General features: G+C 59.2%; 6 protein-coding genes across 12 annotated transcripts; 3 read left to right on the top strand and 3 right to left on the bottom strand.

Annotated features, from left to right (window-relative positions):
* Positions 1-1,646: 1,646 nt before the first annotated feature.
* Positions 1,647-10,481, bottom strand: UNC93B1 (unc-93 homolog B1, TLR signaling regulator). Of its 3 annotated transcripts, none has more exons than XM_084246527.1 (11): positions 10,279-10,481; positions 9,971-10,112; positions 9,334-9,487; positions 7,696-7,857; positions 7,346-7,478; positions 6,927-7,020; positions 6,346-6,470; positions 5,535-5,717; positions 4,796-5,069; positions 3,082-3,200; positions 1,647-2,728 (listed from the first exon to the last, which is right to left on the bottom strand). In XM_084246527.1, exons 1-11 carry the CDS (start codon positions 10,372-10,374, stop codon positions 2,393-2,395), a joined length of 1,818 nt encoding a protein of 605 aa, XP_084102653.1. In that variant the 5' UTR covers positions 10,375-10,481; the 3' UTR covers positions 1,647-2,392. The 3 variants fall into 3 exon arrangements, with proteins under 3 accessions (XP_084102653.1, XP_084102654.1, XP_084102655.1); XM_084246528.1 differs by having other exon boundaries at positions 5,622-5,717; XM_084246529.1 differs by lacking the exon at positions 7,696-7,857.
* A 10,410-nt stretch (positions 10,482-20,891) lies between these two features.
* Positions 20,892-27,949, top strand: LOC311178518 (aldehyde dehydrogenase family 3 member B1; the record flags this gene model as incomplete). The annotated part of the gene is made up of 9 exons (XM_084245166.1): positions 20,892-21,054; positions 23,837-23,947; positions 24,046-24,166; positions 24,440-24,525; positions 24,886-24,967; positions 25,228-25,614; positions 25,764-25,930; positions 26,676-26,775; positions 27,753-27,949. The coding sequence occupies exons 1-9, from the start codon at positions 20,893-20,895 to the stop codon at positions 27,947-27,949; spliced, it is 1,413 nt and encodes a 470-aa protein (XP_084101292.1). The 5' UTR covers position 20,892.
* Positions 27,950-29,851: 1,902 nt separating this feature from the next.
* Positions 29,852-33,337, top strand: NDUFS8 (NADH:ubiquinone oxidoreductase core subunit S8). 2 transcript variants are annotated; one of them, XM_084242709.1, is made up of 7 exons: positions 29,852-29,882; positions 30,758-30,815; positions 30,903-30,953; positions 31,283-31,372; positions 31,459-31,631; positions 32,965-33,093; positions 33,167-33,337. In XM_084242709.1, the coding sequence occupies exons 2-7, from the start codon at positions 30,758-30,760 to the stop codon at positions 33,296-33,298; spliced, it is 633 nt and encodes a 210-aa protein (XP_084098835.1). In that variant the 5' UTR covers positions 29,852-29,882; the 3' UTR covers positions 33,299-33,337. The 2 variants fall into 2 exon arrangements, with proteins under 2 accessions (XP_084098835.1, XP_084098834.1); XM_084242708.1 differs by lacking the exon at positions 29,852-29,882 and adding an exon at positions 30,109-30,495.
* A 2,222-nt stretch (positions 33,338-35,559) lies between these two features.
* On the top strand, positions 35,560-44,549 carry TCIRG1 (T cell immune regulator 1, ATPase H+ transporting V0 subunit a3). Its single transcript, XM_084236856.1, has 20 exons — positions 35,560-35,582; positions 36,519-36,617; positions 37,571-37,691; positions 37,972-38,050; positions 38,828-39,209; positions 39,392-39,518; positions 39,593-39,675; positions 39,858-39,948; positions 40,028-40,240; positions 40,755-40,899; positions 42,147-42,286; positions 42,360-42,517; positions 42,594-42,684; positions 42,879-42,997; positions 43,078-43,291; positions 43,463-43,588; positions 43,729-43,812; positions 43,886-44,003; positions 44,143-44,320; positions 44,406-44,549. Exons 3-20 carry the CDS (start codon positions 37,575-37,577, stop codon positions 44,482-44,484), a joined length of 2,544 nt encoding a protein of 847 aa, XP_084092982.1. The 5' UTR covers positions 35,560-35,582; positions 36,519-36,617; positions 37,571-37,574; the 3' UTR covers positions 44,485-44,549.
* Positions 44,550-47,090: 2,541 nt separating this feature from the next.
* Positions 47,091-85,867, bottom strand: CHKA (choline kinase alpha; the record flags this gene model as incomplete). Of its 3 annotated transcripts, XM_084235570.1 has the most annotated exons (12): positions 47,091-47,150; positions 47,401-47,482; positions 48,219-48,325; positions 50,541-50,649; positions 51,069-51,156; positions 51,966-52,024; positions 52,970-53,074; positions 53,360-53,493; positions 55,518-55,631; positions 61,211-61,264; positions 72,001-72,112; positions 85,548-85,867. In XM_084235570.1, 12 exons carry the CDS (start codon positions 85,865-85,867, stop codon positions 47,091-47,093), a joined length of 1,344 nt encoding a protein of 447 aa, XP_084091696.1. The 3 variants fall into 3 exon arrangements, with proteins under 3 accessions (XP_084091696.1, XP_084091698.1, XP_084091697.1); XM_084235572.1 differs by lacking the exon at positions 55,518-55,631; XM_084235571.1 differs by lacking the exon at positions 61,211-61,264.
* A 20,891-nt stretch (positions 85,868-106,758) lies between these two features.
* On the bottom strand, positions 106,759-136,800 carry KMT5B (lysine methyltransferase 5B; the record flags this gene model as incomplete). 2 transcript variants are annotated; one of them, XM_084228409.1, is made up of 10 exons in its annotated part: positions 106,759-108,236; positions 113,395-113,591; positions 118,289-118,425; positions 118,506-118,525; positions 118,799-118,965; positions 120,158-120,267; positions 120,590-120,755; positions 124,998-125,066; positions 128,472-128,619; positions 136,626-136,800. In XM_084228409.1, the coding sequence occupies 10 exons, from the start codon at positions 136,783-136,785 to the stop codon at positions 106,759-106,761; spliced, it is 2,652 nt and encodes an 883-aa protein (XP_084084535.1). The 2 variants fall into 2 exon arrangements, with proteins under 2 accessions (XP_084084535.1, XP_084084534.1); XM_084228408.1 differs by lacking the exon at positions 124,998-125,066 and having other exon boundaries at positions 136,626-136,785.
* Between the last annotated feature and the right edge of the window lie 580 nt (positions 136,801-137,380).

The following is a 137,380-nucleotide window of genomic DNA, read 5'->3' as shown; positions in this document are numbered from 1 at the left end:
GCTTTCTTGGGAGCTCAGCCACGGATTTAAAAAGAAGTATGAGGGGCCTCCCTGGTGGCGCAAGGGGTTAAGCACCGCACTATGAAGCTAGCCACAGCCTCTGCAGCACAGTGCGATCCCAGGCCGGCCAACAGGGCCCAGCAGGGCGCAGCAGACCTCTCCAGTTTCCTTGCTGCTCCCCTCGGCAGTGTGTTTCAGTGGATCTGTCTATTCTGTTCCCCACTCTGTCTCTGGTGAATCCTCTCACCCCCCATATCTCTGGCCTGTACCCCAGCTCTTGCATGCATAAATAAATCCTTTAAAAAAACAAGGGGGGGGGACATTAAAGGAACTGAAGTATAATGTTTTTCCTTTCAGTATCTACCATTTGATTGTCTTAGGGTTTTAAAAACAAACAAATAAATAAATAAATAAAAAGAAGTATGGTTCTTACCCAGCAGTCCCAGGTGTTTTGGGGGGACGCCACGGGCTGTCTAACCTGCTGAGATGTGAACAACAGTTCAGCCCAGGGCTCGCGCTGAGCAGCTCCCGGATCAGACTGACAAGCTCACAGAGCTGCCTTAGGCCAGAGGATGGCGGTGACCCCTGACCCAGAGGTCAGAGAGGCGAGGGGAGATGACCCCGAAGTCCACGTCATACTTCATGGCGAGACCAGGCGGGGGCGGCGCCCCAGGTGTGAGCAGCAGCCCGGCCAGGATGTGGCTGCAGGGCTCAGTCGGGGTCACCCGCCTGTGTGCAGCCTGCCGGGTGGGTCCTGTGCAGCGGCCAGGGCAGCGAGAAGGCCAGAGAAGTCTGCTGGTGGGGCCACAGCCCAGGGCACCAGCCCCCACCCCCTCCACGTGCCTGGCCCAGTTCTGTGTCTGCGCAACATGCAGTCTTTGTCCAGTACCAAGACAGACGCTGTAGAAATGATGTGGAAATTCAGCGAAGACCCACCCCTCCCCCCTTGCAGGCTTGCCAGGGCCCCATGTGCTTCCAGATGGCACGGTGACCTGTGTCATGAGCTGATTATCAGAGCCTTTGGTTGCCCAACTCCCCTGGAGTGGAGCTGAGGTCCTGCCCCAGAGCCAGCTGCCACGGGGCTTCTCCCTTCCAGGCCAGCTGCAGCAGGGGAACTGGGGGGCAGGCCTTAGCACTCCAGCCAGCCCACCCCCACGGGCGTGCCACCTCTGGGCCTGCCCAGCACTGAGACTGCGTGGGAGGCAGGCAGTTTGGGCCTCCCACCGGGGTGGACAGGCTGCTGTGGCCCCTGTGACTGCAGAACCCCATCTCTGCCAGACAACGGGGTAACTAGTTTGCAGCGGGTTACGGCAGGCCCCAAGAGGCTCCTTCTCAGGGGTGACAGTCCTGGGGTTAGTCACCTTCCCTTGAACAGGGCCCATGTCCGGGGGACCGCAAGGAACACCCAGGGAGGCGGTGCTAGGGCTGACATGGGTTGGGGGCTACTCTGTTCTACCTCACTGTCAGGGGTCCCCCAGCTTTCTCAGTTCGGTCCCCCTCTGCGTCTCAGGAGCTTTTTCATGGTACTCCTAGGCCCAAAGCACCCTCATCGTAGGTGTTCTTTGAGATTCAAACTACTTAATATTATTGTTCTGACAACCTCGCGGTCACTTGGAAAACAGACCAGGCGTCCCTGGGATGGAAAACGGGGCTTTTATTTCGTCCTTTCAGAAGCGCCACGACTTGCTGACCAGCCCACGCACCTGACAGCCTCGTCTGCCTGGACTCGGCTCCCTTCCGGGGTGACCCCTACGCGCTCAGAAGTGGACCCAGCCCCAGCGGAGCCCCTTGGCGAGCTGCAGGCAGAAGCGCCCCGGCAGAAGCACAGGGGTGGGCCGGAGGGCTGGGGGTGCCCGCAGAGGCGGCCCCAGCCCCGCCGCGGCCCGGCACGAGCTCCGGCTCCCGCGCCAGGTGCGGCTGGCCGAGCCCCGGAGAGCGGAGGGGCCGGGGGCGCGGGCCGGCCTGCCTCCCGGGGGGCACCAAGGCCTGGGGCGGTGCCGGCTCTCGGCCCCCAGCCTGGCGATTCAGAATCTTCTCTTCGGTCACTTTCTACAGAAGCCGCGCCTCCTGGCGGACCCGGGTTAGGCTGCGCAAAGCTCGGGTCGGGTGGGACGGGGGAGCGCGCGGCGAGAGGACGCCGCCGGGGTGGGGGCCCCTCGGGGGTGGGGGGCCCCTCGGGGGTGCGGGCCCTGGGAGCCCAGGCCCGGCCTGGGGGCCTCAAGCCCCCACCAACCTGGAGGGAGTCAGGGGGTGGATCCCAAGTTCAAGCTCCAAGTGACCCCGGGCAGGCTCCCCAAGGGGCGCCCCAGGATAGGGGTCGGGGGCGCAGGAATCAGACGCCCCCCCACCAACCCGGGGCGCCGTGAAGGCGGCGGGCAGGCAGGGTGGCCCCTCACTGCTCCTCGGGCCCGTCGCCCCCCAGCGCCTGCTCGTAGGGGCAGGGGCGGCGGCCGAGGCCCGCGGGCTCTGCGCCGGGCCGGGCTCCCGCGGGCGGGGCCTCCTCCTCCGCGCCGTCCTCCGGGCCTCCGCCGGCGCCGCCCCCGGGCTCGCCCTCCGCGTCGCTCTCGTCCGAGTTGTCCTCCTCCAGGTAGCGGTAGCCGCGCACCTTGTGCTGCGGCCGCGGGATGCGCGGCTGGCGCGGGGCCAGGCCCCGCCGCAGCTTCTGCTCCATCCACAGGTACGAGGCGGCGGCGGCCAGCAGCGTGAGCAGCAGCACGGCCAGCTTTGCCTGGGGGCCCAGCGAGGGGTTAGGGAGCCCGTCGCCCCCGCAGCTCCCCCTCCGACCCTTGGCCACCTAGGCCCACACCCCAGCTCCGCCCCTTGCCCCCAGCAGTTCTCCCGCCCGGTCCCTGCAGGGCTGCCTCTGCGCGTGGGTTAGCTCTGAGCACGCCGGCCAAGCCCCACACAGGCCTGGCCCTCCCCTCCCAGAGCGTAGCTCCATCCGTGCCTTACACGTGGGGGCCAAAAGGATGCCTCAGAAACCAAAACCGCAGTCGGAAGCAACTTCAGGCCAAACTCAGCCCGCGGGCCCGCGCTGTCATCACATTACCCCAGGCCCTCCACCCGGCCACCCACCCTCACCTTCATGGGCAGGCCCGAGCCCAGGTACACAATGAAGATGGCCACCGCCTGCCACCAGTGGTAGATGGTGAAGATGAAGTCTTGTCTCTCCTTGTCCTCATACAGAATTCCCAGGAGTGCTGCGGCACGCAGGGCAGGAAGGGAGAGGTGTCACCGGGGCCACCTGTGACCTTAGGCCCTGCCCTGGTCCCGTCCTTGGCACCAGGCGCCCAGAGAGCCCGTGAGCTGGTCCTGGGCCGCCCCCTAGTGGAGGCTGGGTTGGCACAGGCACTGAGCAGAGGCCGCAGTGGGCTGAGCCCCGCAGGGTGAGATCTGGGCCACCTGTGTGGCTGCAAAGGTGGAAAGTTCACGTGCAGTCGTACCCTGTCCCCTCCAGTTCTCAGACATAAAGTGCCAGGCTGCCAGAGGCTGTTTCTCCTCCTCACCTCGGCCAGGGAGGGCAAACAAACCTACAGATCCAGGGGAGAACTGTTTTCCAAAGAAGCCTCCCAGGGGCAGGCAGGAAGCCCTGCTCAGAGGTCAGAGACCCAAAATCCGTTCTTAGAGCTGTAAGTGAGGAGCGCGGGCAGAGGTGTGAGCTCCGGTGTTGGCTCACTTTCCCATCTCTAAAATGGGGTGACACGTGGTATAGATTGTGTTGTGAGGTTTTAAGGTGAGAAAGCCCACACGGCACCTGGCGCTCGGGACATTAGCACCCCCGTCCTGAGACCCCGCAGAGCGACAGTCCCCCAGGGGGCTGCTGTGAAGGGACATGGAGCCCCCCAGGGCCTTGAGGACAAGGCAGGAAGCAGAGCTGAGAAGGCATGCCAGGACCACGGCCAAGGGGAATCCTGTCAAGGGCTCCAGGTGCCCAGGCTGGACACTGCCCAGAGATGGCTGCCCTCAGCAAAGTGGCCAAGAGTAGTTGGGGATCCATCCCCCACAACAGCTATAGATATCTCTCTATCATGGTGGGTGCAAGGGTCGCCTGAGCCAGCCCCTGCCCCACTGCAGCAGGCATGACCTCCTCACGCCACACTCCCAGGGATGACATTCAGAAATGTTAGCAGCACTGGCACCGAGAAAGAGGTGCCTCCCTCTGTGCGCTGGCTGCATGTCGCTGGTCTGTGCCCACCCTGGGCAGAGAACATCAAGCAGCTGCACTCTGACCTACTCCCTTCTTTTTGCAAACATGGCCCTTCCCCAGTTGGGCAAACCGGGCCAAACTGGGCCCCACCCTCACAGCTTAGACTTGAGGCCTGGACCCTGCTACTCTAGAAACCAGTGCTGGGGCTTCATGCCTGCACCCTGCTCCTGCACCCTGAGATGTAGACAGGGCCACCTGCCGCTTCCCATGTCCCTGGGCACAGGCCCCACATTGGCTCCAGTGTTATGAAAACTATGGCAAGTTAGACCCTGTGTCCTGGCATGAAAGCAAGGTGTAACCAATGTGCTCCTGCAGACTATCTCTGGGGCACCCACAGTGTCCACAACTAGCTGCTGACCCCTAAGTGTCCACTGGACCCCAAGCCACCCTGGGCTATCCACAGGAGATCCAGGGGGCATGCAACTACCATACTTACCCCAGGGTGTCCAGAGCCCCCCTCCGCCTGTACTGACAGTGTCCTTCCTTCCAGCCCACGAGTGTGCACACGACCCCATACGAGACCTCCAGTGTGCTCCCCCAACCACCCCCAAGTAGCCACAGGGTGCCCTGCCACCTGGCCATACTCACTGCTGAGCCCAGTCTTGTTGAGGGCACTGCCCACGCCCCACAGGACAGCTGCTGCATAAAGGATCCAGGTGTGCTGCTGGACTCGAGGTGCCGGAGCCCAGAAAAAGAGGCCGAGAATGAGTAGCAGGTGCAGCCCGGCCCCAGCCATCAGAGGCACGGCACGGGGCAGCCACAGCCCCAGCAAGCCCAGCAGGGACGAGGCCGAGGCACCCAGGCCGTAAGCCACCAGGAGGTACGCCAGGCGTTCCAGCCCCACCGAGCAGACACCGTAGCCCTGGGACAAGGGAGCACACGGGAGGTCAGTCGGGACTGCCCACAGGCCTCATTTTAGGCTACACCCTTCCCTCTTGGGGTCACCTGGAGGCTAACTCGCTTCCAGGCTTCCTGGAAGATGGGGGGTTTACATGGAAATGCTCGGAGCACTCCCCCCCAGAAGAACCCCAGAGGCAGCATCCTGCATAGAACCAGGCCCGCCTGTGGTCACCGTCTCAGCTGCGTGATGCTTTTGACAGCGGGCACGGGGCTCTTCGCACGCCACAGGCAGGGAGCCCAGGCTCGTTAAAGTAACCTGGCCCGGGTGGGGGTAGCACAAGGGAGCCCAGAGAAGAGGGGGCGCAGATCTGGGGCACAGGTGCACAAACTCATTCGTGTATTGAAAAAGTATTCGTTGTGCATCTGAAATTCAAATCTCCCCGGACGCCCCGCATTCCACGCGCAATCCCGCGCCTGCAGCGCTCACCAGGGCGATGCCAGTGCAGGCGAAGAGCACCTCGAAGCCGCTGTAGATGAAGAAGGGCACGAGGTGGCGCAGGCGGAAGTCGCGCACGTGCTTGAAGGGCAGCTGGAAGATGTTGCCCCAGCCCACGCTACGCAGGTCGATCTCCTCCGTGGGCCGGTACGCGGCGCCGCACAGACCCAGCACCTGCCGGGCGCGCTGTCAGGGGCGGCAGCCGGGCCCACTGGCCCCGCCCACTGGCCCCGCCCCGCCCACCAGGGCCCCGCCCCTAGGCCGCGCCCTCGGCCCGCCCCTACAGGCACCGCCCACTAGGGTCCCGCCCACTAGGGTCCCGCCCACCAGGGCCCCGCCCCACAGACGCTGCAGGCCCCGCCCCCAGCACACCGAAGGCCCCCCCACTCCCTACACGCCGCAGGCCCCGCCCACACACGCCGCAGGCCCCGCCCACACACGCCGCAGGCCGGGGCCTTGCTCTCTGCTCCGCCCCCAGGCCAAGCCACGCCCCGGTCACGCCCCTAACGCCTTACATGTGCCTTCCGGTACCGCCCCCGGGCTTGGGCTATGTCTTCTCCCCTTTGCTCCCCGTGACCACCCCCCGCCCCCCCCCCGGCCCCCCCGGCCCCCCCCCCCCTCAGGGATACCGACTCAGTCCACAGGCATCACTCACCTCTGGACTCACCAGGCTCCCCCCAAGACTCAGCGGGGGGGGGGGGGGGCCCCCGGCCCTGCCCCGGACCCAGCCCCACTTCCAGCCCTTGCCTCTCCCGCCCCTCGCCCGCCCCGGGCCCGGCTGCGCCCCTCCCCTCCGGCGCACCAGCAGCATGGCCAGGAAGGCCACGGCCATGAGCACGCTCTCCACCACGATGAGGTTGCGGCTGCGCGGCAGCGTCCGCAGCACCGTCTTGTTGAAGCCGTTGAGGACGCCCTGACTGTTCGTACCTGAGAAGGGGCGAGCAGGACACGGTCACCTCGGCCAAAGAAATCCAGCCCACTCAGGGGAGGGGGCGTCAGCGCCTGCGAAGGCGGGGATCTTTGGGGACCAGTTGGAGGTTAAGGTCCCTGGACCTGGATGCACCCCAAGGAGAGGAGCTCCTCCCCCCCTTACTGACATATTGCTCCTAGGCTGGGGGGAGGCTTGGGCCAGTCCACCTCCCCCTCCATACTTTCACCTGAGCTCTGGGGGAATGCTGGGCCCTGAGAATGGGCCCCCAATGTCCCAACCACATTTGCCTTCAGGGCTCTGCGCCTTGCCCTCTACAGTCACCAGACGGCAGGATCTCAGCCCCGAGCGCTGTGAGCAAGGGCACCCTCTGTGCCTCGGAGGGCCCGGCCTCTATTGGATGGCTCAGGGGAGTGGGTGAGCAGCCTTAGGGACCCCACCCCAAGAACACTAACCGCAGTTCTGCACGTTGTACAGCGTGTGGTTCAGGTCGTACAGGTAGTGGTTCAGGAAGTAGATCATGGGCAGCTGGGCACAGGCGAAGCTCAGCTGCGGGCAGGAGGGCAACTTGGGCAGGGCTCAGGCCACGGAACATAGCTGGATATGGGAGGGGTCTGTGCACAGCCTTGGGGGGGGACAGGGGCCCTCCCGCCTCTGGGGGCAGCCCATGGTCGGGGGCGCATGCCTGATGCAGAAGACCTTCTGCTCAGCACCGTGCTGGGAGCGGATGAGGGCTCAGTCGCCAGAGGTGACCAAGCAGGTTGGCTCGGGAAAGGGCGGTGGGACTGGAGAGCCGAAAAGACGGCGGAATGGGCTCTAATGTGTAGGTTCTGGGCCTGGAAGAACCCCTGAGGGCGCTGTACGTGGCACTCACGTGGAAGAAGCTGTAAAAGATGGCCTGGAAAACCAGGAGGTAGGGGGCATGGGAGCCCCGAGGCGGGCGCTGCCGGGGGGCCTGCTCCTCCCGCTCCTTGTAGTGGGCGTACTCGTAGTACTTCTGGGACATCCTGGAAGGAAGGAGACAAGACTTGCCCCGGCCCGACCTCTGCAGATGCCTCCGCTGCCTGCACCCTCAGCCGTGGGCGGCCAGCCTGTGTCGTGCGGACGGGGAAGCTGAGACAGAGGGTGGAAGGGACTGATCCGGGGAGCCACAGGCCAGACTGGCCACGCGGCAGAGGCTCAGCCATGTCTCCAGTCTCCTGCCCTGCTGCCCGCCATGCTCACCTGGTGATGTAGTTGCCCATGGAGGCCCAAAGAGGCACGATGGCCATGCCCAGGGCCACGGCCGAGGGCACGAGGGTGTAGTAGCGCTCCCAGTAGTTGGTGGAGACAAAGAGGGCATAGATGCCCACAGCCAGGAACATCATCCACTTGGTGCCAAAAAACCTGTGGGCAGTAGGAGCGATGTTGGCACCACAGGTCTACCTGGACCGACCCCAGTGACCACGACTCCAGGTGCCCGCTCACGAGGATGCGCCAGGTATGCTGAGAGCCCTGGACTCGGAGCAGGGGCCCTGAGGGGGTGCGCGTGGGCTGGTGTAGCCCTTCGGACAATCCTCCAGGGGCTGGGGCAGGGGGCAAGGGACAATCATGGGGTTTGGAGTCACTCGGTCGACACCTGCCATGGCACCTGGGCGAGCTGTCCAGCCTTGGGCGTCTCCCAGTCTGAGGTCAGCGCCCCTGCCTCAGACGGCGGGGAACAGGGAGTGTGGGTGGCTACCAACAATAGGGACGCGTTCCCCTAAAGCCCTTCCCCGCTGCTGCTGCTGACCTGGTAAGGGCTCCCCGGGGGGGGTTTATCCAAGAAAGGTTTTTTGAACTTTAAGAAGGAAGCAGGGCCTCCCTGGCGGCGCAAGGGGTTATGACTCAGCACTATGAGGCTGTCGGCAGCCACAGCGCGAGTTCGATCCCCGGCCAGGGAGCTACCCACACGGCGCAGGGGACCTCTCCTGTCTCTCCGCTGTTCCGCTCTGCAGTGGATTGCAGTGGATCTGCCTGTTCTGCTCCCCACTCTGTCTCTGGGGAATCCTCTCATCCCCTGCACCTCTGGCCTGCACCCCAGCTCTCGTGTGCATAAATAAATCTTTAATAAAAAAAAGAGGAAGTGGCAACAAGCACAGAGTGAAAGAAGGAAAAGCAGAGGGAGAGCTGAGGTCCAACTCTGAGCCACCGCTGGGGGCCCCCATCTCTGCAGACCCCCAACCCGAGTCTCACTGTAAAGACTGGAGCAGGCCGGGTGCGTGCAGGGCAAACAAGCAAGCAAAGGGGAGCTGCACACGAGTGCACACATGAGCATGTGCTTGTGCCCACGCACACGCAGGCGTGGTGACAGGCACGGAACGTCGCCACCGTGCCGGTGGGACGGGAGCGGCCTGTTAACGGGAGGGCTGGGGAAGGATTTCCTTTTTCTGATTTCCACTATGACTCTCACGCTGCCCGCAATCGTGATGAAGGAGGTTTGCGTGTTTTTTATAGAGGGGGGAACAAAAACCCGTGCAAGGAGCCGGGTTTCGGGGCCCATCTGAGCAGGCACCGCCACCCGCGGGGAGGGTGCCGGGGAGGGAATTTCTCGCACTGGCCGGGAGGCTGCCTGCAAGGCTGGGGTCTAGCTACCCCTGTGGGCAGTGGCCTTGCCCGTCCTGCCCGGGGAGAAGGGCCCCTGCGTGGGGAGGAAGGCCGGGTGCAGCCCGCAGATCGCATCCCCCCCAGACCCTACCCGGAGCGCACGGGGTGGGCACGGGCGGCCGGGAGTGAGTTTCACGTCTGGGGGCCCGAGGGTCTGGCCCTTGCTCTCGCTTCCCCCCCGGGCTCACCCTTCACGCTGCCCTCGGCTCCCCGCCCCAGAGCACCCGCCCTGGCCACCTGATGAGCACGGGCGTGTAGAGCAGGGCGGCGATGGGCGTCACGTTGATGCCCATGAGCATCTTGCTGTCGATGTCGGGGAGCCCCATGTTGCCGTACTTCACCTCGCGGTAGGTCTCGTCGTAATGCAGGATCAGCTGCATCTGCAGGAGGCCTGGGGCCGGGCGGGCATGAGCAGCGGCCTGGCGCCGGGGCCACCCAGCAGAGCCTGGCGCCGGGGCCACCCAGCAGAGCCTGGCGCCGGGGCCACCCAGCAGAGCCTGGCGCCGGGGCCAACCAGCAGAGCCTGGCGCGCGAGGCCTGCGGGGCGCGGCAGGCGCCGTCGCCCACGCCACGCGGGCCCCGTGGGGCCCAGGGTCCCGCCAGCCGCGGCGCCTCCCGCAGCCTGGATCCCGCCCGCCGCCCGCGCCCGGATCCCCGAGGCAGCCGACCCGGCCGGGGGCGCCGCCCCCTCGCGCGCCCGCGGCGGCGGGCCGGGACCCCTGGGCCCGCGCAGCGGCGCCCCCCGCCCCGCCCCGCGCAGGGCCCCCCCCCCCGGGACAGCAGGGGGAAGTGAAAGGGGAAGGGAGCGGCCCGGGCCCGGGTTTCTGTTTCCCAGGCCGGGCCCGGGGGGGGGGGGGGGGGGCGGGCGCCGTACCCAGGTAGACGCCGTAGGTGAGCGCGCCGCCCGCGCTGGCCGCCAGCACGTTCTTGACCACGCCGAGGCGCTTGCGGCGGTAGTAGCGGCGCTCCTCCTCCTCCTCGTTGTAGTTGGGGTACGCGCCCACCAGCTCGTCCAGCTGCGGGGCACGCACGGCGCTCGCCCGGGGTCGCACCCCAGGGCCCAGCTCCAGCCCCGCGCCCCCCCCCCCGACCCCGCGCCCCCGCCCCGGCCGCCGGGGGGCGCGTCCCCGCCCCGTCGGGGCGACCTCCGCTCCGAGTGCCCGCCCCCCGCGCCCGGCTCACCGGCGCCCCGGGCCCATCGGGGAGCCTGAGCCGGTCCTCGTCCCCCTGCGGCCCCGCGGCCCCGGCCACCGGGTAGAGCGGCGGCTGCGCCTCCATGGCCGGGCCGCGCCGAGCGCTCGCGGCGAGTCCGGGTGTCCCGGGCCCGCCAGGCGCTTCCTCCCCGCGGCGGCCCCGCCCCGCCCCGCCCCGCCCCCGCGGTGGGGTGCCCCGGGGCGCCTTGGGGGGCGGGGCCGCGCGTGCACGAGCCCGGGCTGGCTGCGGGGACCCCAGCCACGTCCTGGCTCTGGGACTTGGGCAACAGGGGCCGCGGCTCTGCGCCCCCGTCCTCACCTGCAAACCCGACGCCAGCGCTACTTCTGGTACAGGGCAGGGGAGGGGTATCCTGGGACCCCAAAACTGCCTGCTTTAAATGCGTTCTGCCATCCGCGCACCCCCCCCCCATCAGGACCAAACACACGCTCCGGTGTGTAAGGCCGTCCGTGCAGGGGCGCTGCAGTAACACCCGCGCAGCACAGGCAAGGGAGAGGCTGCATCAAATAGTTTCCCCTTGAAACACCCCAAGTCACCCACTCCAACAGGGTGGGCGCAAAGCAGGGCCCCTGAGGCCCCAAAACTTGCCACACATCTAAGGTGCCTCCTGTGGAAAGGGCAGGGGGCCTGGCCAGTCTGGAAGGAAAAGAGAAAATGAAAACCAAGAGAAAGGCTGCCCTGCGGGGCTCTCACCACGTCTGTGTCAAGCGTCTCCTTCCAAGTCCCCCAAGTCCCTGGTGCAAGGCCAAGGCCGAGCTGCAAGCGCCGCTTCCTCACGCGTGTGTCTCTGCTCCAAGCGCCTCCTCCAGGTCCCGCTCCCGCTTCCCTTCATCCCTTCTCCGGCTCCTCCTGGCTCCTCTGCGCAGCTCCACTTCCCTTAGGGTGGGCAGGGAACCTCGAACCTCCCTTCCCTGGGGACCCCGTTACCCCTCCGGGGCTGGGCTTGGGTTGCTGAGTTAAGGTAGTGTCTGAGAAACAGCCGGCCCCATGGGTGTGTCTGCAGGTTAGCAAAGAAGCGCCCAGCACCCCCCGCAGAGGACCCCCACCCCAGGATTGGGGCCCACCTCTGACCCGCCCTTCCGCTTTCAGTTTTGGCTTCTGCTAGTGGGAGCTCTGGCAGGGCCCTGGGAGGCGCGATTACAGAGGCGCCCATGGGGCACCCCCCACCGCGAGGGTCCAGAGCCGCCTGCACCCACCCCACTGGGCCCTGGGTCCAAGCCTGCGGGGGAATAACCACACGCGGAAGATGAAGCCGGGCCCTGCTTCCGCCGCTCTCAGCTTAACTTAAAATGGGCCCAAAGTGTAAGCAGAAAACCCCAAAGCATCAAGCTCCTAGAAGAAAGCGGGGCGGGGGGTGTCGCTGGCTTTGGTCTTAGTCATCTTTCGGATAGGACACCAGAAGCACAAGACCCAGAGGCGATGCCAGCAAGCAGGACCGCTTGCTTCCCACCAGAGAAACACAAGAGGAAAACGGAGTGAACACAGCAGAGAGAGCGTCTGCAAGGCCCGCCCTGGGCCCCACACTCACCGGGCAGCACACCACAAAGCCCCGGCAACAATGACAAAATGGACAGAGGAACCAAAGAGACTCCCCCCCAAGGGAGACACCCTGATGGGCACAGGCACGTGAGAGGGGCTCAGTGTCACCTGTCACCAGGGACGTGCAAACCAAACCTCACACCTGGAGGCACGGCTGTCGCCCAAAGGCAACAGGGCGGTGAGGACACGGTGGAAGGGGAGCCTGTGTCCTGTGGGCCCATAAATGGGCGGGGCCCCCCCAGAGAGCAGGATGGAGGCGCCTCAAGAAATGAAAAGGAGGGCCTCCCCGGGGGCGCAGCGGTTGAGCGCTGGGTTGCGAAGCTGCCCGCGGCATCTGCGGCGCCGGTTCGATCCCCGGCTGCTCCCCGGCCACCGGAGAAGGGTCCCACATGGCGCGCAGACCTCTCCTGCCGCCCGCTGCTCCTCTCAGCAGTGTCCTTCGGTCCTTCTGCCTGCTCTGCTCCCTGCTCTGGCTCTGGTGAATCCTCTCACCCTCCCGCGCTTCTGACTGTCCCCAGTGCTTGGATAAATAAATAAATAAATCTTTAAAAAAAATGTCAAAACTACCACTAATAAAAAAAAAAAAAAGAAAGAAAGAGGGCCTCCCCGGTGGCGCAGCGGTTGAGCGCTTGGTTGCGAAGCTGCCCGCGGCCTCTGCAGCACCAGTTCGATCCCTGGCTGCTCTCCGGCCACCAGAGGAGGGTCCCACATGGCGCGCAGACCTCTCCTGCCGCCCGCTGCTCCCCTCAGCAGTGTCCTTCGGTCCTTCTGCCTGCTCTGCTCCCCGCTCTGGCTCTGGTGAATCCTCTCACCCTCCCGCGCTTCTGACTACCCAGTGCTTGTATAAACAAACAAATAAATAAAAATACATACCTCTTTAAAAAAAAAAGATTAATTTGCCTTAAATGGACTGAAAAATCATTTAAAAAAAAAAAAAGAAAGAAAGCAATGAAAAGGAGAAATTCCACACACTCCAGCAGCCCCACTTGCGGGCACAGGCCACGGGAGCGTAGACAGAGGTCTCTGCAGCCCCCGTGCACTGCAGCGTCGTGCACACGCCGGAGACAACCCGAGCGTCAGCAACAGTGAGAGGATAAAGAAGAGGCAGCGTGTACGCACGCGCACACACACACACGCACACACGCGCGCGCGCGTGCACACACTGTTACAGGTGTGTCTCACTTTATTGTGCCCGTTTTATTGCACCCTGCATTTTGCACCGTGATGCTTCCAGCGCCCAGCAAGTCAAGCAGTGCCGGGTTCCCGACAGCACCTGCTCACGCCTGGCTTCTGTGCCGCGTTTAATCTGGGCGGGCACGTCATGTTTAGACCTGGCACTGCCGCACGCTTACTGGACTGCCGTGCGGTGTAAACATCGCTGTTCTAGGCGCTGACATACCATCCGTGTGAGATTCCCTGTTTTGCTTGGCTGCTGGGGTCTGGAAGGGACGCCAGAGATCCGCAGAATGTGCTGGATTCAGCCATGGGAGGTAAGGAAATCTGGCGCTTGCGACGGCGTGGGTGACCCCTGACCACCAGGCTGGGAGAGAGAAGCCAGGCAGGGAGAGACAAACGTGGCCTGGAATTCCTACATGTGCAGCAAGGCCAAAAAAAAAAACCCTCCCAAATCCAGAGTGGAGGGCGGTTGCCAAGAGCTGGGAGGTGGGGAGGAGGCACGCGGGGACATCCAACGAGCAGACGGGCCGTTCCTGGACGTCTCAGACACGGTGCAAGGACCGCAGGCGGCAAGTCACGGCACCTTTCCTCGATTATTTCCCCGTGAGAAGAAACGGTAAGTGTGTGCTGGCCGACAGCAGCAGTCCTGCCGCAGCACAAACCTACCAAGGCAACACGTCCCTATCTTACCCTACACAGTGTCATAATCGATTATATCTCAATTCAAAAATACCTGGCGCATCCCTGGTGCAGCAGGGGTGAAAGTCTCAGCGCTATCAAGCTGTCGCCAGCCACTGCGGCCTGAGTTCGAGCCCCGGCCAGGGAGCTGACCCACAGGGCGCAGCAGACCTCTCCTGTCTCCCCGCTGCTCCCCTCAGCAGTGTGTTTCCGTGGATCCACCTGTTCTGCTCCCCACTCTGTCTCTGGTGAATCCTCTCACTCCCCGCACCTCTGGCCTGTACCCCATCCCTTATATGCATAAATAAATAAATCTTTTAAGATTACCCCTGAGAAGGGGTACAGCCTCGCACTATTTCCCTTCTGGTTTTCTCTGCCTCATTGCCTACCCCTCCCCCAGGGAACTCCCCAAGGACCTCTCAGGCAGAGAATGGGGAGCACTTAGGAGATGGTCAATAACGTGAGGGGTATGTGGGCCAGGGGGTGAGTGGGTGACAGCTACCCACCCAGAGGGGCCACGGGAAGCGGGAGCACTGGGGCTGTGAAGGGCATGAATCTGCAGGGGCTTCAGGATGCGAAGAGGTGGAACTTTCTGGAACTGCACCCAGCTGCTGATTAGGGGGCAAGCAGACAGGTGGATCCTAGCAGGATGCCTGGTCGTGGGCGATGTGGGGGAGCAGGAGCAGCGAGAGCAGGGCACTCGGAAGGGCGGAAGCAGGAGGGCGGGTGCAGAGGCCGCTTGGAGGCCGGGGGTGTGGCCAGAAAGTGAATGAGGGTTCATCACCTCCAGCAACCACAAAGTCCAGGGTGTGGCTGAGGGGTGGGGCGGTCCGGGAAGTCACGGGGGCTTGCGGGATGAGGAGGCCCGGGGTGCCGTGGACTGCAGAACTCAGCAGGGCAGGCCATGAGGCCAGGGGGAGGGAAGACAGCTCCTGGGGGTGGGGGTGTTTCGGGGTGTGGGCTCAGTGGAGCAGGGGGTGAAGATGGGGCTCCCAGGATTCTGCAGGAGAGGATGCCAAGAGTGAGCCCTTGCTCCTCCTGGAGTGTGCCCCCAAAGCCACAGGGCAAAGGAGCCCTTGGGGCTGCGAGGAGACGAGCACCAACGCTCTGTAAAGCCCCCCCACCGGCCTGTCCCCCCCCTGCTTGGGGCCCCGAGTCCTGTGCCGCCAGCTGGCAGCCCTCCTGCTCCACCAGAGCCCAGGCCCAGCCCAGAGAGAGAGAGGGCAGGGAAGGGTCCTCTGGCCATGAAGCGGGGTCCCGGGGTGTCTTCTCTGGATGTTAACGTGGGCGGCCCCCTCACCTGGCCTTGCAGGCACCCCCGCATTTCCTCTCCTGCGGATGAGGATGCGGAGAAAAGCTGATGGGGACTGGAACAGAAGGCGGGGCAGGCTGGCGGGGAGGAGAAGCACTTTGGGGCCTGAGTGGACCCGAGGCGGAGGCGGCCAGCAGAGCTGAGGTTTTCAGTTGTCACCACATGGGGAGAGGACAGGCCCCAGGAGTCCTGTAAGGGACAGAGCAGGGAGGGGGTGACCCCTGAAGGGGCCGTGCAGGACCCCAGGGCGCGCAAGGGCAGTAGGGAGAGAAAGGAGCGGACTCCAGTGGGCTCCGAGGGGGCCCGTGAGTGCACGTGGGAGGGGGAGTGTGTGTCCCGCAGCGGGGCAGCCTGCAGGGGGGGGCCATCTGCTAGGGGACGGGGCGCCCACCATGCCTTGCACAGACCCAAAGCTTCTTCGTTCTGTGTTTCCCACCGGAAAGCCCCCCCCAGCCCAGGTGAAATCAGGCCCAGCGTGTCTTAATAAAGCAGAGGAAAGGGCAGGAGCACCCCCAGGAGGCGGCACCTCCTTACAGAGGAAACAAGTGGCGGCAGAGAGCTCTGGCGCCCAATCCCACCGCCTTGAAGTAAACCGCTCCCGGGGCCTGGTGAAGCGGGACACCCGGGCGCCGCCTCCCAAACAGGAGCCGCTGGCCCCTGCCACCCCCCTAGCGCCACGGCCTGGCCTCCCGGTGAGCTTGTGCCGCTTTTAAAACTGAAAACCAGGGGCAGAGTGACCATCGCGGACTGAGGGACCCAAGGCTCTGGCTGGGCCGGACATCGCCAGCACCCAGGAAACGGTGCCTGCCGTTTCCCGCAGACTTGAGGCTCCCCAAGGTAGCCCTTGCTCCCCCAGGGCACAGTGTCCCCCAAGTTGGGAGGATCATTTCCAGGCCGTTAGGACCCTGGGCCAGGAGCACAGGCCTCTGTGGGGGCCTCCTGCCAGGCTGTTCCTTATTCTCGAAGGTCAGGCGGGACCCCATGTCAGGGAGGAGTCCCTCGGGATCCTGCCACACCTTCCCGCTGTTATAGGGCAGCCCCGATATTGAACGGGTTCCTGGCTGTGGGTCCTCACCCGCACGCTTACAAAGGACTTGTTAATACCCCACGGCAGGCACACACAACAGGTTCATAAAAGGTTTATTTACAAGGGAAAAGGAAATAAGGAAAATGGACAACTCAGGGAGAAAATGGGGAAATAAAGTCTTTCATGCGTCCTACCCGATCCGACGACCTGGAAACCCAAAGTCACTCTCAGAGCTGGCCGGACGCTGCGAGCTGGCGGGGAGCCAAAATGGGGGGCCCCCAACGCCCACGTGTCTGGCTTTATACCCACCTGGCTGCTGAACCCCACCCTCAGGTCCCAGCCACCTTCCCTTGGGTGGGGATGGGATGTGGAGTTCCCAGTGTCTTTGGCTTTGGCCTGGGGTGGGGGTGGAGTCCACGAAGCCTGTATGGGATCAGCTTTGGGACATCCTTTCCCCCTAACACCCCCACTTGCCAGTAGCTCTCCAGGCGGGTCTCCGATGGGCTGTGTGGCCTTAGCCAGGGGCTGCCCTCTCTGGGCTTCTTGCTCAGCCCCAGCCCAGCCTCACCTGGCTCCCTCTTGCCACTGCCTGGCTCAGCTCCAGACGGCAGGGCAGGGTTGTCACATGCTGAGCCACGTGACAGGCAGCGGCTGGGGGCTCCATCCCACCCCAGCACAGGGGCTCCTCCAGCCCCGGCCCCCCTCCCTGTTGGCCGAAGCCTCCAGGGGCTCCCCAGCAGTGTGGGCCAGCTTCTCCTGCCTCCCAGGGGCGGGGTGCGGGAGGGCGGGGGCTTGAGGAGCACCTCCCAGGTGCCAGTCAGCCCGGAGGGCCCCGGGGGCCAGGATCCCAGGCCGACCCAGGGCACCTCTGCGGAGGGACAACAGCCGGCTCAGGGCGCGAGGTGAAGCGCTGACACAAAGGAGCCGCTCCCCACGCCTGTAACCCGATCCGTCCTGCAGTCCTGCAGCCACAGGTGTGCCAGGTGGGCGGGCGGGGCGGGCAGGGTCCAGGGCCCCCCACGCTGACACCTGTCATGGAAGACGGCCATCCAAGCGGACAGAGGGTGGCGCTCGGCCTGGGAGGCTGAAGGGCAAGTTGGGCGGACACAGCCGCAGCTGCCACGCGTCAGGCTCCAGGGTGGGCCGGTCCCTCCACCCGGGCCTTGCTGTCTGGACCTGCCCCCTGCGCCTCCGTTTCCCCACTGTACATCGTCAGGTTGCTGGGGCGATGGGTCCACGGGGGCTGGAGGAGGGGCCCCACGTGCCCTGAGGGCAGAGGGCGCAGCGCGGTCCCGGGTGGTATTCCTGGACCAGCATCTTTCAATCCGACCTCTTCATTTGGCAGAGGGCAACAGATGCTCGGGGGTGGGGGGGCCTGAGCTTGTCAGCCCAGGCCACTGGGTCCCAACCCCCCCACAGCTCGCCGGGCCGCCGCCCCGGGCACTCCACCCCCAGCGGGGCCTGGGTCCTACCGCCAGGCCTCGGGTGGGACCCCTCAGCTCAGAGCTCCCAGGACGCCTGCTGTGTGACCCCGGCTGTTGCCGCTCTGCGGTCCCGGGAGAGGCGCTAGAGGCCCGGGAGGGAGCTGGTGGTGAAATCTCAGTCCGGCCTCCGGCTGGCCCGGGGCCAAAGTCCTCCCCGGGGGGCTGGCTCAGCTCGGACATTACACAACCGCGGCGGCAGGAAGCCAGGGGACTGCCAGGAGGAAGGGCAGCTTGGCAGGGCCTCAGGTACGGTGTCTGGGAGGCCGGGGGAAGAGCGGCGAGCCTCAGGGACCCCGCTGCCGGCTGGGTGCCGACCCGGGCAGGCCCGGCGCTCAGGCCACAGGCGCAGACGCCTCGCCCCGGCCTCCCCGGTCCTCCCGGGGGAAGAGAGGAGGGCGGGCCTGCCCGCCGCGGGACCGGACAGCGGGGCGGGGCGGGGGGCCAGCGTCCCTTCTTCTCCTGGGGCGCTGGGCATCACTTAGGGGAAGCGGGGACCCTAGGGCTGGTCACAGCTGCCCCGAAGCGGGCACCGAGTCCCCACCCACCCCCGGCCCAGCATTCATTTCGCAACTCGAGGTCCGGTGCTGAGGCGGGGGCGCCCGGGGTGTGGTCCCGGGAGACCCCTCTCCTTGGGAAATGGCCTCCCCGGTCTCTGAGAAGGACGGACGCCACACCCGCCCTTCATGGAGCAGGAACCGATGGCCAGAGGGCCTCTGCCCGCGTCGGGCGCCGGCGCAGCCTCTCCCGGGTTGGGGCCGCGGGTGGCTCAGCCACGGCAAGGGTTGGTCCCCAGCTGCTCCCCTCCCCACGCCCCCAGGGAGGGGAGACCCCAGGGTGTGAGGGCCCGTGAGAGTGTGGCCTCCACCGCAGGGGCCTGATGGGGACTCCCCGGGCCCTCCGCATTCTGGCCTGGACGAGACTGTGCCCACCCAGGTCTTCCCGGCTTCCGCCCTGGGCTCTCCCCGGCCCGAGCTGCGGGCACAGCTGTCCTTCACGGCCGCCCGGGGAAACAGCCCCCCTTTCACCGTGGGATGATTTAGCAACGCGCCACGGCGCGGTCAGGACAGGTACGCCAGGCGGGCGGTTGACGCTGCGGCCGCCTCAGCCCCTGGACCCCCGAGGCCCGGCCGCCGAGGCTCGCAGGGGAAGGAGGAGGAGACCGTCGGGAGCCGTGGCCGCCTGCGGGGGCCCGACCCAGCCACACCCCTGCCCGCCCGGGCCTGGGGCTGCAGTGCGGGTGGACGCAGGGGTCCCTTCTCCCAACTCCCCAGGGCCAGGCCGCCTTGCTCCCCGCCCAGGCACGGGCGCGGCTTGGGAGGGCGGGCGGGTGCAGAGCGGGGGCGGCTCTCAGCGTCCTTGTGCACGGACACGGCCTCGCACATGCGGGTGGAGGTGGGCTGGGGGCCCGCCATTGCCGGGTGCTGCTGCAGGAACCCGTCATCTGTGTCCACGGTGACTGCCCATCCCTGGCCCAGGCGCCCCCAAGCCCCACGCAGGGGGCAGCCTTGGCTCCTGAGCATGCCCAGGTTCTGCCCAGCCCCCTGGTCCTCAAGGGGCACCCCTGGGGCCTGGATCCAGAGTGACCCACCAGCTGGGGACAACACTGGGTGGTTTGGATTCAGTGTAGCCAGGAGAGGCTGCCGGAATGTTCTAGGATCTCCAGCTCCCCACCCCCAAAGGAGAAGCACTGTTCAGCTGCCGTGTTTCACACTTTTGTGGGTGCTGCAGGCAGAGAACCCTGGGGAGTCAGGAGAGGGCTGGGTGCGGCTTGCCCTCGGCACTCATCCACAGCACCTGAGGGGACAGCGGGCCAGAGAGAGGCCTGGGAGTAGAGGGGGCAGAATAATGTTTGCTGAGTGCCTAGTTAAAGCCACCACTTACGCTGGGTACCATGGCAGCTGCTTTGTGCCGCGTATGTCACTTAATACTCGGAACCAGAGCAAGAGCAATTGTCATCTCCATTTTACCGACCTAGAAATGGAGGTAGGGAAGGGGCAGTGACTTGCCCAAGGTCACGTGGCCAGTAAGCCTGTCCTGTGCCCAAGGCAGCTGCAAGCTCTCTCCTGACAGAGCAGGAGGCCCATGGGGTCAGCCTGGCCCAGCCACGCCAGGGCAGACCCAGGGCTCCAGCAGGACTCCAGGCAAAATGCCCATCAGGCCATGCCATCCTCTTGGTATGGCAGGCTCAGCCCTCGGGGCCATGGAACTTTCCAGAAAACGAAGGCCTGTGCTGCCCATCCCTGGCAGCCTCGGGGGCACTGATGCATGGCCTTGGACTCAGAACTGGGTGGTGTGGCTTCATTCTTGACAAACACCCTCTAGGTGGGTGGCCATTTTCCCTACTCTCCTACAAGATGAGTTTGAGGCGTGAAGACCCAAATGATGAGTTTAGCAGACAAAGAGGGGCTTGCCTCCTAGGCCCATGGGAGGGGGTAGCAGGAGACAATGGGGGGACAGGGAGGTGGTCAGAATGAAAGCAGGCACCTACTACAGGGTATGCCAGTGTGGTGGGGAGCAAAGCCAAGGGGCCACTGGGGAAGTGTGTGAGGGAGTAGTCCAGGCAGGCTGCCTGGAGGAGGAGGCATTAGCCAAGCCAGGACCAGAAGGGGAGACAGCAAGGGAAGGCAGAAAGGGTCCCCACAGGTTCCTGGCACCTGGCCAAGAAGTGAGTGCGTCAGAGCTCTCCTCTGATGAGCTGCAAGTAAACAGATGGGGCCCAGGGGAGTGTCAGGGCCCGACCTGCCTGCCAGCCCTGGCTGAGGGCAGCACGGCAGCGTCCCCGCCCTGTCCCCCCTCACCTGTTCCTCTAAGACGGGGAAGCCAGGGCAGCAGGGGAAGCCAGAGTTCTTTCTCCATCTTGCTGGGGAGCTGGGAGCTGAGAGAAGGCCTTTGCCTACAGCCACCAGCCCTCTGAGCCACCACCAGGCTGGGGAGGCGGGGACAGAGCATTCTGTGCCTGGAATGTCCCAGAGTAGCGGTTGGTGGACTGTCCCTCTACTTATCCAGCTCCCGCCGGGCACGTGGCTCAGCCTGGCAGTGGCGAGGCAGCCTATGGCAGGGAGGGCACAGGGCAGAGTGGGGGCATGACTTGGGGCTGACTTCCGAGAGGCAGGAAGGCGCACAGGCCCCTGGCCGCTGGCACACGCCAATCCCTCAGCCCCTCCCAGGCCCTCCTGCCGCGCATGGAGCGGCGTCGTCCTGGGTACATTTTTGCGTGTGTCTGAGTGTGTGTACAAATGTGTATAAGTGAGGGCAGCCCTGGCCCCGGTGGGGTGACCATGAGTCCCTGTGGGGTTCCGTAAGCCCGGGGGGGGCAGGCAAGGTTGGGGGCAGGCCGTCTGTGACCCACCATGTGCCACCCCCGCAGGATGGACTCCCTGGAGGACACGCTTCAGCGGCTGCGGGACACGTTCCGGGCGGGGCGGACGCGGCCGGCTGAGTTCCGGGCAGCGCAGCTCAAGGGCCTGAGTCGCTTCCTGCGGGACAACAAGCAGCTTCTGCAGGAGGCGCTGGCGGAGGACCTACACAAGGTGGGCGGCGGGTGCCTGTGGGGCCTGCACAGGGTGGGCGGCGTCAGGAGGCTGGGACAGCTGCGTGTTCCAGGAAGGTGAACTGAGTGCCTCCTCCTTCCCCGGGTGCTCTTCTGCGCCCACCCAGCCACTCACCCGCCCCCCCTCCCCCCTCTCCCCCTGCAATCATGACAACTACTCACTGAGCACGTACTTACTCTCTGCCAGAGACGGCTCTAAGCTCTGGGGATACCACAGAGATCAAGCACAGTCCTGTGCCCAGGTCTGCTGGAAAGATGCACGACCATAAATAAATCACAGCGTACCATGCTGAGGGGCAGTAAGTCCCAGTCTGAAGGGCGTGAGAGAGGGGCTGCTTTATCTGTGGGGGTCAGTGGAGGTTCTCTGGGGAGGTGGCACAAGAGCAGAGATGTGAAGGAGAGGAAAGGAGCCATGTGGGTGGGCAGGGTGCAGGGGGAGGATGGTGGCTGGCATGGTATGTGCAAAGGCCCTGAGGCAGGAGGTGCTGGTGTGTTTGTGCTTGGGGAGCAGCAGGGAGGCCAGCATGGCTGAGGGGTGGGAGAGGCCGAGATAGCAACGATGAGGCCAGGGAGGGCATCACACCCCGCAGGGCCTCATGGACAGAGGTCTTTTCCAGTTCCAGAAGCAGCCATGGTAGGAGCCGGAGACATGCACTCCTGTGTGGTGCACCCTCAGCCAGCAGGTCCACTCCTTGGTGCCCCCACCCAGGGCAACCAGACAGGGGTTCTTCTCTGGACAAAATGTCCTTTGCGTTTACCACAAAGGCCACATGTCCAGAGGGACCCCGTCTTGCATTCCACTGGCCCCTCACCACTTGGAAACCTCCCCAAGGCCCCCAGCACAAGTCAGTGGCCTGCCTGCCCCTGTGGTCACCTCCTGTCCTGCAGCATTGAGGCCTGCAGCACTGAGCTCATCGTCCCTCAAGACCCCAGGTGTCCCAGGAACAGCCTGGAGGCTCCTGAGCTCATGCAAGGGACCCCACAGTGATTGCTGGGCAGTCCTTTTGCCACTCTGGGCTGCAGGTTAGACCCTTGGGCTAGTGGATACCACGGCTACCCGTCCCCTCTCCCGCCAGCTCCACCCAGGTCCTGTGGAGACGCTACAGCAAGCGAGCACAAACCGAGAGGCCTCAGGATGACGCCAGGGTGGCTGGGGATCCCTGTCAGCGCTGCTGGAGTCACCAGGCGCTCAGTCTGCCCTACCCATCCGGTTCTCCCGCGCCCGGGCCCAGTTTGCCTCCTGTGGGAGTGTCCCGCTCACTGGGCCTGGTCTAGGCCGGAGGGGGCGCATAGCTGGGGACCACACCCCCACTAAGCCCCTGTCCACCCGGCAGCGCTGGCCCGTCTACCTGACCCGACTGTCTAGCTGGTCCCTTTTCTCCCGTCAGCTCAGATTTCACCCCCTCCCATCCCGACTCCTCTTGAGGCTCCTGAGCTGAGCCCCACAAAGGGAGCGGCAGCCCAGAAAATCCAGTCCCTCCCTCTGACCTTGCGGGCCCTGCCCCACACCTCCCAGCAGCAGCATCTGCCCACCTGCCCTGAGGAATCCTCTTGTTGAAGCCCCGACAGCCTTCCGAGAGGGGCAGTCTCGCCCGGGCACCACCAGAGGCGGCTCAGAGAGGGCACGTCCCTGCCTAAGGCCACACAATCCTGGCTCAAAGTCACAGCACTCAGCTGGGTCCAGACCCTCTGGCAAATCAGGGCACCTACCAAGTTCAGGGTTGCGCGGTCTGGGCACGAGGACGGGCTGCTTGACACACGCGGACTCGGCGCTGGGGCATGTGGCATCTTCCTCCATGATGGCAGCCCCCGCCAGGGCTCAGCGCTGGCCTGGCCTGGCCACTGGCTTGCTGAGCGACCCTGGGCAGGGCGTCCCTTTCTCTGGACTTGGGTTTGCCCGCTGCGCTGACCCGGCACCCCGCCCCTCTGGCTCATCTCCCCCTTCTGACAGAGGGGCTGGCGCTGTTGTCAGTGATGCCCGGGAACTGGTGTCCTGGCCTTGGGCCTCTGGCCCTGGCAGCTGCGCGGTGGGCGGGGCCTCCCCTCCCTGCGGGGCTGGAGCTGGCAACCCAGCAGCCGAGATCGACAGCGTCCCTGTTGATTTCTGCCTCCTTGCTCCTGCCCTGGAAATCTGACGGGCACCCCCCACCCCTGGGCTGGACGTGACGGCATTTACTCAGGGACATCTGTCCCCTGCAGACGGATGTCCACCCTGCCAGCCCTACAGACAGTCCTCACAAGTCCTAGGTTAACCCTGTCTCTGCTCTGCCCGCCAGCCCACAGAGGGCAGGTCCTGGCCCCATGGCCTCAGCCCCTTGGCACCGCGCTGGTTGGGACGCCCATCCTCACCTCAGGGCCTTTGCACATGCCGGGCCCTGCCTGGAATATCTGCCTAGAAAGATCCATGAGCTCCCCCCTCCCTTTCCTCACTGCTGCGCTGTCGCCTCACCCCAGAGCCCTGCACTGCCGCCGTAACACTGGACACGCGCACATTCACACGCGCTAGTGCACGCTGATACTCCCTGGCACCCGCCCCCAGTCTCTTCCTCTCCCGTGGCGCCCTCTGGTGCTCCCGTCCTCCGAGGGCCAGGGCCCTCACGGTCATGCCAGCGTCTCAGGTCAGCTCTGCGGGGCAGGTTTTTCGTGGCCCTGTGCCCACCGGGTTCCTGGGACAGGCACCCCGACGGGCGCCGCGAGCTTGTGAGTGAACGCGCGCACAGGAGCAGGCCCCCAGAACTCCCTCCCTGCCCTCGGCCCCGTAGTCGCCCTTCGAGTCCGAGATGTCAGAGATCAGCATTGGCCAGGGCGAGATCGACAAGGCACTCCGGAACCTGCGAGGCTGGATGAAGGACGAGAAGGTGTCCAAGAACCTGGTGAGTGCCTTGGGCTCCCCGGGGGTCACCGCCCCAGGGGTGGGGGTGCGGAGGGTTTCGGGGCCTCGCCCTTCACCATTCACGCTGGCCCGGCCCAGGCCACACAGCTGGACTCGGCCTTCATCCGCAAGGAGCCCTTCGGCCTGGTGCTCATCATCGCCCCCTGGAACTACCCCGTGAACCTGACCCTGGTGCCCCTGGTGGGGGCCCTGGCCGCAGGTGAGAGCCCAGCCTCTCCACCATCCCAGCCTGCCCACCGCTGCCCACCTCCCTCTCACCACAGCCAGGGAGGAGAGAGGATCTGGCACCAGCTCGCAAAGGTCTAACTCCCGTTCGGGCCGCTCTCCCCCGGCTGTGGCCCCGGGCTTGTCACCTCACGTCCCTGAGCCAGGCTCTTCCCCTGGAGGTGGAGAGAGGCCAGCACCTGCCCTGTGCCGCCCTGGGGTGCTGCGAGCCCCACGCCTCTCAGCTCTCTCCCTCCCCTGCCCGCAGGGAACTGCGTGGTGCTGAAGCCGTCGGAGATCAGCAAGGGCACCGAGAAGGTCCTGGCCGAGGTGCTGCCCCGGTACCTGGACCAGGTGAGCAGGGTCTGGGCAGACCAGCGGGGACAGGTGGGTCCTTGGGGGCAGGACCCGAGTTCCACCCTCGGTCCTGTCTCCTCTGGGTTGCGTGGCCCCGTCCGGCCTGCCCCCTCCGAGGGAAACGGGGCTGGCGACCACAGCTGCCCCCGAGCACTCCGCCCCAGGGGCCCCATCTCTGCTCGCCCGCTCACCTGGGCCTGGCCCGGGTTCCCCCGCAAGTCCCCCCCCTTCACAGCCGCCTGGGCCCCTGGAGGTCTCCCCTCCCCACCTAGAGCCCCCGGCAGGGCGAGGGGGCAGTCCCTCCAGGCTCCCGGGCTGGGGTCCCAGAGGGAGCCCACCGCCCGGCCCGCCTTGCAGAGCTGCTTCGCCGTGATGCTGGGCGGGCCCGAGGAGACGGGGCGGCTGCTGGAGCACAGGTTCGACTACATCTTCTTCACGGGTGAGGGGGCCCGGCTGGGTCCTGGGGGGACGCTGGAGAACAAGGACAGGAAGGCTATGTAGGAAGATGAGGGGGTGACTAGCGGTGGGGAGAAGCCCTGATGGCCACAGCCTGGGTAGGCAGGCCAGGCTCCTGGGGCGGGTTCCGGGGTGGCAGGCCCGGACAGTCAGCCCAACGGGAGAGGCAGGAGGGGCCGGGAAGCTGACGCTGAGCATCAGGCAAAGCTGCTCAGGCATTAGGCTCAACTCCTGTGTCCCCAGGGAGCCCGCGAGTGGGCAGGATCGTCATGACGGCCGCCGCCAAGCACCTGACGCCCGTCACGCTGGAGCTGGGGGGCAAGAACCCCTGCTACGTGGACGACAGCTGCGACCCCCAGACCGTGGCCAACCGCGTGGCCTTTTTCCGCTACTTCAACGCCGGCCAGACCTGCGTGGCCCCCGACTACGTCCTGTGCAGCCCCGCCACGCGGGAGCGGCTGCTGCCCGCGCTGCAGAGGGCCATCACCCGCTTCTTCGGCGAGGACCCCCAGCGCTCCCCCAACCTGGGCCGCATCATCAGTGAGAAGCAGTTCGGGCGGCTGCAGGGCCTGCTGGGCTGCGGCCGCGTGGCCATCGGGGGCCAGAGCGACGAGGGGGACCGCTACATCGGTGAGCCCGGCCTCCCCGCCCCGGCCCTGGGCTCGGGCCGCACGCTGGAGGCCGCGTGCAGGCCCCCCGGGAACCCGGCCCGGGGCTCCCAGGGCGCCCCGCCACGTCCCTGCTGCGTCCCGGGGGCTGAGCCGTCCCTGCGCCCGCAGCCCCCACGGTGCTGGTGGACGTGAAGGAGACGGAGCCGGTGATGCAGGAGGAGATCTTCGGGCCCATCCTGCCCATCGTGACCGTGGGGAGCCTGGACGAGGCCATCGAGTTCATCAACAGGCGGGAGAAGCCGCTGGCCCTGTACGCCTTCTCCAGCAGCAGCCGGGTGCGGCTCGGGGGCGGGGCTGGGCGGAGGTGGGAGCGGGTGCCAGCAGGGCGTGGGGGCAGTGCAGTTGGGCAGCAGAGGGGCAGCGACCCCAGGGCCAGGGCAGACCCAGGGCCCGGCAGGGGCTAGCGGCGGTCAGGGCATCCTGGGACGGCGGCCGCCCAGCATCTGTCCTGTCCTTCCTCCTGGGAGCAGCCAGATTCCACCCCCCGCCCCCGTCCAGTCTGGGCTGCACACCCCTGGATCTGCAGAGGGCAGCTCTGCCGTGTCCCCCAGGGCCTGGTGTCCCCGTCGGCCCCACCTTCATTCCGCGCCTCCTGGCCAGTCAGGTGGCTGTGGTGCCCGCTCGGTGTCCGGCTCCTGGAAGGCGCCCCTGGGAAATGACCAGAACACACAAGCCCAAGCCTGACCCCTGGACCAGCCTTGCCCACCCCGAGAGCGCGCGGGGACAACCCGGGCCCTCAGCCGCTCCGTTTCCTCTGCACCTGCCCTTTGCTTTGCCTGGGGGGGCCCTCGTCACATCTCTGCCCCCCGAGACTCGAGACTCGGCAGGCACGTCCCGTCCCTCCCCTGGGAAGCCTCCCTGACGACCTGCCACCTCACCCCGTGTTCCCGGGTCCCCAGGTGCCTGCGGGCTGGCCGGGCGCCCCCGCGGGCCATCCGCGTCTCCACGCCCCTCCCAGGCCGCGCCGTGCGCTGGGGGCTCCGGCTCGAGGCCGCGGGGCTCACTGCTGCTTCCCTGCAGGTGGTCCGGCGGGTGCTGGCCTGCACCAGCAGCGGGGGCTTCTGCGGGAACGACGGCTTCATGCACATGACCCTGGCCAGCCTGCCTTTCGGAGGAGTCGGTAGGTCTCAGGGCCGGCTGGCCGCCTGGCGCCCCACACCTCGCCTGCATCCCCGCATGTCTGGGCAGAACATTTCAGATCTGCCTCTGTGTTGACGGACGCGGGAGGCCCGCAGAGACAGTTAGAGCCATCACGGTGATGGCTCCAGGAGCAGCAAGGCTCACCGGGCCTCCCTCGCTGCGCCTCGCCCCCTCCCCGGCCCCCTTAGCATTCACCCCAAGGAGGCTGGGTGACAGGCCTCCCCCAGCCCCCTCACCACTGGCACGTCCTGGTCTCCCAGGGGCTGCGTGATCTGGGGGAGCCACCCCCACATGGAGTCAGGCCCAACTCACAGCTTCTTGAGGCAGATGCCTCTGGTCTGGCCGTGGGGGCCTGCTCTCCACTTCCTGCCCTGTCCACACTGAGCTCGGCCCAGGTCCTGACCCACCACACGTCACCCACCTCCAAAGCTGAGTTGTCCCCAAGCCTGGGCCACTCTCCTCGTCTGGTCAACATCACAGCCCCCAGCCTCGCTCACTCCAGGAAGCCCTCCCTGATTACCCCAGCCCACCCAGGCTGGGCCCCGGCCTGGTCCTTCACTGCCCCTCCCTAGTGGCTGAGGACTCAGAATGCAGCGCTTACTGTGCCACTGCCACCCAAGTCACAGGAATCCAAGGCGAAGTCTTGCCAAGGCAACCCGCTGGGACTCAGCCCTGGGCAGCCTGGCCTGGCCCCAGATCCATACTCTTGACCGAGCACCCCACACGGCCCCAGGGGTCCCCAGTGCTTATGGGCTGGTGCTGGTGAGGGTCAGGACTTGGCCCTTTACCCAGTGTCCCCTGATTAGCCCAGATGGGGCTACCCCTATTTGTAGATGGGGAAGCCACGACTGGGAGAGGTGAGGTGGCCCCCCCAGGTCACGCCATGTGACTGGCAGAGCCAGATGTCCCCTGGGATGGTCACTGAGGGTCTGGCTCCGTGTCGGTGTCACTGTGCAGGTGCCAGCGGGATGGGCAGCTACCACGGCAAGTTCTCCTTCGACACTTTCTCCCATCACCGCGCCTGCCTGCTGCGCCCCCCCGGGCTGGAGAAGATCTACAGTCTGCGATACCCACCCTACTCGCCGGGCAAGCTGCGGCTGCTGCTGGTGGCCATGGAGGACCGAGGCTGCAGCTGCAGCTGCACCCTGCTGTGAGCCCGCCTCAGCCCGGGCACCCTCCCGGCTCATGCCCGGGGCCCAGGGCCCAGGGAGGAAAGGGCCTGCTAGGCCCCCTCCTCTTCCTCCCTCAGTTGAAGCCCAACTGGGACGGGTCATAGTGAGGGTGCGTGGAAGCTGTCACCTGCCCTCCGGCTTGCCACCGTGCCTGGGAGAGGAAGGCAGATGTGGGCACCTCTGAGCCACTCCCCTACCCATGGAGGGTGCAGTGAGGGCCATGGCCTCTGGTTCAGGCCACACCAGGCCGGCCCTGCATCTGAGCCTGTCTCTCCACCGGTGGGAGGATGAGCCATCGACCCTCCTGAGGGATGAAATTTGGGAATTTAGTAAACACAAGTCACTGACCCCAAGCTCCGAGCGTCCTGGCTCCTTGTTTGGGGGGTGAGGCAGCCTCTGCTCTCCCCACCTCTCCCTGCAGGTCAGGCTGATGAGACTGCCGCGGGGGGATCTCCCACCCCCTGGGCTCCAGAGCCCTGAGCACACTCCCACTCCGCCTCCCCAGGGGGTGGGGTGGCCCCAAAGCCTTACCCTCGCCACACTCCACCGGGCCTCGGCCTCTTCCTGTCCCCACTCACCCTCCTGGTCCCCATCCACTCAGCCAAGGCCAAATTGCTGTGTCTTCCGCTGGACACCCCCTTCTCACCCAAGATCCACCTCTGGCCAAGTCCTGATGGTTCTACAACCCCCAAAACTTGCTCCATCCACACACCAGCCCACACACCCAGGGTCACTCCGTCACTCATCACCTCCCTCTGCACCACCCTCCATCATATTCCCCAAGCTCTCACTGGACCAAGCCACCACTCGGCCTGAAGCCCTTCACTGCGGCCAAGCCCAGACTCCTAAGGGTCCTCAGAGGGCTCCGCCGTGTCCCTGTGTCCCTGCACTCGGCCAGTCCTGTCCTTTTCTGATGCACATGACACGCCCCCCTCCTCCTCCTTAGAGTTCTGCACACACAAAGGGAATGCCTCTCCGCCTTCCTGGCCTGTCAATTCCCACTGCTAGCTTGGACCTCACCTCCTCCAGGAAGCCTTCCCTGATCTCGCCCCCTACCCCCACCGCCAGTAGACGGCCTGGTGGGGGTGGCCCACAGGCCCATACAATCTACTGGGAAGGGCCTCCCCTGGTGGCGCAGCGGTTGAGCGCTGGGTTGCGAAGCTGCCCGCAGCCTCTGCAGCGCCGGTTCGATCCCCGGCTGCTCCCCGGCCACCGGAGGAGGGTCCCACATGGCGCGCAGACCTCTCCTGCCACCCGCTGCTCCCCTCAGCAGTGTCCTTCGGTCCTTCTGCCTGCTCTGCTCCCCGCTCTGGCTCTGGTGGATTCTCTCCCCCTCCCGCGCTTCTGACTGGACCCGGTACTTGTGTAAATAAATAAACCTTTAAAAATAAATAAATAAATAAATAAAAGAGCTTAAAAAAAAGCCGTTTACTGGGAAAACACAGGTCTGATGGGTGATGACGGGGGCGGGCGCCGAGTCGCGCGCGGATCTGCGGGGGGCAAGGCTGCGAGCACGTCGGCGCCTCAGTTTCCCCACCTGCCCGGCGAGCGCCCCCGGCGCCGTCGCGCTCTGCCCCGCCGTTACACGCCGACCCGGCGCCGGCGCCTCCGAGCCCCCACACCACGCCCCGGATGTCCCGCCTCCCGCGACGCCAGAGTCCTCGCTTATTGGCCGCCCCATTCAACATGGCGGCGCCCTACGCAACCTCAAGCGCCTGCCCCACCCGAGCCAATCAGAGGAGGGGAGGTTCCGCATCCCGCCCTTTCGGCTGAACCACTGACCAATCAGACCCCATCATGGAAGGTCAGCGTGGAAAAGGCGAAGCCACCCGGCCCAATGGCAGCGTCCCAGAGGTAGGCTCCGCCTCTCGGCGGACAGGCGGCCGGGCTGGGGAAGGAGCGGCGGTGCTTCAAGGTGGGTGTCCCAGGACCGGCTGTGAAGGCCGGCCCGGGTAGCGTGACATCGGGGCGCGTGTGGGGGCCCCGCCCCACCCGCGGGCCGCGCGACCGGGCGTCACCTCGGCCCCGCGAGACTCACGGTCTCCTTGTCCTTGAGCTGGGGCGGGCGGACTGGGACGCCGGCCCCCCGGGGCGCATGCGCCGCCCGCGCCGGCCGCCTGCCCCGCGGGGTCAGAGGTCATGGGAAAGGCCCGGGAAGGTGCCCTCGGGCGCCTGGCGCGAAGTCGGTGGTCGGAGGAGAGGGGCCCGGGCCACGCTCGCGGCTCCCGCGCCCCCTCTCGGCGCCCGGCCCCGGCCGTGTGCGGCTCCGGCCTCCGGCCCCACTTCATGGGGAGAGTCGGCGCGGGGTCTCGGCCGGCGCCGGCCCGAGGCCCTTCCCGCAGCGCTGACCCGGAAGGGACCCTGATCTGAGGGGCTGACGGGGCCCCGCAGGGGAGCCTGTGGGGTCCCCCCGCAGGGCATTGGGCAGGTCGCTGGCCGCGCCCTCCTCGTCCTCCCTGGGTCCTCTGGCAGGGCTGACCCCAGCACAGTGCCTGGCACCGGGAGCGCCCAGGGGTGGCAACTGCCAGGTCCGATCCGGGAGGGTGAGCAGGGGAGGGGAGATGTGGAGGCAGGAGCCCGCTTCAGGGGTGCAGTGGAGGAGTGGGCGGTAAAGATTTCTTAGGAGGTCCAGTAGACAGGACTTGGGGTCCACAGAGCTTCCCTAAATCTTAGTCCAGTTGAGCTGGCCAGATCTGAGGACTTGGGGGCACAAGGGGCTCCTGCTGAGCCAGAGTTCCTGGGGGCAGCATCTGGGCCCCACCTGCGCCCCCTCCCTTTTCCTGCCCGCAGATGCATTGCCTGACTTTACCCACACTGCTGCGGGCCCTGACCCAGGCTGCGCGCACAGGTAGGTGGCAGGAGCCTTTCCTGGGTGTGGGGGAGCTGAGTCCCCGGCACGAGGTCACCACTGCACTGTGTGCCCCTCTTCTCGCAGGACATCCCTGTGGCCGCAGCCTCCACAGCAGCGCAGTGGCAGCCACATACAGTGAGTTCTGGGGTGCCCCGAGACACAGTGCCCCCCCCCCAGGCCTCAGCTTCTACTCTGTAAAATGAGGATGACCAAGATAGCCTGTCACTTGTGGGGCAGAGTCCATCTTGCAGGGCAGGGAGCGGGGAAGGGCTCCCCTGTGCGACATGGTGCCATCTCAGTGCTCCCCTGTGTGGGGTAGGAGGGAGCTGCCCGGTGTGAGCCTGGGGTGCTGAGCTGGGCGCATGCACTGCCCTGGGGAGCCCCCATGTGTGCACCTCCTCAGGCCTGGGCTGTGTGAGGCTGCACCAGGCCCGCTGCCACGGCTCACCGCCTGCGTCCCGCAGAGTACGTGAACCTGCGTGAGCCCTCGATGGACATGAAGTCGGTGACTGACCGGGCGGCGCAGACCCTGCTGTGGACGGAGCTCGCCCGAGGTGGGCCCTGGGCAGAGGGGCCGGGCGGGCTGGAGGCGGGCTCGGGCGTGAGGAAGGCACCCCCATCACTGTCTGCTGCCCCACAGGCCTGGGCATGACGCTGAGCTACTTGTTCCGGGAGCCGGCGACCATCAACTACCCCTTTGAGAAGGGCCCGCTGAGCCCGCGCTTCCGTGGGGAGCACGCACTGCGCCGGTACCCCTCTGGGGAGGAGCGCTGCATCGCCTGCAAGCTCTGTGAGGCCATCTGCCCGGCCCAGGTGAGCCCCTGGCCGCCGCTGGCTCCTGCCTGCAGGGAGGAGGCACAGCCTGCTGCTAAGGGAAGGAAGTGACTCCAAGTGGCCCTGCACCCAAACTCTGACCCAGGCTGAGCATGTGTCCCCAGGAAAGTCCCGTCCCTCTGAGCAGGGGGTGAGGAGGGGACTTCCCCCATGAGTGGCACCGATGAGGCTCTTGCCAGGACCGTCTGGGGAGGGAAGTTCTGGCCCTGAGCAGAATACTCGACACAGGCGGGTCTCAGCCTTGTGGGTCTGGTTAGGGCCATGAAAGCTGGGCCTCTGGGCCACAAAGTGGCCCCTGGGAATCTCCACTTTTCCCTGGACGCAGCAGCTGTTTTAGGAGCCCTGTCCAGGTGCCCAACACCGGGCCGGACCCAGGGCACGCATGCCCCTGGCAGTTGCGCCCCGGAGTGTCCCCACGTGTGGTTCTGATGTTGGGGGGTCCCACATAGTCAGGCCCTGATAATGCAGCAGACACAGTTGTGTCTCTTGCAGACCCAGGCGTGTCCCCAGAGCAGCCTGGCAGCACCGGGGGTGCTTCCTGCCCACACAACCCTGCCTGGTGGCTGCCTCAGAACCACCAGTGGGCCCCTTTCAGCTCCTCTGGGCCGTGGCCTTGATGTCTGCAGCGTGGCCTCGGGCCTGGTGCACGGAGCAGCCCCAGCAGCATAGATCATGGTGGCTTCCGTCGCCCGGGGCGTAGGTCCAGAGTCATGTTCTGGATTTAGCTTTATAGCAACTTCAGGAGGCAGAGGTGACCCCCATTTTTACAAATGAGGAAACTGAGGTACAGAGAGATGAGGCCACCAGCCAAAGGGGTGTACACTCCTAGGGACATGCCAGGTCCTTTTGAAGGCGCCGCTGATGGTGGGAGGCCCCAGGACACCCCCGTCTCCCCTGCCAGCACGAGGCTGCGCTGGGGTTAGGGTCTGCGAGCCTGGGTCTGGCCCTCACTTGCCGCATGGCTTTGGAGCCCCTCAACCTCTGAGCCGCGGCTTTCTCAAAACCCTTTCCCAGGGGAGCTCCGGGCCAGTGGGGCAGTTCAGCGTAGCAGCCGCGCTGGGCACTGGTTCCGGGCTCAGGCCGCCTGGTGCTGACTGGAGGGGGCACGGCAGCAGCTCCCCTTGGGGACCTGTGTTGGGGTGGGGGCGCTGGCAGTTAAACAATTGGCCAGGTCTCAGCAGAGGAGCCAGGGAGGGCACGTGAGGGCTCAGCGTGGACGATGGTGCACTCTGTAGGCCCCCCTGGGAGGAGGCCGACTCAGGGCTGGGAGTGGGGGGTGCTGTGGTGGCTGTACCCCACGCCTTGCCCCCAGGCCATCACCATCGAGGCTGAGCCGCGAGCAGACGGCAGCCGCAGGACCACCCGCTACGACATCGACATGACCAAGTGCATCTACTGCGGCTTCTGCCAGGAGGCCTGCCCGGTGGACGCCATTGTAGAGGTGAGCGGGGCCCGGGGGGTGGGGGGCTGGCTCCCTGGAGGGGCCTCACACAGCGCCTGCCCCCCACCTGCAGGGCCCCAACTTTGAGTTCTCCACGGAGACGCACGAGGAGCTGCTGTACAACAAGGAGAAGCTGCTCAACAACGGGGACAAGTGGGAGGCTGAGATCGCCGCCAACATCCAGGCTGACTACCTGTACCGGTGACGGGCCGCCATGGCCCCCGCGCAATAAAGAGCTCTCCTGGCCCGCCTCCTGTCTTGGCTCTGCTGTCCCGGGAAGGCCTGTTGCTGCCCGACCTGGCCTTTGCTTCCCCCGTGGCTCGGGCAGAGCCCTCCGGCGGGTCTCTGTGGAAACGTCAGCCCCTCCCCGCGGCTGGGCCCTGCAGTTCCCTCGCCCATGCCTACCCGGGGCCTGTCCCCAGGGCTTCGCAGGCCAGAGGTCTCTGCGGCTGTTCCCCTAGTCCTGGGTGCCCAAGGGTGAGGCTGGGCCTGTCCTCTGCCGAGGGCCACCACAACTGGACCCTTAGGCCTCAGGCAGAAGTTTATCACGAGACAGAAGCAGGCCAGGGCATCCTTGTGGGGGCAGGGGAGCCTGTTCTGAGGCGACAGTCACGAGGGAGTGACGCAAGCCCTGCTGCCCCTGAGCTGGCCTGGCCTCGCCTCCAGCCACATCCCCTTCCCTCCCCGGGTCACGCTGCTGGCTTGGCTTCTGCTCGGGACTTCCTGCTTTGTGGTGCCAGCAAGCGGTGTGGCTTCCGACGGGGACGCACGCCCCGTGCCTCGGGATAGCCGAACGTCGGCGCTTGGCTCCCTGCTCGGCTCGTGAAAGGGCTTCTTTCTAGTTGAAGCCGCGCCGCGGGCTGACATGTTTCAGGTGCGCGTCCTGAGAATCGCTTTGTGGAGGGGCGGCAGCGCGTGCTCAGCCGTGACGCGGGCGAAGTGATTCGCATCACACAGCGTGGACCCTGGAAAACCAGCTCACGGCCAGGGCTCTGAGTCTCCCTTCTTGGTCACTTCCAAAACTGCTTTTTACGAAGCCAACCCCAGATGCTTCTGGAAAGAGGGGAGAGGCGGGTGGTTCTGTGGGCCAGCGGTGTGGGAAGAGCCCCGGGCCCGCTCCCCTGGGCAGGCACCGTGGTTAGCACCCTGGCGGCTCTGAGGCCTGCAGCAAAGAGGCCCGGCCTTGCCCCAGCTCCTCCGCAGACCCCGCCAGCTATGGCCCCACCCTGACACACAAGTTGCCAGGACCTGCTTGTGCCCCACCCCTGGCCAAGCTTGGGCACAGGGCACAGCGTGAGAAGGAAGTGCCGGACCCGGGGAGGGTCCCTGTGTCGGGCCACTGCTGGGGCAGGAGCCCGTTGCAAAGAAAGACCCTGTCCTGAGTCACCGCAGCCGGTTCGCCGCCTGGACGCTGGCGTAGAGGCATGGATGGGCCTGTCTGCCTGCGGTGACCCCGCTCCCACGTGGCACGGCGTCTGCCATGAGGAAGCCCTTCGGCATCGGGATCTAGGCCCCTTACCCAGCAGGGCGGTACTGACCTGAGGCCTGCCCCTGGTGCTCCGAGGTCCCCGGGAGGTCCCCGGGAGCCCCACGCTGCCCCAGAGGAGGCCCGCCCTCCTGAGGACGCTCACCTTGGCTGACTCAGCTCCCAGCCCCGGCCTGGGGGATCCACTTGCCCGCTCATTCCCCACCCCTCAGGGGCCCTTGTGTGGGGTTCAAGGATCACCAGAGCAGAGGAGCCTCTTTCCTCTCCCCAGTGGGTACGGCCTGGCGGGCCCAAGGGCAGCACCTGGACCGTCTGAAGGCGGCTCGAGAGGAGCAAGGTCGCCGGACAGGACAGGCCGGCGCGGGTGGAGTGACAGGGGACCTGAGAGCAGGCCCAGCGCCTGCAGGGGGCGGGCCCTGGACAGCGCAAGGGTCCGACCCGCAGGGGAAGGAGGCCCAGAGGCCCGCGCTGCCCGAGGGCACGGCCCCGGGGCGGGGGCGGGGGCGGGGAGCGGAAGGGCTGGCGTCGCCGGCCCTCCCTCGAGAGCACGGCCCCATTGGGGAGCGCGCCGGGCTCGCGCGGGTCTGAGCCAGGTCTCGGGGTCCCGGCAGCACAGACCAGCACAGCGAGCCTCTGATGGTGGCGGGCGGGGCTGGGGAGCCCCACCCCCTAGCTCTTGGGGGGCTGGACTCCGCGCCCCGCTGCAGGCTGGCCGCGCAGATGCGGACCGCCGCGCGCCTCTGCCCCGTCCCGCCTTCGCGGAGGTTAAGTTCCCTGCGCCCCCAAAACGCTCCCAGCCGAGGCCCTGCCTCCCTCCGCGGGCGCCGGGGCGGGGCCGGGCGGGGCCGGGCGGGGCCTTCTTGGCTCCGCCCCGCCTTTCGGGGAGCGACCGAGCTGCGTGGGCGCGGGGAGCGGCGCGCAGAGCCCGGAGCGCGGAGCCGGGGTGCAGAGCCCGGGGTGCAGAGCGCGGAGCCCGGAGCGCGGCGCGGAGCGGACGGCCGGGGTGAGTGCCCCGCCGCGGGCTTCGGAGCCCCCGGTCCCGCCTGCAGGCCCGGGAGGGGCCTGGTCCCCCGCCCACCTGGTCGGGGGGTGCAGCTCTGCCGCGGGGCCGCTCGGGCCGGCGGGCGGAGCAAGGGGCGCGGGCCCCGGCCGCGCGCTGGGGACCCCCTGCCGCGGGAGGGGAAACTGAGGCCCGCCCGCCGGGAGTTGCCGGGCGGAGACGGCGGGTGATCGGCGGGTGATCGGGACGCTGGAGCCGGCGTGCTTGGAAGGGGTGGCAGACCCTCTCCCCAGCAGCTCGGGGGGGGCCGGGGGCCGGCAAGAGAGGGGGTTCCTGGGGGAATCAGCCTCGGCCCCAGCCGTCCCCGGGGAGGGGAGGGGCACCGGGGAGGACGAGGGGCCGGAGTCTGCACCCTGAAGACCACAGGGCTGAGGCTCCTCGATTGTGCCCCACAGTGGGGGGCGCTCGGGCAGGCGCCCTGGAGGGTGAGGGGAAGGGGCTGAGCCAGTCACAGCCTGGAATGCCCAGGGGCCCCTGAAATGACCAGGTGCCGACGCCCCCGTGCCCACCACAGCTTCTGCCCCCCATGGGAAATGCCCAGCCCCCAGGGAGCCACCCCTTGGGCCAGGGGCTGCGGGAGGCCGCGGGGACCCTGAGGGGGGGCCACCAGGCCGGAGCTGCCATGGCGGAGCCCCACCTGGCTCCCTGCCAGTCCCCAGCGGCCAGCCCCGTCTCTGCCGGCCAGGGCAGCCCTCCCCGCGCGCACACCCCGTGCTGGGACTTCAAACCTGCCGCCACCTGCCCGCAGCCGCGTCCCGCTCGCCTGCTGGCCCCTGAGCGCAGCCCCCACCCCTGCCAGTCTACGAGGGCCGCGGCGCCCTCCCTTGAGTGACGGGGCTGCTCGGGGACTCTGGTTATTTTTGCTGCCTCCCCACCCAGATCCCGTGGTGGGGCCAGCCAAGCCCCATCCCCGACGAGGAAGTGGAGGCCAGAGAGGGCGAGACCCGCCCCCAAGACCACGCAGCCTATCACAGCCAGGTGCCCGCCCGCCCGCCGGCCTCCTGCCCACCTTCCCGGCCCTGTCTCCTGGCCTGGGCTGGGGGGCGCGGCAGTTCCCTATTTCATCTTAAGCCGGGCCCAGGGGAGGAAGTGACCAGCGGGGCAGGCCCCAGCCCGCCCAGACAGCAGGCGGGGCTCTCTGGTGCCAAACATGCACCCTGTCGTGGGGCCTGCACCCGTGCCCACGCCCCCGCCCCCCAATCTGTAAGCTTTGGAAACCGAATCCCACAGAGGGGAAGTGGCTGGGCCTGGGCCCCTAAGGCAGTGGCTGCGGGAGTCCCTGCTTGGGGGTGGGGCTTCCAGGCCCTTCCCGCCCACTTCACAGTTTCACTTTCACTGGTTGCGACACCTGGACGGCCTCCCGCCCCTGCCCGCAGTGCCGGACTGGTGCGGGCAGGCCAGGCCTCAGGGAGGGCCGCTGGTCACGGCCTCCACCCGCCGAGCCCCCAGGGGCCGTCGAGCCCCTACCAAGGCACAGACACCTCAGCGCGGAGGAGCAGCCTGTGGGGACACCTGCCCCTGCCCTGGTGTCCTGTCACGGGCGCTCCCTGGGGAGGAAGGAAGGGCTCAGGGCCGGGATGCTGGCCGCTGGAGGTGGCTTTGGCCTGGGGCCCCAAGGATGAGTCGGATCTAGGGCGAGGGCAGGTCACAGGCCAGACAGCGGGGCAAGGGACGCAGGTGAGGAGCCAGCAGTGTGGGGAGGCGGGGGGGCGACAGGGCCTGGGACAGGCAGAGCCCGCTGGAGAGAGCTTGGGCCAATCCCGGTCATGCTGCTGACATCCTGTGCGACCTGCACACCCCGTGGGGCCTTCTGGGCCTCGGTGTCCCCATCTGTCAGAGGCGGGTGGTAGCAGGACCTTCCAGGGTCATACAACTCCATCCAAACTACCTGTGGCCTGGCCAGACTGAGCCCCACCCCTCCCGCCCCCCAGGACCATGGGCTCCATGTTCCGGAGTGAGGAGGTGGCGCTGGTGCAGCTCTTCCTGCCCACCGCTGCGGCCTACACCTGCGTGAGCCAGCTGGGCGAGCTGGGCCTCATGGAGTTCAGAGATGTGAGTGCGGCCGGGTGGGCGTAGAGGGGACCCCATCCTGTGTCCTAGAGGGCGGGCAGCCTGCCCCAGGATGACCCCAGCCCTGCTTGCTTCCCCGCCGGCTCAGCCACAGATGCTCTGTAGGGCCAGCTTTGCCCACGTTGCCCGAGGGGTCTTCTGGGGAGGTCGCCCTGTGCTCAGCATCTTTTTGGAGAAAGTTCGAGGAGAGCTAGGCCTGGGTCCTGGGGTGCGGGCCTCCCTGGGCCCTCCCTGAAGTCTAAGTCCCCCCACTCAACCCCAGCTCAACGCCTCGGTGAGTGCCTTCCAGAGACGCTTTGTGGTGGATGTTCGACGCTGTGAGGAGCTGGAGAAGACCTTCAGTGAGTTGGCCCCAGGCCCACAACCCGGGCAGGCTTCCTGGAGGAGCTGCCAGTCAAGCTCGGCCTGAGAGGAGGAGTCTGGGTCACCCAGGTGGAGGCAGAGAAAAGGGGTGCAGGCCAGGCCCTGAAGGGCCAGCACTGGGCAGCCGGGTCTGTGGGATGTTCTTGGGAGCTGGCAGGTGGAACCAGAGCAGAGGACCCAGGACTAGCTTGAAAGAGGCTTGGAATCCCCCGTGGGGCCACGGGATTTCATCCCACGGACGGGGAGCACCAAGCAGGGGAGCGGCGCCGACAGAGCTCTGTCCACTGCTGGTGGGCTGAGGGACTGGGGTGGCAGAGGCCAGGACCTCCAGGGACCACCTCCTGCTTTAACCCGAGCAAGACGGACCCCTTCCTTGTGCCCACTCAGGCGGCCCCTCCCAAGAGGCGCCCGCACCCACCGCCAGTTTGGCTTAATGCTTCGTTCGCTGGGTTGGTCGCTTTGAAGTAATGGGGGGGTTCTGTGTGGGCTCGAGGGACACTCGGGTCCCGGCACCGCAGGGCCGTCTGTCTAGGAGACCGAGGTGGGCCCCAGGCTCTGAGCGAGGAGACAAACTCGGAGGGAGGGGACCAGGCCTGTGGGGCTGGGGTGTTCTGGGGTTCTCAGGCTTGGTGAAAAATCTAGCTGGTGGCCCGTGGAGTTTAGGGTGGCACTTGGAACCCCCGAGATGTTCGCCAGCCCTGGGCCCATGGGGCCATCAGCGGGTGGCGGCTCCTGAGGGCCTCCCCTGCACCCAGGCTTCCTGCAGGAGGAGGTGCGGCGGGCGGGGCTGACCCTGCCCCCGCCCGAGGGACACCTACCGGCGCCCCCGCCCCGAGACCTGCTGCGCATCCAGGAGGAGACAGATAGCCTGGCCCAGGAGCTCCGGGATGTGCGGGGCAACCAGCAGACCCTGCGCGTCCAGCTGCAGCAGCTGCGGCTCCACGCGGCCGTGCTGAGCCAGGGCCACGGCCCCCAGGTCAGCACCAGCCCAGGCGGGGTGGGGAGGGCCGGGGTGCCAGCCCATGGGGCTCACCGTGCCCCTTGCTCCCAGGTGGCAGCCGCCCATGCAGATGGGGTCTCAGATAGGATCCCCCTGCTCCAGGCCCCCGGGGGGCCACACCAGGACCTGAGGGTCAAGTGAGTGAGGTTCACGCCTTTCCCCATCAGCCTTGGCCACAGGGTCAGGCCCGGCTGGGACTCCTCGTCCAGTGCTCTCCCCCGGCCCCTGCCTCCTCCCTCCACCTGGAATTTTCTCCCCCGGGGAGGTTAGCCCTGGGGTGCAGGCCAGGCGCTGAGTGACCATCTGACCTGTGGCACAGCTTCGTGGCAGGGGCCGTGGAGCCACACAAGGCGGCCGCCCTGGAGCGCCTGCTGTGGCGGGCCTGCCGGGGCTTCCTCATCGCCAGTTTCAGGGAGACAGAGCAGCAGCTGGAGGACCCCGTGACGGTGAGCGGAAGGGGCCCACGCCGGGGTGTTCCTGGGCAGAGCCAGGGCCCCGGGGTAAGCCGGCCTCTCCGCAGGGTGAGCCGGCCACGTGGATGACCTTCCTCATCTCCTACTGGGGAGAGCAGATCGGGCAGAAGATCCGCAAGATCACCAGCTGGTGAGCCCTGCCTGCGGGATGCCGCCACTCCCTTGTGCTCCAAGGCCCCCACGTCCTGGGCCCCAGCCCCCGAGGTTCCCTGCATCCGCCTGCCCTGTGTCCCCACACTGTGCAGTGAGCACGCCTGGGCCCACTGTGCCCGGCCAGCCCGGGCGCCCTCAGTGTCCCTCCCTCCCTGCCAGCTTCCACTGCCACATCTTCCCGTTCGCGGAGCAGGAGGCCCGGCTTGGCGCCCTGCAGCAGCTGCAGCAGCAGAGCCAGGAGCTGCAGGAGGTGGGCACCCCTCACCCCGCCGGCCTGGCTGGACCCCACCGGCCACCGCTGCCCCTGCTGATCGCCCCTCTGGCCGCAGGTCCTGGGGGAGACGGAGCGCTTCCTGAGCCAGGTGCTGGGCCGGGTGCAGCGGCTGCTGCCGCCCTGGCAGGTGCAGGTCCGCAAGATGAAGGCCGTGTACCTGGCGCTCAACCAGTGCAGCGTGAGCACCACGCACAAGTGCCTCATCGCCGAGGGCTGGTGCGCCGCCCACGACCTGCCCACCCTGCAGAGGGCGCTGCAGGACAGCTCGGTGAGCCTCTGCTGCTCTGCAGCACACTTCTCTTCCTGGCCACACTTATCTGGGGCACCCCCTCCTCCAGGGAGTCCACCCAGCTGGCTCTGTCCCAGCCAGCCCTGGGACTCCCAGAGCCTTGGAGTGGAGGCTGCACAGGGCGTGACGAAAAGGCAGGAGCTGCCCTGCAGGCGCTGACCCTGTCACTTTGGGACCTTTGATGGGGGCCTCTGTGAAGTGGGCGGGTGACCTCCTGGGGACGCGGCGGTGGGTCCTCGGGACGCAGGGGCGAGGGCAGTCTTCCTGGAAGTGGCAGCCGTTTCCTCAGTGACTTCCAGTTCACCAGCCCTGCAGACTCTCCCTCCAGGCCCCTGAACTGAGGTGTTGGCGGGGGGCAGCTGGGGACAGAGCGGAAGGGCTGCCTTGCCTCCCCACGCCCGCCCAGGGGGCCCCCATGACGCCACCACCCCAGAGGGCTGGTCGGGGGTCCGAGGCCCCGCCATCAGCCTCCTGTCTCTCTGCCCGCGGCCAGAGCGAGGAGGGCGTGAGCGCCGTGGTCCACCGCATCCCCTGCCGAGACATGCCCCCCACGCTCATCCGCACCAACCGCTTCACGGCCGGCTTCCAGGGCATCGTGGACGCCTACGGCGTGGGCCGCTACCAGGAGGTGAACCCCGGTGAGGCCCGGGACGGAAGCCCAGGGGCGTCTGCACGCCTGGGCCGGGGGGTGCTCTTTATTCCCGGCGGCCCCTGGCCAAGCTTACGGGGGCCAGCACAGGAGCGGGCAGGAGCCGGCAGGAGCGGCCTGGGTGTGAGGTCCGGCTCGCTTATCCCCATAGGTCTCTTCGCTGCGCTGAGCCCCGGTTTCCCTCTCTGTAAAACGGGAATAAGACTCAGCCGTGAGGGAAGGGCTGGGAGGCGAGAGATGGTCAGGGGCTCCCACTGCAGCCCGCGGGGCCGGAGCCAGCCTCATCGCAGGGAGTCTCGGGGGTGGCCTTGGGGGGCTCTCCCGGAAGCTGCCCGCGGGGGGCTCTGGTGCACGTGTTCTACTAAGAGAGGTGCTCCGCGGAGAAACCAGTAAGGGGCTCGGGGTGCAGCGGGGAGAGCTAAGCAGGGCCGTGCAGGGGCTACGGGGGGTAAACGACACCCCTGGCCTGCCTCAGGCTGGCGAGCTGACCCAGCAAAGGGCAGTGTGGGCAGCTCCAGGCACGCCTGCTGGGCCTCAGCGCCCGGAGCGGCTGCTCTCTGAAACGGCCTTTGGGGAGTGGAGGGCACCCCGGTGTGGCGGAGGAGGAGCTGCGCCTGGCAGGCCGTGAGTGCTGTGTGGAAACCGGAGTTTTTATGAGTCCACATTTCACGGGACACTCACAAAAAGTGAGATCCGGCAGCACAGCGCCTCCCGCACCCCACCCTACACAGAGGCGGGGGCAGGGGTGGCCCCTCTGGCCCGTGCCTCTCCCTAGTGTCCCCACCTCACCGAAGGGAACCAGGGCCTCGGCGGTGGCGTGGCCGCGGCCTTCTGGAAGCTGCTGCCAGGACAGGACTGCCTCTAGGCCTGCAGTGCCCTCTCGATCTGCTTAAAGCCCCTCCGTTCTGTCCGCACCGAGTAGCCGCATCTGCTGGCTTGCTCGGCGCGTCTGCTGGGCCCGCCGCGGGCCGGCTCCTTACAGGCCAGCGAACCGGGCGAGTTGATGTTTCCGTACGGAGGGCTCGGGGAGGTCAGGGTCAGGGCCCGGGCCCGCGGCCACACAGCCAGCAGGTGGCAGGTCTGTAAACGTGGGCGAGCAGCCTGCTGCCCGCCTCCCAGCAACACCCCTGAGTTCTGGGCCCCGGAGCCCGCGGCGGGGCCTCTGTGCGTCCGGCACGGGGAGCGGACTGCCGGGTCCGTGGGGCCCTGGCTGACCGCCGGCCGCTCTGCCCGCAGCGCCTTACACCATCATCACCTTCCCCTTCCTCTTCGCCGTCATGTTCGGTGACGTGGGCCACGGGCTGCTCATGTTCCTCTTCGCCCTCGCCATGGTGATCGCCGAGAACTGGCCGGCGGTGAAGACGGCACAGAATGAGGTGAGGGGCCCGGCGGGGGCCGGGGGGCGGGGGCTGGGGGAGCCCGCAGGCCCTCACCCACTCCTGCCCCCAGATCTGGAGGACCTTCTTCGGGGGCCGCTATCTGCTCCTGCTCATGGGCCTGTTCTCCATCTACACCGGCTTCATCTACAATGAGTGCTTCAGCCGCGCCACCGCCATCTTCCCCTCGGGCTGGAGCGTGGCCACCATGGCCAACCGGTCCGGCTGGAGGTGAGTGAGGCCCCCGGGGCCCCGGCCGCGCGCCCCTGTGCCCCTGCGGCCCTGACCACCGCCTGCTCCGCTGCAGCGATGCCTTCCTGGCCCAGCACCCGCTGCTCACCCTCGACCCCAACATCACTGGCGTCTTCCTGGGGCCCTACCCCTTTGGCATCGACCCTGTAAGTCCCGCGCTGGCTGTGGGGGCCGCTGGGAGGAGGGCAAGTTGGGGCACCCCTTCCTCCAGCCATGTTCGCCGGCCCTCCTGGGTGACGCCCCCCTCTGCGCCGCCCCATCCCCACTGCGGGGCAGATATTGCCGAGGCCCGAGGGGGCCGCAGGCTGACGGCGGTGTCACCACCCCTCCCGCCACCCAGATCTGGAGCCTGGCGGTCAACCACCTGAGCTTTCTCAACTCCTTCAAGATGAAGATGTCCGTCATTCTGGGGGTCACTCACATGGCCTTCGGCGTGGTCCTGGGAGTCTTCAACCACGTGTGAGGCCCGGGTGCGGGGTGCGGGGAGGCACGCGGCTGGGTGCTGGCAGCAGTGGCTGACGGCCGCCCCACCCACCTAGGCACTTCGGCCAGTGGCACCGGCTGGCGCTGGAGACACTGCCGGAGCTGGTCTTCCTGCTGGGCCTGTTCGGCTACCTGGTCTTCCTGGTCTGCTTCAAGTGGCTACGGGTCTCGGCCGCCGGCGCTGCCTCCGCCCCCAGCATCCTCATCCACTTCATCAACATGTTCATGTTCTCCCCCAGCCCCACCAACCCGGCCCTGTTCCACGGGCAGGTGGGCCGGGCCGGGCTGCAGGGTCCTCACCAGAGAGGGATGCAGGCGTGAGGCCGGGAGACAGGAGGCGGGCGGTCGGGGCCGGGCCGCACCCAGGAGCAGCCCCCGCGTGGGTCGAGTGGCTCGGGCTGGGTGTTCGTCTCCAGGGGCCCTGACCTGTGCCCCCTGCAGGAGGTGGTGCAGTCCACGCTGGTGGGCCTGGCCTTGGCCACGGTGCCTGTCCTGCTGCTCGGCACGCCCCTGTTCCTGCGCTGGCAGCACCACCGCCGCCATTCCAGGAGGCCCGCTGGCCGGCAGGTGGGAGGGGGCGCATGGTGGGAGGGCCGCCTGGAGGTGGGGCGCTGCCAGACCCTGGGGCTCATTTCCCCAAGTGGCCGAGAGCAGGCAGTTGGGGCGGCCTGGGCCCGGGGCTGCTGACGCTGCTGGCTTTCCCCCAGGACGAGGACAGGGCCGTGCTGCTGGACGCTTCGGGCTCTGATGAGGAGAAGGGGGAGGCCCCGGAGGCCCCAGAGGAGGCTGAGGTGGGTATTGTGGTCTCTGGGCAGGGCGGGTGCGGGGCCACCAGCCTGGCCAAGCCCTAACTGCCGCCCACAGCTTGTCCTGTCAGAGGTCTTCATGCACCAGGCCATCCACACCATCGAGTTCTGCCTGGGCTGCATCTCCAACACGGCCTCCTACCTGCGCCTCTGGGCCCTGAGCCTGGCCCACGCCCGTGAGTATGCCCGGCCGCTCAGCTGCCGGCCAGGTGGCCTCAGTGTCCCCCCTGCTGGCCCCACAGGGAATGGGGTGCTTCTGAGGGGGCTGGCGGGCACCCCCTCGGCCCTGGTCCCACGGCCTCTCTCGGCCCACAGAGCTGTCCGAGGTGCTGTGGGCCATGGTGATGCGCGTGGGCCTGGGCATGGGCCGCAGGATGGGCGTGGCGGCCGTGGTGCTCGTGCCGGTCTTCGCTGCCTTTGCCATCCTGACCGTGGCCATCCTGCTGGTGATGGAGGGGCTCTCCGCCTTCCTGCACGCGCTGCGGCTGCACTGGTGAGCGGCCACCCTGCCCGCCCCTGGCCCCCGCCCCGCCCCCGCCCTGCCCCTGCCTGCGCTCAGCGGCCCCCCTCACCCCCAGGGTGGAGTTCCAGAACAAGTTCTACTCGGGCACCGGCTACAAGCTGACGCCCTTCACCTTCGCCGTGGAAGAGGAGTAGCCCGCCAGGGCCCTGCCCGTGACCCCTGCCCTGGCTGGTGGGGAGGAGAGGAATAAAGAGGAGATGCCGGGAACTGTGTCTGGCTCTCGTCTGAAAGACCCGGGGGCTGGGCCGTCCTGCCCACCAGCCTCTCGAGCCAGCCTCTGGGCCCCTGGCCCTCACATCCTCCGTTGTAGCTGAAGTGGGTGGGGGACACTGGGGCAGGAGGCCCTGGTGCAGGATCTGGGCCTCGAGAAGTTGGGGAGAAGACTCATGAGCACACCTGCCATAATTCCACTTGGGGGACACGGGGGCATGGTGGGACCAAGAAGGGGTGATTCTGACACACGTTGGCTGCGAGTGTATATTCCAGGCTGGGGTGTGAGTACCCCATCCTTTGGGTGTGCAAACTGGTGGAGAATGTTTGGGGGGCATCAGCACGAGTTGGCCTGCAGCCCTGCACCCACGCCTGCACCACCCTGCAGGGAAGAGCAGAGGCTGGCCAGCACCCCCAGGGCCAGGGATAGGGCTGGCCGGCTCCAGGCCCTGGCTCCTTATCTCGGGAAGCATCTGCTCCCCACTCCCCCCTCACCCGGCCCAGACTGTCCTTCAGTGGGTGCAGCTGCCTCTGGCTGGGCCCCTATAGGCTGGAGGCAGCCACTGCCCCAGCTGAGACCTCCCTTTCTCCCACAAGGAGCTGCAAAGTGGCTCTTCCCGCCAGAGGCCCCGAGGACAGCTGCCTGGGCACGGGGAGTGGGTGGCCGGGCCCCACCGCTGTGGCTCATTTGCCCAGCCGCTGGGAGACGCCCCTTGGGTCCTGCACAGGCAATGCCGCCCTCCTGGCAGGCCTGGCTCTAGGCAAATGTCGCCTGGGGCCTGGCTGGGCCCAAGGCAAGCAGTGCCCGGAGTCAGGAGGGCTGCAGGCCTCGGGGCTGAGACAGGCCTTCCTGGGAAGCAGCGCTGGATAGAAGACCCGAGGATGGGGCAGTGGGTAGGGACAGAGGGACCCGAGCTGAGGCTCAGAGCTGTAGTGTGTCTGGGGGGGTCTCCTGTGACCCCAGGGAGACATGGTTGGCCCCGGGCTTGGATGTGTGGATGGGGGAGTGGACTGAAGGCCACTTGCCCCGGGGTCAGCACTTGCAAAGGACGGGGGTGGGCGCTTCGGCCATGGAGGTCGCTGGAGACACGGGGGGAGGTCGCCCGCAGAGGCCAGGCCCGATCCCTACTACACGAGCTCAGGCTCTAGTGCAGGAGGCGAGTGAGGGAAGCAGTCAGAACTGGGAAAAGGCACATCAAGAACAGCAGCGGCGGGCAGGGCGGCTGAGGAATGGCGCCACGAGAGGCGACTGTGATTGGGGAGCGTGAAGCTCGGGTGGGGCAGGTGGGTGGGGCGGGTGGGGGGCGAGGGCCTGGCCTGGGGCACAGGCGGGAGCCGCATCCTAACTCTGCCCGGACTTCAGGACACCAGCTAGTTAAAACTCCCGCCAGCCCCTGCCCGGCTGTTTGGTCTCCCCCTCCCCCAACTGCTCCGGCTTCTAGAGCCTTCCAGCCTTCGCATGTGGGGAGCGGAGACACCGAGGGTCAGTCAGGGCGTGGGCAACCAGAGGAAGAACCGGGGGGCCCTAAGGCCCTGTCCCAGGGCCAGGTGGCCAGGGGAGCCCAGGCTGCTGAGGCCGCGTGATGGCTGCGGCACTCCCCAAGCAGACTTCTGAGCTGGGTGGATGCCCGCGGCCCCCCAAGATTCAGGACACGTACAAGGGCCACAGCTGAGAAGACAGTTTTAATTTTTATTATTTGTGTAGTACAATCTCGGTGGGAGCAGAAACATAGGCACGAAAACAAGAGTTCAGAGTAAAAACAATCTGTAAAGGACATTCCATCCGTGTAGACGTCACAGCTGTCCACTACCCGCGCCCCGCGGCGGATCTCATCGGGACGGCTGCCGGGTGAGGGGCCCGCCCACCCGCCCGAGCAGAGCGGGAGAGGCAGGGCGGGGCCGGCAGACAGGAGGCGCGGGCGCCCACTCAGCCCCGGCCGCCCCGCGCTCGGGCCACGCTGACCGCCGCCCCACAGCTGGGTTAGTAAACCACATTCAGTCAGGGGGGCCCGGCACCCGGTCCACGGAGACGGTCAGTTCAGCACCCACAACAGGCGCCAGGAGCCACACGCCCGGTCGGCGGCCGCAGCTTGGCCGCGGGCACCCGCTGCCCACCAGCTCCGCGGCAGGCGCGGCCCCAGGGCTCTCACGCCACCACCAGGGAGCTGGCAGCAGCTCACCGCGGACGTCAACTCCAACCAGCGGGAGCGCGGCCAACCGCCCACGCCTGCCCTCTGCCATCTCGCGCCCAGCCCGGAGTGTAAAGGCCCCCTAGAGGGAGAGGATGCCGGGAGCCCGCGCTATTGCACTATTGTTCTCTATTTCTGCTTCCGCTCTCGGTCAGAGGCCTAGTGAAATCGTAAACAAGATATGAAATAAATGTTACTCGATTTTAATAGTCTTTCGTATCATGCATGTCTGCTTGCGTGAGACTCCCCAGCCTTCCTGCCGCAGGCTCAGCAGCCGGAGCACAGACGGCCCCGCGCCCCGCGCCGTCCAGGGATGAGGTGTCCGCCGTGCGCCCGCCCAGTCACACCCCAAGTTTCCTCTTCTGGTCAAAATAGGCGTCAAACCTTGCCTGGGCGTAGTCCTAGGGGACACAAGTGAGTGCGGCTCATCTGGGGCTCGGGCCGGCCTGCCCGCCCAGGCCACCCACAGCCCGGCCAGCCAGAGAAGGGGTGCTTTGGCCCCAGGGTGCTGAGATGATGCAGCTGCTCCTGGGCATGCGGCGAGCCCCTGCCGAGGGCAAGCTGCCTCTCTGGGCGGCGGGAGGCCGGTCCAAACACCCACACCCCCAGCACGTGCCCCGAGGCAGGAGAAAAGAAACACCCAGAACATACCATGTACCCAAACTCGATGGATGAGATCTTGGCCTGCACGATGGACCACAGTCCCCAGAAGAAGTGGGAGGCCAGCGCGAACCTGCAGTCGCGAGCGGGCATGTGTGAGCGGAGGGCGTGCACGATGGGGGCTGCGGCAAACTGACAGACAAGCCCCCTGCCCTGCGGCGGGGCCTGGGCCCTTCAGGGAAGCACCGTGCTGCGCGGCCCCCCTGAGCTGCCACCCCAGGAGGGGACTGGCCCTCGCCCCCTCTCCGCCCCCCACTCGGGGCCTGCCAGGAGAGGAGCGGGTGGGCGGGCATCCGGGTGGGATCACGCCCGTCACCGCAAATCCTAGTCTCCAAACAGCAGCCCCAGCCGGCTGGAGCGCCGGTCCTCCCGCAAGGGCCAGACGCGGCCGCGTCCTCACCGCTCCCGCCTGTTCTCCTCGTGGCCCTGGCCCCGGGCTGCCCTTTCTGTCTGCTCCCCACCACCTCCACTTTCCTGCCTCCCTCCCTTCAAGAAGCTGAAGGCAAGCGGCCTGCAGACGCCGCCCAGGGAGCGGTCAGGAGCAACGTCCAGTCGTTTTCTGGGCCCCCTAGACCAGGCCGGCACTCAGAGCCCTGCGGCTGATGGCCGGCGCGGGCGGAGCCGGTGTCCACGCCGGTGGCGGGCCCTCCTGGTGCTACTCTCCGCCAGGTGGACAAGCACAAGTGCTCTGTTTGGGGCAAAGTCAAGTCCCAGAGACGGAGGATTATACAGAGTTTCCGAAATGCCCCACTTGCGAGCGGGAACCCCAGCGCAGCCCAAGCTGCCCCCCACCCAGAGGGGAACGGTACCTATTGACTTCAAGTAACATTTCTTCTTCTACACTGGACTTTGCTTCATTACTGAGGGTTTCAGATTCCTTTTGGAACGCAGCCAAGTAGCTGGAAATAAAATGGAGCTGGAAAGAAAGCCATGACGTTAGGATCGGTGACTTAAAAACAGGTCACGTGGACAGCTGCGGGGTCACCGCCCAGGCAACTCCGGGGCCGCGCCAGAGACGCCGGACGGGCCTGGTCACAGCGTCGATGCAAGCCCCGGGGCCTGTGCCGCGCAGTCGGCAGGGCAGCGGCAGGCCGGGTCCTGATCCCGACCTCGCCCACGGTCGGACCCGCAGCAGGGAAAGCCTCACCCGCCCTCCCAGGCCTGCCGGCGTTCACGCAGGTGTCCCCTCCGGCTGGCGGCGGTCAGGCAGGGCGAGGGCCTCCCACCTCTAAGAGCCACAGTCATTTACACACTCGGGCTCTGGTTCAGAGGAGAATCACAACCCAAGGGTCTGCCGGCCCACACTCGGCTGACAAGAAGGGACTCAGGAGGCCCCACATTCCTGCCACGTCACACATCACAAGGCAACGGTGCAGCCGCCAGGGCGGTCTGCAGGCCAACAGGGCCACCAGCCCTTCTCCACACGGTCCCCAGCGGCTGCTCCCCTTCCCCAAAGCCATTTGCAGCGCCTCGCCACCTCCCACCACTAGAAAGCTTCGTCCAGGTCCAGGCCGCCGAGCCAGGAACGGAGAAGATGGCCGCTCGGGCCCAGTGGAGGCGCTGCGGCAAGGAGGAGACAAAGCTGAGCTTGGAACCAGCCAGTCGTGGCGGGCCGGAGCTCGTGCCCAGACAGCATTACTTGAAGCCCATGCCTGAGCCAGCCTCGGGGGTTGATTTCTGGGAGATGCTAAATGCTGACATTGGCAAATGAAAACAAAAAACAGGACTAGATCGAATAGTAGTAAGTGACCCTCCCGCCAAAGAACTGCCAGGCAAGGACCATCAAGCCTTCAGAGATCATCTTCTATAAATTCATTCCAGAAAATAAAAGGAGACTCTCAACTCACTTTGTGGGACCAGTATGATCATTTGGATCCCAAAGCAGATAAGACAATAACTTTTTAAATGAGCATCAAAAGGTGCATGTCCCGTACGTGCAGTGACGTCACAGCCCTAAGCAAGCGCTCGCCGGACTGGCCCACCACAGGGCACACTATACTCAGCTGGGGTCACCTCAGGAATTCAAGGACGACCCGAACCTTTAAAAACATCTCATTAATAGACTAAAGGCAGGGCCTCCCCAGTGGCGTAGTGGGCTGAGTGCAGCGCTGTGAAGCTGTCCGCAGCTTCTGCGGCGCAGGTTCAATTTCCAGCCGGGGAGATTCCCACATGGCGCGACAGACCTCTCCTGTCGTGCCCGCTGCTCAGCAGTGGATTTCGGTCAGTCTGCCTGTTCTGTTCCCCACTCTGCCTCTGGTGGATCCTCTCACCCTCCCGCGCCTCTGGCCTGCACCCCAGCTCTTGTATATTAAAAAAAAAAAAAAAGGACTAAAGACAGACAGGCTACCTCAGTAGACACAGGTTATGTGGTAAAGAGCAACACCTACACACGAGTCTTGAAACCTCCCAGAAAACAGAAATGGAAGCACCTTAAATCCCCGCTGCCGGGCACCTCAGCAGGTAACAGGCTCCACTGTCATCCGTTAACTCTGCCATCTCGCCGTGACCCCCACTGGGCTCCAGCTCTGACCAAGCTACTCCCTGGAATCTGACTGGTCTCACAGCAGTGGGCGCCGCACCCTGCTGCCCACTTCCCTCTTCCCCGGGCTCAACGGTCGCGAACTTCCTGCAGCCTTCCTTCTGCCCCGGGACTCTGAGGGCCCCAACCGTCTTGGCCACCTCACTTGGACAGACTCGCGTTATCAGCCAGTCTAGAAATGTGGTTGATGCCCACAGCTTGGGGCAGGAGGGGGCTGTGGACACTGCAGCAGCGACTAAACCGCAGCACCCAAAAGGTCACTTCTCTCTGCTCAGCATGGACAGAGAAAAGTCAGCGACATCCAAGAGGAAGGCCAGAAAGCGGGGGCGTTGGGGGGAGGCTGGGCTTCTCAGAGAAAACCAGGAGGACCCACTGAGGAGGCCCCTCTGACAGATGCGGCACCTCTGGCACAGAGATGAAAAAACCCAGACACAACGGTCAAGTGTGTGTTTAACAAAAAAAAATAACATTTGAAGCAAAAGGGCTCGCTAACCAATCCACAATTTCAAAAGGCATCTTTCAAGCGGAAGACGTGATCGCACCCGGCGCACCGGGCTCACCCAGCGACGGGCAGCCGGCACGCACCTCCTACCTGCTGCTTCCTGGTGGGGTACTTCTGGATGTTGGCTCTGAAAAAAGGGTACTTCTCATAGTTATAATCATACATCCACTCGCAGAAATGATTCCCGATGTCGAATCCCCTGGCAAGAGACAAGAGACAGAGGTGAGGCAAACGGCCTGACGCCGGCCATGTCCTGACGCCCCCGCCCGGGCCGGCTGAGGACCAGAGGACGGCGGCTCCAGGGGCAGGGACAGACCAGGCCCCGCCCGCACGCCAAAGCCCCCGCCTCCGCTCAAGCACATTCTCCCCAGCCAGCACCGCAGTGAGAGGAAGGCGGAGTCCGACGCAAGCGCCAGGCCCTGTGTCCTGCAGGCCGCGGCCACAACGGTCAGCCAAGCAGCAGAGCGGCTGCCCCAGGACGGCAAGCCCGGGGCGGGAGCACGGCTTCCGGGGGAGACCGCACGCCCAGAACAACACCGCCCACGTCTTCTAGTCATGTCATGGATGTCTCAAGACAGTGAGAATATTGAAATAAAACAACCGACTCCAACGTATTACCTGTAATTATAGCTGCTGTATTCAAAGTCGATAAGCATCAGTTTCTGCTTTTCAGAATTCTCTCTGCCATCCAGCAGTAAGATGTTACCTGCAAAAAGGTTTGGAGGACACGGCTTTTACTCTGGGCACGTTTTCTGAGAAGAAGGTTCAAGCCCTCGAAGCAGGGGCCACCGGTAGGCTCCTCAGGGGCCAGCTCCAGGCCCCCTCTTGGCAGCGTCGGGCATCTGGGCTGCCGGGCAACTGGCAGGCCCTGGGGTGGGGCCTTGCTGGCTTTCTGGCCACTCTTCCTCCTGGTCCTGCGGGAGGCCTGGTTCCTCGGTGGGTCAGCACTAGCCTTCAGTTTCCAGTGACCAGAAAGGAACTGGAGGCAGCGGCCCAGAGAAGGCACGCTGGGCCTCCCCCATGGCCCCACAGCTGACTTCCCACTGTCCTTTTCTTATTGGAGAGAAGCCTGAAGCCATTCATGGCACGCGGGCTGGCATTAAGGAGAAGCGCACTGACAAGCTGCAGGGCACTGCGAGCAAGGGGGGGAGGGGGGGGACTAGCTCTGCTGTTCCAGATCTGCCGGGCCATTCGCTCGCTGAATGACGTGATTTGGCAGGATTAAGTCCTTTATCCCACCTCCCCGTTTGCGGAAGCTTCCCAGAATTTTCCTATGAATCTATTTCACAGACATGGGATGGCAGGCGACGTCGTCTAACACTTCCTTTTATATCCACGCATCCCGGAGATTCTCCTGCTGGTCTGCATGACACTCAGCCTTGTTCCTTTAACAGTCACGGAAGACCGCGCCGTGTGGCTGTGACATGTCACCTAACCCCCTCTCCCCGACTCCCAGCGCCGCCACACCCCATCCTGTACACCCCCAGCTTCAGCACAACAGGGCGCAGCGCTCACCTTCCTGACAGTCGTTATGACAAAACACGACTGGGGATGGAGTCGATTCCAGCAGGGACCTGGGAAGGAAGGCGTGCTGTTACTCGTGGCCCTGGCACGGCCGCCGCTCTCGGCACCCCGCACTGTATCGGGGTGCATGTCGCTGTTCACGTGAATCCTGCAAGCTCTGAAGAGGCGAGAGCTCCAAGGCAGCTCAGCCCAGACACACAGGCCGAGGACGCCCGGCCCTTGCCCACCACAGGGCTCCTCTCTGGGAGGACCCCGCCAGCAGGACCCCACGCCTGCCTCGTGTGGGTACGGACTTGGCCTGTAGGCCCCTCCCCGGTGCCGTCTGACCACTGCCCAGAGAGGTCCCTCCCTGTCGGTCTACCTTGACCTCTGCTTTCCTTCTCGGCACTTATCACACCTTGCCATTGTTTTATTTACTTGTTTCCTGTCTCTCCTACTACAACAGATGCTTCTTGAAGAACGTCTTGGTCACCATCTCCTCAGCACCAGTCACAATGCTGGATACAGCAGACACCCGGGCGCGTGAGGAACGAAAGGTGTGCCTACACCAGTGTACACTAGAGGCCTGGGGACACACCCCCGTGAAGACACCTGGAGCCCCTGCTCGGGGACAGTGTCACGCTTCTCACTCCTGTTCCCTGCAGGGCCTGGGCTGAACTGCTCCTCACCGGGGCACACTCCTGGCCGCCCCTGCCCCCTCACATGGGCACACACCCAGCTGCCCCTGTGGTCCCTTTAGTTTTTTTTCCTGACAGTCCTATTCCCCGAGTCTCCAGCCACTGCTCTGCCATCTTATTCCCTCTGCGAAACCTCCATGCTGAGCAGACGTGAAGGGCAAGTGGAAACCGCGGTTCAGCCAGCAGTGGCTTCTGTTGAAACGCACCCTGCGCTGGCCGGAGGTGGGCGTAGGGTACGGCCACGGCAATGGCCTCGGTGAGAGAGTGATTTCTGGAGAGATGTCCTCACTAAGTCAGGCGAAGGAAGGAAAAACTCACCTCAGGTTTTCCAGTTCCAAAGGCAGATTGTAACTGAGGAATTTGTGGAGCTGCTTAACTCGGGACTCCCCGGTAAATTTAATTCTGAGCACTTGATTGAGATACCTGGCAGGGGAAGGAGCACAGAGGTCATTGCTCGATGACCGTGGCTTGTCCTTGCAGCGACGCGCAGGAGGCACCGGCACCCCATCTCCCTGGTGGGGAGGGGGCCGGGCGCGGGTCCGGGAAGCAGTCTCGGCCCACCCACCATCCAGCAGACTTCTTTTCTGCGTCAGGAACAGACCCTTCCCGGGTAAGAGCCAAACCCCATGCCTGACAGCGTGCACCGGCGGGCTGCGGCAGGGTGGGGGGTGCCCACAGCAGCTCTGAAGCCGCCGATGCAGCACTTACTTTTCCATTGTTCCAAAGAGCCATTTCGGTTCCTTGTTGAACGGCATTTTCATGCCATGAAATGTGGCCATTTTCTCAGCTATTTCTGCAGAAATATCTGGCAAACTTAACTCCTCAGTATCTAATCGCCGGCTCTGGAAAAAGAAGGCAGTCAGAACACGGAATCTGTGCAGGGAACCTGTGCGCAAGGTCACAGGATCTTAAGAACCAGGGGCCAGTTCTGTGGCAGTTCTGTGGGTGCCTGTCTCCCTGGAAGAACAGGTACTGCGCGCCTCAGTCAGTGACCCCATGAGGCCGTGGCACGTCTCGGGTGACCCTTTGACCTTGAGAAGGTCCTTCTCACTCATACTCATCTCCGCTCACCCTCGACACCGAGCCCACTCTCCCCTGGGGCGAAGCTCCAGGTCTTCCACCTTGTTTTATGGGACCCAGCACCCAGCTCCTTCATCAACTGGGATGCCCTGCTGACTCATCACAGGTGAGAGCCGGGGCCCATCAGGCGACAGTCAAAGGCGCGAGGAAGAACCACCCCTGCGAGGCAGCAGGGCCAGGTTCCCTGTGTTTGCAGCCACAGCAGGAGCGCGCGGTCACCTGAGGCCCGTTCATCTTCCAGTGAACTGCCCTGAGAGCGGCTGCTCTGACCACTCAGACAGTACTTCACAGGGGTACAGGATGTCCCCAAGTTAGAGGAGTCCCAGCTCAAAGCTGGCCCTGGGTCAGCGCCGCACAGCCGGAGGCACTCTGCACCTGCTGTCCATCTCACCAGGTGGAGCGCAGCATCGGAGCAGAGATGCTGCCAGGGCTGGGCATCCTGCCCACAAAGGCAGGTGCCCACCGAGGGCACCAGCTTAACACCGGACCCTCCCTGAGCTGGCATCCAAGGCGGGAGCAGGGCCGCGGCTGCAGTGGCAGGACAGACTCCAGACGCAGCTCTGCTGGAAACGCCAGCGAGGAGTCTGGCTGCGTGGAACATTCAAAGCGAAGGAGCCTGAGAAGGACCCTCGGAATTCCAGGCTCCTTTCCCAGAGCAGAGAAGGGCTACCCCCAGCGCTCTCAGGGGCACGGCTCTCCGTCTGAAGCACGGGGCCTGCAGATGGCCCTCAGCTCACCCACCCAGCAGGCAAACCCAGGACTAGCTCAGAGAACCGGCTGGGCTGAGTGGCGGCCATGCGGGGAGTGGCACTGCGCGCTGGCCGCCACGGACAGGCCCAGGGTGTAAGAGGACTAAGCAGCCACCCTCACTGTGTGCGGGTCGACGCGGAGCACAGACCAGAGCAGGCGCCGCCCCAGATGGGCACCATGTCGGGTACTCCCGCCTGCGAGGCCGCTGCTGGGGCGTGTTCCCTGGCCCGCATCTTTCCTCAGGGAGCCGGGCACATGCATGCACACACAGGTGCGCACGCAGGCGCCTGTTTAGTTTGCCTCTGTCGGTCTTTACTACAAGGATCTGACCGTAGTCCTCTGCAATTTGGTTTTAAGATTCACACATTCCCCTTATAGCCATTCGGAGTGGCCAATGTTTACAAAACTCTCAGGTACTTCAGCGACCGGATGTGGCTCATGTCTGGCAGCCGTCACCTCTCCACATGGGCTTTGTGAGATGGCTGCCAAGGAGAGCCCAGCCCTGTGACACTGGGGGCCACAGACCACAGGACGTGCCTGCCCACGGCCGCGGGGTCTCTTGGAGGAACTCCATCCTCCAGGTCCGGCCGGACACAACGTGGAGCCTGGCCGCCGAGCCAGGCTGCCCCCTTGGGGCAGGCATGGCAGGAGGTGCGTCCTCGGGGGCCTCCTGCAAGGCGCGGAGGGAGAGCCCGTCCCAGGGCCGGGCGGGCACCTCAGTGGGCTGGCCCCGGGCTACAGCTTCTTGGAAACTGCAGCTTCCATGAAACTCCCGGCACGGGAGCAGCCCCGGCGCAGTGTGCGACACCGCCCTTTCTCAACTTCATGACGAGAGGCTGCTGTTGAAAGGACTGCTGTGTGGTTTTCACTTGGACGGACATACCTCTGCAGGAAAGACAGGTTCTGATATAAATTCAAGAGAAAACGGGTTTTCCTTTATTTCTGACAGTTTCATAACAGAAATGGCGTTACTATTTCAGCCACGGCGTCGCAGCCCTGCAGCAGCAGGCATGTGCCGGCGGCTGCCAAGTCTTACCGGGATGAACTGCTCCAGGCGACCTTGGGGGAAGATGCCGTAGAGCCGGGGCCCCAGCGACCTCTCGGCAAGAATGGCGAACATGACGCTCTCCAGAACCATGGCCTCGGCCCCCTAGAAAAGATGGCACAAGGCAGATGCTCAGGGTGTGCGGCCTCATACCAGGCACCCAACGTGCCCCTGCCACCCCTCAGCAGCCCACGAGAGGGCAGTGCCCTGGAGCTGTCCCCGTCCACACAGGAAGAGCCCAAGGCCAACTGGGCTCTAACACGCAGGGCCAGGCTGGAAAGGCTAAGCTGTACCAATGAAATTTGAAAATACAAGTTTAATTGGGGTCACTGGATCCAAAAACAGAACAGTAACAGAACAGTATGGAGATTTCACTGTCTCGTTTATCTTAAAGCTTTTGGACATCCCAGTCTTGGTGTCTTGTCAAAACCCGGACAATACCCTGGCTGAGGTCTGCTCCGGGGAGCACCTTCTGCTCCCCACTGCCCTGTGGGGCCAGGACAGTGGGAACTGCCGAGTAGGAAGAAGAATGTGCCGTCTGGCTCAGGAATACCCCGCAGGCTCTTATCCCTGACCGCCTCCTCCTGCGAGAGGTCTGTCCGAGTCCCAGAACTACCGTGGCACTGTAATCCTATGCCTTCAAATCCTATGCCAGAATTGGTCTCAATTCAAACTCATTCATCCCCTAAAACATGATGACACAGCTTAAAATTTTCCTTTTCAGGGGGTGTTGAACTGGCCAGAGAGTGCCCCTGAATCTATTAAGGAGCTATCACAAACAGAGGATCTCGGTTCTGTCTGAGGAGGGTCCCACAGCTGTTGTCTGGCAACACTTGCAGATGATTCTGACTCAGCCCTGTTAAGAAAGATTTTGGGGGGGCCTCCCCGGTGGCGCAGTGGTTGAGCGATGGATTGCAAAGCTGCCGCAGCCTCTGCAGCGCCAGTTCGATCCCCGGCCGCCGGAAGAGGGTCCCACATGGCGCAAAGACCTCTCCTGCCGCCCGCAGCTCCCCTCAGCAGTGTACTTCATCAGTCTGCCTGTTCTGCTTCCCACTCTGGCTCTGGTGAATTCTCTCACCATACCGCACTTCTGACTGTACCCAGTGCTTGTATAAATAAATAAATAAATTCTTTAAAAAAAAGAAAGAAAGAAAGCTTTTGGGGAGAGGTATACACCCCTGGAGAAATGCTGATCAAAAACAAAACAGAAACACTGCTCAGAATTACAAAAACAAACCCAGAAACCTCCTAGGGCACCCAGTTGGCAATGAGGCATCCAGTCAGCAAGAAGACAAAGCAAAGACACATCCAAAGGCAATGGGCCCTCATCAAAGTGAAGTTACTTGATTTGTCAAAAATCCCCCACAATCAGGCCTCCCCAGTGGCACAGCGGTTGAGCGCTGGGTTGCGAAGCTGCCTGCAGCCTCTGCAGCGATGGTTTGATTCCGGGCTGCTCCCCGGCCACTGGAGGAGGGTCCCACATGGCGCGCAGACCTCTCCTGCCGCCCGCTGCTCCTCTCAGCAGTGTACTTCGTCAGTCTGCCTGCTCTGCTCCCCACTCTGGCTCTGGTGAATTCTCTCACCCTCCCGTGCTTCTGACTGTACCCAGTGCTTGTATAAATAAATAAAAATAAATCTTAAAAAAAAAAAAAATCCCCCACAATCACAGCCTGGGCCCTACCCTGTATGCCCCACAGTCACGGAATGCCCAGCACATCGTGAGCCTGTTCTTCTGCACTTTTGCATACATGACAGTCCTTCCCAGCCCTATGCTGAGCCCCGAGACCAAAGCAATGGTATCTGGGGCCCCTGGGAGGTGACTGGTTGGATGAGGTCACGGGGTGGCATCTCCAGGGCCCAGCGTGCTGACACCCGAGGACAGAGCTGCATGCTCAGCCCCTGCACCACGGCAGAAGGCAGGCCGGACAGCAATGAGTCCGCCCTTGCCCGAATGTGTTGGCCTCTGCATCTCAGGCCTCGGGCCCACCAGGCTCTAGGTTCTGGGGGCCCCAGCAGGCTGACCAGACGATGGCAACGCAGCCCAGCAGGGCCCCATGGACTCGAGCAGGGTATCAGGTGGCCCTTAGAGTTACAGCTCCGGGCTGCTGCAGGGCCAGCAACATGCCTGCGCTTGTCTGTCTGGTCCTGGCGCAAGCCGCTCAGGCACGCTGGCCCTGTCTGGCCTCAGAGGTCCCTGCCGGAGACGCAGGGCACTCACACTGCCTGCGGCACAGCCAAGGGCTGTGAGGGCTGCGGGCCCCCACCTGAACAAGCGCAGAGTACGCTGGGCAAGGAGGCGCAGGCCGGGGGACTGCCCCCGGGGCCGCCAGGGCCTCCGCCGTCCCTACCACCTCAACCCAAACTCCTGCACTTTCCCCCACCCCTGCAGAGCGGGGCGAGGACTTCCGTCCGGCGGCCAGAATTCTGCTGGAATTAAAACTTGTTCTTCAACTTCCCTCTGCGCAGAGACCAAGCTGAAGGGTGTTAATGTTGGCACCGCACAAACACCAGGGACCCTCAAAGTTGAAAAGGTCAGGCTTTGTATTTAGATTTACACCCCACTTTATTACTGCTGTACGGCCAGTGCTCTGTACACACAGCACAAGCTAGGGGAGCCCCGGTGCGCTGTGTGGGCTTGCGTCGCCCGGATGGCCAGAGGCTCTGCAGGGTGCCCCTGCCTCTCAGCTCCCTCTCAGGCCGTGAGGAAGGGGGATGGTGTGTGCAGGGAAGAGTCTGGGTTTTTTCACTTTGTCTCTTCTTTTTTTGGAGGGGAGACTAGCGAGAGAGAAAACGAAGCGACCAAGTCACGAGCAGGAGAAGCAGGCGGATATGGCGGCTGGCAGGGATGAGGAGGCGCGGCAGCGGGCGCCCCAGCAGCTGCCGAGTCCCGACACCCTCCTGCCTGCTGCTGGGGGCGGCGAGCCGGCAGAGAGCAAGGCCGACCGACGGGCTCTGGGTCTGCCCCACCAAGCCGGGACAAGCAGGCCGCAGGTCCAGACACAGCTGGTGCGACTTCCCCAAGCTACTTATTTTGGCTTCAGCCATTCCTACATTCACCCAAAAATAGCCACTGGGTGTCCACTGCGTGCCTGGCCCTGCCCCACGGCGCTCCCACGCTGGACGGGACAGGTCAACGGCGAGTCCGGGTGGATCGGGATAGTGGCAATGAGGGACAGAGATGCAACGTGACCAGTGGGTGTGACGGGGGACAACATCCAAGGAGGCGACAGACCTACCTGAGCGGTGAGAAAGCGTGAGAGACCCACAGGAAGCCCGGGCCCCGGCAGGAACGGGAGCGGCACTTGGAGCGCTGGGGGCCCGAGGGCTGGAGTAACTGAGGAGGTAGAAGCGGGCAGAGCAGGGTGAAGAGGCCAGTGGCCCTGTGTGGCTGGGGGATCGGGGGGCTGGGCCTTGCTCAGCTATCAACAGTGTTTCAAGTCAAGGGCCTGGCTGAAAAGGAGGGCCCGGCAGAGCCCAGAGCCACCGACGGGCAGAGCAATACAACGCTTCCTCCCGACGCCACCACGGAGACACCAGGAGAGGGGTACTGCACCTGCACCTTCACCTCCTGGCCGCCTGCACCACCTCATGGACCAGAGCAACAGACACGCCCTGTGTCCCGCCAGCAGCACGCAGCCCACCACCCACAGCCGATGAGGCGGGACAACAGGGAAAGCAGAGGAGGGCAGCAGATCAAGCGCTGCCAGCAGATCCTCCCTGGGCTTGGGAGGCAAGGTAAGAGCCGCAGGGGAGCAGGGAGCCAGGCCGTGGCAGTAGGGAGGGCATAGACAGGGGCGCCAAGGCCTGCAGCTCACTGCTGCGACAGGGTCAGGAAGATGCCCCGGAGCTGCACTACCCCCGTGCAGCCTGCCCCGCAGGGTCCAGCTCCTGGGAGGGAGCCTCAGAAGACGGGGTCAGCAGTAGACCCAAACCCCCACACACAGGGCTTGGAGAAGACACCCCGCCCCCTCCATCTGACAGCCACCGCCTCCCCGTGACCTGAAGGACCAGCTGCAGAACCCGAGCACCGCCTGCGCCCTGCGGCCCCGCGGAGAGAACATGCAGGTATAGAGCAGGACAGCTGCCAAGGCGGGGCGCCCTGACTGGGAGTGCGCCCCAGCGGGGAGGGGGCAAGGCGCAGCCAGTGCCCGTGCAGGCAGCAGGCGCAGAGCTGCAGTGCGGCAGTAAGGCGCCTCACGAGGTTTTGCAGCCATGGAACGTGAAGGGGAGGAAAGTGGTGCTAAGAGCAAGACATGAGGGGAAAGCGCGGCCCCGTGGACGTGGCCTCCAGGAGAGCGTAATCAGATGGGAGGGTGGAGACAGGTGGGCGCAACGTTCTAGTCGAAGGGCCACATCCGCAAAGGGCCTGTGGCAGGAAGAAAGCCGGTGGCTTAGGACACCTGGCGGGAAGCAGGGAGGGGAGTCGGCTGTGAGCCCGGGACCTGCCAGGACAAAGCCCACAGCTCGGCCTGAGCCTAGCAAGAGGCTGGCGCGGTCACAAGGGCACACGCCCTCGGACAGTGGGAGAGGGCCCATGAGGAGGGCGGTGGCTTGAGGGGGGCGCGGGGAGGTGGGGAGGAGCTCTAAGGTGCAGTTCGGAGGGAAGGCTACAGGCGAGGGCCCCGGCTTCCTGGCCTGAGCGGAAAGGACGGATTCGGAGTTCACCGTGCCGGGGAGGAAGAGCTTGCACCCGGTGAGACACACCAGGCGAGCCCCGTGGTCCCATGAGGGTGCAGGCTGGCAGGGCGCAGCCATCCGCTGGCGTAGAGGGGAACGCCAGGACAGGTCTGGGCCAGGAGCCTGGGGACAAGGGCCAACGACAGAGGGTCTCGGGCCTTCAGCACTGAGGCCAGCTTGAGGACCAGCCTGGAGGGGGGATGGGGAGCGGGAGGGAGTGAGGGCCTTCCCTGGGGCGCGTGAGAGGAGGACCGAGGCCCGCGAGGATCCAGCCTTCCCACGGAGCAGCCCCCACCGCCACCAGGAGACACCAGGTCCACAGGCGGAAAGCTTGTGGGGATGACAAGATGGGGTCACTTTCTCCCAGCAGCGTTTCCTCGGGCCCCTGGGGCACATCCCGGCTCCGCTGCACCAGGACCCCAGAGCAGGGCCGTGCGAAGCCATCCACGGACGTGCAAGAAGATGGTGGCACCTCCACTCTGTCACCTCACCCCTTGTCGCTTCTCTTCCTGAGCGTGTTTCATGCAGCCAGCAGCGTGGAGTCCGCTCAGAAGCCGTCTACTCCCTGGAGGGGCCGTCACTGGCCCGGACTCCCTGTCTCTGAGCTGGAGGGGACGGTGGCACCTCCACCCTCCAGGAGGCCCTCGGCGAGCAGCCGTGTGCACAGGCCTCCCAGCCTGGCGGCCTCCGCCCCAAGCGCTGCACAGAGAAGACGCGCAACCGCGGGAGGCAGCCCTGCCACACAGACGGGCAGGAGTGCAGGGCCCGGTGGCCGCCGCCTCGGCATTCGGCACCCCTCACCCGCAGAGACAGACAGAAGACACCCAGAACCCCTACATGCGAACGGACTCCGAACCCTGCAACGCGCTTGGCCCCACCAGGCGGCGCCCAGCAGACAAGAGCCTGTTCCCCAGTGGACAGGACTGGGGGGGGGGTCTGGCCTGGGCAGCGCCGTCAGCTAGTGCCAGTTCATGCCTCAGAGGGAGGCAGAGGGTTTCATTACTTACTTGAAATTCATTTTCTTTTTGAGCTTGTTCGGCTCCCTCCTTATTACAGGACCTCTACGGATGAGAAAAAGCAAACACTTCTGGTGAGACGGGGAAGCGGAGCAGCCACCAGGACAGTCAGGGTGACAAGACCTCGCGGCTCTTGCCGGCATGTCCTGCCTGTCTCAGCTAAGATGGGCGGGCGCAGGCCGAAAACGCCCCACAGCGCCTGGCTCCAGCCCTCACACCCAAGGGCCACAGTGCTGCTGAGGCCTGAGGGCCGCACCTCGACCCTCTCCACGAGTCAAAGAGCCAGTGGGGCCCTCCCACAGGCCTCCCAAAGACCGTGGGCCAGGAGTCTCTCCAGCCGAGCTCCACGCCCTCCCAGGCCACACTAGCCCAGGACGGTGTTCTCCCCGCAGGAACCGGGGGTCCTGGCTGCACTGAGACCACATCAGGTCCCCAAAAATGCCTCTTTCTCTGGCTGACCCGCTAGCTCAGCCCATCACTAGCCCAGCTGAGTCTCTCCACCTCCAGAAAGGATCATGGGAACATAAACCTGTCCCTAAACTTATTTTACATGTGACGGCATTCAGGGTGCTTTCCACCACTTTCCTCAACGGGATCAAGGCTGGGCGGCCAGGGCTGCCACTGTGACCACGCGACCTGGGGCCCAGCCCAGGAGCAGCTCTGCTCTCCTTCCAGAGCACAGGCACGTCTTTTCCCAGCAGCCCCATCCCCGGGGCTGCCTTTAAACACTGTCTTTAGTACTGGGGTGGGGAAAGAAAAGTTATGTCAAAATTTTATACTCAAATATTATCTCTAGAAATATGTTCTTTCTTACAGTTAAATCAAGTCTGCTCAAGTCAGACTCAGAGGAAGGATCCTACATTTTTTTATGGTAAAAGATTTTTGACTATTCCATGAAAAACTTATCTTTCCACGCCACAGCTCTATCAGACACCTGCACCGAGGGCAGGACGTGTGGCCAGGGCAACCACCAGGCGGCAGCACCAGCCGCGCCGTGATATCCCAGACCTCCCTGGCATGTTTTGTGTAAGTACTTGTCCTCGCTTACTCAAGACAAAGCAAATAAGACCCACACCCATGCTCACGAGGTGTCTGCACACAGCACGCACGTCTCCACACGCAGCAACATCTGTAGCATGAAATGAGTGCACTTTGCACAGAAACACACTCAGGGGATTCGTCAGAGTGATCTGTGTTTCTCTGATGAAAGTTGTTAGAGGTTGGGGCCTCCCCGGTGGCGCAGCGGTTGAGCGCTGGGTTGCGAAGCTGCCCGCAGCCTCTGCAGCGCCGGTTTGATCCCCGGCTGCTCCCCGGCCACCGAAAGAGGGTCCCGCATGGCATGCAGACCTCTCCTGCCGCCCGCTGCTCCCCTCAGCAGTGTACTTCGGTCCTTCTGCCTGCTCTGCTCCCCGCTCTGGCTCTGGTGAATTCTCTCACCCTCCTGCGCTTCTGACTGAACCCAGTGCTTGCATACATACATAAATAAATAAGTAAATAAATCTTTAAAAAAAAAAAAAGTTGTTAGAGGTTAAAGCCCGTTACTATGACAGCTATGAAAACTAAAATACTACAGAAATGGCCTTGGCCGGAAGGCTCCAGGCATGAGGTGACAGCCCCAGGGAGGGGTAACTGGCTACGGGGCTTCACCCTTCCTGACCTCCAGGCGCTCTCGGGGCAGCAACTGTCACCTTGGCCTTGAGAAGACTAGCAATTCCTAATGAATCTTCTCTTATTTACTGTCCGTCCTCCACAGCACGAGCCCATCCTGGTGCTTACTATGGAGCAGTAAGCAGGAGCTGTGAGCCCTTTCCGGGTCGTGAGGCTCAAGGCACAAGCCTGGGCTCCCCCTTATACCAGGGGACTGACAGACTGAGGGGCGCCTCCCACCGCCAGCCCCACAGTGGGAAAGACCGGTGTTCACTGCGACACCGCACAGGTGGAAATGCATCTGCAGTATAGAATCCATGTGCTTTTCTCCCAGAGGAAATGAGGGCCATCACCTACGGCCTGCCACCTGATCTGCTGCCCATCCATGCCAGGAGCAAAGCTTCAGGACAAAGGAGGAAGCTGCCCACCGGACTGCCTCTGTGTGTCGGGATTTGCCCTGCTGTCACCCCGTGCTGCCAGCGTCCCCGCATCCACTGTGAGCCGCAGCCAGAGCTACTGAGCGACACACACCCTCCCCTGCCTTGAGCATGCAGCCCCACTGGGTGTGAACAAACGCCCCACCCCGCCCTGCTTCCTGCCCAGCCAGAGCCCCAGGGAAGGCCAAGCGGTTTCTGCCGAGCCCTGTTCTGTTTCTTCAGGACAGAATGTGCAGGCCCCATCTGGGGGAACAGAGAGCAAGACCAGGAGGTTCACACCAGGTAGAAACTACCAAAGGTGAGAGCAGAGGCCGCCTCCTGAGGTAAGCAGAGGCCCAAGAGGCCACAAAATTTTGGGTCCAGGAAGGGCTTACTCCAGACGCACATGCGGATCTGAAGATGCTCAATCCGCTGGGCTGAAGCAGCATGGCTCCAGTTCCTGGACTAACCTGCATGTTGATAAAGATGCTCTCTCCTAAGTTGTAAATAAAACTGAAAAACGTTTGCACTCACTAGAAGCCTGCACTCTGGCTACGTGGCTTTTAGTGACTACTGAACTTCGGAGGGGCCACTGCGGTTGTGTCTCCTCTCCTCGCCGAATTTAGACACCAGCTGAAACACGGAGGAAGGAATGCTGTGATGCGGTGAAACCAAAGTGAGGACCGGAGAGACAACCTGATCAGGAGCACCTGGGAACCACCCACTCTGGGACTCATAAGCAAGCGATTAAGATATCGATGCAAATATTAGCTAGACTCAACCTCCTGGCTCTAAGTGTCAGCAAGGAAGCGTCCACCTCTGGCCACCTCTCCACTACCACGGGCTATTTAGCGCTCGGGAGTCGAGTGCCAGGTAACCCGAAACCACCAGCATTTACCGCGAGAAGGCGTCCCTGGACAGTCACTGGCAGTCATGCTCATGTGGTCCTGGGGCACCAAGGGCTTTGTGCTGCGCAGCCCGTGGCCCTGAGGACGCCAGCTCCGTGCTGGTTACCTGGCCACACCACTGTCTAGGAAAGAAGAGTCTCAGCACGGCAGGCAGCTCGGCGTCCTCCTGGTGGATCACCTGCTGGCGGCCAGCCCACCTGTCAGGTAAGCCGGGCAGGGTCTGGAGCTGCGGTGCTCTCTGTCATCCCCCAGTCTCCCTCTTCCTGGCTTCTAGGAGAACATTCTGGACTTACTGCCTTCATGGTTTCTTGCTGAATTTTCTGAAACTATTTCACAGAATACACTAAATGTGAGCGGACAAGGCAATGATTTAAAGTAGAGTTTAATGGCCATTTAACAAGCACACAGATGCCTAACAAGTTAAAAAGATCAGGGATTTCTGGCATCCTCCATTATTTTAAGAAACATTCTAACACACTCTGATCCTTTTGACGAACATTAACAGGAGACTAGAACTTCTCAGGGCTCCCGCACAGACATAAGCCAGCACACAGATGAGGGGAGGCAAAGGTCTCTTCAGGACCCACAATCTGTGTCTGATCCCAGGGAGGCGGCTGGGCTGAGGCAGCCCGTGCTTCCAAGGGGAAGTCTCTGGCAGAAGCAAGGGGAGTGGGGGTGGGGGGGGGTGATCTGCAAGCAACAAGCTGCCAGGAAGGGCGCCCTGCTCCCAGCCTGTCAGCCTGTGGAGCTGCCACTGAGCTTCCCATGGGCGTGGGGGACCAGACCGCGCCGGAAGGGGAGGATGCTGACGCAGGAGGTCAAAACAGAAGGCTGGGGCCTCCCCGGTGGCGCAGTGGTTGAGCGCTGGGTTGCGAAGCTGCCCGCGGCCTCTGCGGCGCCGGTTCGATCCCCGGCTGCTCCCCGGCCACCGGAGGAGGGTCCCACATGGTGCGCAGACCTCTCCTGCCGCCTGCTGCTCCCCTCAGCAGTGTCCTTCGGTCCTTCTGCCTGCTCTGCTCCCCGCTCTGGCTCTGGTGAATTCTCTCACCCTCCCACGCTTCTGACTGTACCCAGTGCATGTATAAACAAAACAAACAAACAAATAAAATAAATAATAAAAAAAAAAAACCAGAAGGCTGATCTCAAACTGACGGAAATGGCAGCACCTCCGTGATGGCTCCTGAATAGTATGAAGGATGAAGCCAAGTACTGCCACTGAATGCTCTGGTGGAGGCCTGTGAGTTTCTAAAATTACTAAGTTTGTCATTTTCTATTGAGGGGACAGAAGGGATTTGCCCTGGACAAAACAGAACCCCCGACGTGCTTACCGTACAGCATCCTGGCACCGTAATCCCCAGCACAGGCTGTAGCGGGTGCTACGTAACGAAAGCATTGTAACTTTCATCTTAGAGATCATTTCTCGAGACCAAGAACCAAAAGCGAGCACACAGCCGTAGGCGCGCTCTGGCAGCAGAGGCCTCACCGCTCCACGGGCGTGTCTGTCACCTGGACACAGGGCCCCAGGCCGACAGCAGGCAAGTCTGCACACCGCCTCAAGGCCCGGAAGACTCCCCACCCAAGGGGCAAGCCGGCCACACCTCCCGGCCAGCAGGCAGAAATGGGTATTGGTCTCATGCTGTCTGCCCCCAAAATTTAAGACCAGCAAGACAAAAGCACTTTGCATAGGTCAAAATGAGATGCAGTGGTTGTGGTTTATTTTATTTATCAAAAGAAGCCACCAAAGCGGGTGCAGGAGAACCAGAGAAGGATTTGGCAACTTCTGTTGGAGAGTATTAGCTGAAGAAACACTCACTTAGACCAAACAGGAACAGGCAACACTAGCAAACATCTCTCTTCTGAGAGAGGCCCTCTAAGGTCCTGACCAGTACTTGAAGTACAGGAGGTTTCTGTGAGGAGAGTAAACATCAACTTAAACTCATGAGGTCCCTAAGAGTAAAAAAGTAAACAAAGCAATTAAAACTCATGATGTTTCCCTAAAGCAGTGAGAAAACTATGTATACAGTTTACAGGACTCAGCCGAGGGACCCAGGCTTGCCCCATCCCCAGCACAAAGTGGGCGCTTCGCGAAGGTGAGGCGACCAGCCCTCTGCGCGCTGGGTGCGGCCTCAGTTGCAGAGAAAGGTTTTTAAGTCATCAGTTTCTCAGTGGCCAAAAGCTAGCAGCAACTGTCTGTGTTAACACGCTCTGCGGGCGGTTCTGTGCGTGGCTGTAGTTTTCTTTCTTATTAAGCTGGCATCAGGAGAAACAGGGAAGATGACTTTGTTTTTTGGATTAAAGCGGCGTTGGGCCTCCCCGGTGGCGCAGCGGTAGAGCGCTGGGTTGCGAAGCTGCCCGCGGCCTCTGCGGCGCCGGTTCAATCCCCGGCTGCTCCCCGGCTACCAGAGGAGGGTCCCACATGGCGCGCAGACCTCTCCTGCCGCCCGCTGCTCCCCTCAGCAGTGTCCTTCGGTCCTTCTGCCTGCTCTGCTCCCCGCTCTGGCTCTGGTGAATTCTCTCACCCTCCCGCGCTTCTGACTGTACCCAGTGCATGTGTAAACAAAACAAACAAGCAAACAAATAAAGAAAAACATGCCTCTATAAAAAAAAAATAAATAAATAAAAAATAAAAATAAAAATAAAAAAAAATAAAGCGGCGTGGCCACACCCACTCTTTGGAATCACGGGCACATATCCATCTCCGGCCTTTACGCCTTCAATTTTACTGTGGTTAGGGCTCAAACGCACACCAATGTCAGCCTCTGTTACTCAAAACACAAAAATGTTTCCCAGACAATACTTGAGAGAGCCCAGGGCGCAGTGAGGGGCGCCGATGCTCAGGGGAGGGCCGGCCAGCGCCCATCCCCGGGCAGGGACAGAGCCGTCCTCCTGCACTTCCGGCAGCCGGCACAGGCCACGGGGCGTCCCACAGTCGGGGACAGCATAGGCAAGCGGGTGACCGCCGCCAGCCACACTGCCGGTCTGAGAAGGCTGCGACTGGGCGCTGCGGCGCACACGGCCTCCCCCGCCAGGAAGGGGGATGGCAGCTCCGAGCCGGCCACCCCACTTCCGAGCCCTTCGCACGGGCAGAGGCTAAGCCGGCTCTTCTCAGAGCCTCTGCCCAACCGTCCTGCCTCCGCCAGGGCGATGTCAGCTGGATTTGGTGTCCGTCGTCTGCGCAGGTACTGAAAGGAACTGCCTCCTCGAAATGAAAACGATCTACTCAAAAGAGACACCGACAGACAGTTGCAAGCTCAGGCCCGTCTTCGGTGCTTGCTGTCTTCCTACAAATACACGTACAGTTCTGCCCCAAAGCCGCGCCCGCCCGCTCTGCTCTCAGAAGGCCGTGCTGCCCCTCGTCCAACGCAGGACTGACTTTCCCTCGTTCCTCTGAGTCAGCGCATCCTACACAAGACCCCAGGACGCGGTTTGGAGGCGCGTTTGTAGACACGAGCTGGAAGAGAGACTGTCTGCCGGGTAGCACCTGGGTTGCCCCCGCGGGCCTCCGCCAGCTGACAGAGGAGCAGGCGCCGCTCCAGAAGGAGGAGGTCGCCTGGGTCAAGCCTCAAGGAACGGCTGTAAATGCAAACTGGAAAAAATTTTTCTACTTAGTATTTGATTCTCAAAGAGGCAAAAAAAAAATTCACAAGCTTAGAACGAGGAGGAGGAAAACCAAGGCGGCGGAGCATAAAATTAAGCAAAAACAGCAACACGCTCAGAAGACATGCAGGTCTCTGCTTGGCGGCCCAGCCGTGCTCACACGGTGCACATGCGCGTGTAGAGGCGTGTGCATGTTTTCCTCTAAGACGTTAGAAAGCAAAAAAAAATTTCAGCTTGTATTTAAATTATAAATTATATTTAAATTACATGAGAAGTATTTGAGTTTGTGTTTAATTCTGACTCCTCTTCATACACTGCTGAACGCGATGCGGTTTACTACGCGGGCTCTGTACTTGCTTCGCCACGTCTCGTAATGCACGCAGCTCTCATAAGCTGCTTTTCCCCGGCGAGCTCCTCGTGTGAGGGGCACAAGAGCTTAGTTGGCTACCGACAGGAAACGCCCTGCCACCACAGGCCAGATTCACTCCAAGGACTCAACTGCGAAACCACAGTGTCATTGCACCCATGGCCTGGAAAAAAGTGACTAGAAAAATTTTACACCATGTTGAAAATACCTGGGAAGGAATTTCAGCGTGGGGTAACCCCCTGGCAGAGCTCTAGGAAAGCTCGGCTGCCGCCTGGCTCGACTCCACAGTCCCCGTCTCTGCCTCCGCTGCCCTTCTCCCCCGTCACTGTTCAGAGCCCCGCCATGTGGGCCCTTGGGCTGTCAAGGTGATCAGTCCAGCCTGAACCCTAACTGCCCACACCTGCCTGCTAAACCCTACAGAGCTTGGGGACCAAAAATATTTAAATTTGAGGCTCTAGGATTCATAGTTTTATTAAGTTCAACCTTCAACCAAGAGTGCGCTGGAACTCTGAAGCAAAAGAACAGCATTTTTGGCAACAAAATTCAGCTTATAGTCTAGTAAGTCAATGGTGAGGTGGCTAAACGCTGCTCGCCTCCCTCTCTGCCCGACACACTTTCAAGCAGTTTCTACCCATCCCCAGACGGAGTTTCAGGAATGGAGACTAACATTCGTCTAATAAGAATGTAACTGAGGGGGGCCTCCCCTGGTGGCGCAGTGGTTGAGCGCTGGGCTGCGAGGCTGTCCGCAGCCTCTGCAGCGCAAGTTCGTTCCCCAGCCGCCGGCAAGGGTCCCACAAAAAAAAAAAAAAAAAAAAAGAATGTAACTGAGGGGTCTCCCCAGTGGTGCAGCAGTTGAGTGCTGGGCTGGGAAGCTGCCCACAGCCTCTGCAGCGCTGTTTTGATCCCCGGCTGCTGGGCGAGGGTCCCACATGGTGCGCAGACCTCTCCTGCCGCCCGCTGCTCCCCTCAGCCGTGTACTTTGGTCCTTCTGCGTGCTCTGCTCCCCGCTCTGGCTCTGGTGAATTCTCTCGCCCTCCCGCGCTTCTGATTGTACCAAGTGCTTGTATAAATAAATAAATCTTTAAAAAAAAAAAATGCAACTGAGAAGCCAACGTAGGGTGCTCCCCACCTTCTACCCCCAAATTCAAACTTAGGTGAAACATATACCAGTCTATGGCCTGTGAAGTTGATGCCACGTAAAGTGCTGTGACTATTCTATTTATTTTTCTGAATCACCTAACAGTCTTTTTTTCCCTTTAAAAATTAATAGGGACGCAGAATTCTATTAAATTCTATTTCCAGACATTTCTACTGAAGTTAATGATATTACTAAAGTACCTCTGGGGGCCTCCGGGGTGGCGCAAGGGGTTAGGACGCAACCTATGAAGCTGTCCACAGCCTCTGCAGCACGAGTTCTATCCCCAGCCAGGGAGCTACCCACATGGCACAGCAGACCTCTCCTGGCTCAACCGCTGCTCCCCTCAGCAGTGTACTTCGGTCATTCTGCCTGTTCTGCTCCCCACTCTGTCTCTGGTGAATCCTCTCACCCCCCCACTCCTCTGGCCTGTATCCCAGTTCTTGTTTGCATAACTAAAAAATCTTAAAAAAAAAAAAAAAAAAAAGGTACCACCACTGGAAGAAAGTACTTTTAGGCTGCTACTTCTCAAAAAGGATGACATGGTGACAACTGGGGTGACTCTTCACTAGGGGCATGCTGGCCACCGGGCCCAGACAGACCACCCCGTGCCTCCCACTCCAGAGATGGGCCGCCCCACACAGCAACACCAGCTCCATGGGACGACATCCATTTGCGCTAGTTAAAATGAAATAAAATTTCAAGTTCCATTGATAGTCACACCTGCCAAATGTCAAGAGTTGGACAGCACTGCATGTGGCGACGGGCATCCCAGGCAGGCAGACCCAGACAGACCACCTCTGCCACTGCAGCACCGTGCCAGGGCGGGGGGGCATGCTGCAAACACTTCTATTTAAGCAAAAAATAGAGACAAATGCCTCATAAATCAGATCTGAACAAGTCTTACATCATATGCAACCCCAGCGGCTGGTAATTATTTTGAAAGTGTGGCTTAAACAAAAGCCCACACCACCAGTGAGCAGAAATGGGGCGTGACTAAAGGAGAATATAAGCCGCCCTCAAAGAAACATAGCTAAAAAGACTGACCTCATTAAAAGTGCCGAGAGGACATTCATTGGATATTTCAAAAACTGTGCTTTGAAACTCAAATAAAAAACGAAGCTGCATGGCAAACCTCCCCAGGCCCAGGAAGCTCGGCGCCATCACCAAGGGGCCAGGGCTGGCCAACGTACCTAGCTCCACGGCCTCCAGACTGCTCACCGGCTCCAGCCCTGCAGGCCCGAGCGCCCACCGTCAGACGGTCAGGAGGCGGTCCAATGGAGGGCTCCCACATCATGACAATGTCTCAAAGGAACTAGGCAGCCAACATTAACTTTAGGAAACATCTGATCAAATGATCACAGACATGGAAACAGCCAGCTATTTAGAGTAAACTCAAAGGGACTAGTCTTTCAAAAAATTAAGTCAAAAACTACTCTTTAAAAATAAAAATGGGCCCTTTCATTTTTTTTTTAAGATTTATTTTTATTTATTTATTTATTTTTTTAATTCTGGTTTGATTTTTTTTTTTTTTAAAGATTTATTTATTTATTTGTACAAGCACTGGGTACAGCCAGAAGCGCGTCAGGGTGCGAGAATTCACCAGAGCCAGAGCGGGGAGCAGAGCAGGCAGAAGGACTGAAGTACACTGCTGAGGGGAGCAGCGGGCTGCAGGAGAGGTCTGCACGCCATGTGGGACCCTCCTCCGGTGGCCGGGGAGCAGCCTGGGGATCGAACCGGCGCTGCAGAGGCTGCGGACAGCTTCGCAACCGAGCACTGAAACGCTGCGCCACCAGGGAGGCCCAATATTTATTTTTATACAAGAGCTGGGGTACAGGCCAGAGGTACGGGAGGGTAAGAGGATTCACCAGAGACAGAGCAGGGAGCAGAACAGCAAACGGACCAAAATACACTGCTGAGGGGAGCAGCGGGCAAGACAGGAGAGGTCTGCTTGCCATGTGGGTAGCTCCCTGGATGACCGGGGATCAAACCTGCGCTGCAGAGTCTGCAGACAGCTTCACAGCACTGCGCTCAACCTGCTGCGCCACCAGGGAGGCTAAAAATGGGCCCTTTCAAAGAAAATTTAAATGTTATCAAAGTTCTACCAGAAATGTATCGACCAAATGTTTGTATATATGGTCAGCAAAATGCTAAAATGACGCAGATATTTAGGGGATCTTATACTTGTTAAGATAATTTAACAATTAAGGCATTTTACCAGAAAAGTGATTAAGTAATATAAAAACTAAGATTATGAATCTAACAATTTCTAAGTTTTAAAGACATCTCAAAGGAAGGTGATGCATAAATCAGCTCCACAGAGACCGATCTTTGGCCACTGGGCCTACGCGTCACAGCTTTCTCAGTTCTGCTACAAAACACGCCTTCTTCACGCAGAATTCTACAAGCTAGTCAAAAATGTTAACAGGTGCAAAGCCCAAGCATCATCAAGCACTAGGAAAGATTTAACCAACATTAAACTTTTTCTGGGTATAAAATTGGGAATATTTATACTCATTTCCTAATAAATAAGAAGTGAACAGAAATTCACTTGAAATGGAAGCAGAAGTCAAGCCGCGAGGCCCAGGGAAGTCCCAAGCCACACACTAAAGCATCTCTAGCGTCACGTGGAAACAGCTCCCACAACCGCGCGGAGCGCTTGCCCCTGAGGCTGGGAGGAGTGGGGCTGGGAGCAGCTGCCCGGGACTCACCATCTTGAGGATGGCGCCGTAGAGCCGCAGGAGCACCTTCCGGGGCTCGTCACCGACGGGGGCCACGGTGTCAGGGAGGGAGCACTGGAACAGCATGTTGCTCAGGCCACCTCTGTGGAAAGACAAGGAAGGTAAGTGTCTGTGCTCTGGAGGTACGCGACGTCGCTCTCCTTAGAAGCGCATTGGGAAGTCGGGGCCTCCCAGCTCGGCTCCTCTCGGGGGTCCCTCTCGCCCGCCAGGGGGCCAGCTGCCACACAGACCTGTCTCTCCACAAGCACAAGCCCCGGGGGATCCCGCCCGCCACACCGAAGACCAGCGCTGTCTTTCTGGGGCACATTCTGGCTCGACTGCAGGTGAGACCTATCCAGGCACCTGCCTCTGGAAGGAGGACCTGAGAGCCCACTGGGTCCGCGATAATCCACAGCTCCCACGGTAGCCCCCATGGGTCACCTTTACGGCACCTCCTGGCTCCTCCACCTAAGAGCAGCTCCCAGGTAGACCCCTTCGTTCCAGGGTTTTGACTCACAGGCTTCCCCCAAAACGTGTGACATTAACTGCTGATGGCGGAAACGGGGTTGCAACACGAGAGGATGAATGGACGCGGCTCCCTGCCACCGAGCTGACCCCGCAAGACCGCCAGAGCGGGGACTGTCATGCTATGTCTCTCACCACAACTGTAAAATGACGCGCGCTACAACATGATGAACCTTCAAAACACGATGCCAACTGCAAGAAGCCAACACAACAGGCCACGTGGTCTGTGATTCCTCCCCACGAGGCATCCGGCACTGGAGAGCTACGGAGGCAGGCAGCAGGTAAGCTGCGAGGGCTGGACAGCAAGTCAGAGAGGACAGGGTGTCTTTCTGAGGTGACAAAAATGTCCTAGACAAAAACATGGGGCCTCCCTAGTGGTGCAGGGGTTAAATCTCAGTGCTACCAAGCTATTGCCAGTCACCGAGGCCTGAGTTTGATGCTGAGACCTGAGTTTGATCCCCTGCCAGGGAGCTACCCACAGGGCGCAGCAGACCTCTCCTGTCTCCCCGCTTCTCCCCTCAGCAGTGTGTTTCGGTCCACCTGCCTGTTCTGCTCCCCACTCTGTCTCTGGTGAATCCTCTCACCCCCCGCACCTCTGGCCTGTACCCCAGTTCTCATATGCATAAATACATAAATCTTTTAAAAATCTTTCTTCAATGCCTTATTCAAAAGAAAAACCATCACGAGTATCAGGGACCTCAGCAAGTCTAACAGGGAGGGCAGATGAGTTGGGAGAAAGCCCTGGGTGTTCCCCCCAAGCTGCTGTCACCTCTTGTACCCCACCAGCGCCTCCCCCAGACTCCACTGCACCACCCACCAGCCAAGAGCTCTGGCTACCAGGCAACCCAGCCCAGGCGACAGGCTCCAGGAGACGGGGCTGGCAGCAGGACCACACCGCGAGGCCTCCTTCCGGTCACACACGGCGGGGAGCGCAGGCGGGGGAGCAAACAGAAGCAGCACTGTTCTGTCTAAGCTGTGTGACCCCATTCAGAGCTCACCCGCACTCCTGCCAGAGCCCACAGCTGCCGGGCAGACATGCCCGGGGAGAGACCCTCCTGCGCCTCTGTGGGCCGCAGGCGTCAGTGGAAGGACGGAAAACGGTGATTATTTTTTGATGTCAAAATAAATCAAGCAAGGGCATTGTCAAGGAGGCCCCAAATTGTGAAAGGACACCCAGGAAGAGGCCAGTTACCAATGAGACAACATGAGTAAGAACAGGAAGGCAAGTGGCAAGAAATGCCAGAAATGAGCAAAATGACACAGTCCACTTCACCGTGTCGTTTGCGGCAACTCCTCCCAACCAGAAGCCCAGGAACTCGCAAGGATTTCAGCAAGTCTGAAACAACATGCTTTTCATCACCCAGGCTCAACATTAACAGCTTTGTAACTCACACTGCCACAGTGCGGGAGGCATGAGCTACTCACCTACGCAAACTATCAAACCCAGTGAGGAGAACACACTTAGTGTGCGAGCACCACAGGTGAGCCAGGCCGGGGGGGGGGGGGGGGGGAAGCGGCCCACCCAGCTGAGCACCCCGCATCCACCACAGGCCCCACACCTCCCACAGCAAATGCACACACAGGAGTGCGGGGAGGTGTGGAAATAACCACGCCCATTTCTCATGTACAACTAATCAAGAATTAACTTACAATTAAGACGAGCAACTCGTCAAATGACAGCACATAAAGGAGAGCTTTTAAAAACGCAGAAAGGAGAGCCTCCCTGGTGGCACAAGGGGTTATGCACCACACTATAAAGCAATCCACAGCCTCTGTAGCACGAGCTCAATCGCCAGCTGGCCAGGGAGCAACCCACATAGCGGGGCAGACCTCTCCTGTCTTGCCCGCTGCTCCCGCAGCAGTGGATTTTGGTCCATCTGCCTGTTCTGTTCCCCACTCTGTCTCTAGTGGATCCTCTCACCCCCAGCATCCCTGGCCTGTGCCCCAGCTCTTGTGTGCATAAATAAATAAATCATTTTTAAAAAGTTTTTAAAAAATGCAGAAAAGGGGCCTCCCTGGTGGCGCAAGGGGTTAAACACCGTACTATCAGGCAATCCGCAGCCTCTGAAGCATGAGTTGGATCCCTGGCTGGCCAGAGAGAAACCCACATGGCGCAGCAGACCACTTCTGTCTCGCCCGCTGCTCCCCTCAGCAGTGTGTTTCAGTCAGTCTGCCTGTTCTGCTCCCCACTCTGTCTCTGGTGAATCTCTCACCCTCCCGCGCCTCTGGCCTGAACCCCAGATCCTGTATGCATAAATAAACAAATCTTTAAAAAAAATTAGAAAGAAAATCTAAAACAGCAGATGAACTAGAAATTTTGCTGGCCCAGAAATGGGATCTCTCAGTGAACCACGTAAAGAGGAACTCAGCAAGCTCCACTCTTGTTTTCAAAACAAAAGCCACTCCATGAACTAAAGCCTGGCACTAGACACCGCCTCCCACCCCAGTTCTCCCAGCTGAGGTGACTCATGCCTTCCTAGTGTCAAAGTCTTCTTAGGGTGACAAGTCATCCAAATGACAAGTCGAATATGGACCCAAGTGCTCCAGGCACGTGGTCCGAGTGGGTGCCCAGGCGGGCAGACTGTTCTCGTTCAAAGCGACCAGTTCTGAAGCTTCCAGCACCCACGTCGCTTACACCGAAACACCGGTTACAAAAGACTTCAAAATTCTGATCTGAAGAGTTTCAAAAACAGTTTTAATACCAATTCAAAATGGTGGCTACCCATGGCAAAGAAAGTTTTAGGTTTATCTAACGGACTTGTTCTGCCCCACCGTCCTCACCGAAGTGGCCTTTCCAACAGAAGCCAGCAGTCCCACACGAAAAGGCGTCTCAGAGAAACTGACGTGTTGCCTACAGCACAAAACTCCGAGATGTGGCAAAGCCCAAAATCAATCGAGTTCCTCTGAACTTACCACAATGCCCTCCCGGGCCTGCTCGCTCACGGCCAGCACACCGTCCAGTTAGTGTGCAGCTGTGCCACTGGTCTGGAGACTTTCAGGAAGAGAGGTAAAATGGAGATCCCCTCACCACCCCCCAACTAAGCGAAAGAGGAAACCCCTCTGGGGAACACAAGTCTGCCACCCTTGAGGCCTGGCTACGTGTTGGGAGGCCAGGGGCAGCACCAGCGCCCCCCACTGGCACAAAAAGCCCAGCACTACCGTGAGCAGTAGAGGAGGTTCTGGGGGGCCACCCTCCCTCTAAAGGTGGGTCACCCGCCTTCTGGCCAGGAGGCCACAGTGTCAAACCCCCCCAGACTGTTCACCTACTGGCCAACAACATCAAAACCACCATCAGGAACCAGCCCTGAAAACTTATTCAAGGGAGAGCCTCCCCGGTGGCGCAGTGGTTGAGCGCTGGGTTGCGAAGCTGCCCGCAGCCTCTGCAGCGCCGGTTCGATCCCCGGCTGCTCCCCGGCCACCGGAGGAGGGTCCCTCATGGCGCGCAGACCTCTCCTGCCGCCCGCTGCGCCCCTCAGCAGTGTACTTCGGTTCTTCTGCCTGCTCTGCTCCCCGCTCTGGCTCTGGTGAATTCTCTCACCCTCCCGCGCTTCTGACTGTACCCAGTGCTTGTATAATTAAATAAATGAATGAATGGATAAATAAATAAATAAATCTTTAAAAAAAAAAAAAAACTTATTCAAGGGAGAGTTCATGCCGACCATAAATCAACTCCATGTGTGAGAGGACATCAAAGGGCAAAGCCAACATGGTGAGAGCCTGGGGCTTCTGCACAGCGGCTCAGGCCCTGGCCAATGCCCATCCCGTCCTCAGAACGGCGTCTGTGGTGGGCAGCAGTTGGCTGGTCATTTTTGCTGAAAAAGTTGTAAGGTGAATGGAGAGGTGAGAGCCTCAGAGCTAGGAAAGTGTGGAAACCCTTTATCTGACAGAAGATCATGGTCGAAAGTTCTGGAGTGAAATCACCCAAGCAGGTAGCAGGTGACCCTGATAGCATCTTTCATCCAGCATCATGTATACAAACAGCTCCACAACTGACCTGTCTCCTGTGTTTGGAGACCAAGCAGGCCTAAAGGGGTTTACTCAAGGTCTTGAATATACTGTTCCTCATGCCAAATACCTATTTTTTTTTTTACAAACTTGAAATTACAGTAAACTATACGTAACACACTAATTAGCCATGTCCACCTTTTCCAGAATTCTCCGTCACAAACGGATCCCTGTGCCCATTAAACACCAGCCTCTACCCCGCCCTCCACACTGGCACCCCCAGTCTGCTTTGTCTCCGTGGATCTGACCCCCGAGGGAGCTCACACAGGCTACTGCACTGCTGCCACGCCACCTCACCCCTCGCCCCGCGGGTGGCACGGGAGACCGTCCCTTTAAGGCTGGCTCCTGTACGGATGTATGCAAATGCTTCCTGGTCCTTTGCTCAAACACATTCGTGCACTTTTTTTTTTTTAGAGGCATGTTTTATTTATTTGTTTGTTTGTTCGTTTGTTTATACACGCACTGGGTACAGTCAGAAGCGCAGGAGGGTGAGAGAATTCACCAGAGCCAGAGCGGGGAGCAGAGCAGGCAGAAGGACCGAAGTACACTGCTGAGGGGAGCAGCGGCAGCAGGAGAGGTCTGCGCGCCATGTGGGACCCTCCTCAGGTGGCCGGGGAGCAGCCGGGGATCGAACCGGCACCGCAGAGGCCGCGGGCAGCTTCGCAACCCAGCGCTCAACCGCTGTGCCACTGGGGAGGCCCCATTTGTGCACTTTAACCTTTTGGAAGGGGATTCACCTGGGCTGAGTCAGCCCACTGCTCAGACAGCACACCTGAAGCTGCTTGGGCCCCAGAGGCTTTTCACCTGCTCAATAATGCACCTCACCAAGCCCGCACCAACCAGGCCCGCACCCGACCAGCCGTGCCTGCGGACAAGCACAAAGCCACTGTCCACCAGTGAGACACCGGGCGCCAGCAAGACAGCACCCAGCCCAGCCGACGGCCCTGAGGTATAGGGCCTGGGTCCAGGAGTTTCAAGAGCACCATCAACAAGTCGAAGTGACTAGAAAGAAAATAAAAATGGCAATATAACCATAACCAGTATCACAGCAAGAAAAGGAATCTCAAGTCCACAGGGTGGGGTGTGTGGGAAGAGAACACACATGATACCAAAATGGCACAGAATAGAGACAGCAAATGAAATAAGGGGGGAAGCGTGCTGCGGACCAGCGCAGCGGTAGGCTAGCAAGGCCGACCCAGGGATGAGAGACTGAGCAGGGTGGTCAAGGATTCGGCAAAAGAATGACAGACAGACACACTTCAAGAGTGAACATCTGACTGTCATGTGCTCAAAATCAACGTACATTTTTATACATGTCTTAAAGCATTACATCATACAATTTCTTGCCATAGAAATGACTGACATGATATTCTTTCTCAACAGAATTCAATCACACGATATAATAGACTTAGAATTACAACAAGTTATATTTTAACTAATGATTGATCATGGATTACATTCTTTGTGGTTAGAATATAGTTCCTGCCTAAACCAGTTAAACTAGTTATTTGATTATACCCTATAATTATAAGTACTATTATTAATAATAATATCAGATATAATATATAATTAATAATAAATTAATAATATTATTGTATATAATATATAATAATTATATTATAATTATTATTATAATTATAAGTACTACTATTATTATTATTTGGGAACTGGCCGCCTATTTAACTGTTTTAATATTTTATATTAGGTTGATTGGTATTAAAAGCTTGCAAGCTTATATATATTAATCAGGGTTACTTTAAGGAGATCGCCAACAAGTGTTTTTTATTTATGATTATTTTAAGGGATGTGTTGACTGTTGGAGGAAGCTGCTATATTATTCTTCATATATAATTGTCAACTTGTTTGTTAACTGGATATCAGGTAGCCGAATTTTTTGTGGTTATACATTAAACAGTAACTTTTGACTCATTACACCATTATACCTTAACTTAGGAGAATAAAAGCAATACAAGGAAGAAAAAACATTTAAAATTACAGAGGTCAGCAAGAGGGTATGTAGAAACACAGGGGGTAGTTGTTGCTACGGCAGGAACGACAGTACATTGTGTTTGTGGCACTCAATCTTCTTAGCATCTGATACGTCATCTGCAGCAATCTTCTTGGGGGAGCGGGTGCAGCGTGTCCCTCCCGCGTGCTCGGCGCCTTGACCGTGCTGAACAAGGACCAGATTGGTTTCACCTAAGTTCTTCCGCGGGAGGGGATCCCGCAGAAGTGAGTTTTTGCAAAATTTCTTTTTTCTTTTTAGCAAAGTTTCTTCTAAGCATCAAAAACTCAACTGAAAACAACCACAGCTGGATTCAAAAGAAAAAAACCTACTTCAGTAAAATGACAGCACCGGCACACAGGGCACAGGAGTGGGGCATCCCCCAGTTCGCTGAACACCAAGCCGGGGCAGAATCAAGAGAACAGGCTTCCCGGGAACGCGGGCAGAATCTGCGAGGACTTGGGCAACTTCCTGATGCCCCGCAGTCGATCTCTCGCGTGAAATACAGCGGCGCTCACGGCACAGCTGCGCCCCCCGGGCACCCGATGCCAGGCCAGTCCCGGAGCAGCCAGGAGGAGAGTGACCAGGACTGCAGGCTGAGCTGGGGGAGAAGGGGCGGGTCCTGTACACGGCTGGGTGTCCTGCGGCACCCCTGCCCTCTACCCACGGGGTGCCAGGGCGCCACCGCCGGCTATACGAGCAAGAACAGGGACGTGCGATGTTACCTGGGGCTGGGCAAGAAGCACTGCCTCTCCCCTCTCAATGACTGTGTTCCTGTCCAGACCATGGAGCGCCACCCGATCCCCTGGCCGGTTCCCAGCCCACCATCTTGCACCCTGCTCAGCACCACCTCTCCCTCTGGGCTTGCCTGCCTCTCAACAGCACACGCATTTCTCACTTGCCCAGAGTGAGCAGAGTCACCTGCTCTCAAATCCTTCCCTCTCTTCCATTCTCATTGTTTCTGCCCAAATGCAAGTCCTCCCTACCCCAGCAGACAGCCTCCTCTCTCACCGCTGGGCTTCTTGGTCTGTCTCCCCTCAAAGCTAGCCCTCAGGTCACCTCAGGAAGTGTTCCTAAAATACCACTTCCTGGGAACACAGCATGCCACTCTGCCCACTCTCCCTATCAGAAAGGTCCTTGCACCTGTCAGGGCTCAGGGGTGCTCCCACTTTCTCCACAGGTGTCCACTCTCTCCTGCCCGCGCCTCCTCTGGGCCTCAGCATTCTCAGTCCTTCCTCACTACCACTGTGATCTCAACAGCAGGCGTTTCAGGCACAGGGAGATGTGCAAGTATGCCCGGAAGGCCGTGTAAGCACCCTCTCCTCCAGATGCAAGATGACTCCTGGAAAGCTAAGGCTTCAAGGGCTGGGGCAGCATGAGATTCCCTGCCAGTCAACAGACGGGAGGTCCGGGGTGGGGGGTGAGGCTAGTGGCCAGGGCTCCCTGACAAGGAACACCAGGAAGGAGAATGGCCATCAGTACAGGAGCTAGACAAGCCAGACTCTAAACTGGGGAAAGAAACCTCCAGATCTAATCAGCAATTAGGGCAGGTTGCAGGATACAAGGATAACATACAAAAGGCAACTGGTTTCCTCTAAACCAGCTATGAACAAGTAGAAATTAAAATTAAAAATGCATTACCGGGCCTCCCCTGGTGGCGCAGAGGTTGAGCGCTGGGCTGCGAAGCTGCCCGCAGCCTCTGCAGCGTTGGTTCAATCCCCGGCCACCAGCGAGGGTCCCACATGGCGCGCAGACTTCTCCTGCCGCACCCACTGCTCCCCTCAGCAGTGTATTTCGTCAGTCTGCCTGTTCTGTTCCCCACTCTGGCTCTGGTGAATTCTCTCACCCTCCCGCGCTTCTGACTGTACCCAGTGCTTGTATGAATAAATAAATCTTTTTTAAAAAAATGCATTACCAATTTAAATTAGCACAGCTCCCACCCCCACCCCCCGCCAAAAAAGTTAAACATTAGGGATAAATCTAACAAAGCATGCATCAGAGCATGACGACAAGCACAGAACAAATGGAAGACATCAAAGAACCAGGTAAACGGAGCGCCTCCACGTCCACAGATGGGGACGCCACGTCGTCACGAGGTGAGTTCTCTGCTCCACCCACAGGGCCGTGCAGTTGCAACCAAAATAAATCCCAACACGTTATTTTGTGGATTTGACAAACGGATTCTAAAATTCACATGGAGAGGCAAAGGGCGCGGAATGCCAGCACAGGACTGAAGAAGAGTGAAGTCTCAGGACGAGCCACGTGAGACGGAGGACATGTTACACCGGCAGCAACAGGGCAGTGTGTGCTGGCAAAACAGACAGATCACTGCGTACAACAGAAATCCCCAACACTGCTTTACAGAAACAGCTGACCTGACGGAGGAGCAAAGGCAATTCGAAGGAGAGAGAACAATCTTTTCAACAAAGGGTGTTCGAACAGTGGGACCTCCCCCACAAAAATTGTCTCAAAAGTGGATCACAGGACTAAGTGTAAAATGCAACCCTAGGCGGTGCCACAGGAGAGCAGCTCGGGAAGCAGGGCAGACTTTCCATCCACAGCACGAAAGGCACCATGCACAAGAAGCCACCGACAGGTTAGACTTCCCCAACATCGAAAACCTCTCTGCAAAAGACACTGGCAAGGACACGAAAAGACAAACTGGAAGAAAATATCTGAAGGACTTATCTGATAAAGGGCCAAAATATTCAAGAACTCTAAAAAGCCAACCTTAGGAAAATGAAGACGAGTAACAAGCAGACAGATCTCCTTGTGAGAAGTGCAGCGCCAGGCCAAGCCGCGTCTGTCTGGGGAGGGAAGAAACAGTCACCGGTACCCAGAGCGGCTTCTCAGGTGAGGGGCTCTGGAGAGGTGTGTAGGATCCCGTGTGGCCGGCCCTGAAAGTACCCCAGATTGTAGTATCTAGCATGTCCCTTTGGTCCTCCTGTCTGTCATCAACACCTGGAGCGCGTCAGTGAGTGTTTTGAGCAAACCACGAAATACCTGCAGCAATGCCCTGGAGCCTGAAATGATGTACCGCCCTCTTCGCATAAAGTTGGCACTTCTGTTGCCCCCACCAGAAATAAAGACTTTAATTTTTTCAAAAAAAACCACCACCACCAGCAGCAGCAGGAGGTCTGAAGAGACCCCTGGCGCAGACGAGCGCAGAAGACTAGCGAGCCCGAGGAAAGGTGGGCGAGACCAGCCATCACTAGGGAGCTGCAAACCGCCACGCGGCAGACACCCCCAGAGGATGTCCACAGCACAGGGCACAGGAGGGCACGGAGCAGCAGGCCCTGCTTCGCTGCCGGCAGGAAGGGCGATGTCTGGCAGCTTTTCGGGACTTGGCGCAATAGGCTCAGGCACGACCCGGCCATCACACATTCTTCCATATTTACCCAAATGAACTGAAAACTCACGTCCTTATAAAAATCCGCACACGGGGCCTCCCCGGTGGCGCAGCAGTTGAGCGCTGGGTTGCAAAGCTGCCTGCAGCCTCTGCAGCGCCATTCCGATCCCTGGCCCCTGGCGAGGGTCCCACATGGCGCAACAGACCTCTCCTGCCGCACACGCTGCTCCCCTCAGCAGTGTATTTCTGTCAATTTGCCTGTTCTGCTCCCCGCTCTGGCTCTGGTAAATTCTCTCACACTCCCATGTTTCTGACTGTACCTAGTGCTTGTATAAATAAATAAATCTTTAAAAAAAAAAAAAAGTATATAATTTTTTGAAGTAGAAGACATCTGAGGCACTAAATGTTCACAGTAAAAAATAAAAAACAAGGGCCTCCCTGGGGGCGCAAAGGGTTAAGACACAACCTATGAAGCTGTCCGCAGCTTCTGCAGCACAAGTTCAATCCCCGGCCAGGGAGCAACCACATGGCGCAGCAGACCTCTTCTGTCTCCCCCGCTGCTCCCCTCAGCAGTGTATTTCAGTCAGTCTGCCTGTTCTGCTCCCCACTCTGTCTCTGGTGAGTCCTCTCACCCCCTGCACCTCTGGCCTGTACCCTGGCTCTTGTGTGCATAAGTAAATAAATCTTTAAATAAACAAAAAACAAAGTGTAAATGAAACTTTACCTTAAAAAAATGAAACTAAAGCTCACCTGTGTGACATAATTTGGTCATAACCCAACTACAAAAAAGGAAACCAAGTAGGGAGTTTTAGTATCATTTTCCCAAAAACCTTTACGAAGATCCAATAAAGCACCCCCACTCCCTGCTCCACTTTCACTGCGTAATTTCATGAACTCGGCCAGTCTCTTCAAGTGTCTCTGTCTTTTGACATTTAAATGATCTATTTTGGTTTTTTTTTAAAGATGTATTTATTTATGCATACAAGAACTGGGGTACAGGCCAGAGGTGTGGGGGGTGAGAGGATTCACCAGAGATAGAGCGGGGAGCAGAACAGGCAGACTGACTGAAATCCACTGCTGAGGGGAGCAGTGGGCGAGTCAGGAGAGGTCTGCTGCACCATGTGGGTAGCTCCCTGGCCAGGGATGGAACTCGTGCTGCAGTGGCTGCGGAAAGCTTCATAGGCTGCGTCTTAACCCCTGCGCCACCACGGAGGCCCTAAGTGATCTATTCTGAAGGGCACAGGGCGTTATCCTCTCTTCAAATTTCAACCATCAGTGGCTGTCTGAGGATGAGTTGAGACTTAACAGTTCTCAAACAGTTCTTTCATCAAACTTTATGTAATCTCACACTTTTGCAAGATTTGCGATTTCATTTCACAGCTGAATGTGCCTTTGTAAGGCAATGAGAGTGGTAACAAACCTTTGGAGGGGTGGGAGGCAGGGCCAGGGTTAGGCTGAGAGACTGGCCTGGTTGAGTCTTTGAGGAACCGGCCTGGCAGGGGCAGTTTACACGTTAGGTGACCCCGCTCCTGCCCGCACCACTCATACTCCCAAGGGCAACCACAAGTCTGATAACAAAGATCCCTGTCAGCCCTTGGGGGAACAGCACAGACCCTCAGATAAAATCCAGTGCCCACTGGGAGCCGAGCATGAGTCTGGGGCAGGAGACACAGAGATGAGCATGATGCGCCCTCTGGGGGTTCAATCTCACGCAAGAGTTGCAGGAAAGCTATGTGCGAGGAAGAGCTGAAGGAGAGAGACATAAATGAGAAAGAAGACAGTTCTGGTTCTCTGTAAGTTAGGCCCAGAAGGGAGCCCAAGGTTGCCAAGCAGAGAGCACAGCAGAGAGGCCTGGAGACAGAAAACATAAGGCTCACTCAGGAACGGCAGGCCCTGAAATGCTCCCAATGAAAGGGAAAGAGTGATTCTAAAACAATTAAAAAAAAAAGAACCACTGTAGAAAGGTAGGCCCAGGCCCTCGTCAGGAGCAGGGAAGCAGCTGGACTCTCTTCTCCAGCAGCAGGAAGCCACGTACACTTCTAAATGGGTGTTGACAAACCCCTGGCACCAGGCCACAGGCCAGGCTGGAGGGGAACGCCAAGTGCAAGGATCCCCTGGGCACCCGCGCCCAGGCTCCAGGCAAGGACTGTGGGCAGGCCTGGACCCAAAGCAGCAGAGGGGCAGAGAAAAGAAAGTCTGGTGGGAAAAAGTTCCCCAGGCCTCACTTGCCGCTGCGGGCAGAGGAGGGGAGCCTGGGAGTGCTCAGGCTCCGGGCCAGCAGGTGCCTCAAGAGGAGAAAGCAGGAGAAGCACCTTCCCCGGGCAGGGAGGAACAGGAGGGGTAAACGTGGGGCAGACTGGAGGGGAGCAGCTGCAGAGCAAGGTCACCAAGCCACTGCACATGGACCAGCACACAGCAGAAAGCGGGGGCTGGACAAGTGACCAGGAGTGTCAGGAATAGGAGCCAGCTGGACGGGGCCACTGAGTTTCAGCCAAGTGACCCTGTCCCCACGGTGCCGCCGCGTCTGCATCAAGCTGGGCACCGCCGCGTGCCTAAAATCACCTCTTTTCTCTTTATTAAACTCATCCTACAAGTACAGTTTACTCCAGGAAACAAGACTGAGAGGCAAGGTATACGCCACGCATTACTCAAAATGGTCTCCACGCCAAAAGGAAAGCTACGTCTCCCAAGGCTTCCAATTCCTGGAGAAAAACAGGACATCCTCCATGCTTTTAAAATGACGCATCTGAGCAAAACAAAGGTTTCACTGATGAGCAACCTTCACGGAAGGCCCGGAGGCTGCGTCCAGGGTGTGGGCATGGTCCAGGCTAGCAGGCACTGGCCCGGGGCCGACATTCACGGGGATGGCTCCTTTCATTACCGGGGGCGGCCTCTGTCCTGTCTCTGGGCATCGTCAGGCCCAGCTACGGGTGAAACAAAGCTCTGGTGTCTCCTGAGGCAACTCGGCATGAGCTACGCACCTCGGGTTTTCTTTCCTCTGCTTTCTACCAGCTGCCTTGGACTCTCCGGGCCGGACGCCTCTGAGACAGGCGAGCGGCACAGAGGGCAGGCGGGGCTGGTTAATCTTGCTGCAGAGGCTCTGGTGGGCTGCGCACGGGAGAATCAAGTGACTGAAACTGCATGTGGGGTTCACTGCCGACAGCCGGGGGGCAGCCGGGCGTCCGCTCCCCAGGAAAGCAACGAGCAGAAAAACCGACGCTGTGACAGCCCAAGCGGGGGCCCCGCGAGCCCCGAGGGCTGCCTGGGCGGCAGCTGCAGACAGGCCGGGGTCCCGCGGCCGCGCCCCGCTCGCCGCAGCGTTTCAGGGGGTCCGGCCCCGGCACCCGAGGGCGTCACGAGCGCGGCGTCTTAGGGCGGCCGCGGCCCCCCCAACCCCGCAAGGACTCCCCGAGGCGCTTCTCCAGCGCCGCAGACACCCCTGGGCGCGCGCCCCTGCCCCCCGGGGCGGCGGGTCCCCGGGGCGCGCGGACGGCGCGGCCCGGCGGGATGGCGGCGGGGCTCGGGAAAGGCAGTTTGGGGGGCAGCCCCGCCCCCGGCCCCGGCCCCCCGCGTCACCTGACCCGCCCGGCCCCGCCCCCGGCCCCCCGCGTCACCCGACCCGCCCGGCCCGCGGGGCCCGCCCGCCGCCCCGACCTGACGACGCTGATGTGGAACTGGTCCTCGCGGAGGCCGCGCCAGGCGCCGGGCAGGAACTCCCGGCACCACAGATAGGCCCGGCGGCGCGTGCGGGGCTCGGGCTGCTCGGCCGGCGCGGGCGCGGGCGCGGGCGCGGGCGGGGGCGGGGGCGCGGGCGGGGGCGGCCGGCCGCCGGGCGGCTTGGGCTCGGGGTCGCAGGCGGCGCCGCGCGGCGGCCCCACGCCGGGCGCCGCGGCCGCGCTGCCGCCGCCGCAGCCCCGCAGCAGCCCGAGCGGCGAGGGCTCCGCCTCGCCCCCGCTGCAGAACTTGGTCTTCATGCCCGGCGGGCGCGGGGCGCGGCGGGCGCGGACGAGGCGGCGGCCCTGTGCCCGCCGGCCGCGGCGCCTCCTCTACGGCGCCGCACGCGGGGCGCCGCGTCACAGCCCGCCCCCGCGCTCGCCGCCGATTGGCCGGCGCCCGCCGCGACGCCGCATCACAACCGCCGCCGCCCCCGCCACGCCGCCTCCCCATTGGCTCCGGCGGCGCGGGGCGGGGCCGGCGGCGCGGGGCGGGGCCGGCGGGGCGGGGCGCGCGGGGATGCGGGGCCCGGGGCGGGGGGGCCCGCGGGGCCGGCGGGCGCGCAGGGGTCTCCTCTTGGGGGGCGGGACTTTCCCGGGAGCCCTCGGACATCGCGGCCGGGGCCCTGGGGGGCCGGGCCCGGCTTCCCTCCGCGCGACCTTGGGGCGGGGCGCCTCCGCCCGCGGCCCCGGGGTGCGCTTGGGCCGCGGTGCCCGGGGCTCGGCCGCGCGAGGGGCGCCCGCCCCGGCCCCCCGCCCCGCCCCGGCCCGGCCCGGCCCGCGCCCCCGCCCGGGAGGAAGCGCGCGGCGCGGCCCGGCCCCCCTGTCCGTGGTGCTGAGGCGCGAGGCGGCGGCCGGCGCGGGCCCGGATCCCGGCGGAGGCGGCGCCGGCTGCCGGCCCCGAGGACGCCGCGGCCCCCGCCCGCCCCCGCCGCCCTGTCTGGACGCGCGCGGGGCGGCGGGGTGGGCATCCCCGAGCCCGAGCCGGGCAGGGGCCTCCGGGCGGCTTGGGGGCCCGCGGGGGCTTCAGTGTGGGGGTTCGGTCAGCGGAAATTCCGTGTTTATGTTGGGGGAAAGCAGGTCCCAGAGCTGATCCCACACAGGCTTCGTGGACGCCACCCCCACCCCAGGCCAAAGCCAAAGGCACCGGGAACCCCAAATCCCATCATCCCCACCCAAGGGAAGGGGGCTGGGACCCGTTCAGTATCGGGGCTGCCCTCTAACATTTAGAGGGGACCTGCCTGGGCTTGCGCCGAGATAAACGGGCCTGTTTAACGAAGGGGCTACGAGGACGGGGCTGCCCAGCAGAGCCCGCGGGGGCTGGACGCTGGGCTGGAGGAAGCTGGGCGCAGCCCGGGCCTAGGAGCCGGCGAGGTGTGGGATGTGCCAGGGGCCGAGAGAGCAAGGGCTCGGCTCAGGCCATTTAGATAAGGTCGCCAAGGACTTTGACTAAAAATACTAGCCCGCGGGGAGGTGGGGCTGGGCCCGTGGCCCGCCCAGGGGACAAGCCCTTTGTCCCACTGGCCCCTGGCACCAAGCTGGTCATCTCCAAGGAATGTGAGAATCCAGACGGGAGGCTCCAGCACTAGAAGGAAGGGCTGGGCCTCTGTCATGTGAAATAACTCTTCCTGGCGGCTGCTGGCCTGGCCACCCATTAGCACCCACAGGGCCTTTAGGGGGTTGCAGTTCTCTGTGGAAGCAAAAGGTTGTTGCTTCATGACTCTTGGGAAAGCTGCGTTGTTCCTGCCTCCGTTTAGTAATGTGGGTCCCCCGAGGCTGAGGGACTGGACTTGACTGAGGTGAAGGGCTGGGCAGGTGAAGGGCTGGCTTCTTCCTCCCAAGATGCAAAGCTTCCGGACCTACATCAGACTAGCCTCCTGCTAGGATGCCCCGGAGGCCCGGCCTTCAGCGCCAGGGGTACTGCTTTCACCTCACACCACGGGGTGAGGAGGGAAAAGTTTGGCAATGGTGATGCTAAAAGATAAGTTTTACATGAGAAAAGATTAAATCGGCCCAGAGAATGGGAGAGCCTCCCAGGGTGTTTGAGCTGGCTCTGAAAGGCTGAGAAAGCCTCTAGGGCAGCCAGCGCCCCAGGCTGCTGACCTCTGCCTCCAGCGTAAAATCCATAGTACCGTTTCCTCTCCTGGGGAGGACTTGCCAGGAAGGGCAGGCCCAGGAAAAGTGCCAGGCACAGCACTATCCGAAAGGGGAAACCCAGAAGGATAAATATGCTCGTGACCCTTGACCTAACAATCCCTTGCCAAGACTCTCCCAACCAAGAAGCATCCTAAGCAAAAAGCCCCATGCATATAAAACTGCCCGTCATCATCCCTGCAAGGGGAGAAAACGAAGTCAGCTGTGTGTGTGTCTGGCCCCCTGAATCGGGCTGTAAAGGATGCTGGGCCCACGTGTCGTGTATCTGACCGAGCTCAAGATGTCCAGGCGGAAACTGGCGGGCAGGGTTCCTTCTCCACACCTTTCTTGGTGCCTTCGCTTCCCAGGGTTCCGCAGCCCTGCCTGGTTCCTGCTTCTCCCCCTACAGCTCCCCTTTTGGTTGTTTATTGTGGATTGTCCTGTCTTCCTGAGTCACTCCCCCCAGGCTGGAACCTCAGCAGAGCCAGGATCTTGAATTCTTGCTCTCCACCGCAGTGCCAGCAGCCTGGTGTTTGTGACTCTCGGAAATATTTGCCGAATGAACTAAGTCCCGGGTCAGCACTTACTACCCTTGTGACTTTGGGCTGAACCTCAGTTACCTCTCTGTAGATGGGCTGGAGGGCGCTGGGTTTGGATTTTGGATGTTGTTTTGGTTTCTGCTATTAAGATTTTTCTTTTAGTATGATGCGAGAGATCTGAATTGGTTATTTTCCAAGGTACTTTTCCACCTGTAATTGCCAGCCCTTTCAAAAGATTTCACCAGTTTTTGCAACGCAATAAAGGACTCTGGATTCTGTCCACTGTCTCGTTTTGAGTGCAATATAATCCTAAGGACATTCATGGTCAGATGCACCCGTTGTTGGGAGGGGGGAGTGGGAGGAGCAGAGAGCAGGCAGGAAGCACCTGCGCTGCTCTCAGTTGCAGTGGGGCCTTCCTGGCTTCCTGCCAGTGGCTGCCATTCAGACTGGAATTAAAAACGTGCAACCTGGACCTCCCTGGTGGCACAAAGGGTTAAGCATCAGCACTATGAAGCCATTGGAAACCTGGCCAGGGATCTGACCCACAGGGCGCAGCAGACCACTGCTGTCTCCCCCGCTGCTCCCCTCAGCAGTGTGTTTCAGTCAATCTGACTGTTCTGCTCCCCACCTGTCCCTCTCTCTCTGGTGCATCCTCTCACCCCCTGCCCCCGCACCTCTGGCCTGTACCCCAGCTCTTGTATGCATAAATAAATCTTTTTTAAAAAAATTCAAACTGGAACCCACATTTTGAACACCACGATGTCAGCAGGTGTGCGAGGTGGAGGAGACTTGAGAACTTTGCTATGGCGCGCACTGGTGCTGGTGAGAGGGTGTTCCAATCACAAAATCTTTTCTTCTGGGAAAACATTTCCAAAAGCCCTTTGATTAATGCTGAGAGCAGGCTCAGAAGGCATGGGGTGCCAGGGAGGAACGAGCCTGGGAGGTTCCCAGAACCACTGGACATGACCAGGGGCCTCCCGTAGGGCACGAAGGGGTCCACCCATATACCCCAGCCTTACCACCAACTTCAGCTACTAGAGCTGCTCCAACGAGGGCTTTTGAGTCTGTCACCCCCAAATGAGGACCTACTTGTCCGATACTTGATGGGGCAGGCCCTGTGCCAGCCCTTCCCTGCCTTGGCATCTTTGGCCTTTCACGACCAGACCAGCAGGGAGGTGAGGCCATTGGCTCTTGTCTCCCAGGTGAGACGGGTGCTTCACCAGGAGGTGAAATCACTTGTCCAAAGCAGCTACTGAGGACAGAACTGGGCCCCCGCCCCCCGGACTCAGCCTCCAACTGCAGGGGAGCCTACTCCTTCTATACCAAGAGCACCTTCTACCCAGGAAGCACCAGCTGCTTGACACAGTGGGGTTCCCCAGAGGACTGAGGAGCATTTCAAGGGCTGGGCTTGCTCACCCTTCCCTCCCAGGCTGCACCCAGAGCCAGGTGTCCCCACTTCGTTTCTGAACCATGAAATATTGATGTAAGTGCAGAGAGACCAACGGGCTGAAACCCTACATGCTCAAGATTGGGTTACAGCTCCCGTCAGCGGGGTGATGAGCCACGGGGACCCCTTCACAGATGGGCCCAGTCCAGAAGTGGCATCACCCAGAGATTGGCAGGCCCAGCACCTTCCTGGCGGCCTCTGAGCCCAGGCCCGCTCATTTACTGACTTGCTCCTACCATGCACCCAGCTCGCAGGCCTCAAGGCCACGGGCCTGGGGCCCAGAGGCTTAGTGAAAGCAGTGATCTGAACCCATGTCCGCTGGATGGAACAGGCCTTGCCCTCTGCCCCCTGCCCCCACCCCATTTGCAGGGATCCTGAGAGTACAACATTATGGGTAAAAACCTGCCTTTGGAGTTTGTGCCTCTGCAAGCTGTGCAGCCTTGGACGAGGCTCCTGACACAGTCAGTCAGGGGGATCATTGTTCTACAGGGTCGGTGGGGAGACTCCCCGAAACAACAGGGGAAGGACCCCTTGGGCACACAGACTGGGTCTTTTCCCAGCTGTTAGCTGGGTTTCCGGAGGCCTACCCAGAGCAGCTGTCACCCTTGTTAGAGTGGAGACCTTGTAGCTTTTCCTCCCAGAAGCCGCTGGGCTGGAACTTTTCTGCTCTTTGAGGCTCGTGGCACTTTCGAGAATGAATGAGACCAATAGGATTATCTAGAATGGGCACATCTGAAACCTTTTAACACATCTGCAAAAGGTCCTGTTGGGGGGTGGCCTGAACGAACCCTACAAACTCAGGGTTTGTGGGCCCCAGCACCACCCCAGACCAGAGGTCCCAGGCACCAAGGACTGCAGAATCCGTAAGGTCATCACCACCGAGGGGAGGATGCTGGGAGTTGAGGGTGGAGGTAACAGCCAGGCTTGGTGTATAACCAGCCCTGTGGGCACAGAGGGTTCTTGGTCTCTCACCAGCCTTCAGCGGGCTGTTGGGGTCCCAGCTCAGAGGAAATGGAGGACACAGTCACCAACTTATCTCTCTCCCTGGGGTGATTCCTTTCTTCATTTCCCATTTTTCTCAATAAACCCTTTGTGAACCTTTTTGTGTGCCTGCAGTTGAGTCTCCTCAGTCCCTTTTAAGCACGCAGCTGAGGACGCACAGCCAGGCCAACGCATTTCACGCTGGGGCTGCCTGGAATGGTCCCGCACACGAAGATTTTATGGCTCACAGCTAGTAACCGTGTGAAGTAGAAGAGCACCTTCCATGGCACGGTGCGATGAGCATCCGGCAGCCTGACTTAGAGACGACGCCAAGCATCGAAATCAGGGGCCCCAGGGGTGACACTGGGCGGTGGCCACCCCACATCAGCTGGAAGAGAGTTTTTCCTGTGTCCCCATGGCCTTCCAAGCCCACTTTCCAAATTTGGTAGAAACCTGTCCTGTGGATTTGTAACATACATGACTCTTCCAGCAACCTAAGTGCAGTTATTAGAACTGTTAGGGGGAAAAGGATGTCCCGAAGCTGATCCCATACAGGCTTTGTGGACCCCACCCCCACCCCGGGCCAAAGCCAAAGACACTGGGAACTCCACATCCCATCCCCACCCAAGGGAAGGTGGCTGGGACCTGAGGGTGGGGTTCAGCAGCCAGGTGGGTATAAAGCCAGACACGTGGGCTTTGGGGGGTCTCCCATTTTGGCTCCCCGCCAGCTCGCAGCGTCCGGCCAGCTCTGAGAGTGCCTTTGGGTTTCCAGGTCGGTGGATCGGGTAGGACGCATGAAAGACTTTATTTCCCTATTTTCTCCCTGAGTTGTGCATTTTCCTTATTTCCTTTTCCCTTGTAAATAAACCTTTTATGAACCTTCTGTGTGTGCCTGCCGTGGAGTATTCATAAGTCCCTTTAAAGCGCGCGGGTGAGGACCCACAGCCAGGAACCCGTTCAATATCGGGGCTGTCCTGTAACAATACTTTAAATCATCAAGCTGGAGTCACCTGGTCAGCAACTGAGGGCATTTGTTTGGCCCACACTCCCCAGACCCCCTCCAACCTGCCTTTTTTTTTTTTTTTTTTTTAAAGATTTATTTATTTATTTATACAAGCACTGGGTACAGTCAGAAGCGGGAGGGTGAGAGAATTCACCAGAGCCAGAGCGGGGAGCAGAGCAGGCAGAAGGACCGAAGGACACTGCTGAGGGGAGCAGCGGGCGGCAGGAGAGGTCTGCGCGCCATGTGGGACCCTCCTCTGGTGGCCGGGGAGCAGCTGGGGATCGAACCGGCGCCGCAGAGGCCGCGGGCAGCTTCACAGCCCAGCGCTCAACCGCTGCGCCACCAGGGAGGCCCCCAATCTGCTTTTGAGTAGGTGTCTTCCTCGTCCCGCCTAGAAAACTCATCTCTCTACCCCGCAGCAGCTTTCCATCCTCTTAAAGCCCACCAGAGCTTTCCCACTGTCTCTGTTGAAACTTGGTTTTCAGCAGGAGGCTGGCGACTCCAGGGCCCTTCCCAACCCCTGTTCTCTCTACCCGGGGTCCGGCTCCAGCCTCCTGGGAGGGCCTCTCCTTCCAGAAGATCTGCCGGGACCTCAGGAGACTTAAGGACCCTAGTCATGTGCCCGGCTCCATCGTGACCCGTCTGGACGGTGTGGCCTCCACGCACCCGGAGATCAGGGAGGCCCCTCAGCATGACCTTGGCGGCGGGGACTTCTCAGAAGGCCTCCTAACCTCGCAGGGGGGAAGGCAGGAAGGAGACTGAAAGGGGACAGCGGCCTTGGAAAACCCCTGGTCTGGGCCGCAGGCAGTGGCCACAGTGGCCGGATCCTCCCCCACCAGCTGCCAAAGCGAATTCCACAGCCAGCTGCTGCCAGTGGGTCGCTGCTGCCAGTGGGTCGGAATCCAGTCCGACAGGATTCCTCGTGCTGTACTCTGGGGGTGAGGCCAGGGGTCCTGCTGGCTCACTGGAGGGGGCCCCTCGGCCCCAGACATCCCCCAATCTCTGACCTGCATCCTGCTTGACTACTGCCACTGCCGGCAGCCCCCGCAGCCCACCAGTTTCCCCTCCCGGCCCTCTCGGAACCTGGTGGGAGTGGGTCCCCAGATTTTTGTTTGGAGCAGCTAACGGGCTCCGGGCTTCCTTCCAGAGGGCTTCCTTCCGGCAGGCGCTAGCACAAGGGCAGCGCAGTGTTTACAATGATAATGAGGAAGTGCCCGGGGCGCCCAAGTGCCTGCTGCTCGGCTGCGGCCCGTTGCCAGGAGCTGATCTGGGCGCAGCCCATGGTCACACATGCTGCCGGGCTCTGTCCCCTGCCCGGCCACTTGCATCCTCCTCCCGGGCCTCATGCCAAAGCTCAGCTGTAGGCTGAGGCACTGGCCATCCCCTGCCCCCGACGGATTGGAAATCAAGTGCTGGACGCTGATTATTCTCTGGGCCTCGCTGTTCCTTGCCTGTGACGTGGACATGCGGCCCTTCCTGCCCTGGTGGTTAGGAGGAGCCTTAGCACACAGGCTGGCTCATAGCCAGAGTGGAAGGAGAGAAAACGCCCCCCTCCCCCTCTGGCCTCACCTGTACCTCATGCTCCAAGCAACACCTGGTCTCTGTGCTCTTGACCCCTCGCCTGCACCCCTTTTCTTGCGCGCTCCAGGCCCTGGGCTTTCTCACACCAGAATAGCACCAGGAAGGGAACTTGTTGCCAGGGTCCCTCTTAGGGGCCACCAGCTCCGCTCCTCTGAGCTCAGGCCCCTGACCTACCCTGGCTACAATTTACCACCCCCTCTCAACCCCTCCCTTCTTGGCCTTCCCACTTCCCCAGCCCTCCCCCCACACCCCCAGGATAGATTCCCCTCCCCTCCCCAGCCTTGCCCTTCCTGGCAGATGGGCACTTCTATGCCCTGCCCCCCACCTAGAGGACCGCCTGGCTCCCGTGCAGGTCCTGTGCTGCTGGGGAGTGCCCCGCCGCCCTCCTGCTTCCCTGAGCCAAGGACAGAAGCCAGGTGCTGTCACTCTCCCAGCTGCCTGCGTCCCTGGGCCGCCTGCCCACGGCAAATGGACTATGGGTCAGACCCGACAGCCACATGGGTGCCTCAGGGCCAAGGAGGTTCGCTGTGGGTCTCTCCCCCCAATCTCCCCCCTGCGGCATGGGCTGGGAACTAGCAGGTGAAGAAACGGTGTCTGGAGGAGGGAACCCAAGCCCCGAGCCCACCCAACGCCTGCGCCCCAGAGCCCGCCCGGAGCCCGCGCAGCAGCATCTGGGAGGACAGTGTTAGTTGAAGTGACCGTGGTTTTGCACATTCTGTAGGTGGGGCTGTACACAAGAGCTGTGCATGAGCCAGACAAAGCCTGGTGGGGTCCAAAGCCGGGATTGAGGCTCTTTGTGAGAACAGTGGGCCTGTCCTGACGTCACTCCCCCACCCCGGTGAACTGAACTTCTCAGCGGCCACTGGAAAACAGTGTTCCTCAAGAACATTCTGTAACTGGTTCAACTGGTTTTACTTTAAATTCATGACCTTCAGCCAAGTGAGGTCACACCTTGGCTGCCTGTCCCAGAGGCTGGTTTTCCTCACCTGAGGTGTCTGAGCTGCCACTTGCCAGCATGAGTACATTCCCGAGCTTGTGCGCCAGCCTCTAGCAGACTCTCCATGTTGCAGAGCTGAAACTGTCCCCCTCAAGCAACAGCTCCCTGGTCCCCTCTGCCTGGCCCAGCATCCACCATTCCCCCTCCGTCTCCAGGAACCTGTTGTTTCCAGGGGCTCCCTGCAAGTGGTGTCACACAGTGTGTGTCCTCCTGTATCTGGCTGTGTCATCTAGTGTCGTGTCGTAGATTCCACAGCCATCAGAATTTTGTTCCTTTTGAAGACTCAATAACATTGTGGATCTACCACAATTCAATCCATTGTTCATCTGTCAATTGGACACTGGTCGCTTCCACTTTTAGCTAGTGTGATCATGCTGCTAGGAACATTGGGTCACCACAATGTTTGGGTCAATGTGACAATGTGACACCCCGTATGCAACGGTGACCCCAATAAGTTCTAGGTTTGCACAATTATCCTCTGACATCTAGCCACTTGAAATCACCTAAGGGTACATTATGCAACGCGTGACTTTATCTGTTCAAGCACCTGCTTTCAGTATCTTTGGCTATATACCCCAAAGGGGAGCTGCTTCAATGATAGCCTATGCCATGATTTTTGAGACACCACCATATTGTTTTCCACAGTGGTGGCACCATCTCACATTCCCACCATACCAAGTGTTCTTTTATTATGCATACAAGAACAAGAGAACCCCCCAGAGGTGTGGGGTGGGGGTGAGAGGATTCCTCAGAGACAGAGTGGGGAACAGAACAGGTGGATCCACTGAAATACACTGCTGAGGGGAGCAGCGGGGAGACAGGAGAGGTCTGCTGCGCCGTGTGGGTCAGGCCAGGGATCGAATTCGTGCTGTAGTGGCTGCGAGTAGCTTTATAGTGCTGAGACTTAACCCCTTGCGCCACCAGGGGGGCCCAGGGTCTATGGTTTTTGGAGAATTTTGATTCTGCCTTTTTCCCCTTAAAATTACATTGCCACCTCAACAAAAGCGGACAGCCTGTGGGTGAGCAGCGGGAGGGGCAGGCAGCTGTGGAGGAGGCTAATCAAGGCCCCGGGGGGATTCGCTGAACAGCTTTGATTCACTGTGGCTTTGAAACTGCCCATCACAGTGCTGGGCATGGCCCAATAGCACCCACACGCCGTGAGGACAAGCGAATCCGCCTAGGAGACGCACGTCCTTGCAGAAACGGTTGCTGATGTCCACAGCAGGCGTGTGGGGGGTGGCCCGGCAGAGCCCCCCAAGAGCCCCACAGCAGAAAGAGCCTGTAGCCCTGCAAGAGCTGGGCTCCAGATGGGGCTGCTGGCCCCGGACATGCACCCCCACTCAAGTCGGCCAAGATGCAACCGAGTTTATTGGGGGCGCTCTTGGGAAGACTCTTCCAGGCCCCTGGTCGGGAGCCTGGAAAGAAAGAGGCACACGGGCGCTGAAGAGCTGTCCTGAGCCTGAGCCCCAGGAACGGGTACCTGGGGGCCCTGTGGCCCCCTCTGACACTGAGACTGCCGGGGCCGCAGGCAGCGTCACCTGAGAGGCAGCAGCCACGGCCCCAGAAGAGCCTGATGCCTGCCCAGGAAAGCACAGGTCCGAGCCTACGGCTGGGGCGTCAGGACAGGGTTCTGGCCCCACCAAGACCCCCACGGGAGCTGCACATGTGGAAGGGGCGCCAGACCTGGCCAGGGCCCCACAGGAACGCCTCGCGGCAGGGAGCGGCAGGTGTGCTGAGCACTGCTGGGCACCAGGTGGCTGCCGCGTCTGCTCGCCCCTGCAGGCCTCACACAACCGGGGCTGTTCCAGCATCATCTCTCCTCCCCATGCCCTGCCCTGAGAACCATATCTCCCAATGTTGCCCTGCACAGGCTCGAGGTTAGATTCTGCCCATCACAGGCACTTTCTAGAGACCCGGTGGGCTGGAGGGAGGCGCGGTGGGTTTGCGGGAGCCGTGAGACGCCTGGCCGGGGTCTCCTGAGGGTCTTCCCAGGGCTGCCCCTTGTGGAGCAGAAGCCTGCGTGTTCTCCTCTTCCCGGTTTCCAAACACAGGGCTGGGGCTGGGGGGGCTGCCCACTTCCACTCCCCCAGCTCTTCCAAGGGGCTTACAAGCCCCCGAGGGCCGAGGTCGATGGCGCCTGGCTTGAAGTCCGCTTCCCTGACTGAACCTCGCCTGAGCCGGGAGCTGGCGAGGAAGGCAGAGCGTCAGCTCGTTGGGGCTGGGGCTTCAGAACAGAAAACCCAGGGGCAAAACCGCCTCTCTATTCTGTGGGTCTGTGGGGTTTTTGGTCCAGCCACCTACAGCATCGTAGTCTCGCTTTCCCTGGGTTTAGGACACACGCTGGCCTCCCTGGCAGGGTGGCGGGAAGAAGTCAGACAGCTTGTGAAACTCAGGCCGCCTGGAGGTGACAGCTGATGTTACTGTCATCCCCATCGAGCAGATGAGAGAGTGAGGCCCCACAGCAGGAGTGTGAGCCTCCAGGACCTCAGTCACCCTCCGGGCCTCAGTCTCGAGACACACAGCCGGCCGGGTGGGTCGTGTCTGTGACCGGGAAGGCGACTGTGAGGGTGAGCTGCCAGCCCGCCTGCCCCGTCCTGTGCTGCGGCTGCCAAGTGGAGCAGTGGGGCAGCCGCAGCAGCCTGTGGCCGGGCTGTCTCACCTGGCTGGCCGGCCAGGGCACCTCCCAAGGCAAGGGTCAGAGCCGGCTCTGGACAGAAGCTGGGAACAAGGCAGAGTCTGGCCGTGGGTCACACAGCACGTCAGCGACTCAGTGGCCTCTGGCCTCCCGATCCCACGCCCGGCCTTCCCAGAGCGGTGGCCGTGGCCCAGGCCTGGCAAGGAGTCTGGCTTCAGGCTGAGCACCCTGCGGTTGCAAAGGGCTCCGTGTCGGATGCCTCTGCCCAACTGCAGACTAGCGTCCTGGGCACGCGCAAGGTCAGCCAGATGTCGCGATGTCGGGGGGTCAGGTGTGCTGCACGCATCTCGCTGTTTGCAGCATGTGATGGGTTTGGCCAGGACGGGAATCCACCGCAAGTTGAGGAAGATTTGTCTCGTTAGCAGCACTGCGTTAATGTAAAAGAAGGAAGCGCAAGGCCAAAGGCATATCCAAGCCATAGCCATTTGCTGCTCAGGGCGGCAGGGCCCGTCCCCATCTCCATGGCCCAACCCCTCCCCCTGTTCCAAGGACACTTCTCTGAGAAGCCTGCTACGCCACTTCTCCCAGGGCGCCGCCCCTGTGTCCTTGGTTCCTGGGCTGCCCTCATCAGAGCTGCAGCCAGTGTGCGTGTGTGCATGTGTGTGTGCGTACGCGTGTGTGCGTGTGCATGCGTGTGTGTGCGTACATGTTGGACTGTGGACAACCTGGGGGCGGGACGGGAGGTTCCCTGGCGCCCAGTGGAGATCATGGCACAGAGCCGGCCCGTGTCAAGTGCCCCGGGAATCCGTGAATGAGGGAGTGACCGAATGCAGGGAGTCAGAGGCCCCACACCGGCCGCAGCAACCTTGGCCACAGGAGCCCGAGTCCATGCTGGGACGTGGGCGGCCGCAGCCAGGGAGGACACAAGTCAGGGCCGTGGGCCCGGTGGCCAGAGTCCAAGGCCAGCTATCTCGACTCGACAGGCTCCGCTCAGCCCAGCTGACGCCACCCGAGGCCTTTGGAAGCCACGTGGCCGCCCTGTTGTGGTCTGTTTATCTGACCCAGTGCCCCACTGTGCCTGGCATGGGGGCCGCTGCACCCTGGCTCACCCCCGCAGCAAGGCCTGCCTCTCCACCAGGCCAGAAGCCCACCCAGCCACCCGCTGCACCCCGTCCCCACTGTCTGAATGCCACTGGGAACAGGAGGGGCAGCCTCAAACTGGGGTCGGGTAGCTGGGGTACACAGGTGGGCAGGTGGGGTGGTCCCATCTTCCCAGGCACCCCACAACCTCACCCCTCCCACACCCTCCCTAGTGGCAGAGGGCCCTTCACACTTCTGGTTGGCCCTCATCTGGAGGGGGCTGAGTCCTCCGGCCTGCGTGCGCCGGCGCCTGGGCTGGTGTCCTGCTCTGTGTGCCTAGCTATGCAGGCCCCCCCCCCATGGCTCCTGGGGCTCCTAAGCCCCGCCCTCAAGGCTGTGTGGGAGCCCCAGGAAGTGGCACTCTTTGTGCCTGGAGGTGGCCCCGAGGGCCGGTCAGAGGACAGCGTGTTCCCTGCCAGCCATGCTCCCTGGCAGCTGCAGGTGGAAGAGGGAACCACTGCTGCGGCTCCAGTCCCCTCGGCAGAAGTTCCCAGCCAGACTTCTGCCCCCACCCCACCCGCACCCTGGCCCCTCACCTGCTCTCCATCCGGGCCTTTCTCTGCTGGGTCAGCGGGGCAGGGTCTGGGCACCGCCCCTGAGCCCTGGTAGGGATGAGGAGGGGCAGGCTCCAGGCTGGTGACAGCCTGAGGTTTTGGCTTTTCAGGGTGACCTGAGCCTGCCCAGCCACCCTGTGTGCACAGGAGGCTGGAGAGACCCCTGGAGGAGCCTCTCCCATCAGCCTGCGGTTCACCAGCAGGCTCCAAGGACCCCACGGCCAAAGGGATCAGGCTGAGCAGAGGGAAGATGGGGGTGGGCGTGGGGGCCAGAGGGGCCTTGGGAGGTGACCTCTGCAGGGGCCCTGAGGGGGAGAGGGAGCTGCTCTGGGGAGGGGTGGGCAGGAGGGTCGAGGTGGAAGGAGAAGCAAACAGCCTACCACGGCGAGCCCGGGGCCACTGTCACAGCCCCCCACTTCCAGCAGCAGCCCAGCAAGTGCTCTCAGGGGCCCCCAAGGTGGTGGGGTCATGTGGGCTGTGTGATGTGGGGTCAGGCTTTGAACCCCACTCCTCCCAGGAGAGGCAGTGAGGTGCCATGGCGGGCGTGCCATGGCCTGAAGGTCCACGAGAGACCAGCCTGCTGGCACCCCCCAAGGCAGGAGGGGCGGGGGGGGGGGGAGAGCAGATGCTGGGGACAACCCTGGGTTCCATCTGGGGCTCCGCACGGCCCAGGGGCCTGACGAGTTGAACATTAACCCGGGAGGAGCGGTCCCGGCAGGCACACCTTGTCACATGTCACTGTTGTCACCTGCCAGCGGCCGGGGGCTGACAGCCCCGCCTGGCACTGCCACCGCCAAGGCCAGGGGCTCAGTTCCAGGGCGGGCCTGGGTTGAGTCCTGCCCTCTGCTGCCCCCTTCAGGCTGTGTGGCGCCCGCCAGGACCTGTCCTTGCCAAGGCTGCCTGATCCCAGGGCCTTCCTGAGAGCACTGGCCACAAAGGCCAGCAGGAGTCAGGAGCCGGGCTGGGCTCAGCATTTAGGATTGGACTCCAGGAACGAGAAGCGAACAGCTTACCGACCACGCGTCATGTGCCTGCCTGGCCCCGGCATCATTTGGCTGCTTTGTTGAGTCCTCAGGGAAGTGGACACAACCACTTCAGAGCCCAGGAAACTGAGCTGGAAAGTGAGGGAGACAGGATTTGCCTCCAGGCTGCTTGACTGTTGCCCTGGTCCCTGACCCCAAGCATCATCTCCCTCCAGCCCCACCCAGTCTCCTCAGGGAAGTAGCCTGGGCCCCGCTGATGGCCTTGGACATTGGGATCAGCCACCCAGGCCTTGTCACCACCCTTCCCGAAGGGCCTCCTGTCCTTCCTTGTCTCTAGGACTTTGCACATGTCGTCTGGCTCCCTGCCACGTAGGTTGATGAACTCTTACCCATCCTAAAGAACTCTTCTTAATCTCACCTCCTCCTGGAGCCCACCTGGATTGTCCACCAGAAATGGGGGCTTCTCCTCCATACTCATCAGTGCTTCCCACGCGCCTGCTCCAGCACTCTCACCTGCCCTTCTGCTGTGTCCCTGCTCTTCGCTCTGTGCCTCTGGAGTGTCCAGTGTTGGTGCTCAAGTGGGGAAGGCTATCAAGGGGGCAGGTAAATGGGAGGGACCCCAGGTGGGCAGCAGAGCCTAGCCCCATTGGCCTGGGGCAGGGGCAGGTGCCAGGGGCAGGTGCCGTTGCCCCCCGCCCCCAGGCTGAGCCCTTCCCCGGGTCACTTGCACTGGTTCGTCCTCTGCTCACCCTCTGACCCAGGGCAGCTGTTCTGACAAGAGGAGGAAATAGGGGCCTCCCAGGTGGCTCAGGTTAAAGATGGCCCTATCAAGCTATTGGCAGCCACTGCAGCACGAGTTCCATCCCCGCTGGCCAGGGAGCTACCCACACGGCGCAGCAGACCTCTCCTGACTCGCCCGCTGCTCCCCTTAACAGTGCACTTCGGTCAATCTGCCTGTTCATTTTTTTTTTTTTTAGAGGCATGTTTATTTATTTGTTTGTTTGTTTTGTTTATACAAGCACTGGGTACAGTCAGAAGCGCGGGAGGGTGAGAGAATTCACCAGAGCCAGAGCGGGGAGCAGAGCAGGCAGAAGGACCGAAGCACACTGCTGAGGGGAGCAGCGGGCACAGCAGGAGAGGTCTGCGCGCCATGTGGGACCCTCCTCCAGTGGCCGGGGAGCAGCCGGGGATCGAACCGGTGCTGCAGAGGCTGCTGGCAGGTTTGCAACCCAGCGCTTAACTGCTGCGCCACCGGGGAGGTCCTAATCTGCCTGTTCAGTTCCCCACTCTGTCTCTGGTGAATCCTCTCACCCCCGCACCTCTGGCCTGCACCCCAGTTCTTGTGTGCATAAATAAATCAATCTTAAAAAAACATTAAAAAAACAAAAGGAGGAAATAAAACCACTCTGTTTGGTTTATGGGAGAGTGACCGGGGAAGGCCTGCTCCGCCCTGCCAGGCTCGGGGCAGAGAAGCCAACACCTGGCATCCCCTTGGCCCCCGAGAACCAGGCTGGAGTTTTCAGGGGCTGGGAGGCAGGGCCGGGAGGCAGACCCTGAGCCCTGGCCTGGAAAGGAATCCCGTTTCTGTAAATAGAACGCCCTGGAGTCACTGCAGCCCGCCCTCCCCTCCCAGGACAATTGTCCCTCGGGCGACCACAGGGACACCACAGGGCCCCTGCGCTGCCTGGATCACCTGTTTCCACAGGCCTGGCCGTGGGCCCTGCTCCTGGCCATCTTCCTGTCTAACTCACATTTGGGATCAAGGAGGGTCTGTACCCCTCAGGGCCACAAACCCACAAGACTCACTTTGAGAGCGGCACCTTGCCCACTTTCCAGCCCCGAGCATATATGTATTTTAAGTTTTATTTTTATTTATTTGTGCATAGAAGAACTGGGGTGTAGGCCAGAGTTAGGGGGTGAGAGGACTCACCAGAGACAGAGCGGGGAGCAGAACAGGCAGAGTGACTGAAATCCACTGCTGAGGGGAGCGGCGGGGAGGCAGGAGGGGTCTGCCGCGCTAGCGTTCGTCCCCTGCAGGCTCAGCTTCTGCCTGGCTTGGCTCCCAGGGCTCACGGAGAAGGCTACTGTCGTCGTGGGTGACCTCCGCTTTGTCCAACTGTTATAGGACAGGGAGAGGGGCAGCCCAAACCCCGCAAACCTGCCTATTCTACATGGGTTCTGCCATCCGCCGCATCAACACAAAACATAGGAGACTTTAATGGGAAGGAACATTAATAAAACTAGGAAACAATACAGGTAAGGCAAAGAGTCTAGTTTCTAAGTGAAGCACCCCCAAAGTTACCCGTCCCCTCGTGGGTAAAACTCCATCCATATGGGATCGGCCCAGAGCAAGGTCCCAAACCCTGCCACAGTCTAAAGCACCTTCCAGTGGGGACCCACAGCAAAGGGTCAGAAACAATCAGACAAGCCCAGAAGGAAAAGAGCAAAATCAACATCCAGATAAAAGCTGCCATTGTCACCTCCACGGGTCTCACCCACATCTGTGTCACCCAGTCCACGACCAAAAGACAAGCGCAGTTTCTTCACGTGTCTCTAGGCTCCATGCGCCTCCTCCAGGTCTCCTGGCTCCATCCTGCTTCCTTCCTCAGTCTCCTCTGCAGCTTCTCCTCTTCCTGCTCAGCTCCACCCTCCCTTGGGAGGGGCAGGGAACCTCCCCCTTTCCTGGGACCACCCTGTTACACAACGTCTGGGCCTCTCAGAACCAGGATGCTCCCCCCTACCCAGACTCCTCGGGGACCTTGTGGTCATCACCATAGACACGGCCTTCCAAATCCCGAGGGACCGCTCGCCCCTCTGCCATATCCCCGGCACCCCGTCCCCCGAGGCCCCCGCCAGGCTGAGGGCCTCACACCTGCGGGAGTGTGGCTGCCGGCCTGGGCTCCTGGGGGCGCCTCCCACACGCCCGGTGCCCACCGATGACCGCGAAGGCTTCTGATGCGGCCCGTGAGGCTCCACCATCAGCCCGTCTGCTCTCAAATCTCCTTCATGCTCCTGGCACTCCGGGGGGTGCTTTGCCTCCTCCTTGCTCAGATGACTTTGCTTTCTACTTCACAAAGTTGGAGCCGCCCCCCACCTTCTCGTTTCCAGTGAAGACCAATCTGGATCTCGGCTCCTGCAGCGCCCCCCATCCCCTCCCTACCCCCCGCCCCCACCTCCGGCCCCCACCACGCAGCGACTTCCCTGCTCGGAACTGCTGGGGAAGGTCCCATTCCCGTGGAAAGGCCGCGCATCCTCTGAGGACTCATCTCCCCCACGCCCGTCTCCTCCCCACCCCGGGCGCCCCTCCCGGCTCTCTGCAGGCCACCCCTGTCCCGGGGCCCAAGGTGGCCTCTGTTCCGGGGTCTCACCTGCTCCTGGCACCTGGAGGACTCAAATCCGGCCCCACCCCCAGCCCCTGGGGCAACAGGCTCACCAGACATGGACAGTGACCTCACTCCTGCCACTCGGGTGACCCGTGCGCGGGCTCAGCCTGGAAACCCATCCAGCAAACCCCGTGGCCCCCCGGGTGCCCGAGCCAACCCTGCAGAGCTCACCTTCCAGCCAGGACAGCATCTGAGCAGACCGACCCCCGAGTGGCGCGTGGGCCTCTCCCGCAGAGCCGCTCGCTCTCCCGTGTGCCCGCGGATGCTGTCCCGGGAGAGGGCAAGCGGCAGTGGTGCAGAAGCGGGGAGGCGGCCCTGGGATGACCCTGTCCCAATCCTGCCCATCACACAGCCTGCCCTTCCCACGATTCAAGCTCCCTCGCTTCTGGGCCCCCTCGCCTGCATCCCGGGATCCTGTCACCATAACCACGCGTGCCAGGGACTGGCAGCTCTGGGCGCCACTGGCTCAGCACCAAAATTGGGGTGCTGCGACCGAGTTGGCACCTGAGACACAGACATCACCCCAGGGCCCTGGGCTGTGCTACGAGCAGCTCCCACAGATGAAGCTGAGACAAGCGGCTGAGGAGCCGGGTCTGCCGCAGCGCTGCCTACGCCGACTGGCTTGGCACACCCTGATGGTCCTCGCGGGTGGAAGCTGTGGCCGAAGTCCCCTGGCCTGGGACCAGGCCTCCACTTTGACCTCGTGCCAGCAAGGGATCCAGGTGAGCCGCTCACTTGGGGCCACTCGGATGTGGCAAAGCTGGGGGAGCTCAGGTTTCCTGCGCCCTGACCCAGCCAGACCCTCTCCAGGAGGGTTAGCTCCGGAACTTGCAGGAAAAAGGGGCTTGTTCCTGAGCTGCAGCCCTATCAGCTCGGCGAGGGGGAGCCATCCCCCCGGGGTGGCAGAGGGCTGGGGCTGGAGGACGGGGAGGGGGGCGGCCCCCGGGACCTAGGCTCACGCTGTCCCATACTGCGGGCAAGGCAGGGCTGAGGAGCTGGGCGGCTCCAGGCTCACAGATGCTGGAAGGCCAGAGACTAAAAATTTCTCCTTCACACGAAAACCTTGTGGAGAAAGTCGCCAATTTGATTTCTTCTTCTCAGAGAAGTGGACACCGGCCAAACTGTTTTAATTTCCGAATTTATTAAAATGATTAACCTCAATACTGCAAGTGCATGTACAAAATATTTGTAAAAAATGTTTTTAATGAAACGTTAAAGAACTTACCTCAAATGCAGAAAAAGTCCTTTTTTCATTCTTTCAGTACAAGGAATACATTGTATCTCAAAAGTATTACAACTCAGCAAAACAATTTAAAACAGTAATTTGAAAAATGATTGAAAATCGAATACTTTACATATACGTCTACGATCATTTCCTAATTCTCACAATGCCAAAAGTTTACCAATCATTGCATAAGCTCAAGCTAAGTTTTATTGAATGCCACCTCTTCCGAGGGGTCGCCAGCGAGGGCAGCGCCCACCCGCAGGGTGAAGCCCTGCAGGGAGCTGGGCAGCTCCGAGGCCCCTAGCTTTAAGAACGGAAATTAGGTTTCCCTGGAAGGCGCCGGCAGCGGCTGCCGAGCGCTTGTGCACACCGACTCCCGAGGCAGCGGCCCCCTGAACGCCACTGCCCAGACCCACGGGGAGGTCAGCCTCAAAGACGAGGCCGCAGTAAAAACAAACGTCATAAATAAGTCACTAAAATTAAGCTTAAACACAGAGAAAGGTGGGAAATGCAATCTTGTATTACCTCTTCCTTAAGACTGGAACTCCTGAAGTGGCTATTGTGGGTAGCCCGAGAGAGCTCAAGCTTTAGCTTCTGACCCTCCTCGAAATGCCCCAAACCAGGGTGGGGACAGAAGAGGTGACCCCGTGTGCTGGCACAAGGGTCTGAGCTTGAATTCCCTCAGGGGCGTGAGTCCCACCCGTCTCCCACACGGGACACGTGAGGCCTGAACTTGGTCTGCAAAGTGCTCCGAGGGACAGGCTGGGCCTGGCGGCGAGGACCTCTGGGGCGGAGGGGAGCGCGCACACCAGGCCCTCCACTGCCAGCTTCCTAAACGATACCTGAGGGTTGGGCCTGCACCGCGCTGGAGACGGCAGGAGGCCGCACAGTGGCTCCTCCACGAAACAAGGAGAAACACTTCTACATTTAAAAGCCTTTTATGAGTATTACTAATTTCTATTTGGAAACTGCTAGCAACTGTTTTGAGGAACTGAATTTAACTGATGCCCCAAACCTGGAAACCAGGCATCAGTCAGCGCAGCGCAGCAGTAAGCACCGGGCCTTCTCCCCCGGCGTCTCCGGCCTGCGGGCTCCTTTTAACGTTTCAGACACGCCCTGCTGGACCTTGCTTAGGGGCGCAGCGCGCCTGCCGCCAGTACAGGTCCCAGAGGCAGCAGACCCCCGGCATCCGCCCTGGGCACACATTTACATCCCCCAGTTCTTTGTCCAAAGATCTGTAAAATCATCCAGAGAAATGAAAGCCTGGTGTTGGACATAAAGTAGTAATCAAAAACTTTGCTCATTAAGTTACTTAAAATTAATTTCTCTTCTCAAAAGTGCTTCAAAAAACAAATTAAAATCTGACTCCTCTTTTTTGTTTAACTGATAATATAGTCAAAAAAATCTTTGATATTTTCGTACATAAAATAACATAAGCCAAGAACTCCCACTGATGCAGTGCTTTAAACTATATATTTATAATTCCTATTTTATTGGCATGAGTATTTCTAAACTTAAAAACCTTCCTGGTAAGTTCTTTTAATTTCTTATGACAAAAATTTCTCACAACACACAAATATTTACAACATACACATTGTTTTCAGTTCTTTACATTGAATTCCAGACAAACATTTTTATAGGTTACCACAGAACAAAAGCTGTGACTCAGGTTTTTATTTCATAAACTATTATAAGTTAAAGTGAATAGAGTTTTTAATATTCCTTGTAGCATTTTACAAGTGCAACAGAAAACTTGGGAGACCCAAACTAAACAGCCGTAGTTCATCAGATAAACGTCGCTTGTTGTCGTCACATTGTTCACAGCGAATTTTTGAAAAAATAAGCACCAATCATTCTTGCAAAGAACAATTTTATCTAAAAGGATTGAAAAGTGTTAAATACAAGGTCTTTAATTTACATGACAAGCAATAAATACGCCGTGTGGAAACTCACCCCGACACTGGCGGCCGGCGGGGCCCAAGCTCGGTACTGGTTGTTTCGAGAAACAATCTGCCTCCCAGCCAAGGGCCGGCGCCTCCGCCCGCCGCGCGAGGCCGGCAGACAGTGTGGGACCGACAGGACGCCAAGGGGCACATCGAGCAAATAAACCAAAAAGCCAGAAGATCTTGCTGGTGACATTAGCATGTACTAGAAAACCGCAAACGCTGCTACTGTGATTGGTTTTAGAGGGGGGTTTCGTCTAGTCACGGATTCAAGAGCCAGCTGAAGCTCGTAAGGGTAAAAAAACTGTCTCCACATTATTGGTTCACGGTCCTGTGTGGAAAGCGGCTGTGACTGTACAATTTTGCTTGAGCCTTTATCTTACAACAGGGCTTTACCTCTAACTCAGGATTGCACGTAAGGAGGCTATTTAGAAAGTACGGTACAAGTGCGCGCGCACAGGCCCAGGAGAGCCGGCGGCTGCACGCTTCCTACAGTGTTAGGCTGACGCGCGGCGGGCGGCCCGGCGGCCACGGCGGTCAGGGGAGCAGCCACCGGCTGGAATTTCCATCTCTTGAGCGCAGCTGCCCCAGGCCGGCCGAGGCCGAGCTCAGGCGTTGAGCCGCAAGGACTGGTCTTCTCTCCTGCGGGAGGAGATGTCAATGTCTATGGAGTCCTTGCCCACGATGAGCCGCAGCCGCTTGGCGGGCGGGAGGGGGATGAAGTCGTCCTCGAAGTCGTCATCACAGTCGGCCCCGTCCTCGTCCCCCTCCGAGGAGTCGTCCGCATCCGAGCTCTCCTCCTCGTACTGGCTGTAGTCGTCCACCTCCATCCGGGACTCCAGCAGAGAGAGGGGGTCGCTGCAGCACACCCCGTTTTCGTGCAGCCCCTCCGGATAGGGCCCCCTGCTCTCCTCGTCCCGCTTCAGCTGGATTTTCAGTTTCGTGGCGCTGCTGCCCGGCCCCGAGCTGAAGCCGTTGTTGAGCTTGGCCACGTAGAGGTTGCTGTCATTTTCGTGGTCTTTGCTCAGCTTGATGCTGATCTTCGAGGAGCTCATCCCGTCCCCATCCCGGTCGTCCGTCTTGCTGCTGCTGTCGTGACGCCGCCGGAGAGTCAGTTTGGGGATCCCAGAGTTGTTTTCCAGGATCAGCTGCGCGTCATACCTAGTGATGCGCCTCTTCTTCTTGCTCTTTGCAGTTCTGAAGCCATCTTTTGCTGTGAAGCCATCAGGTGGCAGGCTGGAGCCGCCCCCCGGAGAATGGGTCCAGTCGGTGCAGCCCACAGGGTTGCCCCCGGCGCCCCCAAGCTCACCCTGCGCCAAGGGGGGCCCCGTGGCCTCAGGCAGCAGGCAGGCCCTCCCCGGGGACGTGGGTGCCACGGTGGCATCTTCCGCCTTTGTGAGCTGTTTCACGAGCCTCCCCGGCCGGGCCTTTTTCCTGGACGTGCTGGAGTCGCTCTTGGGCCCCTGGGCCTCCCCGCTTGGGGCGGCCGCGTCAGCCAGGTCAGTGGCCTGGGCCGTGGGCAGGGGCTGGGCGCCACTGTCCGGGCAGGGCTCCGTCACGCCGTCCTTGCAATCGTCCGGCGTATTTGGTTCCAGCTTGATGTCGGAGGGCTCCTTCAAGTTCAGCCTTGTCCGTACAGACCGCCTGGTTATGTAGGTGCAGGGGGCCTCCTCCCCCAGCGCGGGCGGCCCTCGCCCCGAGTTCTGCCTGTGCTCCCGCGCCGCGTGCCTAGTCAAGCACCCACTGGCCGCCGTGGCTGGGACTGGTCCCTCCGGCTCCTTGTCCTTCTTAATGGGTAAATTTTTGTAGAGAACGACCTTAGGCTCTTTAAGCACTAAGTCTCCCATTTCGAGTCTCCGTGAAGTGCTCTTTTGCTCCAGCCGTTTGCAATGATTCCTTAATTTTATTTTGGAAAGTAAAGGCTTGGCAGGCTTTTTCAGTGTCTTTGGTACCCTGGAATTATTTACATGAGTTAGCTTAGATGAGGTAGAGTCGGAAGAAGCTGGGATCCGTGACATAGACTGCCTTGTTAATGTTCTGCTTTTGCTGCTCTTTTTTACACCAACTGAAGATTTCCGGGTAGAAGCTGCAAAGTTAAAAAAAGGAAAAAGGGGTGAGAAGCAGCCCTGTCACCTCGGCAGTGTCAGAGAACCACCCCCAGCCTGCGCCCTGGCCACGCAGCGCCGACGCGCCGGATGCCTGGTTCCGCGTCCCGGCAGACTGGCTCCCCGGCCCAGCCTGGCCTGGCTCTCCCTGGGTCCCGCCTCCGGGAGGGAGCGGCGAGTCGCTCCCCCAAACACCTGCACGTAGCCGGACGAGTTCTGACTCTCACGATGCTGGGTCAAGTGAAACACGGATTTGAAGACGCTTCTGAAGTAAAGCCAAGCAAAAACCCCATCCTCCCATTTACAAATTCTTAAAATCGCCATTTCAAATGCTTCAAAAGCCCTTCACCCGTTAGCTCAAGGTAAGCATGGCTCGACCAACCCCATGGACAGAACCGGATGACCCGGGGGCTCGCCCAGCACTCACGAAGGCCTCCAGCAGAAGACCCCAAGCGGCACTCGCTTCTCAACAGACCTTCGCTGGGAGCCTCGCTGCCTCACGCTGTCCCTTCGGCCCTCCCGGGTCGGACCGGCCAGCTCCAGAGCCAGAGCGGCTACGGCTAACTCAGGATAAAGGGGGTCCAGTCCGCCTTCCTCCGTGAGAAGCCAAGAGCGGCAGGGATCCCACTGGAAGGTGCCCCAGAATGAGCGTGGCTGCCCACGGGCCTCTGGCCCGGCTCTCGCGACTCCACCTGCAGCGCCCCACTGCGAGCCTCTGGCTGTCATGGACGTCCCGCCACTGCACCGGCTCTCGGCCCGCTGGCCTTTACTCACCGGTGCCTCACGTCCCCTCTGTCACCACATCCTGCCACCCCCTACCTGAAACCTCTTCCCATCAAAATCTTCTGAAGCGACCCGCTGGGGCTGTGAGCAGCCTCTCTGATCGTCACCGCCGCTTCCCAGAAGGCAGGGGGATGGACGTGGGTGGGCAGCCCACGCCTGAGGGCGCCGGCCACGCCATGCCCAGGGCTGCCAGGGTGACCGTGTTCCTCCTGCACAGCTGAGTGAGGAGTCGCCACGAGCAAGTTTTTACCACGACGACACAAGAACTGAGAGGGCGCCGCAACCCCGCAGAACACCCAGCACCAAGGTGAGAGCGACTCCGGCCAGTGGGCCCTGCGGGCGGACCGGTGGGCCGCTTCGGGGCAGCTCATTCTCAGAATAGGGGCCGCAGTAACGCTCCCAAGCCGTTCCTCTTGAGTTCGGTTGAGGACAACTGAACTGCAATTACACAGAACCATTTGCTGGAAATTATTTAAAAAATGAGGCTATTCAGGGACTCTTGCTACAGACTTGTTCTTATGCCAACGAGCTTCCTCCGGGGCCCCAGTGTCCAGGTCGGGGGCTGCTGAGCTGCGCGGCCCCAGGGGCTCCCAGGACCACCGACCAGGCTCGCTGGTTTGCAGCGTCTCCTTTTGCGCCTGCGGCCGCTCGCACAACAACCCCCAACACCACGTGTCCAAGGCCGACCCTAAGGTGGAGGCGCTGCCTGTCTAAGGGCCGCTGGGCAGGAAGTCCAGAGTCACCACGGGCCCTTCCCTTCCTTGCTGGCAGAAGGGGCACTGCTGGCTGGACGGCGCCTGAGAACCCACTCCCAGGGCTGCCCTTGAGGCCTCTTCTTGCTGTCCCCCCAATTCCTGGCGTTTTCCCTCCTGCTGTGCCGGGTGGAGGGAAGAAGGGAGTCTTCAGGCCTCTGGAATGACACACATTCTCTGGGTGCAAAATGCCCACACTGCCATTGGCAGGCAGCCCTGGCCTGCCCTCCCTGCATGCAGGTCCACCGCAGATGCCATGGCCACTGGCCCTCTCTGAGGCTGTCCCATCACGCCCACCTGCCAAATGCACCTTGCCAGCCAGACTGGGGCTTCTTTCCCTGAGACCTCCCCTAGGGCGGCCCACCATGGCCCAGGCATCTCACCCACTGGAACTGGCTACTTCTCTGATGCCCACAACCACCTGCCTGAGCTCCAGCCAATGCTTCCTACCGTGTCATCTCAACTACTGCCCCCAGCACCCCACCCCTGCCTGCAGCCAGGATGTTTTCCCCAGTGCACCCTACACTTCTGGGCCTTCAACCTCCCAGTGACCCCAATGCCCTGAGAGTCACCTCCCTCCTGGCACCGGCTGTGCAGCCAGGCAGACGATGGCCTTGCTGGCACTCTGCCCACAGCAGGGAACCCCAACACTGCCCAGTCCCCCTCTGCCTCAACTCAGGAGCCACTGTTCCTGGACAGCCTTTGTGACTTTCTAGGTCACCTCACCCGGGAACTTATCTTAATCCACAACATGAACCTCACTTTACGGTGACCTTAAACCTGATACCCGCTTGTGTCTCCTCCAAGCGTCACTGTTAGCCAAGTGTGGAGAACTACGACAGGGCGGCCATGCAGGTCTGCTCCACGCGAGCCTGTGGGTGCGCCTGATGCCATGGCCACGCTCACACATCAAGCCGCCTGTCCTGGCCCAAGGCCCCACCGGGACTGCACTGGTCAAGCAAGGTCCGGAGACGGGCAGGCGGCCCAACCAGGGTGTGGTCAGTGCCTGGTGCTCATATCCTGGGGCCGCTCCCGGGCAGCGGCTGGGTGCACCCTGATGCTGGGCGCCTCGCACACGGCTCACCGGGGTGGATGCGGTGACACCCACTGCTCAGGGGCTGGGCGGCTAGAGCGTGGGTCTACAGCACAACCGCACCACCATGAAGGGCACTGAAGCTGTCCCATCTGAGAGGACTAGCAGGGCTCCCACGGTCATTTCAGTGTGTCCTCTGATCACAAGGCAGGCCTGCCTGGGCGCCCGGTGGCAGGTACTAGAACAGCCCGATGACCCCGCACTCCTGAGTCCGGGCTGTGTGGGGCCTGCGCTGAGCAGGGGCGAGGCCCATGCAGCCGGGTGGCTCTAGAGCTGGAGGGCCCACAACACCCTTGGCAGGACCCTAAAGGCTTCAGGGCGCTTACAGGTATGTGAAGCCGTTTTCACCTTATGTGGCCTGGGCTAGGGTGTGGGAAAGGACCCAGAAGCTACCCAAGGCTGGGGGCGCTGCCCAGCCAGTGACTACTGCTCAGCCAGGCACACCGACACAGGACGATCCATCCAGCTGCTGCCCAAGGCTTCGGGTCTGGCACCACCGGGGCTGCCTCACCATCCCGTCCCCAAAGCTGGGTGGTCGGGATCCTCCCCCACAGCGGCGCCGTCGTCAGGCTCTCGGCTGACTCCTTCCTCCTCTGGATGCAGATGGCCAGGATGTGGCTCTTGAGGCCCTTCAGTGAGGGTCGGGGGAAGGAGAGTCTTCTCCTTCTGGCCAGGCAGGAAAGTTTCTCTGAAATGGACACACAGGCCGTTCCCAGACAGGAGTTCCTCCGTCGGCTGCCAAGTCCTAGACCCATGCGGGGTGACAGGCGGCTGTGCTGGTATGGGGTGCACAGGACCGCTTCTCGGGCCCTGCTTTCCTCCAAGCCGTGGTTTCTAGGTCTGCCCCTCAGACAGGTAGGAGGACCAGGCACCAAACGAAACACAGCCTGAGAGGCCACACAGGAGAGAAGACGGCTCCCCGAGCACTGGGTCCGGGGTCGGAGGGCGCGCAGCAGGCACCTCGGCACGCCGGCCAGGCCCCAGACTTGTCTCGCTGGCAGTCACAACCGCCCTTCAACTACCAGAGATAGTCATTCCGCAGAAAGGTAACTGGAATAAAGTTAAGCACCCCAATATAAGCAGTTATAACAAAGTGTCTATTTCTATTCTGGGCGATGGCTCAAGAGGACGCTTGGCCCCGTTGGCATCGGACACGGAGCTTGTCTGCTTGCTCGGCTGCGTGCGTCCCAGGCCGTCCGGGGATACCGAGGCACACACGTCTTTGCCTCTCCAGACCAGCAGGCCCTCCATGTGCGCGTAGTTTCCTGGCAAAGGCCCACCCATCAGGAAGACCACGCAGCCCGTTCCAAAGCTGTGTCCTGGTGTCTGAGGCAGAGGGGGTCCGAGTTCAGTGCTGTCCGCCAGGAACAGCTAGTGCAAAGCCATAAACCACCCTCAGGCCCTCGCAGCCCCAGACATGGCGGCAGCGTCCACGTGTCATGGTGGGCCATGAGCGAGCAGCAGAGGCCTGCAGTGGCACCCAGGAACCAGACTCAGAAACGAACGTGGTTGAGCTGCATTTATTATCAGACCAAGTTAAGAGCGTACGATGAACTAACTGCTCTTTCTGGACACTGAGGACTGAACATGGAGTTGCATCACATGCAGAGGCGGAGCCTGGCCTCGGCTGCTGGCAGCAGGGGGTTCAGCGGCGCAGGGAACCCTCCCTTTCCTCTAGGCTTTTCTGGAGGGTGAGGGCCGACACCGGAGCGCTGGGGCGGGCAAGGCCAACCTCATACTGTTCCAAGAGACAAGTCAGACCAGAGAGCCCTGCTTGGGTGGGCGTCCCTGGTAAGAGGCAGCCGCGGTAAGCTGGGTCCCAAAGTCCTAGGTCCACAAACAGTGTTTTCTTCCGCCCATTGGGCTTTCTTCACTCTCCTTCATTTCCTCTTTCTCGTGCCCTTAGCACTCGCCCCCACACAGCTTGCTTCTTCCTCTTCTTCATCCCTCTCGCTACCTCTGGGTGGCCAGCACAGCAGCGACATTCACAATGCTCCTCTCGACTCTGAGTCTGCTAACTCAGTGGTTTGGTGAATTGGGTCAGTTAATTTTGAAAAAGGCAAGAAAATACTAAAAAGGTGGAAACCTGGCGGCCAGAAGCTACGACCCCTGAATGCATCTGCCACCCGGCCCACATGGAGCACTCGCGGCCTGTGGTTCCACCAGGTCCTCTGTCTTCTCGGCAGACCCAACAACACATTAGAGTGAAACTAACACCTCGACCATGTCTCTCAGACATCTGATGACCCTGGAGCAGAGGAGGGAGGATTCAACATCCAGTCCCAAAGGTCCGAGATACGCAGACAAGAAGTCTAGCTCACTGGAGGGAATCTGGAGGCGGACACAGGCTGTGCTTTGTGCTGAGATCATCTCTAGACCCTGCAGGGCAGCTGACGCACGCGAGTCCCAGAGTTTCTCTTAATATTTAAAAGATCAAAACCATCGAAGCATGCTTAGAGACAGACTGCATGAAACACGAGAAGGACACGCTCACAGGGCTCCCCGACTTACTTGCATTGTTTTTTTCCTGAGTGGTATCTGCATCAGTGTTAGAGCTGACAGACTGACTGTCTGAGTTTTTGCTGCTGTCACCTAACTTTTTAAGTCTATTTAGACGTTTGTCTGTCTCTCTGAGTCCGTATTTGCTATTGATAACAGGAGCAGGCGCGGGCAGTCCCACTCTGGATTTAAAAGCACCAGTTCCCCGTCTGAAAGAGAAGACAAGGCAGGTTAGCACACGGCGTGCCGATGTACTTACAGTAAGTGTGGCGGCTGCGGGCACCAGGCCCTGTCCAGTCAACAGATGTGACGAGGCCTCAACCATCCCTGGAAACCTGCCAAGTCTAGGGCTCTCGGGAGTCAGCAAGTCTGCATGTAAATTAAACAACAGAACAGCCTTCCAGGCCTGTTGTCACAGCAATGGTTTATAGCCCGCGAGAAACTACGGGGCCCTGCAAAATTTCATGTGTTGACGAAAAACCAACCAAGCAACCACCAGTTCTTCCTTGTCCAAAACAGGGAGGCACAAAAAGTTGGGCCAGGTAACTCCCCTGCTACTAGAGTTCTGCTCTGCTCTGACTAATTTATCACCACGTTACTGAATACTGAGAAATTAAAAAAAAACAAAAAAAACAAAAAACAGAATGTCGATAAATCTGACAATTTAATGTCAGATACAAAGAAATCCTGACTGAAATTCTGTGTGAGAAGGCTAGGCTGTGTCAGTGAAAATCTGATTTCTGGAACCAGAAAACCTGTTAATAATCCCTTCAAAGACACTGAAATAAAAAATGATGACCACAAGCAAGTTAACTAAATGTTACACTAAATAAAAGATGCTAAAAGCTTGCTTTCAACACTGGATAAAAATGATGTGTAACCTGCTCTAATCATTCACATTTCCATGAATTCTGATGTGAGGGTGCTTACAAGCTGCTCTCCTGAACAACTTATAGTCTAGCCATCCAAAGTCTTTGGTTTGTTCAGTGTATAATTCCAACTCAGCTTTCTATTCAACAGCAGAAGTCAATTATCAGCGTGGTTTTCAAAAAGCACTCCATACTGCACCGCGAAGCGAGAGCTCTCTGGCCCAGACTGCCGCCACTGACCTTCGCAGCCCTGGCATGTACAGGGAAGCATGTGATGGGGTGTCTGGACTCGGGTGAAGACACAAACGCCCTCTGTCCCGAGATGAGAGTGCTCCCCTGCGACCCCCCCCCCACCCAGGGTTTACGTGAAAATAACTTCTCCCCTGAAGGAATCCCAGTATTTCACTGTGGCCTTTGCTAAGGAAAAGTACGCGACTCCCCCCTTGCCCCGCCCCATCTCGGTGCTGGGAGCGCATACCCCTGCTCAGCAACTGCCACCCTGGCGTCTTACTGCTGTCACCTTGCCAGCTGGGTTTGGACGCTACCCACGTTGATGCCTTTGTAAAGCAACTGACACCTTACTGAGGGACCTCTTCAACTGTGTGGAGTAAGAAAGTAATAAAACATTCTCCGATAGTCCACGCTGATTTACTGTAACTTGTTTCTAGAAAGATGGGCCACAGTTAAAGTAAGCCTGGACACAAACAAATGACCACCGTGGATTCTAGTATCTGTAAACGACAGGTTTCTTAAGGTCAAAACCCTCCCTTCGTCACGTCTCTGCTTGGCTTGTTTCTGACGCGGACGCTGCCCTGTGCGCCCGGCCAGCGGCGCCCCCTGCCCAGACTGCGCCTCGCGGGGAAGCTTCCACCCCCGCCCCGGGTCTACGCTACTGATGTTTCTCTTCCTAAGCAAACACCACCACGGCAGGAAACGTTACACATTTCACTCAACCACCAGCTTTCCTGTTTTATGTCACGGACAAGTCATTCTGACTGAACATTCAAAGTTGCATTTTTATACGGGATAAACTGCCCCTGTGATCACTGAAACTTGTGGGGTTTGCTTTGTTTCTGCTTGCCCCCCCCCCAATGCTACTGCATTGCTCCTGAACCCAGACCTACTAACGGGTTCACCCACCTACAGAACACATCCTCCCCGGGTCGGCCTGCCGGGCGCGAGGGCTTTCCCAAGATGATCCGCTGCTTGTGGCCCAGGCCCTCGCGGCGCCCCACACCTGCCTGCACTGGGGCCTGTACTCAGGCACTGTTAAAGCCCTGTTCAAGGCCTTTCTCCGTGTCCCCTGGTCACCTCCACCCATCCTCACAGGGCTTCCTGCTGTCGCCCACACGAGCTCTGCCTGGCTCTCACCCCGCAGGGCGCCCTTCAACTTCTGGCTTTACTCTTGCCCTTTCCAGCGAGTTTGTGTCCACCGTTCTTGTCTTACTTCTTCCACAACACTCTGCTAACCCAAGGCCAGATATGTTGTGTTTTTTTCTAGTAGCTTTGCATTTTATTTTAAATTTCGGGCATTCAGCCACCTGAACTTATCTTCTCTATGGCGTGAGGTGGAGGGCTGGCCTGGTCCCCCCCCCAATGCACAACGCACCACACCCAGTCACTTGTGGAAGAAGTAACCGCCATTACCCTGGATATGGCATCAGGACCTCCAGCCTCTATTTCAGAGACCTACTCACGTCCCTTTCTCTATTTGTCTGCTTCTGGGCCAACAGCATCAAGTTCTGATCACAACGGTTTCATACCAATTTTCATCTGCTATGTCAAGTCTCCACCAACTGTTCGTGAGACATTTTTTCTTGGTTATCATCAGATAAACTTTTATATAAGCTTTCAAATAATTTGGCCCTCCCTTAAATTTCAGTCCTCAAATTTTCCAGCGAAACCTGCACTACTTCCTCACGAACATGGCACAGCCAAGGCTGTCAGAACGGCAACTGTCAGACATGGACCACGCATGTCCTGGATGCTGGGCCCGGGATTTCAGCCACCCGTGAACAGTCGCTCTCATGTTATCACCGAATCACCTCCTCTCACTCTCAGGTGCTAGTGCAGTGTGAGTGTGTGTGTGTGCATGTGTGTGTACCTCGTTGCCTGCCCCACACTAGGCCTGCTCACATGAGGCCTGACATAACGATCAATTCAGTCAACACTGGGTGAACAGCTGAAAGAGCTCCTCTGACAAGTCCACACTCTCACCAACTTTCTGGAGTGAAGACACAGTTTAGCGTTCTAGAGATTTTCAGAACACCAGCACCCAACCCTTCAAACGGTCAAAGGGCCAGCAGCCCAGCGCCCCAGACCAGGCCTGCACACCCTTTCCTCACGTGGACAAACCGGACTAGCACCAAGTGGGGCTCACAGAGAGCTGCCCGCCAAAGGACTTGACGGTGCGGGCACCCTCAGCTAGCGCGTCTCCCCAGGCCTGGCCTGGAACCCTGACTTCTGTGGTCACGTTTTCAGCACATATTCCAAAAACGTATTTAGCGAGTCATCAGCTCCACTCATGGACACACTCGCTGACCACATACCTACTATGGGCCAGGGACTGCTCTGCGGATAGAGCAGTAAATGAAAAAGATAAAAATCTCCGCCTCTCTGAGGGCGCCTCAGCTGGGGGTTCCTGCAAATGGGAAAATAACCAGAAACCAAAAATGGTTTTGCAGCATTAACTGTGTGTTACTCTACCTGCTTTATGAGAAGCAGCAAACCGAGCTCTCCTGGCAACCCCGCGAGTGCTAACGCTGCTGCTGTTCTGCTTGCGAGGCCACCGGGGCACCAAGCAGCCCAGCGGAGCAAGGTCAATGCCAGCGAGACGCAGTCACAGAAGCCCATTTGGCTGACTGGTTCAACCACCACATCACGTTGTCATGATACAGTGACTTTAAAGCATTATTCAATGTTAATTAAACTTCTTCATGGGTTGAAGAGTCTTTTGTTGACCAGTTGCATATTTAACCATTTTTTCATGTAGAAAAAGATTTTTAAAAATAAAAATAAATTTTAGCCCCAACCCTGAGTCAAGGGGCAGAAGGCCAGCAGCCCCGGGAAGAGGTGCTCTTGGCGTCCTCTGCAGCAGCCGATTCTGGGAGAGGAGATGCTGGGCACGCTGCTGCCCTCTCGCCACATGGGGAACCCTGGCTCCCCAGAAAGAAGGAACCCACCCTGAGGAACCCACCCGTCTGTGGTGAGGTGGCGGGCTGCCATTGGCCACTTTAATTAGGAGATACTGCGCTGCCAGACCATCTCTGCGCTCTGCAAAGCTCTGGAAGCAGAGAGAGCTATGAGGTCAGGCTGAGCCGTGCACAGAGACCCAAGTCTCTGTGGCTGTGACGTGGGTGCATCACTCAGGCTTTCTCCAAGGGCTAAGGGCCTAGCAGCGCCCAGCACAGCAGAAGGGCCATGGCAGGGGCTCAGCAGATCCAGGGGGACTCGCTCCATGGCCTGCAAGCTGCACCCCCGTGACGGAGCAGCAGGAGCTAGGACAACCGGGACTTGTATGCAGACGACACAACAACCCAAGTGAATCAGTGTCCTTCTAAGGCAACTGGGGGGGTCCCTGCAAAGACTCCAGAATCTCGATGGGTCATAAAAGAAGTCTCTCACTAAGTGACAGAACTTAAGGATTATGACATTTATGTATTAAACGTAGAAGTTCCAGAAGACGTGGCTGAGACACACACACAGCAACCTTGGGGTCTTATGGCACTACACTCTCGGTAGCAGAACTTCCCTTGCTACTTGGGGCAACCCCACTCTGGCATCGTGTGCACATGGTGTGCCCACACTCTCCTGAAGCACCTTGGTATCCTGACTCATGTAGACAATAGCTGGGGACAGTGAGATTTTAAAGGCGTCGGAACCCCACATGGCTCTGCGCCCTGTGCTCCTTACACACTGCCTGGCACGCACACTGCCCCAGTGCCAGGCACGGATGTGACGCTCACCACCCCCCCCACCCCCGCACCGATCCAGGAGGAGGGGATGCAGGTCCACGCCCATCTTACTTCGTACTTTACCTTTCACAAGTGTAACACTCGCAGAATTCATTGTTTTCCCCAAAAAATCCATCTCCGTAGTAACAAGAGATCTCTTCTCCGGGTTCAATGTCCCTTAGGGCCTTCACACACGCTGTGTCTCGACCCGTTGACACAAACTGAAATAAAGCGACTGCATTGAGAAACACACACCTCCAGCAGAGATAAAATACTGGAGATAGAGAAAGTTCATGCTTACCTTACAGTTAGGTCTGCAATCTGAAAAATGTCCAAAAGATAAAGTCAATTAACTGTAGATAAGATCTGAAACACGAACAATTACAGAACCTGAAATAAGCTTTCCATACACTTGTACAACTTTTGATAGATGTTTAGGTCTCAAATTAGACAACATTTATTTTTAGAAGTTGATGAAAAAATATTCCTATTTTCACTGTTGAGTAATACAGGTTCTACACAGTTTGATATGGTCATTCTAATTTTTCGCAGTACAGCCCAACGCCAGGCCAACACCTGAGAAGCAGAGCTTACCATGGTTTATAAACGCAGCGGGACCAAGCCAGAGCTGAGCACAGTTTTTCCTTGTGGAATACATGACACTGAAGTCGTTTTCTCCATGTCTAAGTAGCATGTTCTCCTCAATTTCTGAAAGTTCGGCAATACAACCCACCAGTAATTCTATTTTGTCATTTCGTTTCCTATTTAAAATATGTGATGTGTTAAAAATTACTAGCAATTATAAATAATAAGGCTTCTTTTAATCAAATAAAGCCTGTCCCACAAACACGGGGAACTGAGAAGACCGTCCTCCTCCCAGGGGGCCCATCTGTCCGTGGGGCACTGAATGCAACACGCTGACCACGGAGCCAGACAAGGAGCCATGAAGGGTCATGGGGCCCAGTCCTGTGATGCCCCCGCCATGGAAATGCGCTGTACTCCGACTGCCAATCACTTCTAACGGCCACACTGAGCGAGCAGAAATGGGTGAAGTCACCACCCCCCACCCAGGTGAAGTCATTTTTAATAATATATTTCAACTCAACATAACCAAGACGCTCTTCAGTCGGGAATCAATACAAGGCATGTCAATGGGAACTGCGACACCAAGTCCGGCACGCAGCTCACATCCACAGCCCTTGATTAGACCAGTATGGCGCAGGCTCAGCAGCCACGCGGCCCCGCCCCCCGCAGATGGCACCCTCTCCACGGCACAGGGAGTCGCAAAGCTGAGGAATCAACCCCAGACCTGCACACGCATCCCCATGCAAGAGGCCTGGATGGATGTTTTTGGCCCGAGCCATTTTCAGCTACCCGACCCTAAAATTTTTACCATAAAAACAACTGGGGTGATATTGTGGGGGTGTGGGGGTGTCTGTTTCTTCTGTGAGATTATATAGGGAACACGCATAAGAGGAAAGGAGAATAAATTACATGTTCTCTCTCCCCAATACAGCTTTTAGCCCTCCTAGCTGGCTCAGCTTTATTAATTTCAGCTGGCAAAGCAGTCTACATAGTTATGCTTAGAGCAGGCAATGAAGGGGAAATCTCCACCTGAGAGACTCCTAGGATCACTCAGATTTCACACTCACCTTCCTCCCAGGCTGGTGGAGAGGGCTCTGGAGACCGGGCTGCCCACCCTGGCCCTGACCCCCAGCCGCTCCGCACTATGCGGGCAGCAGCCACAGCAGAGGAGACAGGCTCTGGCCTGCTTCACACTCCAGCCTCCCATCCTGTCCCCACAGCGGGGCACAGGCCCCAGCATAGCCCTGGCTCCTTTGGGGGAGCGCTGTTTCATTCCTCCCCATAACTTTCTTAGCACTTAAACAGTAACTCAAGAGAGAACCCTAAAGCCCTTTACAGTTTACAAGTTTACGTTAGTGTAACAGTTACCACTCTTTCGTTGCGACTATCTTGGCTCCATTTTGTTCTGATGAGTATCTATTACAGGGCAGTATTTCAAAACCACTGTCAGTTGCAAACATTCGCAAGTAAATAAATACCTAAAGCAGGAAAGAAAATTAGTATTAACTTTGTGCTAAATTACTTACCCTGCTAGACATTCTCAAAATTATAAAAGCCAACCACCACCACCACCATTTAAGATCATCAAGGACCCACAGCTTGGCCTTGTTACCCGTGAAAGCCCTACGTGCCTCACTCAGGTGACGAAGTTTTTCCCTTTGGACAAACAATCTCATGGGTTATTAGATCTTCACATTGATTGGTTTTATGAAAGTTGATTTAAAATTTCAATGTGACTAAAATTTAGGCTTCAGTTCCCTTTACTCTCGTCCAGACAGACAGTATTCATCTTAAACCTACATGTTCCTTGAATAATTTCTCCTGCATTTTGTTCTTGTTCAGAAAATAGTGTCGGGCCCATTCGCCGGAAGTCAGACATTTAAAGGCTTTCTCCAAGTGCTCATCTTTCTTAAAACGTTCAATGACTTCCTTTAGTTCTTCTTGTCTTCCTTTAATAGGCCGAAATCTGCAAGAAAGCAAAACAATAATGTCATCTCTCTGCCCATGCTCGGGTGCTGTTAAGATCAACAAAAGAACCACCAATAATCTTGACAATCACTAACTCAAGCAATACTGATCACCAGGAAACAGAAGGCTTTCTTCAAGCTGTATTTTCGTATTTTTATTCCACTGTATCTCATTAACTGAAGGGTGACCAGATGATTCAAATGAAAGCTGTCTGTTCCGGGCTCACCCTAGTCACCTACTTTGGAAAGTACAAAATGAAAGATGTGGAATAAAGCCTAAGTAATCAAGAGAACAAGAGTTTTTAAAGCGTGCAGCAATCAAGCCAGGAGTGCGTGGCAATGACTCCAGAAGGAAGACAAACCAAACGAAACCCAGCCACAGACAGAGCCAGCCCCGGTGTGCACAGGCAGGACCCCACGGAGCCAGCCAGGCCCTGCAACAGCCCCACTGAGTTAACCTTGAACTGCTTTCAGGGACCAGGAGGAGAGCGAAATGTACAACTCGCCATGACTCTATCCTGCTGATGAGAAGGAAAACTGTCGGGGTAGAATTTTCTCAAAGCTTCTGTCATAGCTTCTACTGTGTAACTGGGCCTCGAACAGCTCCCCACAGGGCTGGACCTGATACAACCTCTGTCCCAGGCAGACAAGCCTGGAAGACTCCTCTGAAAACCGTGCTCTCAACAACACCCAGGCTCCGATTAAGGCAGAAGGTCTTAGTCTTTAACTTTCTTCTCACATCAATATCATTTGGTTTACTTTCCCAAATAAATCTTTCTTTTTTAAAGATTTATTTATTTACTTATTTACGCATACAAGAACTGGGGTGCAGGCCAGAGGTGCAGGGGGTGAGAGGAATCACCAGAGACAGAGCGGGGAGCAGCAGGGAGACAGGAAAGGTCTGCTGCACCCTGTGGGTGGCTCCCCGGCTGGGATCGAACTCAGGCTGGGAACAGCTTCATAGTGCTGAGACTAACCCCTGCGCCACCAGGGAGGCACTACAGATTTCATTTTTATTTTATTTTATTTATTTTTTTGGTGGGACCCTCGCCGGTGACCGGGGATCGAACTGGCGCTGCAGAGGCTGCGGGCAGCCTCGCAACCCAGCGCTCAACCACTGTGCCACCAGCGGAGGCCCAAAGATTTCATTTTTAAAAAGCATTCAACAAAAAAAGGAATTAGCAACTGCTGTTCAAATTAAATACATTAGGAAATACTAGTGGCTCCAGGAAAGAAATATTTCAACCATGCAACATCTCATTGTTAACATTTAAAACGGTACATCTCATTGACGTGGAAACGCCACACAGCCCTGGGGAGCAGAGGTGCATCAAGCTAAGCTTTCTTAGGTAAGCGACCACAAACATATTCCTAACATTTCAGCAAGATTTTGAGCCACAACATTTTGCAAAGGATTATTTATTAGGTGCTGTGGCAAAAACGTAAAGAGACAGACAAGCACCTGTCCTTGACTGGAAAGTTGGAGGGAACAGCAGGCACCACCACATGCAGGGTGCCAGTGTGCAGCTGTGGTGAGACCTGCACTGAGCACAGAAAACACCCCCAAGGCGTGAGGCTTGTCGGGCAAGTTTTTGGAGTTGACACGGATACAGGCAGTGGAGAAAGCGATGAATGCAGCTTAACAAGGAAAAAGCAGGACCTTCCACGGGCAGGAAAGAATCAAGAGGCAGCAGCAGGGGAGAGGGTCTAAGCAGAAAACCCTAACACAGCTGGATTCAAAGAGATCAACGGGGCCAAGGCAGCTGCCAGCCACAGGCGGGGCCCAGAACAAGGAAGAGGGAACACGGCGCCAGACAGTGGCCAGCAATGCCGGATGAGACACCAGTTACCGAAGCACATGCTGACTCCCAGGAATGCCCTGGCTAGACTCCGGTGCTGGCCAGCTCTTGCGACTGCTAAGCAGAACTATCTGGAAGAATCAAAAGCATCCTAAAGATGCTATAGGAAGAAATGGACAATGTCCTGCTTTATTTTCCATTTCAATCAATCAGCGCTCAGCCCTCGCAGACAGAAGAACAGACGTCCTTTAAATAATTCGGAATGTCTTTAATGGTTCAAGCTGTCAGATGTGGCAGCAGAGAACCATCACCACAGCAGTAAGCGATCAGCAGAACTGTGGAAGGCTCCAAGCTTGCAGGGTCACAGTAAACCATCTCCCTGGAGCCACCTTGTGGTTCTGCCCAGACGAGAACCCCAACTCAACCCTTCCTGGGATCCATGCAGACGAGGGGCCAACAAGACAATCGGGCAGCTGTCAGGTGCGGCCGACCACGTCCAGCAACGCAGAGCCTGTGTGGACAGAACTGTGTTCTGGATCGTAGACAGAAGGCGACCATTCACGGAGCAAACACAGCGACTGACTCACCACATCAAGTGGCAGGGATACAAGGACAGGCAGCGCCGGCGGCACCTGCCGTGTGGAGCAGGCCTCTGGTGGCACTGTTCCAACAGCCTCAAGCATGACTACGAGCACACCAGAGCCACCGCTGAGTCCAGCCCGGCTCCTGGGAGTAGGAAGGCGGCACAGGCTATGGGTCGGCTGTCAGAGCAGTGGGAGCACCTCCCGAGAGTCGAGCCGCATGGAGCCTGTGGGGCCCCTCAGCTCAGCTATCAATGAGGCCGAGCTGGCAGCAGGCGACAGCACGCGAAGCCGTGCCCCCCGGTTTCTCCCGGCTTCAACACAAACCCCCCCACCAAACTGTCCCTCTCTGCCCACTAGCAAGAGCCTCCATTTCACTTAGAAATGGAGAAATCTTACTTAATGTAAGACTTGCAAATATTCGGGCCGGAGCAAAAGGCACTAATATTCTATTACTGAGGATTAAAACAGGTGGTGCTCTCCTCAACAAATGCTCGGAATCTCCCATACAGGCTGCAGAGAGCTCTCTGCAACCTTGTTTTATTTATTTATTTTTTAAGATTTATTTAATTATGCATACAAGAACTGGGGTACAGGCCAGAGGCGTGGAGGGTGAGAGAATTCACCAGAGACAGAGGGGAGCAGAACAGGCAGACTGACTGAAATGCACTGCAAAGGGGAGCAGTGGGTGAGTCAGGAGAGGTCTGCTGCGCCATGTGGGATAGCAACCTGGCCAGCCTGAGATCGAACTTGGGCCGCAGTGGCTGCGGAGAGCTTCATAGGTTACGTCTTAACCCCCTGTGCCACCAGGAAGGCCCACACCATGGTTCTTAAAGCTGGAAGGAAACTGACCATCTAAGCCCTCCTGTCTCACCAGGGCTGTCAGGGAGGTGCCCAGGACCACATCCCCTCCCCCTGCCGCTAGCGCCCTCTGGTGTCCTTCCACACCCGGGCAGGACCTGGCCTCAGCGAGCTGGGGCACAGCAGCGCCAGCTGCTGGACTGAGAGTCCAGAAAGGGGCGGATGCAGGTAAGTATCCTCACGTTGAGGTGGCAGAAGGGACAGCTGGGGAGGCAGGAGAAACAGGTATCTAGCATTTCCAAACCAATACACCTCTCCTCCCTCTCTTAATACATTTGCTATTTTAAATAAACCAACGACTCTGATCTATGGCCGGTCTAAGAATTTCTTAAAAATAGGTCATTTACAATCATCTATAATTAAAAAAGGCAGAAAACAACACAAGAATTCACACCCCACACACCTGGTCCCCACTCTTTCCAGAGACTTCCCAGGTTTTCTTGCTATTTGTTTTTTCTGTTTCCAAACCCAAGAGACCACTGTGGCAATGAAGGGAAGTCGCAGTGCCCAACCGCCAGCGTGCATAAGCACGAGCTGATGCACGGAGGGGAGCGGAGGGGGGCGGGGGAAGGAGCAAGGGAGGAGAGGAAGAAAGGAAAATGCTCAAATACTTAAGATGTAAAACAAGACAACCACGCAGTCACTTGGCTACAGCACACTGAGGAGCCAGCTACACGCTGACAGCGAGCTGCGAGGATCCCGCCGGGGCCACAGCTCTTCATTCCTTCGCTACCCGAAAAGCAACCCAGGACACAATTGGCGGAGTCAGGGTGCTGGCCTGGTCACTCCGATGGGTGATTTCTCTTAAAACTCCCCTGCCCCGGAGCACAAGTGGTTTTTTCAATACAGCTATTATGAAGACCCAACAGAGTTAAAGGTTTGCAAGAAGCTCTAAAGTCCTCACTGATGCCGACACCGCCAATCATTTCACACAAACACATGTCAGAAAGGCGGAAAGGTTAGTTGTGTCTTATTATTGCTTGCAATGCATTCTACCTACCTCACAGGGTTGTTGTGAGGAAAACTGTCAGGTTTTGAAAAATGCCTTGAGCTCCTCGAAGGAAAGGCGCTATATAAATGCAAAAACAAACAACAACAATAAACAATGAATTGTACAATTTGCATTTGTAATTTCCAAACAGACTTACGTTAGCTGCAGCAGAAACCCTTACAATGCTGTGACAAGCAAGAACCGCAAGAGCCAGGGGCAGGCTCGGTGCGACGGTGGAACCAGAATGTGGGAACTCTTCCCACGTAACATCATTTACCTGAGTGTACCAAGTTAGAAGGCTCTGAAAGCTCCCTTATGCATTCTAGGCAAGCACTTAATTTTAAAATGACATTGAAAGTGATTCATAAATTCATGCCCAACAGTGGATATAAACAAGCAAAAACAAAGTAAAATGAAAATCAGCTGGTGACAGCGCAGGACATACCACCAACTGGGAAAGCCACGAGCAGTCCCTGAGGGAAGGGGTCCTGAGATGACACTGCTCATTTCTCTGCCAGTTACTTCCTGTCCAGCTCACTTTATTCTCAGGTTAAAAGGAAGAATTTAAACTTCATGATTGACGAAGGTCAACTAAACAGACGTTTTCCCCAATAAGATGGAATTCCTATTGTGGTTTTCCTGTTTCTGGGAGTTTGCACCACAGCCCCGAGTTGCTGTCAGGAAGCAGCAGGGCATGGAGTCAGTGTGGAAACCCTCAGATGACTGGACACCTGTTGCTCTGACACTGCCCTGATGGTGTACTGAGAGGAGAAGGGAGGAAGAGGAACCAAAAAATGACAATCGAATTACAGATGTGTCAACAGGAGGCCAAGGAGACCAATTAAACAAACTGCACATGCAGCATGGAGGATTCAAATCCAGACGCCACCACATTTCTTTTTAAAGGAATCCTTTTTTTTTTTTTTTTTAAAGATTTTATCTATCTATTTTTGGGTAGAAGAACTGGAGTGTAGGCCAGAGGTGCAGGGGGGTGAAAGGATTCACTAGACACAGAGTGGGGCAGAACAGGTGGATCTACTGAAATACTCTGCTGCCGGGAAACAGGAGAGGTGTGCTGCACCAAATGTGGGTCAGCTCTCAGGCCAGGGATCGAACTCAGGTCACAGTGCTGGGCTGTGGTGGTGACAGCGCTGAGACATAACCCCTAGGCCACCAGGAAGGCCCCAATCACATTTCTTTTTTTCTTTTAAACAGAGGCATGTTTATTTATTTATTTATTTATTTGTTTGTTTGTTTTGTTTATACATGCACTGGGTACAGTCAGAAGCACGGGAGGGTGAGAGAATTCACCAGAGCCAGAGCGGGGAGCAGAGCAGGCAGAAGGACCGAAGTACACTGCCGAGGGGAGCAGCGGGTGGCAGGAGAGGTCTGCGCTCCATGTGGGACCCTCCTCCGGTGGCCGGGAAGCAGCCGGGGATTGAACCGGTGCCGCTGAGGCTGCGGGCAGCTTCGCAACCCAGCGCTCAACCGCTGCGCCACGGGGGAGGCCCCCCAATCACATTTCTAATCACTTATTTTGCAGCCCAAAAGAAAGAAGTCTAGGGCCTCCCTGGTGGCGCAGCAGTTGAGTGCTGGGCTGTGAAGCTGCCCGCAGCCTCTGCAGCTCCAGGTTCGATACCTGGTGAGGGTCCCACATGGCGCGCAGACCTCTCCTGCTGCCCGCTGCTCCCCTCAGCAGTGTACTTCAGTCCTTCTGCCTGCTCTGCTCCCTGCTCTGGCTCTGGTGAATTCTCTCACCCTCCCGCTTCTGACTGTACCCAGTGCTTGTATAAATAAACAAATAAATCTTTTTTTTTTTAAAAAGAAAGAAGTCTAAGCTAATAATTTAAGAAGTATTTATGGTTATTCCAATAAAACATTGTAGATTTTCAATAAAGTATCATCTTTGAAACTGAGGAAGTCAACATTCTGGCAAATTCTTGTTAATCTCTGAAATAAAGTATGGGGGTTTCTGAAGACATGAAATTCTTTCCTAAGACACCAAAACTTTGTCATTTTGACAGAATGCTTTCCTATTTCAGTATATACAAGGCATGATGGCTCTTTCTTGAAAACTTCAAGTCGTAAGCACGGGTTTTGCAGTGACATACCCCGAACACCACCAGGCTAGTATATGCAACAGTCATTCACATTTCTTTAACTCTGCCGAAACAGAGGCTGAAATATGACTTCAATACTGGCAGCATCCTCTCAGAAGAGGAGCGCTCTGGTGGGCTCAGTGTCACTGGGAAAAAAGGGAAATGGACTTGATGTGATGCAACCAGAGTCCAGGTGGACAAGCGGCGCCCAATCCCGCTGGTTTCCTGCGCAGGCCTCCACCTGCCTCCCCAGGAAACTCAGCCACCCATCTCTCTGGCAGGCAGAGAGTTAAACAATCTCTCAAGCCTGTTCCAACTTTTCATTTTGGTAAATAAAGATATACAACAACAGCAAATTACATGAAAATACCAAAGGCACATTTCTGCTTCATTTTTTTTTCTGGAATTAGAATAAATACATTCCTCTGATCACCTCTACTCACCCTCCTTCCCCAACTACCGGTGACTGCCCAACCATCCGCCTGGTGACCAAGTCCCTCTGGGCTGCACCGGCTCCGGAGCTACAAAGCCAGTGCCAACATGTAGAGGGGGCACGAGCAGGGGCCCAGGACTTGCTCTTTACTCCACCCCACTGCTGTTAGGGTTTCCAGCTGACCTGAAGACCTTCTGCCATGGAGGTTAAGAGACAAAGTTGTAAAAAAAAAAAAAAAAAAAGCCAAACACCACCAACACCACTTTGTATTTGGTGGCAGAGTCAACCATGAATTCACCTAAGGGCCTTTCTGGGGGAGAGAGGATATTTAAGAGAGTTAGCCCAAAAGAATTTAAAGGATGACAGACAACAAGAGACCTAATAATACCTTATAAAAACAGCACCTGATATATTCAATCTGGCACTTAGTTATTTTCTTGCTTGTATATGGAACACACTGACATGTAGTCCAAAATATTCACCCTGCAACGATTAGCTGATTCACAAAGATTAAATAAACATGGTGGCAAAATTCCCTCGTAGAGCATCAATTATTTAAAGGAAGAAAAATCTGTAATGAAGTCATGGAAAAGCCCCGATGTAACCTACTTCGAGCAGAAAAGACAACAAACACATTTCCAAGGTTATAGGATGCTTGAAACATTCTTCTTTCAACTGAGAAGACTATCATCAGCATTTAAAATAGAATACGAAGATGCTTCTCCAGCTTTGTATTTTAATAAAAATACCCTGAGATAAAACAGGAACACGGAATTAAAAGTAACGAGACTCTGCGGCTCCTGCTGCTTTCTTGGCTCACACACAGGAAGCCCTTCTAAAGCAAAGGACTTTCCTTTAATGCAAGTCAAATTTGGACTAAAAGTAAAATTACCATCTGTTTTCTTAAATTCAACATCATCTGTTCCATTCAGGACGAAGACTTAAAATTACCTCGTATTCATTTTGTGTGTCTGAAAACCTAAATAGGGATCAAGAACCAAACTGGTTGCCAGGTCATCGTTTTCACACAGTTCCTTGGCAGACATTCCAGAAGATGGTACATATCGACTCTGTCCTTCGAATCCAGAACTACCATTGCCTGTGGGGGAAAAAAAGAAAAGTAACTCAAATTGAAAAGTACTGAACTCTACCTAAAAACCATTTTGCTCTATTACCAGCTTAAGCTAATAATCAGGAAGTGAAATTATTTTATTCAGTCATAATAATCAAGAATTAAGAACCTTTCACATGAACAGAAAACCAAATACAATGAAGTAGTCCAGTGAAAAAGAGCACTCCTAGTAGCTACTGACACTATCACCAGGCTTCCCAGAATGAGTCTGGGTGGTTGACCCCTGCCTCCCCGCGAGAACAGCTGAGAGATGGCGGGGCAGGGTTCACCACCACAGCAAGGGAGCAGAAGGGCCGCTTCAGGCTGGGCTGAGGGCACCAGGGTGACAAAGACGCGACATAGACACTCTGCAGAAAGTGCCGCAGGGTCATCTCCACTGCCGGAAAAAGTCCTGAGGGGCTCACTCATGCCAGGTGCCCCATTTTGGGCGAATGAGCACTCACCACCCCCACATCCTGGTAACAGAGGCCCAGAGGCTGACGAGCTTGTCTGCCACAAGAGCTGGAGTACAAGCGGGGAAAGAAGTGGAGAGACCGACAGGACTATTTCTAACTAACCTGCGTGAAACAGATTTTGAGTGAATGGATAAAAATAGGGAAGCAACTGAAATAGGATCTTTATAAAACTTTATAGAAACAGCATCTGCTATTACTCAATCTAGCACTTACATGGTGACTTCCTGGCCTGTCTATTCAACATACTGGAGCGGACGGCATGTAACTGGGCTTCACTGTGGAAGAAAAACGGAAAGGAGAGGGACTGTTTGAGTGGAACTCCACCCGAGCTGACCTGAGCCACAAGCCCACGTCACGGAGTCTTTTCAGGGGCCAGCATGGGCGGCACTGAGGCCCCGGCAGACAGAGCAAGTCTCTCAAAATGAAGACATGGAAGAATGAGAGACAGTGAGAGATGGGACCTTTTCAGCCCCTCTTTCAAAAAATTAAATAGACACTTAACTGTAATTCCCTGCCAAAGGGGAGCTGTATGCTTTGTAGTTAAATTCTTGACATATGTGAACAGCTGTCATTATTTTTTAAAACTTTTTTTTTTTTTTTTTTTTGGTGGGACCCTCGCCGGAGGCCGGGGATCGAACCGGCACTCCAGAGGCCGCGGGCAGCCTCGCAGCCCAGCGCTCAACTGCTGTGCCACCAGGGGAGGCCCTAAAACTTCTTAAAAATATGGTCCACGTACCATAAAATCCACCCATTTCAAGCACACAATTCGATGGTTTTTAAGGTTATTTACAGGGTTGTGTAACCATCACCCACAAAGAGACCCTGTGGCCCTCGGTGGTCACCTGCGCGCCCCTCCAGTGCAGTGCACCTGCCTTCTGTCCCCAGGAGCTGGTTGGCCTACAAATCCCACGCAGATGGGCCCCAGAGCTGGGGGGCTTTGCGCTGGCCCCCTTCCCACAGCAGCGTGCTCCCAAGGCTAGCTCACGTCATGCCACACGCCAGGGCTTCACTCCTCGTGGCTAAGGAAGGGCCTCATTTGGTCCTTTTTCACGGGCTTCCACTTTCGGCATTATTGATGTTCCTGTGAGCACTCACGCAAGCTCTTGGGCCTGTGGCCCACACGGTGACTCTGCCTAGCCTTCTGCGGGCTGCCCGACGGTGCTCCAGAGCGGCCACACCACTTCACGTTCCCAGCAGCAGCAGGAGGCTCTGGTTCTTCGGATCATCTCCGGTACTTATCATTGTTCTTTGACGCCGGACGTGCCAGTGGTCGTTGAGTGGTGCTTTGTGGGTATGATTTTTGTACTTCCCAATGACTAATGATTCTGAGCGTTTTGAGTTCAGGCCATCTGACACACCTGTCTATTCAGACCCCTGCCCATTTCTAAGTGGGGTTTGTCACTCTCTGCTAACTTACAGCTTTCTGGTTATCAGTCCCTTACCAGACTCTGAAATTTGAAAAAATTGTCCCTCTTTCTGTGACGTGTCATTTTACCTTTTTTTTTTTTTAATATTTATTTATTCATGTGTACAGAAGCTGGGGTACAGGCCAGAGTTATGGGGGGGCTGAAAGGATTCATCAGAGACAGAGCGGGGAGCAGAACAGGCAGACTGACAGAAGTACACTGCTGAGGGGAACAGTGGGCAAGTCAGGAGAGGTCTGCTGTGCCATGTGGATTGCTCCCTGGCCAGCAGGGGATCGAACTCGTGCTGCAATGGCTACGGACAGCTTCACAGGTTGCATCTTAACCCCTTGTACCAGCAGAGAGGCCCCATTTTACGTTCTTGATAGTTTCCCCTAAACCAAGAATTTTACAGCTTTATTTATTTATGCATAGAAGAGCTGGGGTACAGGCCAGAGGTGCAGGGGTGAGAGAGTTCACCAGAGACAGATTGGGGAACAGAACAGGCAGATTGAAATCCACTGCTGAGGGGAGCAGTGGGGAGACAGGAGAGGTCTGCAACCTGGCCAGGGATCAAACTCAGGCCACAACGGTGATACTGCTGAGATTTAACCACTATGCCATCAGGGAGGCCCAGAATTCTACAATTTTAATTTCAATTAATCTTTTTTTCCCTTCTTGTTCCTTGGGCTTTCAAGTGTCAAATCCAAGAAACCACTGCCTAGTCCCAAATCATGGATATATAGACCTATGTTTTCTTCTAGGGAGCTTTAAAGTTTGTTTTTAAAAAGATTTATTTACACAAGATCTGGGGTGTAGGCCAGACGCGCAGGAGGGTGAGAGAATTCACCAGACAGAGCGGGGAGCAGAACAGGCAGACTGATGAAATACACTGCTGAGGGGAGCAGCGGGCGAGACAGGAGACATCTGCCGCACCATGTGGGTATCTCCCTGGCCAGCCAGGAATCGAAACCACACTGTAGAGGCTGTGGACAGCTTTACAGCATTGCGCTCAACCCGCCGCGCCACCGGGGAGGCCTAAAGTTTTAACTTTTAAAGTGTTTAATTCATTTTGAGAGTTTTTACACAGCGTGAGTCAGGCCCAATTTCAATCTTTTCCCTATCCAGTTTTTCATTCTTTCCCCACGTGTCTCCGTCCTTATCAAAAATCAACTGACGGCAAGCATGTGGCTCACTTCTGACTCTCAAGCCTACCCCAAAAGCCCATGCACCTGCCACCCAACACCACCTTGACTCCTGCCACTGACCCAAGATAGCTCAAAATCAAGGTGTGCGAGTGCCCCAAGGCTGTTCTTTCTCAAGCCTGCTCTTGCTATTCTGGGCTCCTTGGATTTCCAGTAAAAATTTTAAATTAGTTTGATGTCTGCAAAGATGTCAGTTGAGATTTTGACAAGGACACAGTCATCTAACGTGAACAATACTGTCTTCCAAACAAACATGGATGGTGTCTCATTTATGTCTTCTTTAATTTCCCTCAACAATGTTTCAGTTTTCAGAACATAAGTTTTACACATATCATTAAATTTATTGCCAATGACTTATTCTTTCTAATGCCATTGTAAATGAAATTTTGGGATCATCTATCACAAGAAATATACTCGATTTTTGTATATTGACCTTGTATCACTCGCTGAACTCATCAGTTCTAAGTAGTTTTTTAAAGATTTATTTATTTACACAAGCACTGGGTACAGTCAGAAGCGCGGGAGGGTGAGAGAATTCACCAGAGCCAGAGCGGGGAGCAGAGCAGGCAGAAGGACCGAAGGACACTGCTGAGGGGAGCAGCGGGCGGCAGGAGAGGTCTGCGCGCCATGTGGGACCCTCCTCTAGTGGCCGGGGAACAGCCGGGAATCGAATCGGCACTGCAGAGGCTGCGGGCAGCTTCGCAACCCAGCGCTCAACCGCTGCGCCACCGGGGAGGCCCTTTTTAGCGAATTCTTTAAGATTTCTAATCATGTCATTCTTACATAGATTGTTTAACTTCTTTCTTTCCATTTTGGATGATTCTGTAAGTTCATTTTCTTGCCGTACTGCTGTGGTTAGAATAAAAGTGGTGAGAACAGGTAGTCTCATTCCTGACCTTACAGGGAACCATTTAGTCTTTCATCAATAAAGATGACATTAGCTGTGGGCTGGTGCACAGCCCAAGTTGTGGGATTACCTGCGGTTCCTCCCGTGTGTAGTGTTTTTATCCTGCGCCTGTGGGGATAATCGTGTGGTTTGTGTCTTTCATCCTGTTGCTATGATGTATTACACTGACTGGTTTTCAGAAGCCAAACCAACCTTGCGTTCCCAGCACAAATCCCACTTCGTGATACTGCAGAATCCTTATCATTTGTTGCTGGATTTGGTTTTGCTGAGGACTACTATGCCCACATTTATCAGACACACTGATGGGTGGTTTCCTTTTTCTGTGATGTCTCTGGTTTTAATAGCAGGTTAATACTGGCCTCATCAAATGAATCAGGAAAGTGTTCCCTTCCTATGCATTTCTGGAACAGTCTCTGAAGAACTGGTATGAATTCTGACTTAAATACCCACTGTATTCATCAATAAAGCCATCCGGACCTGAGACTTCCTTTGTAGGTAGAGTTTTTTTTTAATTACTGAGTCAATTTTGTCACTTGGTTTTTTCAGATTTTGCATTTCTTCTTGAATAATTTTTAAGATTTATTTACTTATGCATACAAGAGCTGGGATACAGGCCAGAGGTGCCGGCGGGCGGGTGGGTGAGAGGATTCACCAGAGACAAAGTGGGAACAGAACAGACAGACTGAAGTACACTGTTGAAGGGAGCAGCGGGTGAGACAGGAGAGGTCTGCTGCGCCATGTGGGTAGCTCCCTGGCTGGCCAGAGATCAAACTGGTGCTGCAGAGACTGTGGATAGTTTCATAGTGCGGTGCTTAACCCCTTGCGCCACCTGGGAGGCCCTCTTCTTGAATAAATTTTGCCCTGGGTACAGTCAGAAGCGCGGGAGGGTGAGAGAATTCACCAGAGCCAGAGCGGGGAGCAGAACAGGCAGAAGGACCGAAGTACACCGCTGAGGGGAGCAGGGGGCGGCAGGAGAGGTCTGCGCACCATGTGGGACCCTCCTCTAGTGGCCGGGGAACAGCTGGGGATCGAACCGGCGCTGCAGAGGCCTCGGGCAGCTTCGCAACCCAGCGCTCAACCGCTGCGCCACCGGGGAGGCCCAGATAGCTTGTTATTTTATAGGAATTTGCCAATTTTAAGTCAACACTGTTGACTGTTGGTATGTGGTTATTCACAGTACTACTACAAGCCTGTCACATCAGACCTTTCATTGTTGTTTCTTTTTTCTGACTGGATAAAATAGGCAGTAACTTTGTGTGACTTTAAGGTGTACAGCATGTTACTTTGGTAAACTTATGACTGCTGTTGTAATGCTTTTCACATTACACAATTATATTCAATGTACTTACTCTATGCAGCCTATGGCTTATTTTAGAAATTATTACAAGTTTGTACCTTAAACGTGCTCAATCTTTTCCCCCCACACCTTTCTGCTATTACCATTTTACTATTTTTTTTTTCTTCCCTAAACAGATTCGATGCCACATATATGTGGCATCATACAGTACTTGTCTGTCGGACGTGTCTCTTTGTATAAGGTGCTCATCCATTCACGCGGTTCCGTTCTCGTGGCTGAGTAATATTCCACTGCGCATCTACACTCCATTGTTTATCCACTTGTCTACTGACGGACGTCTGAGCGGTTCCTACAGCCTACCTACTGTGAATAATGCTGCGATAAACATTTATTTCACTGAATTCCTGTTTTCATTTCCTTTCGGTAATACACCCAGAAATCGAATGATAGACCTGTTTTTATTTTTATTTGTGGTATCTCCATATTCTTACGTATAGTGTTGGGACTATCATTCTTGATTCTGGGGTCTCCTCTCTTTCATGACCAGTCTCACTTAAAGATTTGCCAATTTTGTTGCTCTTTTCAAAGAATCAGCTTTTAGTTTTGTTGACTTTTTCGTCTTTCTGTTCTCCATCCTATTAAATTCTACTCTATTATTTCCTTCATTCATGTTTTGGGTTCAGTTTGCTCTTCTTTTTCTGATGAGTTAAAGTGAAAAGTTAGGTTACTGATCAAGATCTTTCTTGTCTTGCCAACTAGACATTCACAACTATAACTGTTCCTCTAAGTATTGCTTTACTGCACCCCATCCATTTTGATACATTACATTCTCCTTTTCATTCAACTTCAAGTATTCTCCATTTCTCTTATGATTTCTTCTTTGGCTCACTGGTTATTTTGGAATGTGTTGTTTAGTTTCTATTTGTGAATTTCCCAAATTTCTGTCCATTTCCAATTCTACTCCACTGTGACCATTCTTTTCTTTTTAAAAAGATTTATTTTTATTTATTTATGCATACAAGAACTAGGGTGAAGGCCAGAGGTGTGGGGGCTGAGAGTATTCACCAGAGACAGTGGGGGGAGCAGAACAGGCAGATCTACTGAAATCCACTGCTGGGAGCAGTGGGCAAGACAGGAGAGGTCTGCTGCACCATGTGGGTAGCTCCCTGGTTGGGGATCAAACTCATGTTGCAGAGGCTGCCGATAGCCTGATACTGCTGACACTTAACCCCTTGTGTCACCAGGGAGGCCCAGACCATTTGCATTTTGTTGATCTTCTGCCTAGCTATTCTAAGCACAACTGAAAGTGGATACTGAAGTCTCCAAATTATTGCTGAATTATATTTTTCTCATTTCAACTTAGCCTTCTCACCGTGTATGGTGGGGCTCTGATGTCAGATGAAGTCACCGCAGCTCCCCTACAGAGGAACACTACTCTGTACTCCCTATTCTACTCACCATGTCTCTCACTCTGCACCATTCTTGCCTGGTAACACCTAGCAGGACTCTATCCACCTTTACACTCTCGGCTTTTTCCAACATCTTCCTCTGACTCTACCTACGCTTGGCAAAGTGTAGTCTATATAATGTTGATTTTCTCATTCTAATTTTTCTCCAACAAAGTAAACTAATTAAGACCTTTTTGCATCACAATGCACAAAGGTAGATCAAGAGCCACTTGCTAAAAATGAGCAAGACCAAAAAACAAATTTAAGAGCTGCCTAATTCATTGGCCAGAACCATCAGCCCTGCTGTAGGCACTATACTTCCTTCAGGTTCCCACTAAACACTCCGAGGATGAGGGAGCGGCCTGTGCGGAGGAGAAGCCATTCCGTCTCAGGTTCTCACCTAACGCAGCAGTGACCTAAATCCGTGATAGAAAGCTTACAGGCATCCTGGGACCCACGACCAGCACAGCCCATGAGAGGAGGAAGTGAATCAGAAGCAGAGCAATCTACCTGTAACCCAGCAAACCCCAGGCTGATTCAAATCTACGGGGAGCACGCCAATTCCAAGAGCAGCTCAGGCCAAGTTAGCCTCGGGAAACGCACGACACTGAAGACTCGGTCTCCCTCACCATGGCCACAAAACGCTGGGCGCTGCTCACACCGCTGCCCACTCAGGCTTATGCCCACCCTAGGGCACTTGACTATGAAATCTCTGTCAAACCCACAATTTCCCCAACTCTCAAGTAGTAGCCTTGTCTCACCAAGAGCGACAGGGGTAAAAAGAAAGTAACTGCTTATCAACAGTGCATCACTGCCAGGATCAAGCGCTGATCACCCTCTCTAAGCAGAAGAAATGGCAAAGATTGGTGAAGCGGCTCGACTCCCATTAATCATGTTAAGTTAGAGTTAATTATTTATAATACTCTAAGTTTTCAAAGAAATATACATAAAATATAAAAAAATACACTCTGAACTTACAAGAAATTCAATAGCAGTAGCTTAAAAATTTGTGTAGGACAGATGAAACATGGAGCTATAAATGCCACAACATATACAGCTGTGGGTATAAAAGCATCATTAAGGTCATCACATCAAGCATTAAAATTGAGTTTTTCACCATGATGAGAATAGCAACTGACATGACTTTGGAACCATAAAAAAACCCACGCCGTTACCCACGAGCACACAGAACAGGCACGTGGCGACAGCAAAGACCAGAACGCACGCCACAGCGGCGGCGCAGGGAGGCGGTACGTACATCTGCTCGACCTCCGCTCCACCACGCCCCTGCCGGCCTTCACGGCGTCCTTGCCCGCGGGCTGTGGCTTGGCCTGGGTCTGCGGAGGGTCACTGGACAACTTGCCTCCACTCCTCCTGCCATTCACCACCATGTTCTTGGATTCTCCCAGCCACTTCATGCCCCCGGACAGCCTGGCCCAGGTGCATTTAGTCACGCTCTTCACACAGCTTAGAGAGTAATTTCAGTGTTCTCTCCTGACAGAAACAAAATATGAAAAACAAAATGGGGAGGTAAATACATAAAAGGCCACGTTCACCCACCCGAGAAAGACGCAAAGTGTGAAGGTCACCGGGAGACTGAGGTCCCACCCTCTGAAGGCCACGACGGCTGTGAGGCCTGCAGGTCTCCCTCTCCCTCCCTCTCCCCCACGGTGAGAACCGGTTCCTGACTTCTTACAAACTCAGCAGAGCACGGGTGATAAATGATTTTAAGTAGCCACAGAAATGGCTACCTGGGCAAGCCCTAAATGACATTCCACACAAACACAACCGCTGGTTTTCACTTGACTTCGGATCCCTGTCCCGTGACAGGAACTTCGGGTGAATCCACGGGGTGAAAGTCACATTTGGCTAAAAAGATCAAAACTGCGCTTGATGAGGACGCGCTTACAACTGTCCCCCAACAGGCACCTCCACCTCCTCCGCTATTCCAGCCCCACTCGGCCTCCGCTGGGCCCCACTCTCCTGTCTTCTCGCAGGCGGCACTGAACCCAG

This window comes from Talpa europaea, assembly GCF_964194135.1.
Source record: "Talpa europaea genome assembly, chromosome: 1".
Classification (NCBI taxonomy): Eukaryota; Metazoa; Chordata; class Mammalia; order Eulipotyphla; family Talpidae; genus Talpa; species Talpa europaea.
Note: the sequence above shows the minus strand (reverse complement) of the source record. Positions and strands in the feature narration are given on the sequence as shown.

Excerpts from the sequence above, each read along its gene's own strand:
- UNC93B1 (XM_084246527.1), bottom strand. The coding sequence starts at position 10,374 with ATGGAGGCGCAGCCGCCGCTCTACCCGGTGGCCGGGGCCGCGGGGCCG. Across the intron at positions 9,488-9,970 it reads CACCTACGGCGTCTACCTGG|GCCTCCTGCAGATGCAGCTG; the intron begins GTACGGCGCCCG and ends GCCCGGCCCCAG. Across the intron at positions 6,471-6,926 it reads GTACAACGTGCAGAACTGCG|GTACGAACAGTCAGGGCGTC; the intron begins GTTAGTGTTCTT and ends GCCCCTTCTCAG.
- NDUFS8 (XM_084242709.1), top strand. The coding sequence starts at position 30,758 with ATGCATTGCCTGACTTTACCCACACTGCTGCGGGCCCTGACCCAGGCT. Across the intron at positions 31,373-31,458 it reads GTGGACGGAGCTCGCCCGAG|GCCTGGGCATGACGCTGAGC; the intron begins GTGGGCCCTGGG and ends GCTGCCCCACAG. Across the intron at positions 33,094-33,166 it reads CGGTGGACGCCATTGTAGAG|GGCCCCAACTTTGAGTTCTC; the intron begins GTGAGCGGGGCC and ends CCCCACCTGCAG.
- TCIRG1 (XM_084236856.1), top strand. The coding sequence starts at position 37,575 with ATGGGCTCCATGTTCCGGAGTGAGGAGGTGGCGCTGGTGCAGCTCTTC. Across the intron at positions 39,210-39,391 it reads CACCAGGACCTGAGGGTCAA|CTTCGTGGCAGGGGCCGTGG; the intron begins GTGAGTGAGGTT and ends CCTGTGGCACAG. Across the intron at positions 43,813-43,885 it reads AGGCCCCAGAGGAGGCTGAG|CTTGTCCTGTCAGAGGTCTT; the intron begins GTGGGTATTGTG and ends TGCCGCCCACAG.